This window comes from Mytilus edulis, chromosome 2 (assembly GCF_963676685.1).
Source record: "Mytilus edulis chromosome 2, xbMytEdul2.2, whole genome shotgun sequence".
NCBI lineage: Eukaryota > Metazoa > Mollusca > Bivalvia > Mytilida > Mytilidae > Mytilus > Mytilus edulis.
The window spans coordinates 46,827,105-46,948,976 of NC_092345.1; the positions used below are offsets into that span (position 1 = coordinate 46,827,105).

The window sequence follows — 121,872 nt, forward strand, 5'->3', positions numbered from 1 at the left end:
GGTATCATATGATTGGCAATTATGTTTCAACTTCTACAGATTCCAAATGTCAAAGATGCAACAATATGTTTGAATTTAATTCATGATTTTAAATATTTGTTAAACATCCATTGACAAATATTTCATACTTATTCAGCACATGAAAATTAACAATTCATACCATAGGTAGTTTCTTTAGCATGCTAAGGTCGACCGATATAAAAGGAATAAGATATTGATAGTAGGAATTTAAAGGTATGCTATACGGAACCCTAACTGGGTTGTTGTAATGGTTTATTTAAAGGTGTAAAAAAAATATGTCTTGAAAGGTTTTTCGTTTGTTCATATCTTACTTAAAGTCTCATTCTAAGGTTAGCAGATAACCATGCATGAATTCGGATGTAAGACTCGATATCAGCGGAAGCATATCTGTGACTGTAGATGATTAAATTTCAATAGAAAAAAGAAAAGATTTAATTTGAGGTGTGCGTCTGTTTAGCTGGGGTTAATGGTGTCATGTTGACTGTTGTTTATTGATTCATCTTTCCCTTATCATGTTGACCAAATGTTATGCGTCTTTCTTAGACTTATGACTTTAGATTGACATTATGCTATCTTCAATATTTTTCAAAAAGCCTTTTTACAAATAATCACACGTAAATGATATAATTTTGCATCCATACATGGTCTTTTTTCAGACTCATAAATCAACATGATAATAAACTATAATATAGTATTAAAAATACCATTTGATGACTTCGTCATTGCGTCAATACCGTGTAATCAACCAGTCCACACTAATAAACAGCCTTTTTTTTAAATATAAAATTATAACAGTTAAGTTATATAAAACGTCTGTCCATAGACTAGACATGTGAATACTATTACGAAAAAAGTACAAATTGTTTTATCATATTTAATTGGTCTAAAATAAGGACAACTTATTGACATTAACGTCAAAAAGATTATATCCACGAAAATTCGAATGAATGATATGCTTAAAGCCTCGGTCACACCTAACCGGATAGCACGAACGGATGCCTAAAGCCTCGGTCACACCTTACCAGATAGAACGAACGGACGCCTAACGGATGAAAATAAAAGTTTTCCGTTGACAAAATTGTTATCCGTTGGGAGTCCGTTGATGTACTGACCGAATAAAACGGACGTGTAACGGATGCATAACGGACACACACCGGAAATGCAACGTACGAGAAACGGACACGTACCGGACAGAACGGATGTCGAACGTACATCAAACGGACGAGTACCGCATAAAACGGACACTTACGGAAGCGTACCGGATAAAACGGATGAACAAGATATACGGAAAAATCAAAGGCGACAATAATAAAACATGTAAATCGCATAAATATTCAAAATGTTTCGGTGTTACTGGTTTTGGTTTGTTCTTCAAAATTCCGCCAAAGGGCAGTGTCTGCCCTGAATATGAGACTGCTTGATTGTGATGACGTGCCGTTACTCTAAGATCGATTATGAATAATAAGAATTCTTGAACCTTAAGAAATCTGACATACCAATAATTGGCATTTCTGACGCAAAATTTTCAATTGGCATTTATCCGTTTCAGATCCGTTCATCATCCGTTTTATCCGTTATACGTCCGGTAGAAGTCCGTTCTCATCCGTTCAACATCCGTTTTATCCGTTAAACGCCCGGTAGAAGTCCGTTGGCGAATTTATCTTCCAGACCTCCAACGGATGTATAACGGACACGTAACGGATACAAAACGGAAACGAAACGGACGAGTACCGTACAAAACGGACGTTCAACGGACATTTTATCCGTTGGACGTCCGTTCAAAGTTTTGAACATGCTCAAAATTTTCCACCGGACAGAACGGACGTCGACGGATAAAACGTACGCTTAAAGTACAAGCAACGGATATGGACGGACGTCTAACGGATAAGAACGGACGTCTAACGGACATGAACGGATTGAAAAAAAGTTATCCGTTAGGCGTCCGTTCGAGCTATACGGTAAGGTGTGACCGAGGCTTTTGAAATTGAATTAATATAACATTTGGTATCCGATTTAATGTTTTATTAACTTATACTGTGAGCTACAGTGGCGGATCCAGGGGGGGGGGGCGGGGTTCCGGGGGTGCGCACCCCCCTTTATTTTTGCCGATCAATGCATTTGTATCGGGACATATGTTTTGCACCCCCCCCCCCCCCTTTCGAAAATTCCTGCATCCGCCCCTGAGCTACTCCGCAGAACATTTGTTATAGCAGGGTCGCCCGAAACCCCTAGCTGTTTCCCCCACAATGCAGTATAGTATCCCTTAACAATCTGACCACAGTTTTATTTAAATGTTGAATATTTTGCCGGCATTTGACTTTCTATACTAATACCACACATAACTGTTTTGTTCAGGTTTTCATTATAAAAGTGGTAATTTTAGAAAATGTTAGTATTGTCGCCTATGGAAGAATGAATACTACTGTTTTCCCGCGTCGTGTACTGAGTATATACGGAACGGGAAACGAGCGCTGTCGGCGATTGTCGCACTAAAATGATATTATGAGTGTACACATGCCTAGTGCTTCTGTCACCGATTTCAACCCATTCGATTCACGGGATCATGGCGGATGAAAAGAAGACAAATGCTAATCTTTATATAGTTTTATTATTTAAAAAAGACTTCATCATGAAAATAATGTTATTTTGACCATAAGTCTGTATTCATAAATGTTGTTAAGGAGTAACATTCTATTCAATAAATTGTTAATGCTTTTCATAAATAAAATAAAATGTTATGATGAAATTGCACCATGTCGTCCAGAATCGACAAATAGCAAATGTCCGGTGGTAAATGATGCTTCATCAGATGCCAGAAATCGTATTGCCTTGGCGACGTCTTCCGGTTTGCCCGCACCACCAAGAGGTTGTATCACTTTCAACCGCTCGAGATACTGAAAAGAAATTTAAAAGCTATCAAACAAAACTAATCAATTCACTTAACAGTAAGTAAAAACATTAATAACATTGAAAAAAAATGAAGCTTTACTTATTTGGTGCGTTCACAGCGGATTCCCCTTCACGAGGAACGCTAAAACCCGGGAACATGTAAAGCTAAGAATACTTAATGCTTAAATAGCTATATGACCAAAAGAATATAAGAATAGCTAGCTCCACAAAAGGTCAACTAAACCATTTTCCTTCTTATAAATTCTAAATTTGTCAATAGGGAATTAAAGAAAGTTAAACGAAAACTATGTGCGTACCAAATCACTGACTTTTGAGCTGAAGATGCTCTCAAGGACTACCGGACTCCGAAATTCGGATGACGTTGCTTCGCTAAACCTACAGTCAACGCACCGTAGCAAGGCGGACGTTATTAATGAATCGGACATTGTACCGGACTAGCAGTCCATTATCTTAGTGATTTTACAAAGGTGTAGACCACCTAAATTACCACTGATTCGGACTTTGTACCGGACTAGCAGGACATTAACTTAGTGATTTTACAAAGGTGTAGACCACCTAGATTACCACCGATTTAGACTTTGTACCAGACTAGCAGTCCATTATCCAAGTGATTTTACAAAGGTGTAGACCACCTAGTTTACCACCGATTTAGACTTTGTACCGGACTAGCAGTCCATTATCTAAGTGATTTTAAAAAGGTGTTGACCACCTAGTTTACCACTGATTCGGACTTTGTACCGGACTTGCAGTCCATTATCCAAGTGATTTTACAAAGGCGTAAACCACCTAGATTACCACTGATTCGGACTTTGTACCGGACTAGCAGTCCATTATCTTAGTGATTTAACAAACGTGTAGACCACCTAGATTGAACAACAAATCCCGTTTTAAGAGGTAATATTACAGTAATCAAGTAACCATGAAAATACGGATAGGATTTCCTACCAGAGGAAAAGATTACATGAGATGTATTTGGAATACCCTTTCGGAATTTTGGGTCCCCAATGCTCTTCTATTTCGTACTTTATTTGATTTATTTCTATTCGAGCGTCACTGGTGAGTTTTATGTAGACGAAACGCGTGTCTGGCGTACAAAATCATAAGCGGTCTTGTATTTCAGTTGAGTTTTTTAGCTCACCTGGCCTAAAAGGCCATGTGAGCTTTTCTCATCACTTGGCGTCCGTCGTCGTCGTCGTCGTCGTCTGTCGTCGTTAACAATTTTTCAAACATCTTCTCCTCTGAAACTACTGAATGGATTTGAATGAAACTTAAAATGATTGTTCCTTAGATTATCCTGCACAAAGTGTGTGCTTCGATTTTTGATCCGTCAAAAAACATGGCCGCCGTTACTTAAAATAGAACATAGGGGTCAAATGCAGTTTTTGGCTTATATCTCAAAAACGGAAGCATTTAGAGCAAATCTGACATGGGGTAAAAATGTTCATTAGGTCAAGATCTATCAGCCCAGAAATTTTCAGATGAATCAAACAAACCATTGTTGGGTTGCTGCCACTTAATTGGTAATTTTAAGGAAATTTTGCAGTTTTTGGTCATTATCTTGAATATTATTATAGATGAAGATAAACTGTAAACAGCAAAAATGATCAGCAAAGTAAGATCTACAAATAGGTTAATATGACCAAAATTGTCAATTGACCCCTTAAGGGGTAAATGTCCTTTAATGACAATTTTTCACAATTTGTTCATCATATTTGCTAACTTTAAAAAATCTTCTCCTCTGAAACTACTGAATGGATTTGGATGAAACTTAGCATGATAGTTCCTTAGATTATCCTGCACAAAGTGTGTGCTTCGATTTTTGATCCGTCAAAAAACATGGCTGCCCTTACTTTAAATAGAACATAGGGGTCAAATGCAGTTTTTGGCTTATATCTCAAAAACGAAAGCATTTAGAGCAAATCTGACATGGGGTAAAAATGTTCATTAGGTCAAGATCTATCATCCCTGAAATGTTTTGGTCTCATTTTCTTTATTTATAAACAGTAAGTCATATATATTTGTAATATTGAAGAATTGTTTACTGTACATGTTTCAATTGCCTGGCATGGTTCAATATGTTCAATAAGGCATTGTTTACCAGGTAAGCGATTCAGGCTCTTGAGAGCCTCTTGTTTTTTTAGTTTACTTACCTTTGCTTGCATATCGTTTGTATATCCAGCATTATCTGCGAATGACGTCATAATAAATCCCGGACTGTAAAAATAAATCCGTTATACGTTTTGATACAGCGTAATTTCATATTGGCCATACAATAACATTTATAATCAAGTATTATTTAAAATTCGGATACTCACGATTTAATGGTACCATGTTATCCAGATTCATATGCATGCAATAATCGGTAAAATGATTCACATGAAATTACAATAGTTCTACAATAGTCCATGCTATGCTAAAAATGTGTTCGTAAGTATTTTTTTTTTTTTTTTTTTTTTAACTCTGTGCAACCAATGGTTTACCTTGAAATTAGCCAACTATTGTACAAATAATAGGTACACAAATACATTTTTACTTGTACAAATAAAGTCTCCTGTTACCCCGCTTCCATGTTGAGCTAGCGGTAATGTAGATATTTCTTTTTCCGTACCAGTTCATTCGGAGTCCTCTTAGCGGTCCGCGTTTAAACTATGTCAATTTCTTTAAAAAAAAATATAGAGACAATAGTTTGGATTTTAACAACTAAATTTAAGTGTCGGGTGTAAATTGCAGGATAAAAACAATATTATGTACATTGTCGGAAAATATAAAATTTATTTGTATTCGCTACGAAACAGTAGAAAAGCTCGGCGAGCCCCTTTTCTTCCTGTTTCTAAAACTCATACAAATAAATTATATATTTTCCGACAATGTACGTAATTATATTGTATATATGAATGGGGTCGTAAGAAATTCTTTCTTTAGTTTTAAACTCTCCCTGGACAATCTTTTGAAACATATGTGTATTAAGAATAATACAAAAATGTTTGTTTGATCATGGAAATAGTTTAATTTTGATATCAGAATTTGAAAACGTACTAGTAATTTAAAATAATTGTCCAGTTTCTTGAATTGTTTGGCAAAATCAAATACATGTAAATTCTTGGATCTACTATGTTTGTTGTGGTTGGTAATGCACTTTCCAATGTAAGTGTGGTTTCAATCGTTTATGGTCTTCTCATTTCTTCGTCTCAAAATCGTTATAACTTTACGTTCGGTCATGTTCTTAAGTTAGCCTATTACCATGCACCAATTATTTATAATTGCATTACATGTATATGTCATTATAATACGTTATTTTGATTGGCTAACAGCAATCTCGCGTCATTCTGAAATTAATCTTCCTTTCAAAATAAAATGTAACATCCATGATAACACGAGCTTCCACAACAAAGTGCACAGGTAAATAAAAGAAAAACTTGACATAAATCGTGTTTTCATGATCATAGCAAAAATTTTTTAATGATAAGTATTGAATGCTTCATTTAGTAATTTTATAGGGTTGTAAAAGGGTTGACCGTGCGCACAATTTTAGAATGAAGCGCTTTTTTCGCGCTGCATACAAAATGTACTTCGGTCAACGCTTTTACACTCCAATAAATTTACATGAAATGAAGCATTCAATTCTTAATTCAATTTGATAACGTCTTACTAGAACTTGTCCATCCTGTACGCCTGTTTTTGGTTGGGTTTAAAGAACTGTTGCGTAGTATTTGATTGTCGGTTGTTTGTGTTTTCGTTTGTTGTTCCCCTTATGACCAGGATGTCTGATCTCTGTCTTACTTGTGTTACATAAAGAATACATAATTGTGAATTTCATACTATGTCATGTTCTTTTTTAAGACTGTTTAAAGATCAGTTTGATATATAAATATAATACTTACTTGACTGAGTTAACTCGTACTTTCTGAGGAGCTAGTTCTGTAAATACATTTTACATTAGATAAGTTTTTCGTTTGAAATGTATCCATTTGATTTTGTAAATAAATCACCAAAACAAATAAGAGGAGGTGGACAGGGGGTAATCTTCTCCCACCTACCCCACCTTCCACTTTTAGAATCTTTTTTTCTCTCCCACCTATTTTTTTGTCTCCCACCTCCCTCAATAGCTGTTGACCCCCTCAAATAAAGCATGTAAAAGTCATTACGCGCTTTAATATGCACTTATAGATGTTCGGACTTTCGTTGTTGTAAATGGGGACTTGACATGATTACGATTAAAATCCCCCTCCCCCGTACCGTTAACCAAAGAATAAATATAAACTCACAGATCCGATTTATAAGTAAAATATAACTAATATCGACAGTAGTCTGGACGTCTCTTTAGATAGAAAAAAGACCAGAAACAGTTCATAAAATAAAAGTTTTATGCAAGACAGACCGAGTTGTCTTTCTTATTACAGATAATTGCCTGAATTAGAACTACAGATATCATTACGGAGAACATTTTATTTATAAATGCAATAAACACTTTAGGATTTTTAAGCGTCTTCTAGAAAAACCATCATCAGGAACACTTAAAGCAAATGATATATAAGTACCGCAACACATGAAGATCCATATAACTAAAAAGAATCTATACATAATAACAAAATCCATATAAGGTCATCTTTGCTGAAGTTTGGCAGATCAATAAAGGGAATCGAATATGATGTCATTCGATGTATATTATTCTTTTTGTTGTATATTGTAACAGGACCGTGCTTTAATCAAAAGTTACAACTCGTGCGCTTTTGCTATATTGAATTGTCCAGACTGAGATGCTGGACACATTTTATTGAAGTGCTGATATGATTTATACCTTTAAACATGGTTTCCTTTCATGGAAAAACTGCAGTGGCAGAATTAATGATGTAACACATACCTAAGGCTAACAAGCGTGTAAACATATCCAAAGCTGCTTTAGCTATGCAATAAGCAGAAAGATGAGGACCCTGCGAATTAAAAATAAAATAATGCTACTGCCACGTGACACTAATATTAAATCAAATCAAATCAAATCAAATAATTTTATTGCCATTTAAACCAAAAACATGATCTGTATTAAACAAACATAATATATATACAAAAATACACAAATGAATACAATATTAAAATACAAAATGTATCAGTTCAAATTATTGTTTTGGGTCTCCAGTCCTCAGTTCTAATGATTAAAAGAGATGCAAGGTATAATACGTAAAGGAAAAATCAACAGAACCACATTGTAAAACAAAAAAGAAGTATTCAATTGTTATTTTATCGATTTTCAGCAGGCTCCCATTTGTAGTTAATGCGATTTCGATTGATTTTGTAACTTTTTGTATAATACTTTTCTCTGCCTCTTTTCCATGTGTAGTTATGATAATATGGATTAAAAACTTTGACTTTGTGACGTTATTTTTTCATGTAAACACGCCACTGTGAACTGGTAGGTGTTAAGTTATTTCATTAGACACTATGCATGTATATGTTTATGTACTCACTGCACGTTGTCCTAATACACTAGAAACATTCACGATGCATCCTAAAAAGTAAAAAAAAAAAAGTGTAATTTTATATTAACTATACATATAAATGAATTTACTAAAAGAAAATCCGGTAAATAACATAGGTGATGTTTAGGTGTGTGTTAAGAAATCTTTTTTGTTCTAATGCAGTTCGAATCTAATTCTGTACCATTTTACAATTTCAGAGCTGTGGCTCGTGAAAATTCGATTATCAATTAAATAGTATTAGTTTGTCCAATGGTGAAATCTTGCGAAAGTGGCGTGGCATCCAAATGAAATTAAATGAATTTTGCAGGAGAAAGTCCACAAACGGTTCTGAGAATTATCTTTAAAACAAACTGCTGTCTCGGCGTTATCTATCCAAAATTGTAAATGTATTTATGTTTCTTTTCGCCTTCTACGGGACGTACAGGCCAAATAAACTCATCATAGACACCAGGATTTAAAATGCGTCCGCAAGACGCATGTCGCGTCTACAAATGACTCATCAGGGACGCTCGAATCAGAAAGATTAAAAAGGGCCTAGTAAAGTACGAAGTTGAAGAGTACCGGTACTTTGGTCAAAAAAAAAAAAGGTTTTGATTATCCTCTAAGTATCTATTGTCTCTTTTTTGCAACTCATCATTGTTCAGCTTGTAGTCGGTTGTACAACCAAAAATGTGACAAAACTACTTTTTGGGCAGACGGATAAGGTGATTGCACATTTGCTTTCAAAAGATACAGTGGATACAAAGGGGATAACCAAAAGGGAGGACACACACACACGTGATATATTAGCCCTCACGTTCAAAATTCGTAGACGGCTTAGATATAATTTGCTATTCTGTACTCACCTTGAGTTTTAATAAGATGTGGAACACACAACCTAGACAAGTTATAACTCGATTTGAAGTTGGTGTTCATTGTTTCGTCCAGAGTTGCTTCTGATGTCGCCATCACATTCCCCATGTTACCTTTACCTGCATTATTGACCTATTAAATGAAAATAGATGACGCCATAATCATGATTTGTGTCGATTCTTAAAATCAAAGACATCAGATTTAAAAATAGTTATAGTTATAAATTAACTACCACGTCTAGTCTCTTTTTATTTAACAGTTGTTTTTATACTTTGTATCGATCTCATGAATTAAGCCTTTTTCGGTTGAGTTTTATATTTTGTTCTTATGTTACACTGTTACACCGCTGTCCCAGATTTAGGAGAGGGTTTGGTGTCAGCAAACATGTTTAACCCCACTACAATCTTTATGTGCCTGTAGTTCAGTGGTTGTCGTTGGTTCATGTCGGTCATATTTGTTCTTCGTAAATTGATTTGTTATAAACTATGCCGTTAGTTTTCTCAATTGAATTGTATCACATTTTTCACGTTGGGGATTTTAATAGTGGACTATATACATTGTAATATAGGTTTTCCTCATTGTTGAAGACCTAAAGGTTGTCTATAATTGCTTACACCCACTTATGAGAACGTTGGTGGATAGTCGTCTAACTGGCAACCATACCACATCTCCTTATTTTTATATCAATTATAACTTTAACGGCAATAATTGTACTGCCCCAGATGCGCATTTCGACAATTAAAAAAAGTCTCTTCAGTGATGCCAAATTATTTGAAAGTCTCTTCAGTGAGGCCAAATAATTTGAAAATCAAAATTTAATACAATTATTGTAGAACTCAAATCACATACAGTACAACAAATTCTGGAATGCTGGTGATTTCCTCGGACAAATGTTGATGCTCTCGGATGTGTTTAGTATTTGACGTCGAAAACATTTGATATCGAGCATAATTGCTTTTAGTATATTCTGTAATGTGAAGTGTTATTTTTAATTTGTTTTACTGTTTTTTTTTTCTCAATATACATGTAACACTATTAGTAAATTCAATGTTTAAACTTTATTTTTATTTAGTTTTAGTAAGTTATTGAGATCTGGGGTGAAACTGTAGAAGAACTTGGTTTTAAACTTGAAAAAAAACCAACTAAAATCTCATTATATTGGACACTGTTGTACATAATTAATGTACATGTAGTACATTTTTGTTTTCGATCATAAATATCCGTGTTACATACCAGAACATCGATTCTTCCAAATTTCTTTACTGTCTCATCCACTAATGTCTTCAAATTGTCGTCATTAGTGACGTCGCATGGAATAACCAATATCTGAGGAAAAAAAATTACATCAATATTTATAGATATTAGTGTTCAACTCAACATTAACAACTACGTTTATATAGTTCATGGACTTTGTACTATGCTTAAACTAAACAAACTACTACGATATGTGTTTGTAATTTATTTAGTCCAATCCTTTGGTGTACATTCTTTTAGCTATATGAACTTGGTGTAGGAAACTACAAAATGCATATTGAATAACTGATAGTTGAATATAGAATTTAAAGGTAAAATATTGATTGATATTTAAGTGGCAGGCATGCACAATCTTGACAATTTGATATAAAACAGAAGATGTGGTAAGTGTGATATGATTGTCAATGAAACAAATCTTCACAAGACTATAGGTCACCGTACAGCCTTCAACAATGAGCAAAGCCCATCCTGCACAGTCAGCTATAAAAGGCCCCGAAATGACAAATGTAAAACAATTCAAACGAGAACACTAACGGAATAATTTATGTATAAAATAATGAACGAACAACAAATATGTGATACCGAGTAACATACGACAACCACTGAATTACAGGCTCCTGACTTGCAATTGGGACAGGCACATACATAATGTGACGAGGTTAAACTAGTTTTTGAAGGATCCAACCCTCCCCTAACATGCAATAGAAAATTTTGAAAAGTAGGCCGACCAGGATGAAAGGTGGATTTTATTTTGCATTGAAAAAGATGGTACATAATGAAAAAAGATTGAATATTTTGCTCTGGAATAGGTCTCCTGCATACCTCTAGAAGAGCTGTTGTAAGTGTTCGTTAACCCACAAAAATGCGCAACACTCTTCCTACACGAATAATTGTATAGTAATAACTTAGGCTACATGAACTTCTGTCCGACAGTAAGACCAATGGTAAGAGAAGGTCGTTTGCCTACTCGGGATGAATAAATACACAGCCACGTCCTGTTGGAGTGGGGACTTAAAATCCATTGTGTTATTGAGATGACTTTATAAATATTGTTTACTTGTTTTCTTTTCCATTCTGTTTAACTGATGCAAAGTAAATATGTTTACACTAAATTTGGAACGTTATTTAAACTCAAGTTTAAATATTGAGACAAGAACTGTTTAGAAGAGTAATGATGAAATACAAAGAGTCTCATGAAAAGACAGTGCAACGCTTCCTGTGCGTATACCTGATATTTTTTTCATAATTACACCTTATGTAAGAATCCGGGGTTTTGATTGGTTGATAGCCAGTGTATTTTTCACCAATTTACTGTTATCAAATGAATATCGTTCATTTTTAACGCCGCCGGGGTATTTGCTAAAAGGATATGCCTTTTTTACCCTCTCTGCCGTGGTATTTGCCAAAAAATACTCTATCCGACTGGACGCTTGTAACGTCACGATCATCAATGCGTTTTAGTACATTAACATTCGGTGTAATTAAACAGATATATCATGCTTATGAGGGGTATTTGCGAAAAATACCAGTCTTGAGAATGAATTTCCCTCGCCTTACGGCTCGTGAAATTTAACATTCTCTCGACTGGTATTTTTCGCAAATACCCCTCCTTAACATGATATATCTGTTCAAAATCCAATGGGGGTTTTACGTACAAGATGGCTCTTATACTCCTACATAACCTCCAAGGGGCCTTCATATATTTTAATGTTGTTTTTTTTAGCTTCTTCATACTTTAACAAGCCTATAGCCATTGTAAAATTAATTGTTATGTATAAAATTGTGGACAAAATTGCTCTTTCAAAATTTCCATTTGGGTGCCTCCATGGGGGAAATCCCCCGCAAATAGTGACAGTTAGCAGGTATGTGTGCGTCGGTTCATCAGATTGATTGATTTTTGGTTGCTTAATGTCGGTACATGAGTGGCCTTTTACAACGATAAATGTTACAGGGTGGATTTATACATTTTTTTTATTGCATTTGTTCTCATATAACGAATAAGGATTTAATATTTGAAACTGTTCGTTCAATTTGTAAGCAAACAACATAAATATTAAACGTATTACGAATTACTTGTAAGTTGAAATTTCAGTAGGCTTAAGATAGTTTGCTTAAATTACTAAACTTGCATCATTTTTCGATAATCCTTTAGACCTACACAAGGAGGCTACTTTCTCAAGGTTCTCCAGAGTTCTAGATGCTAGAACTACCTTTGCTTTGCTCTCAGCAAACAGTAATGCAGTTTTTTCTCCAATACCCGAACTAGCACCTGCAATAAATATATGATTTATATTTATATATATATGCATTTATATAATTATGTATTATATCTGCATGTCAACAATTCCATAAAACAAAGAATAACAACCATGTGTAACAAACGTCTAATATTCATACAAGTATTTTACAGTCTTTCTGTATTGACAGTATTAAGGGCATACGATACAGTTACAGGGAAGGTAATGACGTTGCTAACGTAAAATGTTATTTTCGCGACGTCAAACTATGACATATCGGGAAAAGATGCATTTTTCGACTGATTTTTATCATTCAAACTGTTTTAATTTGAAAACGAGTGCATGGACCCCTATTTTTTAAAACAGCAATTTGTTTCATTTTGCAAGGAGATTATGTGACCAAAACTTTATAAAACTGTAAATAGCGCATTTTTTTAAATTTTGATAAACATGCAGCAAAAAATGACGTTTTTTCCTCTATTCATGAACATTTGATAAATATAGAGTTATTTCGGAATAAAAATTGCATAATTTGTAATGATACTTATAAAATACAGAAATTACCGATTATTTAACAAAAAACAATTTGTGTTTATCTTTTAAAACAAAAAAGTTATGTCTTTCTTTCGAAAAAGAAAATACGGACACAAATCTGAATTTTGAGCAAATATACAAAATTTCGACCTCATTTTACTCAAAAAGTAGCACATGAAGGTATATTTTTTATTACATATTTGATTTAATCAGATAAAAAATAGCCTATATGCAAATTTTCATCAACTTGTAAATACAGGTTCAAAACTGTATCGTATGCCCTTAAATAAAAAAAAGACTTAAAAAAAGGGAGATTAATGGCGTTTAAACGATGTAAAACAAGGGAGCAGGGGCGAAACTGTCCATGATTCTCACGATTAAGAAACAAATCACGATTATGATTAGTACGTAGTTTACAATTTATTTAAAATTGTGTCCGAAAATAAGATTTAATCTGGAAAAGAAAAAGTCAAATTGGTCATAATCAAACTGGATCTGTGTTAAATGTCTTTTAAATAACATTAAATTTTCTAAATTTTGAAATGATTTGGTTGAGACCAATTGAAGTTATACTGCCGAAACCAAATATTCTGCAATATTTAGCTTATCAAGGAACCATCTATAGAAAAGCAAGTGCAATCTGTTAAATATGACTGGATCTGTGTTTAGTGATCTCTTTATACTAACAGCATTTTCCTTTCAAATGATTTGGCGAAGTTACTCAAGTAAGCATGCATATACCAATTTATGGACGCTCGTACATTACGGGAGTAAAACGATATGCACTGGTCGCATTTCAGCATGGGCTTATTTAAAAGATGCGGGTTCTATATACTCTTTAGACAGCAACCAAAAAGATATCTTACTAGTTTTAAAAGAGTTCAACTTACAGTCTTCAACAATATTTTTACAATCAATATTTCAAGCTCTTATCCGCCATGAGTCTTAAACGAATTGTGAATTTAAATAAATAGAGTGTATCAAAGTTCTGCCATCCACGCAAAATGGTCTATATAACAAACAACGGTGGTTACTTTTATTAAAGTTCCTGTCGTCCCCCCAAAAAATCAAAAAGTTTATGACGCTAGACCTTTTGTGTAAATATATACATGGATTTTAGAAAGTTGCTGAAAAATATCTCTACCAGTTATGATGTGACTTTGTCCAGTAAAACAAAAGGTAAGATACACGTATAGATATATTATACGGAATTTGATAAAATTTTAAACACTGCTTCCGATAAACACTTTGTGTGACTATACCATGCATGTATACCACGGAGTTAAAACAAGTCCATTATATGATAACTTAGGAATGTATAGGACAACGTATTTGTTTTGATTAAACGTGATCAAATTTATTCATCTCTACCGTCAGGTTCTACTTCGTCAAAATTATCTTCCAAGTACGTACGCCACCTATCTTTTCAATCGTAAAAACGGAGGCCATTGCAGTAATGCCAATGGCGGACTGTCAAGTAAGCTTTTAAAAACCAATCAATTATATATCAAACTGTCATGATTACAGTTGTGTTTTAAGAAGACAAATATATCTACCAGCTATAAAGTTTCACTTAGTGAACTTTTAGGCCTTTTTTTTTAACTTTTCAAAAAGAACTGTTGCCTAGGGGCAGAGATGCAAATTATTGCTTTAAGAAGATAAATAGACTAAGGGTGACTACTTTTCGTTGGAATTTATGTTTATGCACATGAAAGATCCAAACGATTTTTCACCTACCATTATCTACTGTTTTGAAAATATGTCTTCAATTTAAAGTTTACAAATATCTCGAAGCTTCATGCTATAATTTGAGTATTATAAACGCGTACATTAGTCGAAAATATTCTAAATCATGAATCTAAATTAAACTTTCAGAGGCCATAGACACAGATTTAAACAATTCAAATATAAATGTTTATTCTTTTTAATAAAGAATTCAATTTCGTTTGTTTTATTCCAACTGGATCTCAGCCTAAGTACTGTATGAAAGATCTTATATTCCCGTACAGAAGGCCCTTAAAAAAATAATTAAATGCACTTTTCAATCAAACACGTTATCTTCGATTTTCACAAACTTTAATTATATTATATATTTATATCGTCATTCTTATAAAAAGTTTATGTCCTGATATTTAAACTTTGGGTTTAAACTATGTCCTAGATTTAGTTTAAACATATTTTATTTGATCATTTTAAGCAAAATAAACAATTGACATGTAAACACACTTATACAGTTTTCTAACGTACACACTATGAAATTATAACAATATTAGCTTGCATGTAAGGGTTGATTGATTGATTGTTGTTTGCTTAACGTTCAGTGGCAATTATTTCATTTATATTCAGGACGATGCATACGAAAACAATTCCTCAAATATAATACGATCATGAATGAAGACAAAAGAAAACAAACGAAACGAAACGAAACGAAACGAAACGAAAGACAATTTTTAAGATAATGATTGATCGGTTGCTTAACGTCCAGTGTAAAATATTGCATGCATGATTAGAGTGAGAAAAAATTAACAATAAATACAATAGGTAGGTCCTGTAAAAGGGGCCGTCCGGAACGAAGGTCGGAGAATTTGAATTGCAACTGGAAAATGAGAGTATATTGGATATGAACAGAAATTAGGCTTGCAACAGGTTAATTACGGAACCCTCAAAGAGTTGTTGCAAGGGTTATTAACGTGCAGAGAGCATGGCAGTTTATATACATGAGACATCGGATATAACGGTCCCACTTTCATCGGACGTGGCTGCGTATTTTTACATCCTGCACAGCCAAAACGGATGTCCAACTTTTGCAAGGGTTTTACTGCCGGTCGGAAAAAGACCAAGAATTACCATATTTCTATTCCCCAGTTACCTTAGTGTTTTTAAATAATGATAAATAGTGCTAGTATCAGTAATGTTTGAAAAATTGGATATTTTGTCACTAGATGCGAAAGTTCAAAGTTAACTAAGTTTATAGTTTAATAATAGTTTTCGTATAGCAAATTATGATAAGGGACTTATATTTTGCCTGAGAAAAAGGGCAGCGCTGATCATTTAAAAAATACGACCCTTTTTATTCCCCAATTAAGTTTTTTTTTATCTTAATTAAAAAAAGTACACCCATTATCCTTGACAAAAGAAATCCTGAATCCGCCACAATGTATAGGGATTTTAGTTTCTCAGGTACATTTTGATTGGTTTGTCATAAAGTTAAAGAACTTTTCATATTACATATATTCAAATTTTATAAAGCATTGTTATATACAGAATATTAAGTACACCAAATTGATTCTTTACGATTTTCACTTAACTCAGAACTATTGAGCACAAGTTGGAAATAAAAAAAGAAAGACATTTAAATATACCCACGGAACAAAGGCTGTGCCTCAGTTATAATGCATTATAACCAAATAACTCTGGACTCTTTTTTCAAAGTTCCTGTTTCCCCTTAATGATCAAAATGTGTACTCGTATACCGAATTAATTCCATATTTTGCTATAATACATGTTTTGTTGAATTAAATATATACTTTAGAAATTCGTTGAAAAATACAAGTGATATTTACCTGTTATGATGGTGACTTTATCCTTAAGAGACGCCATGGTAAGCTACAAATTTAGATAATTCAAATGATGTATGAGGGTATTTAACCACCAGGGGGTGCTGCTATTTACGTTAGTTACACTTCGTTTCTACAACACGGAGATTTAAAATCCATGAACTTCAGAATTTATTTTATCATGAAACTCATGTTTGCTCATTAAACGTGATCAAATTTTTTCATCTCCAAGCAAGAAATAGCTCGACGATACGTGGTCACTTTGTTGATTTGACAAGTCTATCATATTTACCTAAAATATTATATAAGGATTGCATAGGCCCTTGAAACTTTAAATGTTCTTTCTAATGAAACACGTTGACTACGTTTTGTACACCATTTATTTCATTTGAGTATGACTGCTTAAAAAACTTCTTGTCCTGATATTCAAACTTTCGTCCAAGATTTATTTTATAAGCATACGTGTAGCTTATTGGCTAGATTTATACAAAATGAATAAATCACGTGTTAAATTATACTAGAAAATAAAACCTAAAAGGGCAACCAAAATTCATTTCGAAGATAAAAAACAAAGCCTTAACAAAAAAAAATAGAAAGAAAAACGACGAAAATACCATCAATAAACATTTAATAGAAAAAACATACTTGGCAACACGAACCCCACTAAAACGAGGGTGACCCAAGGTGCTCCGGGAAGGTAAATAACTCCTGCTGTATAATTATGTGACACGCGTCATGATGCTCATGGTAAATACATTTGAATTACACCCAAATATTATGGTTAATATTGTTTTTTTCTGGTTGTTAATCTTTTGGCTTTGTTGCAAAACTTGAAGTCCTAACCTTTTATTCATATGTTTACATTTTGCTTCAATGTTTTGCATTATATGTATAATTAAATGTATAACACGAATCCAGATTTTTTTTTTATAGATGACGGATGTTCAGTGGTTACCGATTCTTGGTGTGGTTCATATATAGCTGTTTCTAGCTTTTTATATAAATTAGACCGTTGGTCCGTGCCATGATTATTAACCAGTACTTACAATACCTGGATTACTTTCATTTAAATCCATAACGTAACTACAGACATGGATTTGTTCTGTAAAATTATGTGTAATTAAGATAAAAAAAAAAAAAGTCAACATATTGTGAAGGCTTTTAATATACACATTCATATCATTATACTGGAAGTCCACAATGGCGTCCAGAATCGACAAAGAGTAAATGTCCGGTAGTAAATGATGCCTCATCAGATGCTAGAAATCGTATTGCCTTGGCAACGTCTTCGGGTTTGCCCGCACCACCAAGAGGTTGTAGCACTTTCAACCGCTCGAGATACTGAAAAAGAACATTAAAGAACTTGAAATATGTAGTAGAGTTTTACCATAAAACCCTGCCGTTAGTAAAGTACTTTCTACTAAGCGGGGTGCCATCGGGGACTAGTTCATAAGAAGCGGTTCAAACTCAAATATAGAAGAAAAAAAAAATGTTTGGTACTGAATTTTATGCGGATGACACATATTACATTGACCATCTTTAATTAGATGGTCAAGTTTGAGACGAATACTTAAAATGTTTAAAAGCATTGAAACCAACAGGCCCAAAAATGAATTTTGAAAAACCGCGAGACCTACAACTTTCAAGTTTTACTTGTAGTACACTTCGTTGGAATTTTATACGACTGCCATACAAGTGAGAGGTTTCTCTTGCTATAAAACCAGTTTTAATCCACCATTTTCTACATAGGTGCTAAGTCAGGAATATAACAGATGTAAAACCATTCGTTTGATGTGTTTGAACTTTAAATTTTGCCATTTGATTAGGGACTTTCCACTTTGATTTTGCCTCGGAGTTCGGTATCTTTTGTTATTTTACTTTTTGCAGTCATAATGTTAACAAACAACGGATACGAATTATAGATACTAGTAATTGATTGTTTACTATATGCAAAGATAAAGAATCCATTTTTTTGTACAAAAGTTTGCTCTTGAATTGTCATAGAATCCATGGTAGGTAAAATATCAAAGGGGTGCAGTCCCAGCAGCATATTGGTTACTAGGAAATAGATGACATCAGTCGAATGATTTTTATAGAATATGGTTTGTATGTGTATTGTACTTACATCTGTAGCCATGGCGCTTGTCCATCCAGCATTTTTGGCGAATGGTGTCAAAATGAATCCCGGGCTGCAAAAAAATATAAATGAAGAAATTACAAATGAAAGTACTTTTTACGTAATGCCGAATTAACAATTATTTTTGGCAACACAAGATAAAGTGGACAAATCCCTTTTGTTGTTGTGATGTATAAGTACTCGCCGACGTCGCCGCTGAGTTTTTATGTGTATATGTTTGATTTCGTCTGATTTTTATTGTTTGTTCCAATATTGTACTGTAACACCATTGTCCCAAGTTTGGAGAGGGTTGACGCCTTCAAACTAGTTTAACCTCGCCACATTCTTCTTATTTGTATAAATATTAAGAAGAGTCTAAAATATGTGAAACATCGTAATGCTATCCATGTGGTTGCAGTAATTGTAGCCTAGGATTATGGCTCACTGCTCGACAGAAGACCGTCGCAAAGCAAAGATTGGAGCAGGTTACATTATCAGACAAGCAGTAAAAGGTGAATAGGCTTACGTTATTCAACAACTGGAAAGGGCTTATACAATTACATATGAAGCTATTATATATAAATCCCCCCATTTCTGGAAAAGTTGTGAAAACATTAACAGGTAATTTTATTTTACTATTAAAGATCAGCTGACCATTTAAAACTTCGTAATTAAAAATAAAATTAAAAATAACAACACTGAAATATGTGATGGGATGCAATCAATTTTGTGAAATCTTGATCATCCACCTCATAATCTCGATCAGTTGAATCAAACAAATATAGATAAAATAATAATATACCTACTTGACCGAGTTAACCCGTACTTTCTGAGGAGCCAATTCTGTAAAGAATACACCCATAACTAAAAGATTAAAGCCGCACAATTTTGAAAAATATGTGTTATCTTTATTGAATCATTGGTGTTAACAACATTCTATATTTTTGTACATTAAGCATGCAAAAAAATTAGAATAATTAGGAATAAGAGTGCACTGCACTATGGCATGGCACCTTAGGTTTGACGTCCATGTCGTGCTATTGTCGTATTATGTATTTTAGTTACAGGAAAAAATGTTTTTTGTTATTGCAAAGGTTTACTATGATATCTAAATATAGTCACATTGATCTTTATTCCGATGGTGCACTGATGCTCAAAAGACAAATTGGTTACTGGTCGTATAAATACGCAGTCCTCTTTAACCTTTTTTATACCGGAATTGCAACCTTTAAGTAAGCCCGCAGGGCCGTAACTAGCCTCTTTTAAAAGTGAGGCAAAATATTATCGAAAAATTTTCGGCGAGGGGTCTGGCGCCGCTCAAGGCCCACAGAAGCTGTGAAAAAAATGACGCAAAATCGTGCATTCTGAGCGTTTCCCGGACTCTTTCTTACCCTGAAACGCAATTAATTTTTAGCTATTTTTTTCGACAATATTCTGCTCTCAAAGCAAAATATATTTGATACCAGGAGATTGGTGGTCTCACTTTAATATAACCCATGTCAGCTAAAAAAGAGAGCCAGTTTTATATTCTTTAATATTAAGTTCAATTCGCCATAAAGAAACGACAATTTTTTTCTGTGTCCAGTAGCATCGTATCTCCTTAAAATATTTTCTCGCACAATGTCTGGACATGCAACATTGCAAAACCACACAACCGTTCACCCGTCATCGTAGATATTTCCCAAGTCTTCAGTCTACGCAATGCTGAGAATAACCGTTCATAACATACAAATGTTACAGGAAGAACCAACAACAGCGTAAAGACTTTGTGAATATTCGGATACAAGTCAAACATGAGACTCAGAGATTCACAGTGAAGAGAACTTGCTTCTTGCAAGACACTCGCCGTGAAAACAATTAAGAATCGAATGCTTCTTTTTGTAAATTCATTGGGGTGTAAAAGCGTTGACCGAAGTACATTTTGTATGAAGCGCGGAAGCGCTTCATTCTAAAAATGTACGCACGGTCAACGCTTTTACAACCCTATGAAGTTACAAAAAGAAGCATTCAATACTTATAATTACATTTTTTAGCTATGATCATGAAAACGCGAATTTTATATTATTTTTTTGTTTAATTTACCTGTGCACTTTATTGTTGGACCACGTGTTATCATGGATGATAAGTTTTATTGAGTGATGCAATTGCTGAAGGAATAACATGTGATGTGCAATTAGCCAATCAGAATAAAGTATTATAATGAAACATACATCTAATGTAATTATTTTGATATGAAGACAAGCTTTTGTTTCAACTTTTTTGTTGTTAAAATTTCCAACATGAGGCATTTACCTCATTTGCCTCCATGTAGTTACGCCCCTGGCCCGCTGAGTATTTTGGTAATGCATAATATGTATGTGACTTCTCTTACTCAGGATCAAGATCGTGGCTAGAATCGTACCATGGTATGCATACCATACATTTTTATTTTCAATCGAGGAAATTTTATCAAACAAGAAAAGAAATGAGACAATCTTTCTTTTTAAAATGTGAAAGATACATTTAGAGATATTCAAAGCTCTGACAATGCCATGGTAAAAAACGTTATAAACGACTAAATCCATCACAGCTGTTAAACATATTACATAGAAAATTTAAAATTGAGCAGCATGAACCCAAAAGAAACCAAGAGGGTGGAGAGTGGGGCCTTTACGTTCAGTAATTAAATAGCTTTCTCCTTAAGTTTGGAGAGTAGGGCCTTTACGTTCAGTAATTATATAGCTTTCTCCTTAAGTTTGGAGAGTAGGGCCTTTACGTTCAGTAATTATATAGCTTTCTCCTTAAGTTTAGCTTCTTTTTGTTTATAATACCATTATAGGATTTGAGTACACTATATGTGTCTCTATATATATACATTGACCATTTTTATTTACTACGGCTCTTTTATTAATGAAAAAATTACAACAATCTTTTATGGGAAAATTAATTTCATACGTTTAAAAAACATACCTAATGCTAACAAGCGTGTAAACATATCCAATGCAGCTTTTGAGATACAATAGGCAGATAAGTTAGGACCCTGCAAAAATAAAAAATCTATTTGTGAAAAAATAAGATTCCTATCTTAATTTTAGTACACTTTGTAACAATACAAACATAACAATTATATTCAGCACAAATATCACAACATGATTGTAGTGTTGGAAGTAAAATGAATAAAACAATTTAATTAAACAGCAATCCGGCAACAAAATAAAGCAGGAAAGGCATATAACGTTCTAAATAGATTGTTTTTTTGTGAATTTAATTGATTCGTCTGCTGTGAGACGTTTCCTCTCTCTCTTATGTACCCGACATGTCTATGAATCGTACACCAGACTTAATATATATGTTTTATTATATGCCTTGCCGTGACATATACAATGTATGCTACATGTTAATGCTACAAGCAACTAAAAAAAGTAAAATCACAAAAATACTAATCTCCGAGGTAAATTCAAAACGGAAGGTCCCTAATCAAATGGCAAAAGCAAATAATAAAATACAGCAAAAGAATGGTCAACAACTGTGATATTCCTGAGTGTACAGGCACTTTGGTCCGACCTCTTTAGTTATGTTTATGCTGCTCAGTTTATAGATTTCTACGTTGTGTTTTATATGATTTAGTTTGTCTTCTGTTCGTTTTTTGTGTCTCTTGGGCAAACTTAAAATATGTACTTACTGCACGTTGTCCCCCTATACTCGAAACATTCACGATGGACCCTGAAAATCGATATATAAAATTTAATTAAAAAAAATTCAAATGATATGATGTATACAAAAAACTAGACAAAGTGATGCCCCCGCACTCCACTCTGAAGTAACTGTATTATAACAAAGTCAGTGTGAGACTTTCTTTGTATTTAGTATTGTGTCTTGGAGACACAATTGATGACCCTGCAGATGCAAAGTTTTATTTAAAAAAACACAATGTTGAGCATGGGAGCGCATATGTTTATGGATCACTGTAGGACTGTTTACCTCTTATACAAATAAATACTCAAAAAAATGACAAAATCCAACTATCTCCCAAAAGAGCAAATATTAATAAAATCCTAACGCTGACCACATGTACTACAACTTGCACTATAACATGTACAAACTGACAGCAAAGTGAAAACCTCCTAGAATTCAAACTGTAGGAGGAGCTTACTCGAAAAATGACAAAGTTCAACAATCTCCCAAAAGAGCAAAAATTAATAAAAATTAAAATCTTGACCACATGCACACTTTCAAAACATGTACAAACAGACAGCAAAGTGAAAACTTCCTAGGATTCAAACTGTAGGAGAAGTTATGCGGAATAACTTAGTCTATATACCGCTAATGGGAGGGACGGACGGACAGAAGGACGGTAGGACAGGGGTTAAACAATATGCCTTCAACTTTCAGTTGTGGGGGCATAAAAAACCCGTTCGTCCATAGAGATATTTGACTAATAGTTAATTGTGATGTGGACGCAAGTTTATAATGTTGCAAATAATTTGACGCCTATGGTGTAATGAATATCGGAAAATCTCTGGCATTTAATTTATGAACTCGGATTAAAATGTCCGTTTGTTGTATGCCGTTTAGATTTTAAAATGATTTTAACGGAATAAAACATGGTACGTTTGATGTAGTTTAAGTGGTTTACATATAATTTTAAGGATTTGGAAGTTAGCTGCACATTGGCAGGGCCGTAAATTACATAGAGGCATGTAGGCAGTTGCCTCCTATTGTGGGCTCACTGACAAAAAAATAATAAATGGAGAAAAAGACACTGAAAAGAAAAAAAATGGTTAAGATCATGCATATTTTTTATATAACACTGGTTGTCAGTTAAAACCACAAGGTGGTTAATCATAATGGCATGCAGGTGTGTTCAATATTATATTTGGATCTGAACGGTCGGTACCCAACTCAACTCCTTTGCACACATAAAATTTTCCCACCAAATACAATTGCATCTGCATACATAGAAGTGACAATGTTGGCAATATTAAATGCATAGAAGTGCTAAAAAGATGGGATTTGTCCAGTCAGAAAAAATCACCTTAGCATTTGACAAAGCCAGAATAAAACTTTTTGGTGTATACAAACATTGTTACGTTTTAATAATTTGAACTTGATAGATACAATTATGAGTTATTGAGTATGCATTTTCATTTTAACTTAAGGTTTGAAAATTGTGTCTTTGAAACGAAGTCAAAGTTAATTCGATTTGGTTGGACAGCCAAATAAGTCGGATAAACCACAAAAAATTACCAACTTCAGGGGCCTTTCATTTTAAGTCTTTGCAAAATTTTCCCTAAACTTAAGTAAAAATAGCTTGTAAAGAGTCATAAAGCAGGATAAAGCGAAAACAAATCTTACTCTACGGGGACACGTAATCTAACTCTGGTTTATAACTATTTTTAATATATTCCAGGAGCATATTTATTGAAATGTAACAAAAAAATAACAAGTTTTGTATTCTTGGGAGGTACATTGCATACAAGGAAAAGGCCTGAAAAAATATCCTTTTTCTGCATGGAATGGGTCCAAATATGTTTTGCCTCGCTCCGCTCGGCGTTAATAAACTGCCTCCCCTTATATGGCACGCAATTTACGGCCCTGCATTGGTGGAAAATATTAAAAAAGTCAAAGTCCTAAGGAACAAAAAAAATAAATCTTCAAAACAATTACGCCACTTTGCAATTTTTAGAGTAGCTCAAAAAAGTAAATCTTAATTACAAGTATTTATTGTTAAAATTTGTCATGTTTCACATATTAATTTAATGCTTGATAAGTATGTATGACAAGATTCAAAAGTTACGTTAACCCTAAATAATTACTTTAGATGTATGTTTTATTATGATTGGCTAACTGCACATAAGTGTTATTCCGTAAGCACTGGCATTGCTCAATAAAACTTTTCATTCATGATAACACGTGGTCCCACAATAAAGTGCACAAGTGCATTAAATAAAACAATAATAAAATTCGTGTTTTCATGATCATTGCTAAAAAAATGTAATTATAAGTATTGAATGCTTCTTTTTGTAACTTCATAGGGTTGTAAAAGCGTTGACCGTGCGCACATTATAAATATGAAGCGCTTCCGCGCTTCATACAAAATGTACTTCGGTCAATGCTTTTACACCCCAAAGAAGTTACAAAACGAGAAACATTCAATTCTTAAATAAAATAGATTAAAGAATCAAATGGCTGGATTTAATGGGATACAGTATGGTATATGATGTACATTAATACAATATATTTAAGAATTATAAATTGAAAAATTTACAGAAAAATGGAGAAATTTGTTTAAAATACTCTGAAAAAGGTGCAGAACTTCAAAAAGGTTTGCATGCTACACATCTTCAATAACTGTGCAGTCTTTCTTTGAAATTCATTGATCTTAGTTGACAACCACAGTTGGTTACACCAAACATGGTACTAGTACACATTTTCCAGTTGAATCCGCCCGCCTTACCCCACCATACTTACACCCAGTTTTGCAAATACACCCAAAAATGAATGCATAGAAAACACACTATCAAAGAATTACTAAGCTTGTTGTTTTCTAAAATTTGAAAAGTAGTTATCTCCCTTTGACTTGCTATCCCTCATTTAAAAACACATTTATATGGCACACATTGTGTATCTATCTTTTTCAATTATTGATTCTCAAATGTAAAAGGAACTTTACGGGGAAATATTTCAGTAAGACAATTGGAATTTCGTGGATAAAAACATTGTTTTAGATCAATATGTAAAATATAAAAGCTGGCCAACGTGCACTGCATGTGACGCGGCTCGAAAGATGCTTGACATTGCGTGTTCATTAAGGGACCGGTCAAAATTTAACGTCACATAGGACCGGTGCAAAAAATAAAAACATTTAATAAAAGTTACAACCCTATCGCTTTCTGACTGAAAAAAAAATGATGTCCTATGCCAACTTAGTAATAAAAAAGTTGGTGTCCTATCCTACTTTTCCAATGTATTGTAAATAAAAGTATACTTAATAGAGGCATTTAACATATGTTGTCTTTATAATATGATCATAAGCAACAGTTTCATGTTTTATTTTGTTGATTCACATACAATTACAGCATACCTGCCAACTTTTGAAAATGCCCATGGGGGTTTTAGCGCGCCACAACAATTTCAAAGGTTTAAATTCTTTGCGACAACTATTTTGCGCGTGCTGTTTTGTAGTCTAGAAAAAGTGTCATATTTGCCTGATTTGTAAGATGGACTTACATCCCTTTTTCTTAAGTTTATTTGCATGATTCTAGTTATTATATCAGCAGAAAATATGAACATGTAGCTGTAAGACCAGGAATTATTTTCATGTGTAAGGATACTAAATAGTTGTTGACTTTTCCAATTTAAAATTATACACAAAGAAGGACCTTTATCAGGTTGGGAACAACACATAGGGATCACCCCTCAATGTTTGGACATTAAAAACCACTTTTTAAGTACAAATGAGCACACATTCATATTATTTGAAGAAACTTTTCCCAAAGAACTATACATCTTATGATCTATCTGGTATTATATGGTCAACACATGTCCAAGAACTTTGATATGTTCTTGGCCTTATATCTTCTTTATTATTCAAAATAATAGGACTCTTCATTTAGAAAAGCTGTTCCAAATATAATGTCAGAATTTCCCATTTTTAAGTTAATAAATCTACATTTTTCTATTTTATTTTTTACAAGAGTGACCCCTTGACTAAGGGTAGTCCCTCATTTAAGGGATTCCTCATGTTGATGTGGGTGGGGGTGGGGGGTCCATGTGAAAAATAATGAATAGTACATTATACTTTAAATGATTGAATACATAAATAAAATTATGTTACAGCAAGTGTACATGTAATGTCAATAAATTAGTGAATAAACTACTATTTATTATATTCATGGTAGTACTGCATCATTGAAGTTTGTCAATCAGCCATGCTTTTATTCTTATTCTGTGTAAGAACCTCCTTGCAGTTGAAAAATCATTTGCCATGTTCACGTTTTTACAATTCTGACCAACAAACAGAGGAATACAACACAAGTTCAATATCTAGCATGTTAAAACAATCTTGAGAGAAAACGTTTTTGATTGGCTGATTAATTTGATCATGAGAAACACACAATTTGATTGGCTGAACACGATTTCCTCCATTGGACACAGTTCAAAATCGGGAACAACAATATTTTTCGTGTAGATTTTCACCAAATCGTGTTTTAGAGGGTTTTTCAGGAACACGATCGTGCAATCGTGACAAAGGGTCAAAATCGTGTAGTACACGCCTAAATCGTGAAAGTTGGCAGGTATGTTACAGGCATGGCATTATCATAAATTATACCATGAATATAGCATTGAAAAAAACAAAGACATTGCATAATGCAATCAAACCACAAATAGGTGTTTGTTAAACTGAAAAATTAATGAATCTGCATGTATCTTATATAGAATTTTATCAATACCTTTAAATATTAATTATAAAAACAAGCTCCAGGAGAAACATGAAACTCAATAGCATTTGGTTGAACTCTCTATATATATTTTAACCTGAAGACCCATAGGTTGCCTTGGAATGTGTTTTTTTATTAGGAATGGTAATAATTGCTTTAACATTTTCCCACTTACAGAAAATGTACCTGATGTGACCCCCACATTTTTGCTACTTTGTTGGATGATGTAATGTACATGATGTACATGATGTATGTTTGTTGCACTTCACCATATAAGTGAAATTAAATTTTACAGCAAAACAACAAAAAACTAAATGACATTGGATTCAGTAAGCTTGATATATATCTAAGATAGCTGCATAGTTTGATGAAAATCCAAGTTGAATTTAAAAAGTTATAAAAAAAATTAAAGTGTACTATCTCTATTTTGTTCGAACTGCAAATTCTAGCTTTTTTGAACTAGATTAATTTAATTCTTGAATTTGACAGCAATACAACAAAAAACAAAATGACCTGGGATTTAGTAAGCTTAATATATAACTAAGATAGCTGCATAGTTTGATGAAAATCCAAGTTGATTTAAAAAAGTTATTAAAAAAATTAAAGTGTACTATCTCTATTTTGTTCGAATTGCAAATCCTAGCTTTTTTTTTACCAAGATTACTTTAATTCTTAAATTTTATAACAATACAACAAAAAACTAAATGAAATGGGATTCAGTAAGCTTGATATATATCTAAGATAGCTGCATAGTTTGATGAAAATCCAAGTTGATTTGAAAAAGTTATAAAAAAAATTAAAGATGCCTATCTGAATTTTTATATAATAATTTTTATTTTTACATATTGTATATTAAACTTGTTATTTTAAGTTTTGTTATAAATGTATTAAAAATTATTTCAAAGTAATCGTTTGAAAAAAAACTTGTGTCCTATGGATATTATCTGTGAAAAAAGTGATGTCCCAACAAAAGCGATTCCAGAAAAAAGTATCTGTCCTACTGCACTTTGCACCGGTCCTATGTGTAGATAAATTTTGACCGGTCCCTAAGTACTGTAACATCGCAGTGGCGGATCAAGGGAAGTGGGTGGGGCGATTTTTTTTTACCCCCTTTCTTTTGGACGATCAATGCATTTGAATAGGGACATGTAGTTGGAACCCCCCTTTTTGTCCTGGGTTAGAAACCCTCCTTTTTAAAATGGCTGGATCCGTCCCTGTATCGGTTCAGAAGGTAAAATAATGTATTAACTTTGGATTAAAGAAAGGTTTGTTTGACTAAGTGGTAATCGTTTTCAGCTTATGACATGGCGCAATTACAAAATTAAAGCAAACACAACTATTTAATAAAAAATACTGTTGGGCAACGCTCAGTTGTAATCCGTTATTTGTAATAAAAACTTCTATTAACAATTAGCAAATACTGAAACCGTAAGAAAACATGTAAAAAAAAATCAAAAACAAATCATAGATATGAGAGCTACATTGATTTCTTTTATTATAATACAAAACGATAAGGGACCGGAAAACTAATAAATGTTGAAACAAACATTTCGGGGCCAATATAGCTGACTATGCGGTATGGGCTTTGCTCATTGTTGAAGGCCTTGAGGCGACCTGTAGTTGTTATTTTTTTTTGTCATTTTTGTCTCTTATGGAGAGTTGTCTCATTGGCAATTATACCACATCTTCTTTTTTTTTTATATCTAACAATTTTAAATGTTTCTTTGAGAATTGTTTCAGCCAATATATATACTTGAACTTGTCAGAAGTTCCACGTAATATACATTGTATACATATGATTATATTTCATGGCAAATAGAACAAATTATGGTATATGTTTGTGTTGATAAATGTTAACTGTACTGCCCGAACAAAGATTTACTGACTGAATCTTTGACATATAAACGTTTTGGTCTCTGAAAGCATTCTATCACTTGAAGATATCAAGTGGTAAAATTTTTCGTGGCAATATATATTTTTTGTTGTGCTGATCAGTGTGTTTAAGCAATGACAAATCAATCAATCCAAGATGCTTCATTTCTTCTACTTACCCTGAGTTTTAATAAGATGAGGAACACAGAGTCTTGACAAATTGTAAATAGATTTAAAGTTGACATTCATTATATCGTCTAGAGTAGCTTCAGGTGTTACCATCACATTACCGGGGGTTCCTTTACCTGCGTTATTTATCTGAGTTAAAAAATTGAAAAAAGTAGACAGTTTGTTGTATGGCAATTGTATATGTGTTATCATGGTTGCAGTGTTCTATAAAATCAGTTTTTATCTGAACCTTTTTCATTTTAATTTTCCCAAATGAAGAATGCGTATTGGCACTGCAACTGGTATGAAGCATTTTTAAAAACATATTATTTCTATAAAGAGGTCACTGCTATTTGTTTGTACGTTTCTCTGTTATGAATGTTCTTGTGTATGTTTGTGCTGTTTCTGTCTTAGCGATATTGTTTTAACATTGTCATAAACGGGAAGTTTGGCATGCCATTAAACCAGGTTCAACCAACAATTAACTTTTTTCAATGTCCTGTACCAAGTCAGGAATATGGCAGTTGTTTTCAAATTGTTCGTTTCTATATGCATTTGCGTTTGTTTTGTTGCACTTCGGTGATCCTTTTGTTTCTATGTTTTCCTGTTATTGCTGATGCGTTTCTCTCGGTTTTGGTTTGTATCCTGGATTTGTTTTCTCTCAATCGATTTACGACTATATTGCCTTTATTTATCTACCATAAATTTAGTATTTTTGGGGGTTCTTAATTGGTTTTCTTTTGTAAATGATTTAAATTTTGCAAACATTCACAAACATAGTGTTGTTCGACTCGATAATGTTAAACTCTGTCGATGGCTTTTTGGCAAAAACATAACTGTTATGTTTTACTACTGTGGAGCTGTTTTTTTTTCTGTTTTCTATTCAAGATTAACATACAACATACCAACACATCTATTCTCCCAAATTTCTTTACTGTTTCATCGACTAATGTTTTCAAATTGTCCTCACTAGTGACGTCACACTGAATAACCAAAACCTGAAAAAGATGATACATTCGTGCTAAACCCAATACGCATTACGATTTAGTAATTTATCCAGACTAGTCACTAAAATAAAAGTCATACTTAATCAAATACATTTTTCATCATTTCAAAATGGAACACTTATGTTTCCAAGATAAATTTCAACGATATTTTGAATGTGTAGCAGATAAACTTTATGTTCCTCGTAATCATCATCATCATCTTCATCTCACAATTAATTTTATCTTTAATTTCATAAATTTTCTTAATATTTTAGTAAGCGGCTAGACCTTTTTAAACTAATCAGTGCTTAATAATATACATTCGGCGAATTAGATTCGTAAGAACCATTTCATTATATATGTACCAGTGTGGCACCGTTAAAGTCCACAATTCCTCTAAAGTCCACAACACCGCTAAAGTCCACAACAATTTTCCGCTAAAGTCCACAACGCCGCTAAAGTCCACAAAATTTCCGCTAAAGTCCACAAAATGACATCCGCTAAAGTCCACAAGAAAACACCGTTAAAGTCCACAACAACAAGTTCCTCTAAAGTCCACAAAAAAGCACCGTTAAAGTCCATACATTTTTTTTTCATTATCAAAAGAAATTTTTTTTGTTTTTTACACCCGATATTATAGATCTAATTAAAAGCACGGACTTTTGTTCTTAGAAAGTATTTCTTGTCAGCATAAATTCTATTTTGATGAATGAAAAAATTATAGTATTTGCTTTATCAATTTTTATGCGATTTTCTATCAATCAAACAGACAACATTTCTGAAAAGTTATCTAACTATTATACTCTTTTTATTCTTTAATAAATATTTGTTCATCCACAAGAAACTCCAACATAGCGTTCTCTTTATATATATGCTGGAGACATAATTTGGAGCCTATATTTGATATTTAAATTTCCTTTGCAATATCTATAAAACATAAGTAAGATTTCCATTCAGTGTCTGTTAGGTTCCACAGCAGTCAAAACGGTCCGTAAATCTCAAAAATAGACTTGGATCCATCATGTTCTTTTTTGAAATCAAAATAATGATAAAGAATACCACACATTCATGCATTTTGTGGTGCTCAGCAGATTTCCATCACTCTTTGCATATAAAAAAGAAGATATGGTATGATTGCCAATGAGACAACTGTCCACAAGAGACCAAAATGACACAGACATTATAAGCAACTGTTTGTTTTGTTTTCAAAAAGGAAAATGAATTTGTTTCAGAATGAAAGATGAATTGAATAAATTATACGCGGATGTGGTTCTGTATTGTGTATTATCCATGATGAGTACAAGTATAAGTTTTTTTTCTACAATGCTACATGTATATATATATATATATGTTCCAGACAATATGAGTGTATCTGATTTGAACCCTTATGCGTACAATGTGGACCATATAAGTATACCTGAACGTATACTCGTACCGTATGAGTATACTCGTATGGTTTAGTATGAGGTCGACCATACATGTGCATTTGTCAAATTTATCAAGAGTCAGAAAATGAAATAAAAACTTTAACCAAATAAACTAGAGTCTCTAAAGAGCCTGTGTCGCTTACCTTAATTTACTGATCCTTTGGAAATCATGTTTAAGGTTAAAATCATAATTTATAGTATAAGATATCATTTATATTTAGATACTATAATAATATCTAAGATAATAGCAAAGAACTCAGGGACAGCAACCCCTTCTGAAAATTTCAGGGCAGATATATCTAAATCTGATGAACATTTTTGCCACCGTCAGATTTGCTCTAAATGCTTCAGTTTCAAAGATATAAACCAAAAACTGATTTTACCCTATGTACTTTTTTTAGCCATGTCTGCCATCTTCGTTCGCGGGCAGGGTCATCGGACACATTTTTTAAACTATATACTCTTATGATGATTGTGGATAAGTTTAGTTACACTTTGTTTAAGTAATTTCAGAGGAGAAGATTTTTGTAAAAGTTAACGACGCCGACGACGACGCCGGACGACGCCGAACGCAAAGTGATGAGAAAAGCTCACTTGGCCCTTCGGGCCAGGTGAGCTAAAAAGTGACGCTACATTTTTTAGTATGAAATTAAGTTCAAATGCTCAAATTGCAATTGAAGTTATGGAAGTACATACATGTATATTTTGGAAGATAAGTTTTTAGAACATTTAGGAACGTTGTACTTCAAAAACCGATAAGCCAGTGAAGTAAAATGGTCAGAAGTATTTGTCACCTATAATTAGTTGTTATATATGTCATGAAATCTACGGATATTTTTCATAACAAATATTTAGGAACTATTTCATGTAAGATTTTAATCAAAATTAGTACCAATAGAAGCAGACCTCTCATAGGTTTATTTGTTTATTTGGTAATTTATCTATTTTGAAGCGTTTATTCTCAATTTCTGATGATATAACACAAAGTTTATATCTTATCCAAAAATTTGATTTACACCAAAAATGAAAAACAAAACTAACCGAAGAAAAGTATGACCAAATAAAAAAAAACTTGCCGACGTATTTGTGGGTTGAGAAATACAGAACTAATAAAAATAAGTGTCTATGAGCATTGGAGGGTGTGGATATAGGATAAAGACAGGATGTGGATATAGAATAAAGGCGATAGGAACGTTCATCTTGCATTGAGCCCGAACACCAACAATTGTTGAACTATCCTACAGTCATATTGATTGATAAAATGTACGTCACATCAAAGTTCACGGTATCGCTTTCAGAGTTAATTTCGTTTCTTTATTCTCTTTTAAAGATACTTTTTTTAGTATTTTGAAAAGGCTAAATGGAAGACTAGTATGAAGTTTTAAGCTGAATCTTTTACGAATTATATAATATCAAAGAATGTTTCTGTTCTTTTCAATACAATTTTATTGGTTTAATACTGTATAACAGATTTAGCGTTTTGTGAGTTTATAGAAATTAATCTTGTGAGTAATTTTACATGTGATTAAAACACTTTACCAAGATAAACAACTAGTGTATGTATATTTTCTTAAGCCCCATTTATGGGCATTGGTTTTTCTTTTGAATGGTTTTACACTTGTAATTGTTAGGGACTTTTATAGCTGGCTGTTCCGTGTGAGCCAAGGTTCCGTGTTGAAGGCCGTACCTTGACCTATAATGGTCTTTTATAAATTTTAACTTGGATAGATAGTTGTCTTATTGGCACTGTGACTCATACCACATCTTCCTATATCGATCAAATCAGGTTTTGTTGTGACATTTTGGTAGAAACCCATTCAACGCATCGGTATCTGATACTAATCGATAAAAATATAACTTAAAGCATAGAATATTTTCTTTTTTATTTGGAATTTATCATACTGGCTTCATTTTTCCGTTCTGAAAATCATAAAAGAAATTAATAACGTTAAACGTTGGTTAAAAGTTTTGCGACAGGAGACCTTTCGGAATTCATAAACTTAGTATTTTTTTTGTTTAATGATATAATCAAGATTGTTGCATGCCGTTCAAATGTTATAGATTAGGAGCCACCTTTGCTTTGTACATTAATTATGTCAAAAAGTGATTATATGCAAAGAATAAGAGAAAAAAATAATTGTTGAATGCAGTAATAATAAATAACGAATTTACAAACTTTTTAGAAATGATGTTCAAATTGGCCATCAAGATCAAAATTGATAAAACAAAATCATATATCGATACTGTACTTTTTTCATGTTTCAAACTGATATAAAAAAAAAATACTACCGAGAAGAAAGGCCAATGCTTTGTATTGTACTAACGGGATAAAAATAACGAATAATATGTTTTTAACAATAAAAAAATTGGTGTGGACTTTAACGGTGCTTTTTTGTGGACTTTAGCGGAACTTGTTATTGTGGACTTTAACGGCGTTTTCTTGTGGACTTTAGCGGAGGTAATTTTGTGGACTTTAGCGGAAAGTTTGTGGACTTTAGCGGCGTTGTGGACTTAAGCGGAAATTTGTTGTGGACTTTAGCGGTGTTGTGGACTTTAGAGGAATTGTGGACTTTAACGGTGCCACATACCAGTATTAAATTCTTCTATAAAAACTGCAAAGCAAGTTTAAAAGCTCAAACAGCATTAGAATTAATATGATTGTAATTCAATTTGGTTGAGAAGTGTAGCTAAATGTCCAGTGGCAAATATTTAAAGTTTAACTTGGAAGAGAATAAATCAAATATTTATATTCGGTAGAAAGAAATTTTAAAGTTTAACATGGCTTGTATGAAAAAAGACAATATAATGTTGATAGGGACAGACACTGTGCCCGTTTCTGTTTTGGATGTATAAATACACAATAAAATTTCGGTGTTAGGCCGTTAAATCCGATGCCTTTATTGGTGAGTACCAAGCCCTCTGCACGCCAAAGAACATTTACAACAAATCTTTGAAGGATCGGTAGGTGATATTGTACACATTTCTGACACTATCTTCAATTTCCTTTTTCCAAATTAAAGTCCATATTTCTAAGCCTTTATCACCCGCTCGACACTCTATAAAACTTACCTTTTAGATTAATTGAAATAGTTTAAGTCATGAAAATGCGGAAATGTTTGCCACTGGACGTTATAATTGTTCTTGTAAGTAAACAACAATGAAGCATTAACTGGTTTTATATCTTGTAATGATAATAATTATAGACTGTGTATATATAGATTATAACGTTGATTTTTACGATTAAATGGTTTTACACTAGTCATTTTTGAGCCCTTTATAGCTTGCTGTTCGGTGTGAACCAAGGCTTCGTGTTGACCTATAATAGTTTACTTTTACAAATTGTGACTTGGATGGAGAGTTGTCTCATTGGTACTCATATACACATCTTCTTATATCAAATGAAACTTACATCACTATCAGATAGTCCTTTAGTTTTACACAAGGATGCTACTTTCTCAAGATTCTCGACATTTCTAGCTGCTAGAACTACCTTTGCTTTGCTCTCCGCAAACAGTAAAGCAGTTGATTCTCCAATACCCGAACTTGCACCTGTAGTACCAATGATTCATACACATACATGCATGTATAAAGTAATCGTTTGTTTCTAACACACATGTTGATTAATAAATATAAAAAAAACCAATATTTGATGTAAATTGGTGACCTTTCTTCAACATTTAGTCAGCAGCAATTAAAAGAATGAATGCTATGGAAGAGTATTGGAAAGGATATTTATAGGAGCAATAAGACAAATAATGTAAAAGATCTTAGACCATAGATGTTTTTTAAAGAATTCTTCAAGGCCTTTTTCCACAGGTACTTGACTCAGAATTCCCCCCTATATAGTACCTTGATATAACAGTGTTATAATAAGGTATATAGGATAAAAAAAAATCTGAGACAAGTGCCTGTGCCTTTTTTGCAAGAAAAACAATCCATATTTTGTTAGACATCATCACGTAAATACAATTAATACATATAGATATATATAGTTTGAAAAAGGGATTTTACCTGTTATGATAGTGACTTTGTCCTGTAAAGACGCCATGATTATAATATGATGTAGGTGTAAAAAATGTATATAGATAAAGTACTATAAAAGAAGCATATGTATATTTATATTCATACTTGTAACAGATTAGACGATAACAGTAGGTAAATTTGCATCCGTTTATGTAACGAAATGGCTATGCAAATAAATTTTAAAACAAGTTACAACTTAAAATAAATTATATTTGATTCATGTTACAGTCAACAAACTTCAACCACAAAATATTATTAGACCGTGATCTTCTTATTTACCTTAATATATTAGAAATGTCTTTAGTGTTTTTAGTCCGGCGGCTACAAGCATATTTCAGACGAATTGTGCACATCCTGCTATTTAAATAATTGACTGTTTTAAGATATATCTATAAATTTTACAAATTTTTGCACCTCATGTTTGCGGTATACCATATTTTCCGCAAGTTTATTGTTTATGTTTGGTTATAAATTGATAATAAGATATATTTTGTTACATCTGGTGATCCGTTTATTTGGCAATCGTCAATGGCAGTCAGCATGGTTAAACATATCGGTTGTTCGACCTGATAGTCAGATGCGTTTTGTCAAAATATACTTTTTCACCTTTTTTGAATGTTGTTTGTACTGTATTTAGACCCCTCCACCAAGTTTGTTTTGCATGCAAACGTATAAAAATTGCGATTTAATCATGGCAACGCAATCATAGGTTTGAACGTTGTTTTCAATTGTAGACTTCTCAATTTTTGTCGAGCCTGCAACTTTTGTTGCAGAAAGCTCGACATAGGGATAGTGATCCGGCGGCGGCGTTAGCTTACTTTTTAAAAGCTTTATATTTTAGAAGGTGGTAGACCTGGATGCCTCATACTTTATACATAGATGCCTCATGTTACGAAGTTTCCATCAGTCACATGTCCAATGTCCTTGACCTCATTTTCATGGTTCAGTGACCACTTGAAAAAAAAGTTCAGATTTTTTGTAATGTTAAATTCTCTCTTATTATAAGTAATAGGATAACTATATTTGGTATGTGCGTACCTTGCAAGGTCCTCATGCCTGTCAGACAGTTTTCACTTGACCTGGACCTCATTTCGTGGATCAGTGAACAAGGTTAAGTTTTGGTGGTCAAGTCCATATCTCGGATACTATAAGAAATAGGTCTAGTATATTCGGTGTATGGAAGGACTGTAAGGTGTACATGTCCAACTGGCAGGTGTCATCTGACCTTGACTTCATGTTCCTGGATCAGTGGATATAGTTAAGTGTTTGTGTTTTGGTCTGTTTTTCTCATACTGTATGCAATAGGTCTACTATATTTGTTGTATGGAATGATTTTAAGGTGTACATGTCTAGCGTGCAGATGTCATTTGACCTTGACCTTATTTTCATGGTTCAGTAGTCAAAGTTAAGTTTTTAAGTTTTGATCTTTTTATCTAATACTATATTTCATAGGTCAACCATATTTGGTGTATGGAACTATTTTATGATCTTTATGTCAGTTGCGCAGGTTTTATTTGACCATGACCTCATTTTAAAAGTTCATTGTTCAGTATTAAGTTTTGGTATTTTAGTCTGTTTTTCTTAATTTATTAAGCAATAGGTCAACTATATTTGTTGTATGGAAGAATTGTCAGCTGTACATGTCTGCCTGGCATTGTTCATCTGACCTTGACCTAATTTTCATGGTTTATTGGTCAATTTTTAGTTATCTTGGTTAATGTTAAGTTTATGTGAGTTGTAATAAAGCTTTATATTTAGGACTATCAACATACTATCAATGATTAGTAAAGAAGGCGAGACATTTCAGCGTGTGCACTCTTGTTACAATATGAAGATACAATAAGATGTGGTACATGTACAACATTGGTAAGATAATCTTCACTAATAAATTTGTTGGGGGATTCGATGGGTTGACATGGATCGCATAGAGATTTTCGCGCTTTTAGTACAATATTACCGTAACATTTATGATGTGAAATACTGTTGTTAATAAGTTTTCTACAGCCAAATTAATTGATCAAAGTTTTGTATCTATGAAACCAATAGTAAACGTTTTCAGTAATTTATGGAAACAAAGTGCACGACTTTATAATTTGCCAGTGATGTATTGATTACGATCGTTATAATCTGTTAATCGGTCATGTTTTAACAGGAATTGGACGAACGGAAGGTATTTTGGACTGCCGTTGATAATATATTGAATAGAGATAAAAAAAAAAAATGCCTGGCAATAGACCACCTACGGACCATTTGGAGAGTTGCCGGCCTGCAATGTTTCTTTAACGTGTTTGGGTGCATGTCGCTCGACTTACAGTCGACATTCAGAACGAACGTTGCTGCGTACAGCTGCGAACAAACACTTATAGCAAGCCTAGGGTTTAAATGAAAGACTAGGTGACTATGGATATTTACATGAACAAACTCTTGAACAGATTTTTGTCCTCATTCTGGTATACCTGGCTTCAAATTTGCCCTGTCAAACTGAATTCTTTCAATAAAAATTGAGCATTATTTACATGGGTATTTTTTTCGTTACAAATTTGTCTTTAGAATATAGAATGTTGCATTGGCTACTGTAACAATTTATATTTTCCTGTTCAAGTGCTGTTTAAGGAAAGTAAATATAAAAGACTTAGGGAGGTAAACATTTGTTTAAGAGTAATTGCACGTAAAGTATTATCCTGATTTGTCTATCTTTAATTGTTCTCAATATATTAATAGTCATAGTTGCTTACTCACGTTAGTATAAATATAATTGAAACTCTTACATAAAACAAAATATATGCACATGACAAATATCATAGACTTGAGATATATGTACAGACACGGAAAATAATTTTGAAACGGATAAAAAGAGAGCAGAACTAGAAAATGTTGTGTTATGTAAATAATCAATGCAACTAGACTGTTTTTTTTTAAAGCTAAAATAGTGTACACATGTATATCTCGTATACTGTTTTTTCCTATTCGTTTAATTAAGAAATCTTAATTATTCATTTATTCACAAGCATTAAGTGCATATTGTTCTCGTTGTATAAATAAAATGGAATAAAACGGGGTTTACCCACATAACTTTTAAAGCTCTTATTGTTGTTGACCGTGGATTTGAACAATAGTAAAAGTAAAAGTATAAGCGAGTATAATAAGGTCATTCATTTGATTTTAATGTGTTTTAAGATCTATCATTTTTAAATCTTAAGATTTTAATAGTTGAAATTTCTGCTTTAAAAAAAGTTCGGTCCTATCTTCTATAATGTATCCCTGGTGCATGCACGATGTGTACTAAAAAGTCTTGCAACTTTTGGGTTGTAAGAAGAACAGTTATACAATAGAATATGAGATAAAGGATACAACAGATACAGTAAGTCTGTCTCATATCTTGACTTGCATCTAGGAATTCGCACGCGGTACATAGTTTTTTTTCTTTTCTATTAAAGTTCTTTACCGAACGAAATTATTTTGTTTTCCTGAGAAATCAATTGTACTAATTAAAAATAAACGTAAAAATATAAAGACTGGGAGAACATGATGTTATAATTAGCAAATTGCATTTAGCTAGCTTTCAAATAATTCAAAAATTGGTGACTATGTTGAACGCATCTACCCCATCGAATATGAGATAAATGACACAACAGATACAGTTAAGTCTGCATCAAATCTTAACTTTCTTCTAGGAAGTGACAAAGAAATAATGTCAGCTTCCCAATTAAAATTTTCTTTTCTTTTTAGCAACATTACAGCAGTGCCTGTGTACTGAGTATATATCTCCCAGTTGATGCGATATTCCAGGGCTCCTATTTCTTATTATGATTGCTTTTCTGTTAAAAAAATTTGTAAGGGTTCCACGGAACCCAGTGTCTCGCCTACTTTTGCTGTTAATCGCAGATTCAACAAAAATGAGGAAAAACATCAATAAAAATTTCCCTCTCGATACTGTCTTTTGATTGAAAGAAGCTTCCAAGTTTGGTAAAAAATCCAGGATAGTTTATGAATCTAATAAATGTTTTATACACTTTAACTGCAGACTGTATGTAATGTTAACTGGAAGAAAAACTTAGTCCATTTATAAGTAAAATACGGAAAAAGTGATTTTTTTTTACAAAATTTACTTCTGAATAATATCTTATGATCAGAAACAAGCTTCTGTCCAAGTTTGGTACAAATCAAGGATAGTTTATGAAAGTTATTAAAATTTTAAAAACTTTAACCACAGAGTGAATGTAATGTTTCCTCGCAGAAAAACTAAGTCCATTTATAAGTAAAATACGGAAAAAATGGAATTTTATTTTTACAAAATTTACTTCTGGATACTTTCTTATGATCATAAACAAGCTTCTGTCCAAGTTTAATAGAAATTCAGTATAGTTTAAGAAAGTTATTAAAATTTCAAAAACTTTAACCACAAAGTGAATATTTGTGGACGCCGCCGCCGCCGCCGACGACGACGACGACGACGGAATGTAGGATCGCTTAGTCTCGCTTTTTCGACTAAAGTCGAAGGCTCGACAAAAAGGGTTCCAACATCAAGTGGTGAAGTTGAAACCGCCCCTTCGTTAATTTTACAGAGGCTATCACGAGTTGGTTGACTATGACTATCTCTTTCACAGATAATCACGGATATATTCCATTTCTAGGGTCTACAATCCTGTTCTCTTTTCCCGAATGTGACCTACCAATTAGCGTATCACCGAGAAAGTACTAAATATGAGTACCACTACGGGTAACACATGTGGAGTAGGATCTGCTTACTCTTCCGGAGATCATCCACATTTTTTGATGGAGTTCGTGTTGCTAAATTTCAGTTTTTGTTGTTGTTTTTAGTGTACTGTTGTTTGTCTGTTTGTCTTTTCCTTTTTAAGCCGTGGCGTTGTCAGTGTATTTTTGTCTTACATGTATGAGTTTGAAAACAGACATGGCTTTGTGTCGTAACTAACTATATATGAAATTTGTTTATTGTTGAAGGCCGGACTATACGATGCCATATTGACCTATACTTGATTACATCTACGTCTTAATTATGGTCTCTGGTGGAAAGTTTCCGGTATTTAAGATCCATATATGCCTTTTATTTCGTGTCAATCTTGTAAGTCTATTGTCCGATGTTAGGAATGACAGCTTTTACATCTCACAACATGGCACGGTGGTTTGAATTATTATATAATAATACCTATCAATAAAAACTCACAATCACAATCAATTGTGTGTGTCTTTCCCAAGTCAGGAGCTTGTATTTCAGTGGTTGTCGGTTGGTTGTTTTGAGAAAACCAGGCCAGGCCATTATTTGTCGAGTTATAAATGTTTCCTATTTTCTCATGGCAGAATCTTTTATAACTTACTATTTATATATACAATATGAGTTTTGCTTATTGGTTAAAGGCTAGAGCCAGTAATACAATGGCATATAGTTGCTTAGGTCGACTCCATTTGGTCTCCGGTGGATAACTGTTTCATTATCAATCATACCATATTTTGCTTATTTTTACATACTGAATATGCGTTTATTGTACAATGTTACAGTGCATAAAAAATATGGCTTGTTCCTACAAGCTTTAGAAACATGAAGACTACTAATCTTTCCTCTGTTTTGAAGCAAGTATAAACAAAATGTACTATTCTTTCAGACAACCTAAGTACACTGGACCCCCAAAATGAACAGTATTGAACATTTGTTAACAATAAAAAAAAAAAAATCTCAAGGAGAGCATATTGTGTCATATTCAAATAAAGCAAAATTCAACATTTCTATATCTGATATTTGTTCAGCAGTTAGCTGATTGCATGATTAACTGTGGTTTATTTACCGAAAGCTTTGAACCAAAATGATTCCATTTTCAATTTATTTTATAATAACCCAGTCTTGTGTAAACGAACACTTTCATTAGATATTTTCATATAAACAAACGTATGTTTAATATCATAATTGCTATCATTTGAAGCGACCCTAAAAATTGATTTAATTAAACCATTAGATTAACATACGAAGAGATAAAATGCTGGTCCTCCATATTTTTATAACCCCGTTTGTAAAAAGTGGGGGTATACTGTTTTACCTCTCTCTGCCCCGTCGTTCACCCGTTAGTCCGTCAGTTCAACCATCAGTCCGTCCGTCCATCTGTCCCATCTTTCACAGGAACTACATTATAAGGATTTCTGATATTTGGATTCAGAGTTTATATGAGTCAGCTATACCATGTGATGCGTTTTCAGATTTATCACTCAACAACTTCCTGTTAATATATACTTTTAGAGGGGCGAGTTTATCAAGATTCACTTGTTTGTCTGGTTTGTCTTGAGATCAGTCATACGTTGAACAATTCTTACATGAACGTGTTTATATACAGCTTTGATCTATTTTATTTCCAAGTATAGAATCGTCCACTGTCTTAATCTTAATCAGAACAAATGCGTATTGCATATGTTTTCTCGTTTGTCATTATTTATGTCATCCTTAAGTTTGTCTAACATATATAGTGAATTTAACTTTATGTAATAAATTACAAAATGTAAATGCATTTTTCTAGTGAGGTTTGTCATGCAAGCAGTGCTTTGGTCGTCCGCGTGTACACATATTCCTAATCTCTTAGGATTTCTTTTTATGATTTGCCATAAAGAAATTGAATTTATATGTAAATAACCTTTTAATCTAAACTTTAAAACAATATTGCACATTTTACAAACGATACCTTAAATATTTAACAGTTACGAATTCCTTTCCACCTATAGCTATTTAAAACACCAAGTTTTTCATGATTTTCCTTTGCAATACTGTAGCGTTCGGATTCTGCTGGTTTTCGGTCATTCGGAAAAGTAGACAACCGACTCACAATACTGTCCATTTCATCTTTTGTAACTCTCCGCAAACCCCTGAATCTATAAGGGTCAAATGCTAAATAGTCAACCCGGAGATTTTTTGACTGCTCTTGTCTTTTCTGATTAATTCTTCTTGTTAATGCGGTCCGTGCACGTCCAGAATTAGTTTGTCGTTGCAAACGCGACACAATTGTTTCAAGTTCATCACGTGATACTTTTTTAGGTGCATCCGGTAAATATCTTACTTCTTCTGGTTCCGGATCAGGTCTCATAGAATTTCGTTGTCGACCTATTGTTGGTGTCTTTAACTCCCGTAGCATACAGCCGGCACTTTTTGGTCGATTTTGTCCAGGAAACACCAGACGATCAGGTGTGTGTGAACGACTACTATCGGAGAGAAAAGACTGAGTCCTCCCGAATGCTATGGTTGGTGTCACTACATTTCGAACATATTTGTTCTTTTTCCCTGTGAACTTCTTTCCATCTTCATCTGGAAGCGGATATAATCTCAAAACTGGAACATCTATATCTTCATCTTCAAATTCATCCATGACTGAAATAAATCGTCAGTACTACGTGTTAAAATCTTGCAATAAATAAATCTTCAACGAATATAACCTTTTATCTATGACTTGACTTGCAAACAACAACAACACTCGTTTTCTAATAAATTTCTTTATCAACACTTTTCTTTCACGTTTCACAGAGATTAAACCATGATTTATCAAATCTTCAAATACTTGCCAAATATATATAAATTGAAAAGGTTAGTCAAATAAAAATAGTTTTCATTTTCAAACGAAGTACATGGAAACTTAGGAAACCGTCATGTTGACAATTTACATTGCATATTTTATAAGATTTATAATAATGATAAAGATTAGCCGTACTAAAGGCTTTATCATAGAACAATCGTCTCAATAGTAACATATTAAAAGTGTTTCTAATTTTACACATTTGATGAACAATGTATGTTGACAAGTTAAGCGCCATATCAAAATGATATAATATTATAACTTTGCTATGCAATAAAACATTCCAACTTATCTTTAATCCACACATCGTATCTACAGTATATTCAACTAAAGCTACATTATAGCGTACTATAACTGAAGTTGGGCTAATTCTTTGAACATAGTATTATGTGGACCAGTTGAGTTTGATCAGAATGATTAAAATGAGATTACTAAATATATTAATTCAACATTATAACGATTTCGAGTTAAGTATAATACGAAGATGTGGTATTATTGCCAATGAGACAACTCTCCACAAGAGACCAAAATGACATAGAAATTAACAACTAAATATATAGGTCACCGTACGGCCTTCAACAATGAACAAAGCCCATACCGCATTAAGTTTTCAAAATATTGGCAATTGTATGTTTTTTTTAAACAGCTGACATTTTTATGTTTCAAGTGGATATGTATACATATATGTTACGCATCTTGTCGTCTTTATAGTTACTTGTAGTTCTAAAAATACAAGCGAGCGAACACGTAAGACAGAAACACTATCAACGTCACGTAAGAAAGATCACGGTTTATTACCGAAAAAAATAAAAACTTTTTCTTAAGGGAGCTACCATTTGATTTTTATGGGGGGGGGGGGGGGGGGCAGGACCGAATAGAGTGAAAAATAAAAAGGCAGGACAGAGATTACAACTAAAAAAAAAATGCAGGACAAAATTTTTCATCCTAGCCCCTCCATAAAAATCAAATGGTAGCTCCCTAAAGTCGATTTCAATATGACAATTTGGTAGTGAATGTATATACTAGTATATTCTAATACGAAATTACAAAAAGAAGACAAAAATGAAACATAAACAGAAAAACTAAAATAACCCAACTACATTTTTATTGAGAAGAGTACAAAATTATCGTTCTTAATCTTTACTTTGAGGCGAAGTGTTCAAGTTTATTTCACTCAATTTGAAAATAAGATGTGGTATGATTGTCAATGAGACAAATGATACAGAAATTAACAATTATATGACACTGTACGACCTTCAACAATGAGCAATGTCCATACCGCATAATCGGCTTTACTTGCATCATTTGAACACAACTATCATGTTTCTAGTTGAAAACTATTATATTGGTGACAATTTGTGTTTCTACAAGCAAACCTTGATTTCTGGCATATCGTTACGATAGTAAGTAAAAGAAAAACAAACGTTTAAAAAAAAACTTTAAATAATTAATGTTATAATAAAATGTACGAATTAAATCAAAGTTTTCTATGGAGTTCATTAGCGTCAGTGTATACAATAGCACGATAGGAGCTTGTCCTTTTATCTAAAGCTTAACAATTTATATTTTTGCAGGTGAAATTAAAAGGATTTTTTTTTTACATTTTGAGATTGGAGATCGAATGAAAAAAGTGTAAGTTTTAAAATATTTTATTATTCAAAATGATAAATAAATTACCACATCTCCTTATTTTTATATAGACATAAATAGCATCGTGACATTTACATGACTAAACATTTTGCCAACAAAGCCCCACAAGAGTGAATACAAATCTTATAGTTTGAATTTGTCATCTTGAAAATGAAATGCAAATTGTATAGAATGCACTTTAAACTGCGTATTCATGGGCCAAAATGTATATTTGTTTCTTTGATATATAAATTTATGTAGCTCCAGAATCAACAAATGTGATTGGTTATCGTAGCCGTAGATTGTTGTTTAAACGTTTCGAACGCGGTCACTACAAAGTAGAAGTCGAAACTATTAGGCAGCAACCATTTGATTTTCTGGGGGGGGGGGCTATGGTTTTTTTTGAAAAAAAAAGTTTGTTTCCAGCTTTTGGAGAAAAAAAATAATTTGTTTTTGATTCTGAGAAAAAAATTTTGTTTGTTTCACCCTCAGCTGCCACTATATGTAATGCTAAAGTTGAAAGAAAATAATTGTTTTCGACTTGTCACGAAAAAGCCCCCCCCCCCCCCCCCAGAAAATCAAATGGTTGCTGCCTTATTTGACCGTCAAAATATCAGCTAATATAAAAATAAAAAGATGCGGTATGATTTCCTTTATGCAGACGTTAATAACTCAATACAGACTTTAACAATGAGTAAAACCCATATGCTTATATACATATATTTAACTTATATTCGAAACATGTTTGATATGTTGATATGAACGTGCTTTCAACATTTTTTGTTATTAGTATTGTTTTATTAAAAATTTAAAAAGACTCACCCAATTCGTTGTTGATCCTTGTATATCAGTCATACATGTAATTCATTGCACTTTTTATCAAATGAAAATTCACAACTCTTACTTTAATATTTACTTAAATCAATATGTATATTGTCTCTGTGTGAAATTCAATCAGTGCAAACAAAATCTATTTCTTGTTGTACAATAATCGGAGATATAACCGTCAATCATGAAAAATTAAATCCATTGATTATAAACATAGATTTTAGAGTATAAAGTATCGTCAGAATAACACCTTTTTTCTTTCTTTTGTTTAAGAACGATTTATAATCTCCGCTCTTCTTAAAACATGCAATTACACGTAGTTTTATCTACTAAGTTTGCCTCAGACAATGTTAAAAAAAATATGAACGCATGAAATAAAACAGAAAACATTCTTCATAATAACCAAGGAGTTTAGCCTCTATAAAACATTGCGTGATTTATCGTACACCCAATTCCCTTGATCAAGCTTGCATTTGTGATATCAGTAGTTGTAAAAGTTAATAAAAAAAAATAATCATATTAACACAAAATGTATTTAGATTGTCCTAAGCAATGACCGAGTGTTCTTTAAAACAAGAATAGGTGATAATATTACAAAGAAAATACAACATAAAACATACTACCCTATCCATTTAGTGTATGTTCATTTGTTTATTTAGTAATATATAGATATTGATTTCATTGATAATGGAATAAGCTGTTATTGTTTTAGTTCACTTAATATTAAACAATGCTCGGATTGTAAGCTTTCTGTTTCATTGAGTATCTTTATTCAATTAAGTGAAAAGTCGGTTACATGAAACTATTCTGAATGAAAATATTTATAGAAATGCATTAAATCTGATTTTAACGATCTTGATATTGTTACTTGTGAACAAATGGAGAAAAATTCAATAAAATTGTCCATTACATGATATCTTTTTTTAAATAAAACAAGTGTGGACACAGATCAGTGTGGATAGTATGTTTGGACGTTTGATGTGTTTTCTAACAAAAAAAGTTCTCTAGTTTTCTTATGTTGCGCAGTGGCAGCTAACCTGTACCAAACATTAATAAACAGCTGCGCTTTTTTAATAAAGTTCAATAACTTATCAATGTCATATTAGAAATTTGTAAAAAAAAAACCAAAAAATAAAGGGAGGTTATCAGAATAAATACACATTATTTGTAGAACTCTCCGTACTGATGGTAAGACATGGTTTTTTCCGTGACCGAAATTTATACAGAAATCTTTATAAAATACTACAGATGACACTGTGACCAGTCAGTGCATATGTAATGTACATGTATATGATGACATATAATAAGAACAAAAATTTGAAACCACTTAGTCTGAGGTCAAGGTCAATAGTTACAAAAGTAGATTGTGAAACATAATAAAAATTGTAACAGAATTTTTTTCATTATATCTCACGCTAATGCCCGCGCCACACTGTCCCGATTTTTACGCCGATGGCAACACAATTATGGAAATTTTCAAAATCGGGACTGATCGTATCCAGATCGGGCTATTCGTAGTACCATCTTTAACCATCGTAGAACCATCGGCCACTTTTTCTAGCCTTCGGGGACAACTTCGGGAAGGGTTCTAAATTTTTTAACATGTTAAAAAATCCCCGAAGGTGCGTCCGATGTTGAGGGTTCGTATTGAGTTCGTATCACCATCCTCACCATCGTAATGTCACCGGGAATGCATCTTTGAACATCGTATTGCATTCGTGTTTCCATCGTTTTCATTGGGCAGTTTTGACATTACGATGTCTACACGAATGAATCACGAAGTTACCCGGAGGTCTTACGATGGCAACACGACTTCGTGAAGACCTCGTAATCCCGTCGTGTTGCCATCGAATAAAAGTACGAAGGCGACAAGATGGAACTACGACGGCAATAAATCCAGCTAAATGCAAGTTAATTTTCGCGCTAAAATACATTTAAAGTACCATGCGCGATATGCACTGGTCAGTCTAATACGACAGTTAAGAACGACGCTCACAAAACATGGAGCTCATATCATATGATTCTATGAGATCAAGAAAGGCGATAGCGTTGTTTCTATTAATTCAAATGGAACAAGAAGAGCAGCTATTACAGGCTCAGGATTTACTTTTACAAGTAGAATATTATTTTTTGTCAATTTTTCATATCAAGTAACATAATGAAAATCATAAACGCGCCTCGTACACCAACACTGCAGGTACACAGTATATAGGGAAACCAACTTTTTCTTCATTATTCTGATTTTTTATGTATCGTCTGAGTTGTTGTCACACGAACGTTTACTCCATAACCATTTTGTTTTCTATATGTCATATTTTTGCCGCATTTGTTGCTTTCCCCACATCCTTCCTTTTGTCTATATTATTATGATATTCTCCTGGAAAGAGCTCTTTTTGAATAAAAGGGATCAACGAACTCATTACCTTACCTTTAAGATAGATCAGTAAACATGAGCATAATTATGGGTGATTATTCAGACTAGTGCACACATTTAACAGTTCAAACAAGGCAATGCCGAGCGTGGCATCCCCTCGTATGTAACATATTGGGGACAAATATGGACACTATATTTGTATATGACACATGCAGAAAATAGTAAATTGAATATGCATATTTGATACATAAACTATTTTTTTAGAAATCAACAAAAACATTCAGTAACTGGAAATACCTTTAATATTGTCTGTAGAACCAGCAGGTAAAAAAAAGAGCACCCAATTTCCTGGGTATTATGCTATTTCAAGGAGAAAAAACAAGTCCATCTGCATGACCTTGACCTTTGGCCTTGAACGTAAAAAATGTCAGATCATTACAAGGAGGAACAATATACCAAATGTGGTTAAAATCTTTTGAAGAATATTTGTTTTAGTGTGTCCACAAGGGTGATATTGCCTTGTATTACAACTGCCACTCTGACCTTGCCTTTGAACTTTAAAGTCAATAGCGCTTAGGCTGTACACGACGTCTTTTAGACATCGTATGGCCATCGCGCCATCATCGTAATCCATCGTGTAGCCTTCGTAATCCATCGCGTAGCCTTCGTGATTTATCGTGTAGGCTTCGGCTGCGATATGAAGCTTAAATACCCGTCTTCGTTTAACCTTCGTATGTCCATCTTTTGTTATCGTATATAATTTCGGCACCATCGTATAAACTTCGTTATTCTTCGTACTTGCTTCGGTCACTTTTTGGTATTTTAACGAGATCATGACCAACTTCGTACGAACTTACAATTTTCGCATTTGGGTGTCCATCGTATATAAAAATCGGGACAGTGTGACGCGGGCATAACAAAAGAAAAAGAAAATGCAATTACAGCTGTTTATTTTTTTTTTATTTTACATTGCGGTATGTATAACATTCATGCAAGGGACGACATGAAAAATCAATGAAGGATAAAAAAAAAACCTTAATTCAAATAGTTTGGGAGTGGGGGCGGGGGGAGGTAAAAATTGCTGCAAGTTTGATTTAATTAACATCGATTTTATATATATCCTTATTGGTCAATCAATTTTTCCCAAATTAAGTTAAGAGGGGGCCGTAGGGGGAGGGGGTCAGTGAAAAAAAACTATATGTCATTTGAATTAAGTTTTTTTTTATCCTGCATTGAACTTTTGACGTCGTCCCTAAGCTTGTCACTATTAAAATGTTCATTTTCCCCTTTCATTCACTTTTAGGCCACCGACTTTTTTGTGTTTGCTTTAGTAAAAGGTAAAAATGTATTTAACATCCAATTATTTCTAGAGTTATCCCACACACTTATCTTTCATGTTATATGAACGTATGCATTTCACATATCACATATTAAATACTTCAAAATGCATGTATTATTTCCTTACTTATTTCCCCTCATAAGAGACATATATGTCTCTACCCTCATCAAGACATAAGCAAACAGAACAGTACTAAAGACTGATTCTTTTACACATATTTAATTTCAAAAATTGTGTATAACTCTATGGACTAAAATGAAAACCCATAAGTTATTATGTTTGATATAAACTGGTAATACATTGTATATTCCACACAATACAAAAAATAAAATAAAAACAAAACGATATCGTATCCCATAATGCAGCAATATGTTTCCACGTGACAGGAACTGATGTTTGATGATTATAACACGAGAACCTCGTAAATAATTCAAACTTTTCAACCCATACTGGAATGTACTGGTCTTTTTTGTAATATAGCCACGAGCTTATTATTACTGAAAAAATTACAAAACCACTCATGATCATATTTCCAATCAGAAACACACAAACGTTAGCAAGACTTGGTAATGCAATTGCTGGTAAAAGGTTTTGTGTTATAGTCAGAAATACAATCCCAGACAATAATAGTGTAATTGAAAAACTTATCCTTTCTCCAGACTCCTGTGGTAAAACAAACACAAGTGTATTCAACAACGCCATCAATGAAGCTGGAAGAATGAGGTTAAAGACATAGAATACCGGTCTGCGCTTGAAATGTAAAATAAAAACAATTTCAGGAACTCCATCTTGAAGATAGCGATTTAGAGCTTTCGTTTTTGTTAATTCCCATTCACTGTTTGAACTATAAAATGACGTCATCACCTTGTCAAATGTCGAATTAAACACTATTTCGGAATTACTATAACCCCATGCGACAATTTCTAGCATGCATTCATGTTGATCAAATGGGAAATTTACACTGTTAATTGAACACGTGAAAACAAACCGTGATCCTGGCGTCCAGATTACAGTTCCCGTATGTTCAATCCTGACACTAGAGCCTTTCATACGAATGTACTTTATTTTCTCCCCTGAGTTTGCCGCCAATATAGGAGGATTCCATACAAGGTCAAGAGGTAAAACTATTGATGTGATATTTCCGTAAGTGTATGGATTCCATTGTAAACTTACATCCTTCCATTTTAAATCAAAATATCCAGTGATAGAAACCGTTCCTTTGACCTCATTAATTTCCTGTAATGTTACGATATGAAATGATGTTGTAATTGTTGTCGCGAGACTTTGATCGTCTGTTGGTCTAAGATATCTATTATGGTCGCCTGTCAAATTGTTATACAATTCCCTCATGTCGGAAAATTTTGCAGCAAAGCAACATTTGGTCAAGTACGACGTAGAGATGAGTAACAACATGAACGTAAAATAATCAGCCATAATGACACCAACCCGAATCAAATACAAAACAACAGGTTGAACAATTTGGAAGAGACGATGGCTATCATGGCCAATACAGTAAACCCGTATCTAACAAATCTGAGACTTATCATTAGTATATAAACACATCAAAATGGACATAAATGAAATCAAATGATAATCAGCATTGATTTCTTCTGAAGTTGATATCTTCATTATGTGGTTATCAAGGGTAATTAATTACTTATATGCCAAACCTGAAACATTTGTATACTCTAAAGAATAGTCTTAAGTTCATATCAATGTTGATAGTAGAACAGAGCAAACCTAAGCATTATGCAACCAAATTAATACTGACATGTGGAGTATATTAAATACTTAGCTATTAAGAGAATAATTAATTGAGGAAATGAAAGCGTTTGGTATCCGAATACTGATGCCGCACACACAATTAGCTGGGTAACCGTTTAAATAAAAATGTTTCTTTTTTGACGAAATTTGTTTATCTTTGTTACCTTTTTGCGTTTTAGTGGTTATTGATGGTATGAGATTCTAAGAAAATAACCAAACTCCAAATTATTCGAGAAAATATTTTGAAAGTATTTTTTTTTAATGAGGCTATTGAATTTTATTACCATGTTTATCCTTAACCGCTGTTTGGTTCATGATACAAACAACAAAAATTTCCTGAGATGAATGTTATTTGCCAAATATAATTATCGTTGGTTGATAAACATTCTCACGTCAAATTAAATTTTAGATGTGTATGAATTTGGTGTGTCACGGTGTTTTTTCCTTGTTGGTTTTCTGGTAAGATTAAAAAAAATCATTTTACAGAACAACAAAATAGCATGACCTTACAATTATTATGCATTTCTGAAATATTTACCCGTTACGTAAATAGAAAATAGTTGGAAACAATTTAAAACATTGGCTAAGAAGACACAATAGTGTTAACACATGGCAAATGAAAAAAGAAAAATGTCAGAATCATTTTCCCCAGAATGTATTTCAAACAAATAAACATTTTTAAAAGTCTTTTCATATTTTCTATACACTTAAAGGTCCAAAGCTAAGTGAATACAAATTTAATCAAGTATAATATTATCCTGTTAATTCAGTCGCATTATAAATGCTAAAGCCTCGGTCACACCTTACCGGATAGCTCGAACGGACGCCTAACGGGTAACTTTTTTTTCAATCCGTTCATGTCCATTAGACGTCCGTTCTTATCCATAAGACGTCCGTCCATATCCGTTGCATGTCCGTTAAGCGTACGTTTTATCCTTCGACGTCCGTTCTGTCCGGTGGAAAATTTTGAGCATGTTCAAAACTTTGAACGGACGTCCAACGGATAAAATGTCCGTTGAACGTCCGTTAGGCGTCCGTTTTGTACGGTACTCGTCCGTTTCGTTTCCGTTTTGTATCCGTTACGTGTCCGTTATACACCCGTTGGATGTCTGAAAGATAAATTCACCAACGGACTTCTACCGGACGTTTAACGGATAAAACGGATGTTGAACGGATGAAAAACGGACTTCTACCGGACGTATAACGGATAAAACGGATGATGAACCGATCTGAAACGGATAAATGCCAATTGAAAATATCGCGTCAGAAATGCCAAGTATTGGTATGTCAGATTTCTTAAGGTTCATGAATTCTTATTATTCATAATCGATCTTAGAGTATAGGCACGTCTTCACAATCAAGCAGTTCTTATTCAGGCCAGACACTGCCCTTTGGCGGAAATTTGAAGAACAAACCAAAACCAGTTACACAGAAACATTTTGAATATTTATGCGATTTACATGTATTATTATTGTCGCCTTTGATGTTTCCGTATATCTTGTTCATCCGTTTTATCCGGTACGCTTCCGTTAGGTGTCCGTTTTATGCGGTATTCGTCCGTTGGATGTACGTTGGACATCCGTTCTGTCCGGTACGTGTCCGTTTCTCGTACGTTGCATATCCGGTGTGTGCCCGTTATGCATCCGTTACACGTCCGTTTTATTCGGTCAGTACATCAACGGACTCCCAACGGATAGCAATTTTGTCAACGGACAACTTTTATTTTCATCCGTTAGGCGTCCGTTCGTGCTATCCGGTAAGGTGTGACCGAGGCTTAAGAGACAACTTTTAATTGTAATTTAGGCCTTAAAAGGACTAGGAAATCAAAGAAGTAAGAACCCTCGTCAATAGTTTATACGCATGTGTTATAGTTCTTGATGTTTGGGTAAGTTTTGATGACAGATCTTTTTGATAGTTCCTGATTATTTTTTTATAACCTTTATAACCTTTATAGATCCGTGGCGAATTAGATTGAAAAATTGTGTAGACACCTTTCTATAATAATAATAAGTATTACAGAATTATTATTGCCCTCTTGACGCTTTTTGTTTGTTTATGTCGTAGGGATTTATTTATTAACTTTTACCAAAAACCTCTTTTATTCAAAATAATGCCCCAGAAAAAGAACTTTCAATACTGGATAAAAATTCTACCACACTATAGTAAAATCCATTTAAAAACAGACGTTCCTTTGGATGTATAAATACGTAGTCACGTCTGTCAAAATAGGGACGCTTGATACAATGCCATGTGTAGGGAAAATTATATGCTATATGAAAATGTATAACTCTTTAAGAGATAACTTAATGGCTTGATTAAATAGAAAGTGTTAGTTTCCTCGTTTTCCAGTGACAGTATTAAGTAATAAAATTGAGAATAGAAATGGGGAATGTGTCAAATAGACAACAACACGACTAAAGAGCAGATAACAGCCAAAGACCACCAATGGGTCTTCAACACAGCGAGAAAATCCCGCACTCGGAGACGTGTTTCAGCTGGCCCTAAATAAACATGTGTACTAGCTCGGTGCTAATGAATGTCATACTTAATTCCAAAACATATGAATGAACTAGCACTGACTTGGCAATTTTCGAAAAAGACTTCAAAACATATGCAGTCCTGTAAATTTTACTACACAGAAGGCACACGTAGATGACAAAACCCTTACCATCTGAAAAGGCGTCTACCAGGCTTTCTAGAATTTGTTGATATTACAAGGTTTTTAGTGAAAACCCTTTCATACTGTAAAATCTAGCAATGATTTTATTCAAAATAATTAAAAATTATACAAAACTAACCTATGTTATGGTTAAACATACTACAAGTTATGTCCCACCTATTTTAGTAAGAAGCTGTTTTTAAAAACATTGTAAAAATGAAGACCCATTTAACACAATTATACAGAGGGAGATTTGTTTCTATTTGTGGATTTGTGATTTTCTGTTGGATAATTCACATTGGTAAGACTGACATTGTCTCTTGTATGAAATCAAGTTTTTCCTACGACTTTCCCGCGGTTTATTGTCTCTTATTATTTCTTTTTCTTCGACTTTTTAAAACACAATTCAATCCAAACATTTGAAATCAACACGCCGTATACTGACGTTTGCCGACCGTCGTATAAGTTTGTGTAGTCATGAACAGAATGAATTTGATAGATCATAGTTTAATTAACAACCAACTTCTTAAATATAAACGTATCAATTCAATTTGTAATATCTTCATTTAATCTATTTGTAATATCTCTTAGTCTATTGTTTATATCTTTATATCAGTTTAATTCTTATTACAATTAAATCATTCAGAATACGGAATTTAATGAACTAACACAGGACTTTTATATTTTGCTATATATTTGGTAAGTTGTTTTATGCATTTTATATTAAATCATTGCTAGATACAGTATGAAATGGTTTTCACTAAAAACCTTCTTGTAATACCAACAAAGCCTAGAAAGCCTGATAGAAACATACATACAAATGGTTAGGGTTTTGTGATATACCTTCTGTGTAGATAAAAATACAGGACCGCATAAAAACTGTATATGCTCTTTTACTAAAATTTCCGAGTCAGTGCTAGTAAACGTGTTTGACATTAAAAGGAATTTGTGATCTTAAAGCAAATTGATAACTCTAAATTGCATTCGCAGAAAGGTGTGCATGTATCAACCTTTTGGACTTTTAACCGATGAAATAAGCTCTGTTTTTAAATAATTATCATGACGTCAGTTGAAATATTCACTTGTTTAAGTAAAAGGATGTAGTTTGGCTGCCAAATGTCCAAAATGACATGAATATAAGCAACGGTTTGTAACCGTACGACATTCTACGCGAATAGACCAATTCCGAGTTAATGAGCTATCATGATAGTTGGCACGGAAGACGTCTATGTAACTATATGGCAGGTCGACATCGTAAAGTTAGCTGTGAAGGGTCCGAGACATGACCAAATGTTAAAAAATCATAAGAGAAACCCAACGGCCTCATTCATGCAAAACAAATAAGTGAAAAACACAAATGATAGACCAAGGGTAACGATCCAGTCCACTCATCTTCACTTGAAGAGGAGGGGACTGTGTTGTTATCCCTGAAAAGGGAAATGGGGTTACGCATGCCTAAATTTGCACATGGACTACATATTATTTAAATTAATTTGAATATATCTTAACATTTCACACCACGATTTAACTAATCTTTTATAGCTTTGTATGTTATGAAATGCACGATGAAATGATACCACGACAATTGTGGTGCTCTCAAATGACAACGAGTTTCATCATGTTTTTTTTTGTGTGTGGGGGGGGGGAGGGGGGGTAGGGTAAGAGAGAAAATAAGATTACTATACGTAATTCCTTGACCTTTTATTCATTTTTATTATTTTGTCTAGTCGTTTATTATTTTGTCTAGTCGTTAACATGTATTAGGGATAATGTATAATTGTTTTAGTGTGGGTATGTATCTTGACATCGTTTTTGGTATTTCGTTGATCCTGTTTGTGAATTTTTTCTTTGACGCCGCGTGTCCATTTATAAATTTTTAAATGAATTGTATGATGTAAGAAACTCTTATTTTACGTTTTGAAGTCTAAGATTATGTGTTATTTAATAAAACAAGAGTGCACAAGATGTCGTGCTAAACATACCCAGGTCCACACACAAATAAAGGGAGTACACATGTTTCACACACATACATTACTCACCACTCACAAGTAGGTTACAAAACATAAAGTCATTCTGTTCAGTTAATAGCTAGAAACAAGTTTACCAAACAATTAATTTTCATGCATCATTTTTTTTTAAACAATTTTAGTATCGGGAAGTGAAGGCTGGTGACAAACATGTGTTTGCCGAACGGGCAGACAAACGGACGGACGGACGGACAAGCAGATTGAATTATAACCGCACTCATTGAGTGGATTTAGACGAATGGACAAGAAAGTAGTATGGTGTACATGTACTGATTCATGACTAAAAGTTTGTACGCGCACTTTGGCGAACATAAAAACCCAAATGAACACAACGTTACAATATAATTGCTGCTCTTCGACTGAGCGTTAGTCTCCTTCACCTTTTTATACGTATGCACAATTGACTTGTATATATCTGATAATGTTATGATCGATCAGACAAATTGATAATGTCAGTCAAGTCTTTCTGAATTAAATGTTGATCACGACATCTTATCTTCTTCAATGACTGTTTAAATACCATTTAAAGTACGTAATATGCCAATCAAAAGAGAGGCCACGTTCTTGCGTTATGGAGTTCAAAAGTTATCATTTAATTATCGTTCATCCAAAACCTATAGTATTACAGATCGTTTAACATTCTCTTTATAGTTAAAACTTATGAAATACCGCAGACCACATTATATGCGAATACCATTTGTTTTATTGCCTTTGAACGCGATCAGAAAATGGGAACTATGATATACATTGCCAAAACTGAATAAAAATACAATTTTGTCTATTAAATCTCTGATGTCATTAAGATGACCATGTCGGTGATGAAACATTGATCAGATACAAATAAAATAATCTTATCGGATATTTAGATAACTTACAGTGCATGTAGTTATGCAGTTTTGAAAAGCACTTTTGTACTTGCGTCCGGTCACCAAACGCCTGATACGTAAAGAATATTAGAAGTCACAAGTAAAAAGTACATACTTATCTTATTATTTCAATACATTTTCATTTATTCGTTCATTGACAAAATTATCCTTCAATTTGTTTTTCCCCATTCTACTAATCAATTAGTTCCAGTCCCTAAATGTAATGCAATAAAATATCAATGAACAATTTAAAAGAATTATGCTAAGTCCAAAGGGATGATAAAATCCCATGTTTTTAAAACTCAAATTGCACAAGTCGAACTTTACAGTCTAGAGCGTTTAAACTTGGTATATAACGAATGCCATGTTGTTCTGCACATTTTGGTTATACACATTAAACCGTATCTTTAAGAAAGTGCGCCGCTGGAATCGCAAATTGTGTTTTGCAAATTAAAAGTGCTCAGTGTTGAATGATCTTTTCTTTTGATGAAGAAAAGCTGCAAATACAATGCTCGTCATTCATTTCTTCATAGTAACACAATTCATTCATTTATTCATATTTGTTCGGTATTTTCTTTGTTCATTTATCCACTGAGTAAGTAAATTTATATTACAGTTGATTGCTATGACCAGAAATGGCTGCCGCCGTACTACAGAGAAATCCTTCCATATCGTTTGATACACTACCAGGAGGCCGGAAGACACGAAAACACAGCTTCGACTATAAACAGTCAGAGACGGATCCCTATGCAAGACGACAGTCGATAAAATACCACTTCCCAATACCATTGCTAGATGAAACAGAGGTCAACGAGGTAAGACCTTTTTGCCAAAAATAAAAGATTGGTTTGGAATTTTATGTTTAAAGCCACTACCAACACTCTTGATTATATCGTGGTGGCCATTTTTGTTTTTATTGCCAAAGAAATTAACGTTTTAAAATTCCGTGCGTCCTTACCATTTTTCTGGATAACTTTCATGAGGAATGATTAAATCTAAACCAGGTGAAAGAAAGAGATGCATAAATACGAACAAACGTTATGCGCTATCATATATGACCAATGTATTATAATTTAGAATGCATATGGTAATACATTGAATTTTTTTAGAACGGTCTTTTACGATTTCGTAGCAACTATAAAGACATAAATTTTCAACATACGAACCGAATTTTCGGTTCAGATTATAAAAAGCAGAATATTCTTTGAACGTTATATTTCTCCACATTCGGTGTTTCATCATAATTGAAATTTATGTATTTTCTCTAAAACGCCGAATTTCCCGGCTGCGATCACATTTAAATTAATGAATCGTACCTATGAACACAAAGTACAATAATGATCAATAATTATGATATTATGTATTTTATGTGTTGAGTATATTTGGGTTCAATAAAACGCTGTATTCTTATCCCAATGCGGATCAAGGATTTTTCGAAATCAGCAAGGGTAAGGGCACTGGATTTCTTGTAAAATTTTCTTTTCTTAAAAAGAAGAAACTCCGATTTTTTTATTTTTTTTTAAACTGAAAATTACACATAACAAATGAAACTGCTTTATTGTAGACAGTAGTGAGTGAAGATGAAATAAGGAAAAGTGTTTATGGACTTCCCTTAAGTCAGATGAGTTTTGTAGCTGTTGAATCGGCAGTATGGAGACCTACAGTTGCTAGCTGTAGACGCTCTGTCCTATGGTCACGTGAACGGAAGTTATATGAAGCTCAAAGCAAACAACGAATGGAGGAGTTCAAAGAAAAACCTTACATGCAACATCAATATCCAGAGCTAAAGAGACATTATCCGGGAACATGGCGTTTAGCAACAAAACAAGAAATAAATGGCATTGTCGTCAGGTTAACGAAAAATCCAGCACCAACTTCCGCCAGCGTAATGGGTCGTCGACGGATTCAGTCAGCTCCTCCTAACTTGCCTATTCTTCCAACACGCTGTGGAATGACAAAACGACCGATGACATCAAATACTATTTAAAAGAAAAACAGAAGATTTTAAAACATGATAACAAGCGCTCAAAATAAAAAAAAAATGACTTCGAAAGTGACTACGCGACTCCAACTCGACTCATCTACAAATATGTAAATAATTAAAAAATCACTGTAAATAATTCATTCACTATTTTTTGAAGATTTAGGAAAACAATCATGACTTTGAATGCCTTTTATTATGTTCTTTGTAAGTAAGTAAGTAATTTGGTTAAAAAGAAAAATATTTGTCTATGTTCAACTACAAGCAAATAAATAATTATCAACTTCGATGTGAACGAGTATAAATTGACTTAGGCTAATAGAGTTGTCTCCCATGTTTTGTATTTGCAAATAACACATTCAAGCTTTATTCTTGTTTATATACTATGTAATGAATTTTAAAAATACGCAATTAACTATGTTTACAATAGGTAAATGATTAATATTATAGTGTCATGTTTTAATACAGACATCTTCTCTGTTTACACTCAAAATGTATCTACATTTAAGTGATAGAAAAGGTAAAAGACTAGAAATTATGTTTCGGAACAATTCCTTTTTGCAATTCGTTTGTGTTGTTCGTGTTATGGTGTAATAAAACACAATTATACATGAAATTTAAACATCCTAACGCACTAAAAAGGATATAAAATCATATTTTCGTTTTGTAAAGATTATTCTGTTCTTAGTCCAAACGTTTTCAGACATTGTAAGGGAGCTACCATTTGATTTTTATGGGGGGAGGGGGGGATGAAAAATCGTGTCCTGCCTTTTTTTTTAGTTGTAATCTCTGTCCTGCCTTTTTATTTTTCAGGTTATTCGGTCCTGCCTTTTTTTTTCTTAGCTTATCCTGACCTTTTTTGTCAATTGTCATCCTGCCTTTTTTTTGCCAAGTTACTCATCCTGCCTTTTTTTAAAACTCTAAATCCTGTTCTGCCTTTTTTTCAAATTTCATCCTAGCCCTCACCCCCCCCCCCCCCCCCATAAAAATCAAATGGTAGCTCCATAAGTTTTCTAAAAACATAATTGACAGCTGACCACATCTGTTTCAGATCTCTATTTGTTTTATGTTGACGCTGTGTTTCTTGCTCGAAAGAGTGATGTACATAGATAATGTAGGAGGTTTTTTAAAACCCAAACAAAACATGTGTAAAATAAATTTATACTCTTGAAACTCATAACTCTTTTGAATAACATGATATTTACGTTTGATGGTTTTTCTATTTATTTGTAACGGATTGTAAGTTTAAAATTTAAATATCTGCATGTGTACATTTGTTATTTGTTAACGTTTGTTCAGAAAATTAAATACATTTTCAGTTTCAACTAGCTTGTTCTTTTGGTTATTGATAGATAGAACATTATGTACATGTACATTTTATATATGATTGTATGATATAGGCATTTGCCTTCAGTATGTTTACCTGCGTCGCCAACGGCGAAAGCATGATACCGTCCGTCGGAAAGACCGTTGGTAGAAATTTACTTTGCTTTTATCAAAAGGAATGATTTTTATATTTGGTCTGCAGCTTAAAATGTTGAGTTGTAGTGTACAAACTATTTTAACATCTGCCGTGCAGACCCTGTGTGTCGATAGTTTGAAATTTTACATTCATTATTAAGGGGGGAAATATATTGACTTACATCTAGAAATTGACAATGAAGATCGGTTGAAAACAAAACTTTACGACAAGGGATGATTTCAGCTTTCCAATTGTGAACTTTCCATTTCTAAGTAGCAAAATTCCAGCAGCACCTGCATACGGGGTATATATCTCCCAATTGATACGATATTCCCGTGCTTGCATTTCCTATCATGATTTTCTTGATAGAGGATTGCTGCTCACAAGGAAGCTATTAAACCAAGAGTTCCAAATGGTGAAGTTGAAATCATCCCTTCGTAAATTTTACGGACCTCATCACGAGTTAGTTGACCGTTATGGAATAACCGTTTCACAAATGATATCGGATATGTTCCTTACGTCGTAACTACAATCCCCTTCCCTTTCATGAACGTGACCTACCGAATTAGGCTATTTACCGGATTTGTTATCACATAAGCAACACGACGGGTGCCACATGTGGAGCAAGATTTGCTCACCCTTCCGGAGCACCTTAGATCACCCCTAGTTTTTGGTGGGGTTCGTGTTGTTTATTCTTTAGTTTTCTATGTTGTGTCATGTGTACTATTGTTCGTCTGTTTGTCTTTTTCATTTTTAGCCATGGCATTGTCAGTTTATTTTCGATTTATGAGTTTGACTGTCCCTTAGGTATCTTTCGTCCCTCTTTTGTCTCAATATGTATATTTTCTGGTTCATGCAAAATACATTATTTTCTAGTCTGTAGCATTTTCAGATAGTCTACATCAATAAAACTTATCATTCAATAATAAGTTCTGAAAATTATTGAAGCCCGTTTTTTTTTACATGCGCGGTAAAGTGGTCATCTTTGTTGCGGATAACCATTCAGTATGTCTTTTTGATATAAGGTGATGGGGTATGACTGCCAATGAGACAACTACCCACCAAAGTCCACATGACGTAGATTTATGCAATTTAGATCGTGGACAAAAGTGAGTTCCCACTGACAAAAGTGACCTATCAATTCAACTAAAATCGATATTTTTCAAAAAGATAAAAAAAAATTACCATAAGATGTAGAAATGTGTACAACTTATTTGGCCATAATATTACTCAGACTCAATGTTCTGATGAGTTGAACGCAAAACAATTATATTTCTGAAAAAGTTTGCTGTGCATTCTAACCAAAATAAAATCGTTAAAATTTGCATTTGTGTTCAACTCATAAGAAAAAGAAAACGATCCATACGAACAGTATGGCCAAATAAACTATCAACATTCTGACAATTCTGTATCTTATGAATAATTATATTTGATAAAATTTGGTCATATAGTGACTTGGTAATATCTTTTTTTTGAAAATATCGATTTAATTTCAAATAATAGGTCATTTTTTGAGTGGAACTCACTCTTGTCAACTATCTGTAAGTCTTTGATGATAACCAACCCTACTGTAAAGTAGCCATAAGACGCCCAGGCCCTATATACATGACTGACTCAATCAATTTGTCAAATTTGAAATCATTAAAAAAAGACGTTCCAATTTTATCAGGCAAATTTGATATATTAATATGGGTTTGATTGTTCTTTTAAATTCAGTTCCTAGCGTATTTAAGTATTTAAAAATCCCTGGGTCTGTTATTTTTTTTATTTGTTTCCAGCATTCCGGAAGAAGGGTAACCTAGAAGTCTTAGAGAGATTCGGACGCATCCTCAGTTGTAATTCCCATTTCACGCTACAATCTGTCGATACATTTAGTTTGACATTGCTCAAGATCTTGTTTTTCTCTGCTATTGACGGCTTTACACTAAAGCCATTTAGTGCTGCCGGATGTGTATTGATTGATATTTGAGTCTTAGATACATGATTTTATTCACTAGTTTTTATTGGCTTTGAACTAGCTATCAGTAACTGCGAGGACTCTCAGATCTGTGCTAAGTGTCTTTTTGTTTTTGGGATGTATAAGTTCCCGTCCAGGTTCACTTTGTGTTTTTGTTAGATGTATTTCAGTCTATTTGTTTTATCTGATGAGTTAAGTTTTTTTCAACTGATTCTAAATTGATTTTTTTTATTTTTCACATCAGTGCCTTTGAAAGCCGACAATACGGTATGAGTTTTTCTCATTGTCGAAGGTCGTATGATTGCCTATAATTGCTAACATCCACTTCATTTGTACTTTGATGGAAAGTTGTCTGATTGACAATCTTACTACATCTACTTTTTTTAAAAACACCGAGTACTACTGTCCTGGTATTTGAAATCGGATTAGACATATATCTGCAATGTTTTTTTCTATATCCCATGCAACCAACCAAACATTCTTCTACACAGGTCAACCTGGTGGACGAAAGGAGCCAACTTCCCAATTTCATTACCTCATTCATGATTGGGGTATGCATAACTATACTTATAGATTCCACAAGAAAACAACAATAATTCTGATCAAATTACTGTAATTTTCTTTTAATGTTATTCTAAGTATATTATTATAATTATTTTTAAGTTTAATTTCACAGTCTTGTAATTTCATGTTCCATAGGCGATACAGTAGATGGCACAGTAACTCTATAGATCAACATTAGTACTATTATTATAATAGTACATATAAACATCGTATTACCTTTCATAAATGTTTAATGAAATATTAAATACACGGGGATATAAATTTCATATTTATATTGAATTTGATCAGATTAATAAGTTAAGTAATAGAAAACCCGTAAATAATTTAGCCTTGCTGAAAGGAAAGGTTAATTCTCATAAAAGAACCTATCCGGTTAAATCATTGTTAAACCAAAAACCATTTAGGCATGGAAGTAACTTTATCAGTCATGAATACAATTGATGTTGATATCGAATGTCTATGATTATTTGAAAATGTATTTCAAGCGAAATTTTAGACGATTTATGATTAGTTTTACAGAGTATTGTTCTTAAGTGTAGTTCATATATTATAACGCAAGTTAATAGATTTGGAGTGTACGAAAAGTTGACTATAGATATGACGTCCTCTGAACTGCTAGAAATGTAAGTTTGTTATTTTATTTTGTTTTATTTTCAATTGATTTATGAATTAACTGTTTAGATTTAATGTCGGTATGTGTGTCTTTGTCATTTTCATCATGTTAGTTTGTAAAGACATTTGCTAAGCAAGGTAATCCTAAAAGCTTGTTGCTGCTTTAGGCTGTTCATTCATCAAGTCATTTACCTAGCATAATCACAATAAGTTCAGAGGGCTGATGGTATTTGAAGAAAAGGCAATACTTAGTGATTAAAACAAAAATAATTGTCTATCTTTACCCTTTATCACAATTAAAATAGATTCATATAACAGAGCAGGATTCAAAATTATTAGCATAAGGAGTTAAAAGACGAAAAAAAACCCCCATTAAAACAATTACCTACAAAAAGATATGTTTATCTAAACAAACCTGAAGCCCCCTCCCACTCCAAAAAAAAAAAAAGAAAAGAAAAAGAAAAGAAGTGAAATCCAACACAAAAAACCTTGAATATCATCAAACTTTAATTTCACGGACACGGAACATATTGCCCAAGTTAAAGACATTTCTGGAGAGTAATCAGACAATCATTGTGCAATGGTTAGGTATCAGCAGAGAGCAAAGGAGAACGCAAACTTTCTTGGGAGTATCTATGTATTGAAAAAACTTCATGGTTTATTATACAAATGATGTTATGTTTACTGTTACTTATTATATTTTTCTTATTTTGAAGAGTTTGGTCTGATGAAAGTTTGAATTCTGTTTCACCAGATCATGATCACTTATCTTTCTACGAAAGTCCTGCTGCTAGTCCATATATTTCACACCATTATGGAACTATGTCATCATATTTCAAACAACCATATATGGACCATCATTTCCCAGAACTAAGCAAACCATACCAGAATATGTGGAAGCTTGTCAGCAAACGTGAACTATCACACATCATTACGAGACTGAGGCGAAGTACACTTTCTTCTCGAACCAGACAGAAAAGACCACAAAGTGAACATATTGGTGACCACGTCAAACAAGAAGACCAGCGCAAATTGTGCATGACTCCAAATGGGCCAAAAGAATTTCGAAGCTTTCGCTGATATTTTAATGTCTCAGTGTCGGTGCTTTTAATTATTTGCAATTACAATTATTTAAAAAAATTTAAACACTTGTGTTTGCCTGTGTTGTTATCTAGTGAAATACATCATTCATTGTTTTTTTATAAGCAGAAATATCATCATTTCAGTGAGTGCATTGTTACCCCGAACATGAACATGAAGCAAATGTATACAACATGTAGTTCAATTGCATACAAGGTACCAACGACAGTGTTACATGCTAAAACTGCAGATTTTGTTTACTTTAAAAAATCATGAAAAATTGAACATTAAATTTATGTGTTGCTCTCCTAGCTATAAAATATATCCAATATCAAAGATGTGGAACATATTCTATCATAATCATTTGGTAACTAATGCAATTAGTGTCTCTTCCATGCCCGTCTTGAACATAAAAACTAAACTAAATATAAAATAAACAACAATCCTAATGCTCAGGTTGGTTGTCATCGTGCAACACAGTTAATAAAACATATAGGAAAATCATAGAACTACATTTATCATAAAACACTTTCAAACATCCAAACATACTATCCACACTCATCTGTGTCCACACTTGTTTACTTTAAAAAATAAATAAAACAAGAAATGAAAGATCGCTGTTGAAATTGGTTTTGAACTTCGGATTAGGATTGATTTTTAAAAGCTTTTCAAAGAAATATAACTTTCCTGTGTGTTGATTGTTTATGGTAATATTTACGCATCATTAGATATTACAATGTAAGAGGCTAGTGTTGGTCGTGTAGGGGTACAATTTATCGTAAACAACTTGAAAAATGATTGTTTGTTTTTGTATCCAGTGGCAAATTTTCATTCTTGGTCAGGACAATAACAGACCAAACAATACTCATAATGGTACTGCAAATTGGAAACTTGGATTAAGGATTGAAATATTTGCTGTTATTTACAAAAAAGAAGGACAGTGGAATCGGGACATTCATTTTGCCTTGCAACATGTCTTCCTTCAAATAGTTGTTACCAAAGTCAATGTTTTGTAATTCTCAAAGGTTTTTTTTGTTTTTTTTTAATAATATCCCTGATCGATGTAGTCATTTTTGCCTTTAAATCTGAAGACTGGTATGCCTATTCTACGACAGATATATAGGTAAAGTATTCCCCAGTCATGTTTCTCCGTCTCCTTTACCACCTAAGTGGTCTCTTGTGGTATCGTGTTCGCCTCAGGTGCAGGCGGTCGTTGGCATTGCTGCTTCTACGCTCATCTTCATCCGGCATTTAACAGTAAGAGCAAAGCTATATATAAGACTCAGAATGATGTGTCCGAGTATAGGATGATGTCTTCCTGCTGACTGCTACGTTTACATTGTAACCCAGCAGTTAAAACTCTGACTCAACGTGAAGGTCTAGTACAAAGCAGGCTGAATATATTCATAACGTATTAACATATTCTCGACATGAATATACATTTGATTTGTCGGTAGACGTTAAACAGCCACCCATATTAATCATTCCTGTCTTCTTTACTTCACATAAATATGCTTGAAATAAATGAGATGACATTTTTCCTCAAATAATACTACAGCACGTTGTTTCTAAGATGACATTTATCAGCGCGTTATATGCCCAAATATTTGTTTCACACAGTCATTACAAAAATTGCTACTAAAATACAATATTTGCACCATTGTTGCAAAATAGTAAGAATATACCAAGATGACGATAAAAAATCTCAAGTCGAAGACAACATGGCAAGAGGACAAAAATCAGTCAACAAAAACCCTAATTACAAATTACGAAAGAGGAATAACGGAAGAAGAAACTATATTAAAAATTGCCCCGAATAGTGCATTTACTTAAATTTACTTTTTCTTTTAAACATTAATATTTATTACACTGCTTAAATTCGACTAGCATTTTCAAATTTTTAATGTTCTTCGTGTGAAATATTTCAGAGGTTTGACACCATTTTCCTGTCTGAAATCAAAGACACAATGTGTTAATCGAAAATTTTCGTTTAATGTAAGCTATAAAGTGCACTTGTTTTTAAATGTATGTAAATTAATTACCGATAAGTACTTTTTGACTTTCTTACAATCCTCACATTGTTTTAACGGTTTATTTAAACTTCTGAAATATTTTAAATAACTGACTGACACATGTACCCCATTGTTTTTTAAAATATATATTTAACAATTTTAATCCTCAAACATGTGTTTGCTGGGAGTTACCTTTAATTGCTTTATGTATGTACACTCCCTTTTTTAGGACTATAATTCATATTGTTCAAGCTTAATTTTGAGTGTGTTTACCTGAATTTCTGTTTGGATTAACGCGCCTTTAAAATAAATACTACACCATGGCTATTTCCCCGAAGTCCTTCAATCTTCAGTCCATTTTACAACATCATAGATTTAAATGTTTTTCTTAAGTTTTAAAATCATTGTTTTGCATTTCATCGTCCCCAACATACATGTAATATTTGCCACTGTACGTTAAGCAAACAACAACCGAACTTTCTTAACTTTTACAGTTTTTTACTTGTAGTATCCCAAAGATGTCCAAAAACAGAAATTTTGACATATTTGAGAGTGTATACCAAACATGTATTAGAAGGACATCAAATATAACTTAATCCAAAAGTCTCTGAAAATTTAGCTATGTATTGGGTTCCTTTATATAAAATTAAATCATTTTGACTAAAGACGTACTTTGACGCAAGATTTTACCAAAAAAACAGGTAAAATCGATTGATGGTTTGCAGGGTGCTAAATGTTCAGTGGCAAATATTTCATGTTCAGGATGACGATGTCAAATTGATATCATCTTCATTTTATATCTAATAATAAAATAAGTATTTAAACTTGTTGACACTTTGTGTGAGGAATTATTCTATTAAAGTTTTTTATACAAAGATACCTAATCAATTTCCGTAACACTGAAGTTTTGAGTTAGAACCCCGCTCGTGCAGGTGCACTCGGCTCCAATTTTAATTGACTATATATGGTTTTCAGTTTTTCTATCGAAGGTCGGTGGTTTTCTCCGGCTTCTCCACCAATAAGTACTGGCCACCATGAAATAGCCTAAAAGTAGCGCTTAAAAGTAGTACCAACAATCAATCATTTTCCTAAAACACTTATTTCACTAGCCGGGAAAATTCAAATCACGTCTTCGAATCTTTATTAAAATTCACAATATGTGTACAGCATCATTCGGTATTCCTATATTACTTTGTCGTAATTTTTGTAACAAATAACAACAATATAAAGCCAAAATTTAGTCTTAAAATTACGATATTTTCATTTGGAGGGAATTTTAGAATTGAACGTATTTAATAATAATAACAAAAAAAAAAAAAAAAAAAAAAATACAAATCAACAACCAAAATATGTCGTCCTTCTAGGCAAAAAATAAAGAAATTATAACTCGTAAAAACCATTGTTCACTATTTCCAAAAGCATTCTGCGGTATGCATGATTCCGTTTTGATGGATTATAATTATTTGTGCAATTGATGAGACATATCTTTAAATCATTATTTTACTCAAATATCCTTAACCTGCTAGTGATTAAATTTGAATACATGTATTGTGATTTCCTTTTCAGCAGAACGAGTAATTTATGAGTGATTTCAAGCGACAAATAAACAGCATTTGAGATGTCGTAGTGGCGAGATCGCCTCGGCTACGGGAGGTCGTAGGTTAGAACCCAAAACGAATCAAATCATACTTGAAAAATAGTATTGTATGCTCTGATGAGCTCGCGGATTTGAGGAGTAAGAGAGAAGACTTGTCTGCTAGGAGTCAGAACACAACTTGGTCTAGGGAGGGTAGACTTACTCGTGAAAAATTTTGAATCAGAAAATTTAAAACTTTGGGAGTAAATGGGATACATGTAAATGAAAAGGATTAATTCTCATTCGCACTATGCTTTTTATTTGAGTTATATTTCATATTACTATACAATATCTGTTGCTATTCCTTTACCTTTGTCAACTCTAAAATTCTAGAAAAAACAGTTTAAATCGTAGGATGCTTTTTATTTGGGATGACACGTTCAATTACTTCACATTGTTTCAAAATCTTTTAAAAAAAATCTATCAACCTGAAATTTCAGAAATACTAAAACACTCCCGTTAGGATATCGTGACTGAATTAAAGTATATAACTATGCGTAAGCCTTATTTTAGTATTGGTATTGTCATCTGATAAAGTCATGTCGATTATAAGATACACAGTTTTCTCTGCTTTCAAAATCTTTCTGTTTGAACCCGTCGACCTGGAACTTGTCCATTATTGGTAATATTAATTATTTGGATAACAAAAGGTCCTGGAATGGAGTATTTTTTAATCAACAGCATTGTAAATAAAGTTGAATTCTTTTATTCGCTGTTTTACGTCATGCCGCTAACAAATTGAAAACTGTAACTATTTTTAAGTCCAGATTTTTAGTATTCGTATTATTATCTTAGAAAGTCTTACTGATTAAAATACTACAATAGGGAACAATTTGACAATGATTGAATTTAGTACTGTCAACCCTGTGATTATGACCCGTGTAGATATCAAAATCCTAAATACACCGTTTGGTATTACTATTGGTATCGGATTCGACCCGGAACTTGTTAATTATTGGCAATATTAATTATGTGTAAAACAAACGGGTCTGGAGTGGTGTAATTTAATCTACACCATTGTCCTATATTAGTTATATATAAAGTCGAATTCTTTGATTTGTCGTTTTTATCCGATGACGACTGACAAATTTGACCTCGTTATTGCATATTCAATGTGCGCAATGAATATACAACTGCAGATGTGTTATGTTCCATTCTTTCGCAAGAACAATATAAACAACAAACAAACAATTAAATTTGAAATTTGGCTGATTATTTGCCATGGCATTTATTCAACAATATTCAACAATATAAACCAACAAACAACCAACATCAACAAACTGGCCAACAAGTTAAAACTTGATGACAATTGGTCACTGAATGAAAACCAACAGTAAATGCATAACAATTTCTAGCTGCTGGGCAGATCCATAACAGCTTAATGAACGATATTTGAATAAATCACTGTCAGTTGAATAATGTTGATGATGACATCCAACGCACTTTCCATATTGAACGGAATGCCATGACGATAGACACTCTTTTTTTTTATTATTCCTGCAAATTTCTTGAATATTCAGGTTTCATTGCCGATGAATATTAAAACGTCTCACACTTTTGATGATACATTGTTGTTGTTATTGGTTTTGGTAGGCGACTTACTTATGTAGTAATTGCGCCTTAAATTCATATAACATAAGTATTATGTATTTATACTTTCAGTCCTTAATTTATTTTTAGTATTACGTTTTGGCGAGTTTTATGTCAAACTTTGGCGAACATGGTTGACTGAATTACTCAGAAATATATATATATATATATATAAATATGTTGAGAGACAAAAAACAAAACAAAAAAATACATAACAGAAGATACATGTAATAGGAAAATGAAAAAAAAGGAAATGATAGTCCCTTATGAAATGCATTATTTATTGATAGGTATCATAAAATTGTTTAGAAATGTAATCTGGTTATTCACCTTTGTGTCGTCTGTGATATACTTATATAAAAAAAAAGTATATTTAGAAACATGTAACAAGACATGTGCTAGTTAAATGCAACCAATGTTAGGACGTCTCCCTCAATTGATGTAGCAAATAATGAATCCTTAAAGTAAGGATTGGTTGAAGTTATTCCTTTTCCATAACTGCAAGTTGCGTCAATTTATTCCAAATAAATTTCCAAAGACATATTGGTATTTAGTGATTCCTCATTTCCTGACGAGAAAAAAACACTTCTGTCATTGAACGAGGAATCACCCCTACCTACACCCTTAATCGCCTATTTAGATATATATATATATACATTTTTGTAGATTGATATGATTCATTTTACATCATAACCACACAGATGCAAGATATCTGTGAAACGAAATATTTATAGATAGCTACATTTTATGTTTATTTTTTTTTTAAATATTGGTGTTGTTTTGTACACTTTATTGGCATGTATATAAATCTTTTTTTAGTACATGACATTACATCGTTACTTGTAAAGATCCAGAATCCTCGTAAGAAAGATCGTTGACTAATGTCTAAAACTAATGTATAATAGACGTTTGAAATATTTAGAGTAATAATGTGTATATATCTGAATAATAGCCAACGATGGATTATATAATTATGATACACTACACTACAAAGATAATATATAATAATTAAGTCAAAAATGGTACTGCATCACCAAAAAAATTAAAATTATAAACAAATGTTAAATATTCCGGATAACTGATATCCTTTATAAGCAATATGTTAAATGATTCTTATCTTGGCATCAGGTAGTCAAACTGAAATAATAATCTTGACCGGTATACAAATTATAACGAATAATTTTTTCTTCAATATGGATGTTTGGGAACAGGAATAAATTCCTTAAAATTGTATAAGTCCTAGAAGTACAGAAGGCAGAAAACTAGTGATTGTAGGCCCTCATTCTATGTTTTGTATTTATGCCCTATGGGTAACTACCATTAACTTTCCTATCTATAATTTTGCCGAGCAAGTCTTTCGGGCATTGACCAACACTCATTGCGGTCTATGATGATGATGGTAAGGTTTTTGTTTGATATGGGCTTTGGCATGCCCAGGTGATATCAAATGACGACTAACGGGGAGATCAGATTTGCAGGTGTAGTCACGTCGATGACCATTGATATTTTAATTTATCGGTCGTCCCACTGTTTATATCACTTTGTTCAGCTCTTAATATTATTCCGTATCATGTCTTTGTGACGTCAAATACGTTGACCCGGCCTTAATAACTTTGACCCGGACATATCAGCGACGTCATAATGTTTGACCCGACGTTAATAACTTTGACCCGAACTTATCAAGTCATCTTTTGTGTCCTGGTGAAACAAAGAAAACACTTCTGAATCACGCAAATATAGCCCGATAAATCGATTATCAGATTATCTGCATATTGATATTGTAAAATATCAGCTGCTTGACATTATATGAAGGCTTTTTGATCTCGTTCGCTACGCTCACTCGACAAAAAGCTTCATATTATGTATCGCAGCTGATATTTTACGATATCAACATGCAGATAACCTGATAATCGGTACAGAATGGCTGTTCGGACTCGCCAATCTACTGATTGTCACGACGATACTGAAGATGGTGTGCAACATTCTTGGTTTTGCAAGTTACATTGCAATTTATAGTTGGTAAGACCCAGTGGAGTGTCAAGTAAATGTTTGAATATTCAGTATTGGTTGGCATTTTAGACATAGTCTGCTAATACACGGCTTGTACCATCCTGAAGTTGAAGAGTTTATATTCTAAAATCTAATGTAGTATCTATCAGTATAGGTCCATAAATAACAAGTTTGTGGTGATAAACATAACGACTGTTCAATTTTAACCAAACAGTCAGGATTCTACTTCGTCAAAATTATCTCCCCATTACGCCAGTTCATTTTTACAATCGTAGAAATGGTAGCCGTTTTAGGCATGACGCTCTGCCAATTTAGCTCTTGGAAACCGACAAATTTATCCACATAGCACCATTACGATCCATATATGTCAGTTGTGTTTTGAAATACAAATGTATCTGCAAGCCAAAGAGCATCAGTAAATGTTCTTGTCTGCATTGAATCAACTTGAAACTATTTTCTTATCGGTTTTCAGATGGAATTTTCGAAAATTCATGAAATTTACAAATGTTTCGTGGAAGGGCACACTAAACATTTTCAGTGGTTGAAGACCATACACCCTAATTATCACACACAAAAAATGATTTTTTCTTCTCGAAGAAATGCATTTTTAACATCCAACTTAAAAGACTGTCGTCAAGTACATTTAGTAAAAAATAGCTATTCGAACTCTGTTTTTGTGATTCATTAGAAAGGTATTTCACTTGACCCTTATATTTCATCTTTTGGAACTGTGATTTTTTATGTTATAAAATAAACATGTAGCCTTGATATATAAAAACGATAGAATCTGAAGCGAGTTGATGTTTCAAATACTCTTGCTTATACGTTTTCAAGACAAAAAATTCAACTCAAACACGCTCAACATAAAAAGGTGCACTTGATTTACTCTTTTCGATACAATTGTAACCCAGTTTTTGGATTTGTTTCTTGAGTAATTTCACTCATGTTTGGAAAAATCAATGTACCTTTTCTAAAAAAACCGATTACTTTTAACCCTCATGAAGAAGCTCAATGAAAATTACATTATATTTTGGAAAAAATGTCTCTTTAATGATGATAACTCAATAAATGGAAATAAACTAAGAACCTACAGAAAATTTAAAGTAAAGTATGAACTAGAAAAGTACCTTTTATTGAATTTAGATAAAAATGTTACAAAAAAATTATGCTAAAATAAAAATAAGTAATAGTATGCTGGCTGTTGAACGCGGTAGATACAACAAAACAGCTTTAAAAAATAGAATACGCCTTTATGCCATAAAGAGGTGGAAGATGCATTTCATTTTATCATAACATGTTCAGAAATTAATAAAACTAGGATCAAAATGTTTAATGAAATTTCTAGTATTGTCCCCAGTATTAATTCAATGAGTGAAGAAAACAAATTTGATTTTATATTTTCCTGTGAAGAATGTGATATTTTACTTATTATTGTTAACTATATAAGTGAAATGTATAATGAGAGAAACAATTATAATGTCATTATATGAACTGTGTAATTGACGTTTCAACTTTTAATATTATATATAAGCATAATATTTGAATTAATAATTTTAAAGAGGAGGCATGCTGTCAAAAATAGTATTATAATTAAAATTAATAATCTATATAAAAAAAAATTCTTTCAATGCTACATGTTTGTAGTGTTTAATGTCTATCGTTTTGTAATAAGTATGTCTGTCTGTCTGTTTGTTTTTGTTTTTGTTTTGTATTTTAGTAACAATCCTATTGTTTGGATTTTATACTAATAAAATTCTTATTCTTATTCTTATTCATAATGGAAGGACAGACACGATAAATAAGTTACTGAATTAATAGATTGATATGTTCTCCGTCCGTGGTTATTTAAAAATAAAATCGGAAGTTATGCATTTTCTACATCCAACTTAGATACCCATGTCGTCAACTTGATATCTAAATGTTCTGCTTAACTTTGTAATAGATGAATTGAAAACTTATGCAAATGTTGTTTTAATAAAACACTTTGTTTTTAGCAGAAAATTGTCATTTTATTTGTTTCTATTAACTTTTCAATTTTTTGTTACTATAGTAAACATTACAGTAAGCATTTATCGCCTTCTCTAACAAAGAGCTTAATTCTTTTGTTCTACTTCAACCGGGTTTCCGCCTGCAAAACAAGATAAAATTGAGAATGGAAATGGGGAATGTGCCAAAGAGACAACAACCCGACCATAGAAAAAAACAAGAGCAGGAGGTCACCAACAGGTCTTCAATGTAGCGAGAAATTCCCGCACCCGGAGGCGTACTTCAACTGGCCCCTAAACAAATATATACTAGTTCAGTGATAATGAACGCCATACTAATTTCCAAATTGTACACAAGAAACTAAAATTAAAATAACACAAGACTAACAAAGGCCAGAGGCTCCTGACTTGGGACAGACGCAAAAATGCGGCGGGGTTAAACATGTTTGTGAGATCTCAACCCTCCCCTATACCTCTAGCCAATGTAGAAAAGTAAACGCATAACAATACGCACATTAAAATTCAGTTCAAGAGAAGTCCGAGTCTGATGTCAGAAGATGTAACCAAAGAAAATAAACAAAATGACAATACTATAGTAATACATAAATAACAACAGACTACTAGCAGTTAACTGACATGCCAGCTCCAGACCTCAATTAAACTGACTAAAAGATTATGATTTCATCATATGAACATCAGGCACAATCCTTCCCGTTAGGGGCTTAGTATCATACCATCATAACATATATGAGAAGAACATAACCCGTGTCATGCCAACAACTGGTTTTTGAATAAATTTGTTTAGTTCCGATGCAAAGACCCTATAAGTGAATCAATATTAACGCCAAAATATGCAATCTTTAATGACCTGATCCCTTCTTAATAAGTATATAGCTATTCAAAGGTTTGATTAGTTTTTGAGGTGAATACTGACACCTTTGTGCTTTATAAAGAATATTTCCATACAAAATTGGATGTGAAATACCTGAACGTATAAAAAGTCTGCATGTTGAGCTATATTTACGAATAATGTCCTTATAAGAACTACAACATACTATATTTGTGCATGTCAAGAGTCAGGAGCCTGTGATTCAATGGTAAACGGTGCTGGAACAAATGCTACAATTAAAAGGAAAATTTTATTTATGAGATTTTAGTGCTCATAATGCATGGTTTTGGACACCTCTAAAAGGCAAGCTTTGTCAAATATTTGGACGCTAAATACACAAACTGTTTTGAGCATCAATAAAATTATACAATACAAGAAGACAAGAAAAAAACATATTCATTTAAACATATATATTTAAAAATAACTAACTAAGGGCGATGAAGTTTTAACAGGTAGAAAATGGCCAAAGTTCGATAACTACATTAAGAAATTGTCTAAAAGTTGTGCGACATAGTTATAATGACTTGATCTTGTATTGCAACTGTGTTGTGCGGTAATGAATAGCAAATCATTTTTTGACTGGGATGGATTTGTATTATTATAATTTTGTTAATGTGTTTCAAACCAGTTTCAGCATTTAAAAATGATAAACTAGATAATTCAAACTATCTATCAAAAATTTCAAATTAAACCACCCTTTGTCAAGGCTTGTGATTTACGAGAGTCTGAATTATGTTCCTTCATTTCTATATTCACTTATTTTTTAAAACATATCTTATTTTCTTAAGTCATTTATCCTGCACTTCTTGCCATTATTCTCTATTCTTTCAACCCAACCATGATAACTCTTAAATACGTGTACCAGCATACCAACAGTACTTAACCAAAATGAAATTGTTTCAGTGCCACACCTAAAGTTTTAAAACAGTTTGTTTCTGTTCAATTAACCTTGTTCGCGAATTACTCTTTTTGATTAAATTGTTCACTGTTCCAATTGATTAGTTTTGGATATGGGTTTCTAACCTATAGTTTTGTTAATTTATACATTGTACCATGGATAGAGAGTTGTCTCATTGGCCCGCATACCACATCTTATTTATGTAAACAAAAGGTAAAGCATATGCATGTAGTCAACGATTCGAAATAAGAAGAATAAAGAAAACAGCAAAAAGTCCGGCTGTGTATATATTTACAAAAAAATATGTCGATTAGTCCAGATACTTCTACACTGTGATCCTAAGTACTTTAAATTCAGAACTTATTGAGAGGTTTATATTATTAATGCGAAAAATGCGAATAGGTTAGAATTGCAGTACTTAGGATTCGCCTTTTAATATGTGATAAATATATCTTGTGTATCTCTATGCAGATCCTGAATAAATCTCAATAATAAAACTCTTTCAAAATGGCAATAATAAATGCTCGTAATACTAAATTTCATTAATTTACAATATTCAATGCTTTAAGAAATATTGTTTATATATACAGGAAGATGTGGTACATGTATGAGTGCCAATGAGACAACTCTCCATCCAAGTAACAATTTATAAAAGTAAACCATTATAGGTCAAAATAAGACCTTCAACACGGAGCCTTGACTCACTCCGAACAGCAAGCTATAAAGGGCCCCAACAATTACTAGTGTAAAACCATTCAAACGGGAAAACCAATCTAATCTATATAAAAACGCGAAACGAGAAACACGTATGAACTACATAAACAGACGGCAACCACTGTTCATCAGATTCCTGACTTAGAACAGGTGCAAACATTTGCAGCGGGATTAAACGTTTTAATGGTACCAAACCTTCTCTCTTTTCAGAAACAATAGTATAAAATCACAACATAGAAAGACACACTATTAAACATGCTAAATATCATTTGGAAGGCTTAACTCGATCAAAACACGCAAATTTGTATTATTTGTATTTTTTAATTAACATTGATAATAATATTCTCTGTCATATTATTACATGCTATTCAGTTTGATATAATATTTATAAGCAAACAGACTCTCTATAGAAATGTTTAAGAATATCGAAATATCGTTTATTTGGTAAAATTAATACATCGTTGGATTGATACCGCACATAAGAAAAACTATTTGGTTCGAAGATAATATAATTCTAAATTTAAATCGTTCTATTTATAATATTGTCGAAAGTATTATCAATAAGCATAATTCAAGAGAAAAAAGTCACATTTTTTCATATGTTACACTAACTATGCGTGAGATAGTTTTTGTTAAAATAAATCAAAACTTTATTTATATAGACCCATGTCGCAGGTTAATTACTCGAGAAGAACAATTCACAAATATAGTTTAGCTAGTACACGAAATCAAACAATTTAAAGAACTTATTTGAATAACAAAGGAAAAACCATGTATAATACCAATATGTGTCACTTGGTTATTTAAATACACACAGTCGATTAGATACAAATACTTTATAATTGCATATCTTACACACTACCTGCGATTTATACCCGGATGAAGTATGCACACTGGTCATGGGTGTCTAAAGGGTTCGAACGTATGATTTTAATAAAAAATGAAATTTAATTAAGAAATATTTTAACCATTTTTGCTATCCAAAATATTATATGTCACGAAATATTCATTTTTTTAATACTCTAAGTATTGACATGGATGACAAGAAAAATAACAAATAACTACATAACCTAGCCAATACCTCAATTTAAGACACCCAATTGATGATAAAGAAAGCGCGATGTTCGTTGTTTTTACTTTTGAGAGATTTTTGCTTGGAGATTTTTTTAAGCATATGTTTCAATGTTTGTTTTTAGCATAAACCAACTACATTTCTAATTTATACCTATAATTGACATACAAAATCGTCTGTAATTCTGGGGTGCTCTTCAGGTGACATATTACGAGTGTTTAATAATATGATTAGCAGAGCGAATATATACAGTAGTTTAAGGAAAATTTTGTCATGTAGAATGAAATTATATTTTTTACGCATAACAAATCGACATATATTTAAGATGTTGTGTTTCATGTAACACACAAACTCTGTAGATCGCCTCTGGAACAAGAGAAGACGCCATATTACGACCTTTCCGGCTTTTAATTGCACACATGAATTTCGTATCTTGTCCCATTATGGAAGACTGTTTTGAAAAGACATCATAGTGTTGAAAAGTGTTAAATTATAGAACTAAGCTGAACTTCTACGATGGTGGGTATTCTTGTAAATCTGCATATAAGTTATTATGTTTCAAATATGTTAAACGTTCTAACTTCGCAACCATACTGTATCATAAAATGTCATTGGCGAGCTCTTCTGGTGGTCCCTCCATTACTTTGGAAATTTATATTCAGTGCAAAATATTGACATTTGAGTTTTTAATGCTAATAAATTTGTTTTTGTTATAAATGATGCTCAATCTAAAAAAAACAAACCGCAGCAACATTGAAACAATAGTTTCATTTTTGTAAGCATTGAAATATTGCATTGCTTAGTATTACACTGTTTTTAACATGATGTAAACAAATAATGATATAAATTAGTTGCAATGCATTATTTTGAATTCCCAGTGAACAAAATCCCGATATTTACATATGTTTTAATAAACTTGATAATTTCACTTCTTTGACGTCATACAACAATAGGTTTTGCCAAGACGTTGTCGATGACGTTGCATCAAAGCAAATTTTGAATACGTAAAAAAAGATATAGTTAGATTCTACCTGCATTTTCAACTTTTTTGTTCCCATTAAAAAAGCCAAAGTATTATAAACAAAAACACAGAATAACCAATCAAAGGTTCAAATATGGAAAAAAACACTTTCCAACTCGTGATAGAACAAGACTGATAACTATCGTCTACGCGAATTCGTAAATTAATGTGTTGTTTGGTTTCTCGTTAAAAAAATGTTTTTGTAATTAAATTCTTCGATGAGTTTATTCTTTAAATATAAATTAAAGTAAATTACAGCTAATTTCCTAATGCATGTAAAGCAAGGCTTTGGTTTGCTTGCTTGCTTTGTGTGTTTATTGTACAGATTTATGGGGATAACGTCCAATTAAATTTAAACATGATATATATACAGGTTTAACTATGCCTAAATATATTTTTTGAAGATGTCAATCTTAATTAGAAAGCTTGAATAAACATGTATCCAAACAAAGCAAGCAGGCCAACCAAATTTTTACTTTACAAGCATTAGGAAATTAGCTGTAATAATTTATAACATATTAACTCTTCTTGAAATGATCTAGTTGCATTTATATCATTACCGTCATAAGCAAAGAGAGTACATATTGAAGAAGTAAGAAAAAAATGAATTCAAATATAATTCATAAATATACAACGCAATGTATGTTCACAAACATATTTTAATAAACTCTTTACAATTAATAAAATTTTATTTTGTGATTTCGTAAGATTATTGTTTATTGCAATTTTTATTAATGCAAGTAAATGTAGACTCCAATCATACCACATCTCCTCATCTCTATATTTATATGAACCTTCATAATTATGATGAATATATGTAGCAGTTCAGGCTATGGTGTTGGAAGAAGTTTTTCATTATCAACATGATGTAGATGTTAACAAGAAGACGGCATTCATTTTAATTCATATATGATCTATAATTTTACTTGATGTGCATTCACAGGTCACTTTTTTAATCTTTTTTCATATTAAACAAACACGTTGAGTATTTTTAAAAGTCGAACATACGTTGTATACAAACTAGCACAAGATTTATATATGTTTTTCTATAAAATACATGAAATTAATTGCTTTAGTTATAAACTTGCAGATGTAGCTTCACAATTGTAGACAAGAATTCAACAGTTATGTGGTTCCAACAATTGATGCTGGTAAGTCACCGAAGTTTTATCGGTATAATCTAAAACATTTGTTTAAAAAAAAATATATACTTTTATTTGTATGATTGTTCTTATATGATTGATAACTAGTGTTTTAATGACTGTTTTGTTGATTGATGAACATGAAACCACTGGCCAAATCTGAAAGACAAAAAATAGTCAACAACGAATATACCTTGTCAAAACACTAAAATATGCGGAAGAAATTGAAATGGAAGTTTCCTTTAAATTTGCAGCTTTTTAAATGTGAAAGTCATTGACAAATATTTCAAAATGTTCCAAAAAGTGTCTTAGTCTTGCACATTTTAATGAGTACTTGAATCGATAGATATAGGCAACAATAGTTTACATTTGTTTAAAACTCAAAGATAACAGACAAAACGAATCGTAGAAACTCCAAACGCAGCGGTTGAAAACATTATTCAAACTGTATTTACTTGGTGTTTTTTTTTAACGACATTATATATTTATTCACCAAACATGCTCGTGTATGTAACAATGTATTAGATTTTAGCGAGAGAAATTTATGTATTACTGAAAAATTATTACACCAGGGTTTTCGATATCACAAACTGGTCAAAACATTTACTAAATTTTATCACCGGTATAAGGAAATAATTCGTAAATATAACTCAACATGCAGACATCTTATACGTTCAGGTATTTCACATCCAAAATTTTATGGAAATATTCTTTATAAAGCACAAAAATGTCAGTATTCTCCTCAGAAACTAACAAAACCTTTAAATAGACTTATTAAAAGGGGATATAGTTACGATACTGTTGTCAGGTCATTAAAGATTGCATATTTTGGCTTTAACATTGATTCACTGATAGGGTCTTTGCATCGGAACTAAACACATTTATTTCTAAAAAAACAGTTGTTGGCATGACACGGGTTATGTTCTTCTCATATATTTTATGATAGTATGATACTAAACCCCTAACGGGAGGGATTGTACCTGATATTCATATGATGAAGACATAATCTTTCAATCAGTTTAATTGAGGTCTGGAGCTGGCATGTCAGTTAACTGCTAGTAGTCTGTTGTTATTTATGTATTATTGTCATTTTATTTATTTTCTTTTGTTACATCTTTTGACATCAGACTCGGACTTCTCTTGAACTGAATTTTAATGTGCGTATTGTTATTCTTTTACTTTTCTACATTGGCTAGAGGTATAGGGGGAGGGTTGAGATCTCATAAACATGTTTAACCCCGCCGCAATTTTGCGCCTGTCCCAAGTCAGGAGCCTCTGGCCTTTGTTAGTCTTGTATGATTTTAAATTTTAGTTTCTTGTGTATAATTCGGAGTTTAGTATGACGTCCATTATCACTGTACTATTATGCATATTTTAGGGGCCAGCTGAAGGACACCTACGGGTGCGGGAATTCTCGCTACATTGAAGACCCATTGGTTGCCTTCGGCTGTTGTTTGCTCTATGGTCGGGTGGTTGTCGCTTTGACATATTCACCATTTCCTTTCTCAATTTAATTGTTACATTGTTACTTCAAGAAACCAAGCTTTTTTTTTTATGCATCCTGTAATATTCTACTGATTACCCAGGTTAGTAATCAGCTGCTGGTATATATGTATAAATTATATGTACAAATTTCTTGAAATACAATTGTACAACATTTTAATGCATTATGGTTTTTAATCTATTCAATCGCATATACTTCTTTTAGTGACTTCAGTAATGGATTAAATCTCATTGTTCTGTTTTCGTTATATCTTTTAAAATACAGTTGGTTAATACTAAGGTTCTCATTAATTTGTAAAATACGCATCAATTTCATAACGCACGTTGAGGGTTCAGTTGTATCTTAACAAATTGACTTATATAATATTTTTGTTGAAAAGCTTGAAGCCTCAATGTAATTTCCTTTCCAGATCAGTTTCTGTCTGGGAATATATACAATTCTTTTAATAGAACTTTCAAACTTTAACATATGAGACCAGGTTTTGGGATGTTTTTTTTAAATATGTATTTCTGCTATCCAATTGTTCTTGCAATCTAGTTTTTATACGACCGCAAAAATTTTAATTTTTCGTCGTATATTGCTATCACGTTGGCGTCGTCGTCGTCGTCGTCTTGCGTCGTCGTCGTCCGAATACTTTTAGTTTTCGCACTCAAACTTTGAAATTTTAACACAAGGTTTATGACCACAAAAGGAAGGTTGGGATTGATTTTGGGAGTTTTGGTCCCAACATTTTAGGAATTAGGGGCCCAAAAGTGCCCAAATAAGCATTTTCTTGGTTTTCGCACTATAACTTTAGTTTAAGTAAATTGAAATGTATGAAATTTTGACACAAGGTTTATGACCACAAAAGAAAGGTTGGGATTGATTTTGGGAGTTTTGGTTCCAACAGTTTAGGAGTTAGGGGCCAAAAAAGGGCCCAAATAAGCATTATTCTTGGTTTTCGCACCATAACTTTAGTATAAGTCAATAGAAATCTATGACATTTAAACACAAGGTTTATGACCATAAAAGGAAGGTTGGGTTTGATTTTGGGAGGTTTGGTCCCAACAGTTTAGGAATAAGGGGCCCAAAGGGTCCAAAATTGAACTTTGTTTTATTTCATCAAAAATTGAATAATTGGGGTTCTTTGATATGCTGAATCTAACTGTGTATGTAGATTCTTAATTTTTGGCCCCGTTTTCAAATTATTCTACATTAAGATCCAAAGGGTCCAAAATTAAACTTAGTTTGATTTTAATAAAAAATTGAATCCTTGGGGTTCTTTGATATGCTGAATCTAAAAATGTACTTAGATTTTTTGATTATGGGCACAGTTTTCAAGTTGGTTCAAATCGGGGTCCAAAATTAAACTTTGTTTGATTTCATCAAAAATTGAATAATTGGGGTTCTTTGATATGCCAAATCTAACTGTGTATGTAGATTCTTAATTTTTAGTCCCATTTTCAAATTGGACTACATTAAAGTCCAAAGGGTCCAAAATTAAACTAAGTTTGATTTTAACAAAAATTGAATTCTTGGGTTTTTTTTATATGCTGAATCTAAACATATACTTAGATTTTTGATTATGGGCCCAGTTTTCAAGTTGGTTCAAATCAGAATCCAAAATTATTATATTAAGTATTCAGCAATAGCAAGAAATCTTCAATTGCACAGTATTGTGCAATAGCAAGCAATTTTCAATTGCACAATATTGCGCAATAGCAAATATTTTCAATTGCACAGTATTGCGCAATAACACGAAATATCTAATTGCACAATATTGTGCAATAGCAAGAAATTTTCAATTGGAGTTATCTTTCTTTGTCCAGAATAGTAGTTGAATCAACTTAAATCATTGTTTTATACAATATACAATGTATATTCACTTTTACTACCAACTGATAAATTAAAACAATCTTTACCATTCAGTGATAACAAGCACTTTATTTTACATTTTAATATTTTATGATATATTTAAATGAGTAGTTATTGTTGCAAACTCCATTAGGAATTTTAATTGAGATCAGTTTTGGAAAAAGGGAAAGGGGGATGTGAAAAAAATGGGGGGGGGGGGGGGTTTAAATTTTTCTCATTTCAGATTTCATAAATAAAAAGAAAATTTCTTCAAACATTTTTTGGAGAGGATTACTATTCAACAGCATAGTGAATTGCTCAAAGGCAAAAACAATATTTTAAGTTCATTAGACCACATTCATTCTGTGTCAGAAACCTATGCTGTGTCAACTATTTAATCACAATCCAAATTTAGAGCTGAATCCAGCTTAAATGTTGTGTCCATACTTGCCCCAACTGTTCAGGGTTCAACCTCTGCGGTCGTATATAGCTGCGCCATGCGGAGCATCTGGTTGCAAAATAAAATGTTGAGATATAATACCAGTGTCATCTATAATATCATTGACAAATATCAAGTAACTATTAATCCAATTAATGTTTTTTTTTTAAATTACCTGTTTACTTATTTGTGTGATGTTGGTAGGTTTTTTTAGTTTGTCCACCACCTGATATTACCCAACATTTAAATACTTCTCTATAAAATTCAGGGATATGTTTGATATATTCTAAAATTTTCTTTTTTTCAAAATTCATCTTAAAAATCAACCAATTAATACCAAACACACTGAGATATTTTAAAGGCATCAACTTCCAGTGTGAAATATCATTACTAATGAGTTTACTTACCCAAGATGCTTTCAGAGACATGAAGTAACTCTCTAGTATTTAATTGTTGATATTTATTTTTTTATCAACGACGACTATTTCGACTATCTATTTGCGTATTTGTTTTTGTTGCTTGTGTTTTTTTTCTCTCTCCATAATTTCTTTTTTAAATAAAATTGGTGACATACATTCGATTGTTAGAGAAAACGATTCCGTCATACTAAAATGCTTCCTTTATTTTAGGTAAATTTATGTGTATCATTTCCGCTGAAATGCCCTGAACCTGCGCAATGGGCACTGCGTGCCAATAGTCACTGTGCAGATCCGTCAAAATACTTTTGTCTAAAGAATGATCTTATCAAGGGATATTCTGAAAACTGTACAAGATCAGATTTTCAACAACCAGGTAATCAATTTTAGCGTATATCCATTATTCATTGTTTTTTCATTTGAAGGCTATATATTGTTTGTCTACGTCAAAAAGGTTTGATTAGAATGTCTAAAATAAACAAGACAAATGCTTTAATTTTGTTTTCATATAAATTGAAGCACACTATGAATTGTTTTACAAAAACGAAACACTTGCTTTAGTGCAAGGTCTATTTAACGCCTTTTATCACCAACAACTATAGATTATAACACAACTTATCGAGAAACTCTTAAATTCCTGTATAAATAAGTCAAACGTTCATCATAAGTGCTTCAAATTAAGTTGTTGCCGTCACACGGTTAGAATTCTCAAATCAAAAATTAACATCGTTCCCTTTAAAAGGATGTCTCCAAAATTGTGTGCTCTTTGTGAGCACTATTGCAAAACAGAAAACGTTTAAATAAGTATAGGAAAAACACCTCACGCTTGATCAAATGCCAATGAACTTAATTATTACAGGTAGAAAAGCCGTTCTTCGTGGAGGAATAGATGCAGAGTTATGTTCAAAAGAAAGATATCAACCATTCCCAATCCGGTTTTACACAAATGTTAGTACACATTGTTTATTTTTGAAATCATTATGTAATGAAGAGGGTCAAGTTGTATATGACCATGGAAATCGCAATACTGATATTACCTGCAGATGTGACTACAGACGTGGTTATGCCTTCCTGGTTAAACCAAACAATCCATGCTTCTGTAAACCATTACAAGAAGATTGTTCTTGCTACTTGAAGACCTGCTCAAATACTAGTCATATACTCTCAACAGGTAAGACTTTCCTTTAAACATAGACATGAGAGATACAATGTACATATATTAGATAGTTACCTTTTCGCGTGTCTTCAAATATAAATAGTTGTACAATACTAACACCTTATAAAGGTGAGAATGGAAACGAAGAATGTGCCAAAGAGACACAACCCGATTAAAGAGAAGAAAATAGACGAAAGCGACTAATGGGTCTTCAACACAGCGAGAATATCCCAAACCCAGACGCGGGTTTCTGCTGGCCCTTGAACAAAAATGAGAGATTGTTTTCATATTACAGACTTTTGACTACGGTGTTTATATTTTTCAACAGGTAACATACTCTGTGGTAGTACATTCTGGTTCCCGGTCAAGTATGCACGACAAAAAGTAAAACAAAACATAATAATCAAAGTATTTTTGGGGAGGGATGAAGCTTACTGTTTTACGATACCCTTTCCGTGTATAGTAAACATAAAACTTATTTTTTCTACTAAATTGTACAGATCTTAAACTTGATTTGACGTCTTTATGTTGCTCTTACTTGACTGAGTACCAGGATTTTCTTCCACGAAGAAGGTCATCTGTCGATACATTTAAATTGCGGAGTCAAAAGTCGGTAATATAAGAATATAGTCTTATCCTGCAATATTTTACTCAAAATATTTTTTTAAATACACTATGACATCTACATATAACTTATGCTGAGCCGGACTCAAGTAGTTTAACCAGGTGACTGAAATCGCAATCTCGGCAAATATATAACGAACACAACTTGTTTTGAAAATTGTAATTATAATATTCCACCAGAAAGGTTTACAAGTAGTCAGTAGATTGGTAAACTGAAAGAAATAAAAAATACAATATTTTACAATGTGTACGAATGAAACATGAACGTTAAACACACAATTATTAATCGAGTCAAAAACGAAAGTAGAATTTACAGTTCATTTCTCGGAAATAAATAACTTACAGTTCGTATGCATTTACAAATCACTATCCAAATTAACGGAGTTAAACAGATTAATTAATCACAGTTTATGAATGAATCAAACGTCCAATGTTGATTGAGTCAATCTTTAAATCGTCAATTGCGCCAATGAAGTTTGTTCCACGGTCAGATCGGAAAATCTTAACTTGACCTCTTATAGCGGCGAATCTTCTGACGGCGTTTTTGAAGGCTGAAGAGCTTATTTCCTCGATTAGTTCGATGTGAACAGCTCTTGTCACTAATCATGCGAAAAGAATTGCCCAACGCTTTGAGTTTGCGTATCCACCACGTGTTTTACGTAAAACAATTGTCCAGGGTCCAAAGGTGTCTATTCCAACGTTGGTAAACGGAGAACCTCATGTTGAGCAGATAGTAAGATGAATTTTTCGGCATTCGAAATACTATTCAGAGACGTCACTGATGCTGCCTGTTTTGACTCGTGTGAACAGGAGAAACGTTCCAAAAAAGGCTATCGCTCGAACAAGTGATGTCCAGTTGGAGAATCGGTTGAATCTATCAGTTCCGATACCTTTATGCTCAGGTGTGGCAAATGTTTTTGCAACATTAACAGTAGCACGGATTTTTCCATCTTCCTCTGGATCTATTAGCTGATATATGTCCTCAGATTTCTTTTGTTCTGAGGAAAGAAGTTGTCTTGGTCCCAATAATCATTCACTGCTATGAATTTCGTTGGCTGGTATGGACCTTGTTCCCGGGATTACGGTTAGTTGGTACATAATTCCATTGACTTGGAGAGCTAAATTTCCTTATTTTCTCTACTCTATTGGCGACATAGATAAAGAACCTTCTTGTCTCGTTACTGATGTAACCTAAGACCAATTTACTGTCTGTGTATAATTTAATGGTGTCTATGTGGACATCTAAATTGTCCACAATGGTTTGTGTGATCTCAACTGCTAATACAGCAGCAGATAGTTCAAGTCGTGGAATAGTGTGACCACTTGTTGGTGCAACTTTAGCTTTTACAAGAATGAACCAAATGTTAGGTTCACCACTACTGTCGGTCGTGCGTAGATATGCAACAGCTGCTATGGCTTTTTCAGACGCATCAGAGAAGACGTGCAACTCCTTTGTGGCGGTTTTGCTGAGATACGGCACGTACGTACGTGGAATGCGCAATGTTTTAATAGCAATTAGAGTATCTTTCCAAGATTTCCACTCAGCTGCTGTCTCGTCAGAGAGAGATAGGTTGGTCCCAATCGACAGTTTGTGATACTAATTTCCTTAATATAAGTTTCCCTTGTATATTCAAGGAACCAAAAATCCAAGAGTATCGTAGATGCTGTTAAATGTTGATAAAATTCCTCTCCGAGTGATCAGTTTGTTTTCTGGTGACAATTGGAATAAGAAGTTGTCAGTGTTTACGTCCTAGTTGTGTCCAAGACTACGTTGTAGGGGTTTGCTGTCGCATTCTAAGTCTAGATCGATCTTTAAGATTTGAAGCCAAATCACTGGCATGAAATGCAGACATAATTTCCGTACAATTAGAGGCAAACTTGTGAAGGCGTAAGTTTCCATATTTTGCTAATGCTTGCTGTGTGTCCTTTATGAGCTTAACAGCTTCTTCTTGTGTAGGACATGACGTAAGGCCGTCGTCGACATAGAAGTCTCTTGTAACAAAGCTAGTCACGTGACTGCCAAACTCTTGTTCTGATACCTGAGCTGCTTTTCTGGGTCCAAGCGTAGCAACGGCAGGTGACGGACTATTTCCGAAAACATGAACTCTCATGCGGTATTCGACAAGGTTCTCTTGTAGGTGGTTGTCTTTATGCCATAAAAATTTCAGATAGTGTCGGTGGTCTTTTCTGACTACAAAACAGTGAAACATGTGTTGAACGTCTGCAGTTACTGCGACCATTTCCTTCCTGAAACGCAGCAGTACTCCCAAGAGATCATTGGTCAAGTCAAACATGACGCTGTTAAGTGAAACTCCGTTACATTTGGTGGACGAATCAAACACACCCCTAATCTGATCGGGTTTCTTCGGGTGATAAACACCAAACAATGGTAAATACCAGCACTCTTTGTGGTCGTTTAACGGTGGAGCGAGGTCTGCATGAATATTGTCTAGGATCTTGCTCATAAATGTGAGAAAGTGTTCCCGCTTTCCTGGGTTTCTATTCAGGCTGGAGACTAACATATTAGCACGATGAAGAGCTTGTGGTCTGTTGCTTGGCAACGGCTGTCTTGGCACTCGGAACGGTAACGGTGCTACCCAGCTTCCTTCTGAGTCCCTCACAAATTCATTGTCCATCTGTTTCATGAACATTTTGTCTTCATATGACATTCCAGGCTTATCATCGTCCCTTGTTTTTTCAAAGAGTGGTGATAGTAAATCTTTCTTAACGGTATCTGTGTAGTGTTCCCGAATGTCAAATTTGCTTGTACATGGTTGAAACGTTGACGGTTGTCCTGTAGGTAAAATGTTGGTCCGAGCCACTTGATCAGATAATCAATCTGTTCTGAGTCAGAAACTTGTAACTAGTCTTTCACATTCTTAAAGCTTGCTTTCCATGTATGAAAGGATTCTACTCGGTCGTTAAAGCTTGTTAGCCGGGCGAACAACAGGTCCTTGCGTAGGAGAAATCTGGTTATCTCCGACGTAGGATTGATTTGTTGCTGGTATGCAACAGGGATATATTCTATCACGCATTCTTTTTGATGTGAAACAGGTATCTTTTCTCAAACGCTCTGTTTTCCTATGCTAGTTATTGTTCCCAGATCTGGGAATATATTAACTTCTGGTTACTAAGCATGTGTAGGCAAGACCTCAGGTGTTTGTGATGGCAAGTGTAGTGCCACGGATGGCACGAACGCTGGTGCTTCATGACTTAGCTTAATCTTAACAGGAATTTGTTTTATCCTTTGAGGTCCTGTCACTTCCTGAACGGCAGTTGTCACAGGGTGTTTATTGACGAAATCTTGCACACGCTGGAGCGGGTCTTCCGTTTCGTCAGGGAGATCGCTAAATGCTTGGCTGTCGTCGTATTCCAGGATACGAGCCTCTTCTTCTGCGGCTGCAGCTTTTTTCTGTGTTTGAAGAAGGTTAAATTTGGCCTTCAGCTCGGCCTTTCCCCGGCTTACTCGTACGGCCTCTTGTTGCATTTGAGCCTTCCTGCGTATGGCCTCTTGTTCCATTTCGGCCTTTTTGCGTGCTACTTCCTGTTCCATTTTAGCCTTTTTGTGTGATGCTTCCTGTTCCATTTCATCCTTTTTGCGTGCTGCTTTCTGTTTTATTTCAGTTTGTCTGAACAGGGCTTGTTCCTCTAACATTGCCTCTTGTTGTAGGATAAGGGCATGTTTTTCGACAAAGGCTATTTTAGACTTGGACAGACGAATATCTAACATGAGATTACATGCTTCTATGTCCTTTTGATTGTCCAGTGGTCTAGTCCTTTTCAGAAAGTCCAGGTATGCATATGTAAGTCTACGATAATTCGTACAGCCTTTTACAAGTTTGTTCTGGGCTGTTAAGCGTTGCTGAAGTTCATTGGGTGGTTATATCTGACCAAAGGGCCTCTAATTCTTAACAGAACTTGTCACGTTTTTCTGTGTAAGCTCCTTTAACTTTTTTTCGTGAGGTCGCGTACTCGCCTCGTCTCGGGATTTTCATCTAAATGTGTGGTTATAGACGAATTCTCTATAAGTTCTTCAGGGACATCTCTCTCTCGGGGCTGAACCTCTTCTTGCTGTTCGAATCCGCGTGACTGGGATCCATGATGGCTCAGCGTTGTTGGTTTGCTGCCAAAACACAAGCTGTGTTGCGTAGTGTCACAGTTACAGCTACGAACGATACTCCGTTGTATTTCCTGATCAGGAGATGTGTAGACAAGTTGTTGTCAATTTACTATGCTGAGCCGCACTCAACTAGTTTAACTGAAACCGCAATCTCGGCAAATATATAACAAACACAACTTGTTTAGAAAATTGTAATTATAATATTCCACCAGAAAAGTTTACAAGTAGTCAGTAGATTGGTAAACTGAAAAAAATAAAAATACAATATTTTACAATGTGTACGAATGAAAGATGAACGTTAGATACAAAATTATTAATCAAGTAAAAAACGAAAGAATAATTTACAGTTCATTTCTTGGAAATAAATAACTTACAGTTCGTATGCATTTAAAAATCACTATCCAAATTAACGGAGTTAAACATATTAATTTATCACAGTTTATGAATGAATCAAACGTACTTGACAGTGGTATGTCTCGATTTCCTTAGAGATTTAGTTGTCGTCCATTTAACATGTATTGAAATACTGGAGAGGACGGTGTCACAAAAATTAAACACCTTTACGTAGTACAATAAAAACGGTGATGTAAGAAATTGGTCCATTTCGATTTGTTCCGGATAATTATGAAAACATATGGTAAACAACGAAAGTGAAACAGAATATAACTAAGTATAGCGGAGTTAATTGATACATATATTAAAAATGTATTACACATGATAGAGTTGGAAACTTTGGCTTGTCCAAATTATTTCGGAAGACATACGATTCTCTTAATACGGAAAACTAAATGCTACATGTATTATTAAACTGATGGTGTATTATGGATGCCTTTACTACCATTATCGTCTATGAAACTATTTTTTTCCGAAAAATATTATACTTAGCTTTCTTGTATTTTGAGGGCCTTAAATCCGTATAATACAATGTTTTGTTTTGTGCAAACGAATGTAATTATCTAGATCTTGAATAACTATCAGTAACAGGTTAATTTGCTGTAAAGATAACGAACACATATTATACAAAGAGAGCAAAATGTAACTTTAGTAATTAAATTAACTGTCTTCTTGTTTGTAGATAACCAATGTAATTTTGCAACAAATTATTCCATGGAAATGCATTGTAAACCAACAACAAACGAGAAGTAAGTCACAGATTACAAGTTTCATTCAACTCCAATAATCATTTATATTTTTTCTGAGTCAACCTGAGTCTTCATATATGTTGACAGTACTGTAATTATCTATATAAATTGCGTTACACACTTGAAACCTTGTCTTTATAGACTACTAGTTCATTAAAGTGTTACATTTCATTGCCCAACAGGTCACTTCGAGCTATTACAGTCACTTGGGTTCATTTTTGTTTATCGTCCTTTACGTTTTCAGAAAAAGGTGCTGACTGACGTCTGGTTCTTGGAACCTAAACTTAGCACAAATTACGCTTAGGGCATTTAGTTGAATCATGAATTGTTTGCCTGATAACTGTATAAACCATTTCGTGAAAAGCTATATTGGTTAATTGATAGTTTCAACCTGACAATATTGAAACAAGTTGCTATTTTTAAAAACAGAAAAGCAATTTACGTGAACCTAAGACCGCTGAATGCCGGGTCACCAAACGATTGTTGCTGAGAAGAAGCCAATTACAAGTGTATATTTACAGCTACTATTTGCATATACATTTTTAAGCTCGACTATTCTATTTATTACTTGGTAATGTACATATTTTTAAATCCCAACTTCTACCAACCGAATGACTTATGCAAATTGCACAAACCAGTCGAAATAAAAATGTATGCCCTCAGTTTGCTTTATAATCTTGAACTCTGGATGCATTTATTTTATCTATCATATCTTTATATTTTGTTTCATGTATAGATATCTTCATATTCTCAACTCATTATTAAAGCTGTCTGTACTCATGGTAGATGTTGTATAGATAAATTTAAAGTCCGAAATTTCCATGTGCGGTGACACCTGTGGTATGCAATTGATTGGGACCTCTTATAAAGAGACTTATTTTGGTCTCATAAAACATCTCAAATTTTAAGGATTTCCCGATTTCACTTAAATCAATTCAAATATTCTACAGGAAAACTTGGTTTTGCCGAAGAATATATTAATTCAGAAGTTTTATGAATACCTGAACATACTCTCAAAATAACTAATTTATATAAAAAGGTATGTAGATATAAAAAGATACCAGATTTCCATGTGCGGTGACACCTGTGGTATGCAATTGATTGGGACCTCTTATAAAGAGACTTATTTTGGTCTCATAATGGTGTAATACCACCATTGATTTTCCCCTATTAGTCTTTGTTAAATTGGCACTTTTAAAAAAATTGTACAGTATTTACCTTTATTTCAACCAAAGAAATACTTTGCATGAATAAAGTTTAATCCTTTTCAGTGCTACAGTGAAAATTTCACACTACATTTCATTGCATATAAGAAAGTAACCAGCACCGGAACTTTCCAAAATATTTTATAGGACCATCAAATAAAAAAAGAATGATGCTTTCAGACACCCAACATACATGTTTATGACTCAGAAAAATTCAAATGCATTGAAATGCAGGGTTAATTTTTTACAACTGTCAAATTCAAGGGAATATTTTTTTAGACCTACTTTCGTATGCAACCGGATGTGACGTATCATGATTTGGTGGTATTACACCTAAAGAACACCTAAATGTCAAATAAACTTAATGTAATGTTTTCCCTCCAATTGGAAGTTATTTCAAGCATAACTGCCAAGTTTTGTTTCAGTCAGATCTATAGTTTCAGAGAAAATCACTATAATGTAAGGCCATATCCTACGGCGATTTCAGTCTTATTTCTTCGAAAAATCCTTTTTTCAGTGTATCATTATAAAATGCAGTGTTGACTAATATCTGATCATATACTCATGATCTAAGCATTCAAACAATTAAATAGGATACAAAAGACAACTTTAAGATGATATACAATTTTATTGCACCTTTTAGAGTTCATTTGAAGGTCTGTTTTGGTCTGTTTTGGTCCATTTTTCCTTCTTTTTTCATCAAAACTTGATATCTTTTGCCTAAAAAATAAAGCAAATGTAATTATTTTCCCAGAAAAAATGAAAGAAATGTAATGTCAAATCAACAATTAAAGTGTTTTAGCTGAAAGAACTGTCTCCATAAATGTTAACAGTCTCCACCGAAGTTTCTATAAGCCCTTATGTGTAACTTGAGTTTTTAGTCTGTTCCCCGAGTGTGACAAATAACGGTTCCCTTTCAGTCAATCATTTATTGTTACTGATATCAAAGTCATTTCATTTATTTAATGCAGTATATTTCTAATAGATTTACACCTAAAAAGTCCACTTTCTTGTATTTTACATTAGAAAATGAGGAGAAAGAGTAATAAAAAATACATCAAAATGGTTTTAAAAAGGGTTATGTCCCTTTGAATGCTGGTAAAAAAAAATGATACGAATTATAAAATTTAAGTATGTGAGACTGGATTCTGATGTGTATAAATCCAAGGCAAGTGTTTAGATGATGTTTTGTCGGTGCAAAATACAGATGGCACAATGGCAAATTGTAAACTTTTGCGGCCAAAACAAAAATAAAACATGACATTAGTTGATACATACCTCAATGCTAAAGTGTCATCTGCAGACCAATTCACATATAAGATTTTTCAACAGAATGCTTGTCAGATTCATGGTTAACACTGAAATGAAAAATCACATGTTGTATAACAAAACTGTAAAGGTGATTTAAAATTTGACACAGAGGCTCACATAAAATGGGGATTAGCATGGCAAGCTATAAGAAAGGTCTCAATGTAATATATGTATGTTGATTTAAAAGTGTATTTCATAAATTATATCATATGAAGAAAAATAAGACTTCTCTTTAAAACCATTATTGTTTTACCATTTTAAATCAAACAGTCTTGGTAGGGTTTGTGTTTTCGACACCTTGTTGGGTGTGTACCACGACAAACTTGGCGGTCTTGGTTAATATGAGGCGGCTCGAAAGACAAGTGCTCAGGGTTAATGCATCTCTTCTGATGACACAGATGAGACACATCAAATTCCTCTGATAGGTCAAATTTCTCAGTGTGCAACATGTATGCAAATCTGTGACCATACAAGGTTGTTTTTTTTTTATGTCCCAAGGAAACCTAACACTATACACTGCAAACAGCCTTGTCTGTCCACCCATTTGACTTAGCAAACACCCGTAAACCCCCATTTCAAGGCAATTTTCCCTCAAACGTGCTTTCTGTGTCTCAATCCATTCCGAATAGTCCATTTTTACAACGTATGAACTAGTTTAGTAATAATTTTTAAAAATGAAAGTACAATAAGGTCACCAGTGCACGTGTAGTTTCCCTAAAGAACACCTAAATGTCAAATAAACTTAATGTAATTTTTTCCCTCCAATTGCAAGTTATTTCAAGCATAACTGCCAAGTTTTGTTTCAGTCAGATCTATAGTTTCAGAGAAAATCACTATAATGTAAGGCCATATCCTACGGCGATTTCAGTCTTATTTCTTCGAAAAATCCTTTTTTCAGTGTATCATTATAAAATGCAGTGTTGACTAATATGTGATCATATACTCATGATCTAAGCATTCAAACAATTAAATAGGATACAAAAGACAACTTTAAGATGATATACAATTTTATTGCACCTTTTAGAGTTCATTTGAAGGTCTGTTTTGGTCTGTTTTGGTCCATTTTTCCTTCTTTTTTCATCAAAACTTGATATCTTTTGCCTAAAAAATAAAGCAAATGTAATTATTTTCCCAGAAAAAATGAAAGAAATGTAATGTCAAATCAACAATTAAAGTGTTTTAGCTGAAAGAACTGTCTCCATAAATGTTAACAGTCTCCACCGAAGTTTCTATAAGCCCTTATGTGTAACTTGAGTTTTTAGTCTGTTCCCCGAGTGTGACAAATAACGGTTCCCTTTCAGTCAATCATTTATTGTTACTGATATCAAAGTCATTTCATTTATTTAATGCAGTATATTTCTAATAGATTTACACCTAAAAAGTCCACTTTCTTGTATTTTACATTAGAAAATGAGGAGAAAGAGTAATAAAAAATACATCAAAATGGTTTTAAAAAGGGTTATGTCCCTTTGAATGCTGGTAAAAAAAAATGATACGAATTATAAAATTTAAGTATGTGAGACTGGATTCTGATGTGTATAAATCCAAGGCAAGTGTTTAGATGATGTTTTGTCGGTGCAAAATACAGATGGCACAATGGCAAATTGTAAACTTTTGCGGCCAAAACAAAAATAAAACATGACATTAGTTGATACATACCTCAATGCTAAAGTGTCATCTGCAGACCAATTCACATATAAGATTTTTCAACAGAATGCTTGTCAGATTCATGGTTAACACTGAAATGAAAAATCACATGTTGTATAACAAAACTGTAAAGGTGATTTAAAATTTGACACAGAGGCTCACATAAAATGGGGATTAGCATGGCAAGCTATAAGAAAGGTCTCAATGTAATATATGTATGTTGATTTAAAAGTGTATTTCATAAATTATATCATATGAAGAAAAATAAGACTTCTCTTTAAAACCATTATTGTTTTACCATTTTAAATCAAACAGTCTTGGTAGGGTTTGTGTTTTCGACACCTTGTTGGGTGTGTACCACGACAAACTTGGCGGTCTTGGTTAATATGAGGCGGCTCGAAAGACAAGTGCTCAGGGTTAATGCATCTCTTCTGATGACACAGATGAGACACATCAAATTCCTCTGATAGGTCAAATTTCTCAGTGTGCAACATGTATGCAAATCTGTGACCATACAAGGTTGTTTTTTTTTTATGTCCCAAGGAAACCTAACACTATACACTGCAAACAGCCTTGTCTGTCCACCCATTTGACTTAGCAAACACCCGTAAACCCCCATTTCAAGGCAATTTTCCCTCAAACGTGCTTTCTGTGTCTCAATCCATTCCGAATAGTCCATTTTTACAACGTATGAACTAGTTTAGTAATAATTTTTCAAAAATGAAAGTACAATAAGGTCACCAGTGCACGTGTAGTTTCCCTAAAGAACACCTAAATGTCAAATAAACTTAATGTAATTTTTTCCCTCCAATTGCAAGTTATTTCAAGCATAACTGCCAAGTTTTGTTTCAGTCAGATCTATAGTTTCAGAGAAAATCACTATAATGTAAGGCCATATCCTACGGCGATTTCAGTCTTATTTCTTCGAAAAATCCTTTTTTCAGTGTATCATTATAAAATGCAGTGTTGACTAATATGTGATCATATACTCATGATCTAAGCATTCAAACAATTAAATAGGATACAAAAGACAACTTTAAGATGATATACAATTTTATTGCACCTTTTAGAGTTCATTTGAAGGTCTGTTTTGGTCTGTTTTGGTCCATTTTTCCTTCTTTTTTCATCAAAACTTGATATCTTTTGTCTAAAAAATAAAGCAAATGTAATTATTTTCCCAGAAAAAATGAAAGAAATGTAATGTCAAATCAACAATTAAAGTGTTTTAGCTGAAAGAACTGTTTCTATAAATGTTAACAGTCTCCACCGAAGTTTCTATAAGCCCTTATGTGTAACCTGAGTTTTTGGTTTGTTCCCCGAGTGTGACAAATAACGGTTCCCTTTCGGTCTTGGTTAATATGAGGCGGCTCGAAGGACAAGTGCTCAGGGTTAATGCATCTCTTCTGGTGACACAGATGAGACACATCAAATTCCTCTGATAGGTCAAATTTCTCAGTGTGCAACATGTATGCAAATCTGTGACCATACAAGGTTCTTTTTTTTCTGTCCCAAGGAAACCTAACACTATACACTGAATACAGCCTTGTCTGTCCACCCATTTGACTTAGCAAACACCCGTAAACCCCCATTTCAAGGCAATTTTCCCTCAAACGTGCTTTCTGTGTCTCAATCCATTCCGAATAGTCCATTTTTACAACGTATGAACTAGTTTAGTAATAATTTTTAAAAATGAAAGTACAATAAGGTCACCAGTGCACGTGTAGTTTCCCTAAATAGGTGTAATACCACCATTGATTTTCCCCTATTAGTCTTTGTTAAATTGGCACTTTAAAAAAAATTGTACAGTATTTACCTTTATTTCAACCAAAGAAATACTTTGCATGAATAAAGTTTAATCCTTTCCAGTGCTACAGTGAAAATTTCACACTACATTTCATTGCATATAAGAAAGTAACCAGCACCGGAAGTAAACAACCCAATTTTTACACTGTTATTTACTGGTTACCTGCTTTGGTAACTATGTAACCTTAACTTTTCAAAATATTTTATAGGACCATCAAATAAAAAAAGAATGATGCTTTCAGACACCCAACATACATGTTTATGACTCAGAAAAATTTAAATGCATTGAAATGCAGGGTTAATTTTCTACAACTGTCAAATTCAAGGGAATATTTTTTTAGACCTACTTTCGTATGCAACCGGATGTGACGTATCATAATTTGGTGGTATTACACCTAAAACATCTCAAATTTTAAGGATTTCCCGATTTCACTTAAATCAATTCAAATATTCTACAGGAAAACTTGGGTTTGCCGAAGAATATATTAATTCAGAAGTTTTATGAATACCTGAACATACTCTCAAAATAACTAATTTATATAAAAAGGGTATGTAGATATAAAAAGATACCAGATTTAAAATGATGTACGCCAGACGCGAGTTAAGTCTATGAAAAAACATCGCAGTGACGCTCGAATGAAAAAAGTTAAAAGGCCAAATAAATTACAAAGTTTAGAAATCTTTTCCTTGCACTTAGCTTTTCGAAAAGATCAAAGAGAAACAAAAGAAAAACAGCTAGAGATCAGAATAGCGTTAGTAGTTATGACCGTGCTTGAAAGTCACACGTCAAGCTCTTACTGTCGTGTCCTGAATGTAGATAAGAAAAAACAAAATGCGCTTTCACGAATGAAATTAATATTATTGCATGAACGCGGTATTTTAGCGCAAGAAATAGTAAAAAAAAAAGAGCAAACGCACTGATACTCAGGCCGAAAAGAATACGCGTTTGCGTCATCACATATATTAATCTAATCGTTGAATTCGAATGTCAAACTACCTACCTCGAGTGTTTTGGCATCAGAATTGTTGACATTTTATCCGGAATTTTCGAGTACGCAAACCGATTGTGTACGTTTGAAATGTAATTTATAATGTGAATGAATCAAGACGTTTAGAATAGTTGGGCAACACAGCGAATAAAACTTTCAAAACCATACCATAGTATAAATATGTAGATGCTATAAGGACTTAGATTTAACTATTAAAACAAACACAAAAATAGAATTGAAATTTTATAATAAACATACGTTCCTGTTAGTATTTTTTTCCCGAATTTTGTTTCATATAATATTAATAAGCATAAACGTCGAATATTTACGGAAGGACATTTTATTTATCAAATGAATCTATGTTTTAAAATCTAACATTCCACCTTATGAATATATACTATACAAAATATAAGCATAGACCATACTAAAACAGTATGAAATAATTAACATTATGATAGTAATTAAATTTTCGTATGATTATTGTAATTATTATTACGCTTTTTTGTGAGTTGCAAGGATTTAAAATCTTTGTGAATTGAAAACACTCAAGTATCTTTTATTCACGACCGTTTAAAATGTAGATATTCAATTAATTAAGGTCTTTCCTTTCTTAATGGAAAGACCTTACTGTATTTCGTTTGTTTATTATTAAGGTCTTTCCTTTCTTAATGGAAAGACCTTACTGTATTTCGTTTGTTTATTAGGTCTTTCCACCTTTCCGTATGGAAACCCTATTTAATTTGTTCTGATTATTTTTTTTCTTCCGCCTAATTTTTTTCTTGCAGTGTAAAAATGTTTCAAAAGATGTCGCTTAGTTTTTTTGTATATGATATTATACAGTCTATACGCTTTTGAAACTCACCCTGTTTCACCGAACACTTTTCTTTGTAAGAGTATCTCCCCAAACACTGTTTTTCTTGTTATCAGATCTCCTCCGCAACCATAAAAGAAAGCGACAAATTTATTTTTCCAAATTGCTCGTTATATCCTCAGGATGTTAGGTTTTATTTTGACCGAAGCTTTACGAAGACCCCATATGAGAGTACTTTTCCCTTTTGTGTTGAAATAAGTGAAATACATTTGTAACTGAAAAACCATAAGTGATAGAGGTCTATGGTCTTTTGATTTGAGGTCCTTGGTCCAAAAAAATGAAAATAAGGTCAAGGTAAAAGGTCAAGGTCATGTTCAAATTTTTGATTTTGGCTTGTTATCTCTTATTTTTATAAATCATACAAGATATCGACAAAATATTTTCAGACAATTGTTAGTTGCGACATGTCGTAACACGTAAATTTTACTTAAAAGGGTTTGTAATATTTAATGCGAGTTTTCCCCCTTTTATATCTAATATTAGTTGTATGGTAATATAACTCATTAACAATATAAAGTAGAGGCCTAGAGTCTTTTGATTTGAGCTCCTTGGTTGATGACCTTGAAATTGAGCTCCAGGTCATAGGTAAATTTAACGTTCTAGATTTTAACCTTTGCTTTTTCCTCTTATATATACATGATAAAGCTATGGAACTTTTGGCAAAAGGTTGCAAGCAATGTGACCTTGAAAAAACAACCGGAAGTGACCTTTAGTAAACCGGAAGTAGCCATTTGTTGTACTAATTTAATGTAAAAGTATATGGAACCATCTTTTTTTGGAATCAGTGTCAAGTAAACTATCAAAACATACCGGAAGTAACATCTTGTAAACCGGAAGTAACAAATTATCTCCCTTATTTATATCTTTTTGTATAGAAACATACTCCATATGCAGGCGCTGCTGGAATGTTGCTACATAGAAATAAAATGGAAAATTCACATTTGGGGGGGGGGGGGGGGGGGGGTTAAATCATCTCTTTTGTCGTAAAGTCTGTTTTCAACCGACCTTCATTGTCAATTTTTAGATGTAAGTTGTCAAGATATGAGGCAGACTTAATTGTATCTGTAGTATCCTTTATCTCTAACTCGATGGGATAGATTCGTTCATGCAACCTATACCACACATTTAGAAGTTGACTTAAATTCACTTAGTAATTGAAAGACATTCATTTGAACATTTAAAAGAAACAACTAATGAATGTCACAGGAAGCACAGTTGAATAAGCCAAGAACACTGTATGCTGAACATCATTGCAAGTCATTATATTTGTCGTTATATCTAATTTAAAATTATGTTGATCATTTTTTTCCTTAGTTTGTAACCCGGATTTGCTTTCTCTCAATCGATTTATGACTTTTGACAGCGGTATACCACTGTTGTCTTTATTTCTTAAACAGTTGTTTTATTTCTATAATAGTAACTATCAAACGTTAGTAAAACCGAAAAAAATAGCAAATATCGATATTCAAGAGTTCACACTCCTATTGGGAGTAAACTATTGATTTAAGGTAGATGACCTTCTGTAGATCTAAATATTACGAAATTTTCAAATCGGAACAATATCAAAACAGTAAAATACAGATAAAAAAGTCACGTGTCATTTTGTACATATACCAACGAAGAACGTTGTGCAAAGGAATACTGTAAACAATTTCATTGTATTTTATAGAAAATACGTATGTAAAGGCAAATGAATCTTAGATTTTTGAAGGAAAAAAACCCCGCACTAATGAACCAGGTATGTCCTATAGAACGTCTCGCTTTTGTATTTTAAAAAAGGTTTATCGGAAAATACCAAGACCTTGCTGATAAATATTCCATATCGAGCTGATAAATAATACACGATGGTCATGAAAGTTCAGATTCTAGGAACTGACGTTGTTTATCCACTCAATAACTTTGTAAATTATTATGTTTACTGTTTGGTCTATATTTGGTAATATCCATTTGAGGTGTGTGGCTCTGCTCTTAAACATCCCGTCATAGTTTTTTTGTGCAATGGGATTTTTTTGTATTCTTATCTTTCCTTTTGAATTTTACTAATATGCTTTGTCAATATGACTTTTTGCTTTTCTTTGTTGACATATTTCTTAGTTTTTATAGTGATTGAGAATATAACTTAATGTTGACTGATGTACCCCTGTACTTGAAATGCTCCATATTGTTTGTTTTGAGTACACATAGTTGTCAAAAGAATAGAATTGTATACGACTGTCATACAAGTGAGAGATCATGCTAGCTATAAAACCAAATTAGTTTTGCAAAGAATTCCGCTCAAGCCGGTGCTTAGGGCCGCCTTTAATTTGCAGTAAGGTAAGGGGGTTTTGTTGTTCCGTGTTGTAGGCGTCACTGTTATTGTGAGATGGATAACAGCAATATAAGTGCTGTACCCTTGCTTTTAGTGTGCGTTTTTTTATTGTTGTGCATGAACTGACTTTACTCTATATCCTTTGTTTTCCTATAGATAAACCAGTTCTACATAAGAAAATGCCTGTAGAAAGTCAGTAATATGACTGTTGATACCCATTAGTTTGATGTGTTTTGGCTTTTGATTTTTCCATTTGCTAGGGACTTTTCATTTAGGATTTTCCTTGCAATTCGGTATTTTTATTATTTTACTTTTATTACAGATTTTTATTGTAAATTGTACCCATCTTTTACTCACATGGTTGACCATGATGTGCTAGCATTTATTGTCTACTAAAGTCTTTGCCAATCTTTACATTTGTTTCTATATTATTATTTCAATTGTTCAATCCTCTCAGTATCTACATATATATTGCAGTGCCTGATAAGATTATGTGAGGTAGAAGAACCCAGCCTAAAATGATCAGATAGACTTTTCATTTTTAAAAGCAAGCAACATAGTTTAATTTTATCCACTCACTGCTTTTGTTTAATAAAATTTGAATGATAATGAGACGACCATTTGATTGCAGGAGATGGGATGGCTGGACGAGTGTTAAAATTGATGTCCTGGTCAAGAAAAAAATGAACAAAGATAGACATTAACATCATACAATTCAAAATGCATGAACAATTATGTAAATAAATCAAAAACGCATTTTCTGAAAATACTAAAGAATGCAATATGTATACCATGCTTGACGAAGAATATAGTGATCAGATTGAAGTGTCTGTCAGGAACATTTTATTTCAAATAAAAAATTGAATGGCGACGAAACTTTAACATAATGTTGATTACGTAATGTGTTCGTATCTCTTATTTTTAATCAGACGTATTGCTTCGGTTTCCGATACAATAACATTATATATGCCGTTAAACATGAACATTCATTTTAACATGCCAATCATCTCTTTCCCCAACCTAAACCTGGGAATTGATTGAAACCAAATTTCATTGATTTTCATTGCTTTATTTTTTGTTCACCCGCTATTTTACTTTTTCCAGAAAAATTTCAGGGATTTCGTATGCATTTTCATATAATAGAGGTCATCAACCGAATCCAAAACTCCTCCTTAATCAGTAAATGGATGTCAATGAAACACTCTATGATTCTTCATGACATAATGTCACTATTATTACCGCAACTCTGCCTAAACCAGTGAATTCATTTCACTCAAAATTTCACAGAGTGTTTTTGGACATAATATCATTATGAACTACTTATTTTGGTTTTGCTTTTGAGAGGATTGTTGTCCTTGGTGTCCGATACAAAGGTATTGATTTGGACCAGATATGTTATTGAAATATTTCTCCCCTATCCGACACTCCTTCTACAACCGTGAGTCCATTTCAATAAATTTTTTAAGATTCTACATGACATTTGTCACAGTTCATCTATTATTCATACCCACTCTCAAGGAAGTGGATATATAATGAACAGGGTATCCACCAGTCTGGTCCATTTTTTTCTAAACCAATGATTTTCAACATACTTTCACATAATCGTTTAACAGGTCGGGAACACTACCTTATATGGATATGCATAAATCAGCATACTTATGTGCTCGCACATGTAATTATTCATTTATGTATGACGTATTTTTATTTCACGTTGGTTTTTGACCAATCCATTAAATAGATAACCATGCATGATGGTATACTACGCATTTACGATCAACCGATAACACGTATTATTTACTGAAATACAACACATTTTGTCATGCATTGCGGGATTTACAATTTCATTCTTGCTTAGTTTGTGTTTGTATCCACATTCATAGTCCGTGATATAAAGTATTCGTTCCATGCTCAGATTAACGAAGGGTTGTTTCCATGCGACGAAACGAGTGTTTGAATTACCCGAAATATATCCATTAATATGATTAGTGATTACGCGAAGAAGATTTCAGATATTTGGCCAAGAGGCGGCAACGAAACAGCAGTGAAAAACACTATCATTTAGATAGTTAAAAAACTAAGGAATCCTTATAGTTGAGTTTGTAAAAAGGGAAGACTAAGAGTGTGTCAAATTTAGTTTACGGTCACTAAAATTTCTCAGCTTTAAAACAAAATTATGTTATGATTGTACCTTCTTTTATGATTAAAAAATCAATTACATCGAGGAAGGGTATGCATTTACTAGTTTGTCTTTTTAAAACAAACAAACACGTGTTAATCTGTTGGAACAAAAAAGTAAGGTATGTCTATCCAAAGGATAGAAATGTCCACAAAATCGAAATGTTTCGTAAATGTCTAGAACTTTGACCCCATTTATATCTTTAAGAAGAACATGACGGTATATTTTATTACATATTTGAATTAACTAGGTGCCGAATAACCTGTTTGCTAATTTTCGTTAAAAATTCACTGTGGGATAAAAACTGTATCGTATGCCCTTATACAGGACACGAAAAATCCTTTTGCATATATATAGATACTGGTGTAGCCAATTCCTTCAAACCATTTTCACAAGTTTAAAAGAGCTCAAATGATTTTCATACTGCAGTGGTCTATTCACATTGGAAATTTTACTGTTTCACGTGTAATTAATCCACAGATACAATGCATAACAATAAAAAAAACTGTGCAACAACTTTTACAAAGCAGAAAAGAAAGTCGAATCGTGAAGCCAGTAAACAATATTTATCTAAATCTGAGCATGCAAATTGAAGATTGTGATATATATATTACATTAAACCCATTTTGCTTAACAAAACAATGTATTATGAGAGTCCGTTATTATTGATACCCCATGAACAAAAGTACTTTCACAGTATATCAAGCTGCAATCTCTTATCGCATTACTTCTAATTTGATCTGAATATATGATATTTATGACAAAGTGTGACAAAACAACAGCGAGAAATCCCTGCACCCGGAGGCTCCTTCAGCTGGCCCCTAAACAAATATATATACTAGTTCAGTGATAATGAACGCCATACTAAACTCCAAATTGTACACTAGAAACTACAAGTTAAAATAATACAAGACTAACAAAGGCCAGAGCCCCCTGACTTGGGACAGGCGCAAAAATGCGGCGGGGTTAAACATGTTTGTGAGATCTCAACCCTCCCCCTATACCTCTAGCCAATGCAGAAAAGTAAACGCATAACAATACGCGCATTAAAATTCAGTTCAAGAGAAGTCCGAGTCTGATGTCAGAAGATGTAACCAAAGGAAATAAATAAATGAAATTATATTTGTTTAGAAACTTTCACATCAAAGCACTTATAAACATTTACATTATCAAAAACACATTATGTTTTGTGAAAAGTCAGGTTCTAATATTTTTACGATTTATTGAGTACAACTTAGTCTTAATTGTTTTACTTTCCAATTTACTTTGATTATACAATGTCACGTGGTATCCTAGCCATAGAAGGGCCGTATCAAAGATGTAGATAACTATCTGTATAAATGACCGAAAACTTTCGAGACGTTCCGATATTTTATTCCGACTTCCGGCCGAGAGATATCGAGTGGCCCATAGACACATCCAAAACTTGCTAATATATAAGCGTGAACCCCTCAGGGGGCTCATACAATAACACACAATTCTTATCAGCTAACAACTTGCAGATTTGAAAATTTTTGACATCAACATAATCGCAACAAAATTGTTTTAATAAGAGGGTCATTAAGGATATCAATATTTAATGAAAAGATATAGTAATATTACGCGTTTCGTCAGATGATTATTATTATGCTTTACTAAACTATTATAATAAATTTGTTAATTTAAGTACGTGATTTAAAATATGAATGATCGCTGCTATATTAAGATTTAATATAGCAGTAAACAAACAAATCAAAAGAAAGTCATTGATTAATAAAAAATAATAATCATAAAAACAGCTTGATTGGCATATCGTTTTATACAGACGTGAACAGTTATCTGATTGTCCCTCAAACTAAACAGGACACTTGACGAATTCATGTTATTATTTTTATCAGTTAAATTGTAGATACGAGACCATTGGTTTCCAAATTCTTGTTGTTTTGTCACACTTTGTCATAAATATCATATATGCAGATCAAATTAGAAGTAATGCGATCAGAGATTGCAGCTTGATATACTGTGAAAGTACTTTTGTTCATGGGGTACCAATAATAACGGACTCTCATAATAAATTGTTTTGTTAAGCAAAATGGGTTTAATGTAATATATATGTTGTGTACAAGTGATCATTTTGTACAAATTATAATTTGTAAAAAAATGGAAAATTATAATTTGTATTTTGACTTTGTACAAATTATAATTTGTACAAAAAGTGCCTGTACAGATTATAATTTGTACAAAATAAGGCTAAATTTCACTTATAACTTGTACAACAATTTATCATATGGATATTGTGATAAAAATGTATTGATAACCACTATAAAAAACTGTTCAATGCTATTTTTAAATTCATATTGATTCCTTTATTTTGCCTTGAGGTTATAAATTGAACTCCTGTTCACTGGTGTTTCACATGGTCATTTACAAAAGTAAAAGTTAAGGTGTTAAAAAATGGCTAGTATTGTTGATCAACAGGATAAATTTTATCAAGAAGTTCAGCAATTTGCTGAGAATAATACATCTAAGCACAACCATCTTTATACTAGGGACAAATTGAATGAGTTAATTTCTAAAGTTAAAAATGCAAAAGAGGCATCGAAGAAAAGTGACCAAGACAGACATTTGCTAAAGAAATATGATATTATTGAAGTTGCAAATATGAGCTTAACTATTTCACAGATCTGCTTATATTTATAATATTTGAACAAGAATATTGCTGTTAGGGTTCATAAACTAATTATCTTCAGAACAAAATACAAGTTTAGCTTTGTGCCATACTCAAAATGGTTTAATTCTTACTTTCAGATGACACCATACTTTACTACTTATCCATTGAGGATATGTATGATGTCATAAAAACAGCACATGTTGGGGTCGGTCATGGTGGTCTCCATAAAACTAACAAAGTACTCAAAAAACATTTTGCTAACATTAGCCGGGAAGCAATACGCATATTTACAACCAACTGTGAACAATGTATCTTGAAAAGAAAACGTTCTGACATATCAAAACTTGTTGTTAAACCTATAATTTCTGCTGACTTCAACTGTAGAGGGCAGGTTGACCTTGTAGACCTTCAATCTGTCCCCGAGCAGGAATTTAAATGGATAATGCATTATCAAGATCATCTTACCAAATTTAGCGTGCTTAGAGCTCTGAAATCTAAGAGAGCTGCTGAAGTTGCGTATCAATTACTTGACATTTTTCTTCTCTTTGGTGCACCCCATATCCTCCAAAGCGAGAATGGAAGAGAGTTCACTGCACATATAATTACTGAACTGAAATCGTTATGGTCATAATTAGTAATAGTTCATGGGCGACCAAGACATCCCCAAAGTCAAGGATCTGTAGAAAGAGCAAATGCAGACATTAAAGAAATGCTCATATCATGGATGAATGACAATGACACACGACAGTGGTCTGGAGGTTTGCGCTTTGTGCAATTTCAGAAAAATAGATCATATCACAGAGTAATTGATCAATCACCTTATCATGCTCTGTTTGGTTCTGACCCAAAGATAGGTTTATCTTCATCTTCTTTGCCCAAGGAACTTTTGCCAAATCTTGAAACTGAGGAAGATCTGGAGAAAGTGTTTAAAGAGGTTTCAGAGGAGAACAGTGAAATTGAGATTGATGGAACGGATGAAAACACAGATGCTGAATCGGTAGAATCAGAAAGAGAACTTAACGATTCTGGATCAACAAGTACAACTATTGAAGTAGTATCAGAGGAAGTCGAAACCCTAATCATTCGTGCTAGAAAACGTGCATTGTCTGGCCAACAAATCCAAGCAGATGTCCTTACAAGAAATACAAAACAGAAACTGAGTGAGTTATCTATTGGAGACAACGTTATTATCCCAATACCACAATATGACCGAGCACCGACCGATCCAAGGAACATACAAGGTGTTGTTGTAGAAGTAGGAAATTTTGGATATCGTGTAGGGACAATAGCTACAAATAACAATTTGTTCAAAGTCAAAATACAAATTATAATTTGTACAATTTTTTTGTACAAATTATAATTTGTACAAAATGATAACTTGTACACAACATATATATCACAATCTTCAATTTGCATGCTCAGATTAAGATAAATATTGTTTACTGGCTTCACGATTCGACTTTCTTTTCTGCTTTGTAAAAGTTGTTGCACAGGTTTTGTTTATTGTTATGCATTGTATCTGTGGATTAATTACACGTGAAACAGTAAAATTTCCAATGTGAAGTGACCACTGCAGTATGAAAATCATTTGAGCTCTTTTAAACTTGTGAAAATGGTTTGAAGGAATTGGCTACACCAGTATCTTTATATATGCAATTGCATATTTCGTGTCCTGTATAAGGGCATACGATACAGTTTTTATCCCACAGTGAATTTTTAACGAAAATTAGCAAACAGGTTATTCGGCACCTAGTTAATTCAAATATGTAATAAAATATACCGTCATGTTCTTCTTAAAGATATAAATGGGGTCAAAGCTCTAGACATTTACGAAACATTTCGATTTTGTGGACATTTCTATCCTTTGGATAGACATACCTTACTTTTTTGTTCCAACAGATTAACACGTGTTTGTTTGTTTTAAAAAGACAAACTAGTAAATGCATACCCTTCCTCGATATAATTGACTTTTTAATCATAAAAGAATGTACAATCATAACATAATTTTTTTTTAAAAGCTGGGAAATTTTAGTGACCGGAAACTAAATTTGACACTCTTAGTCTTCCCTTTGTACAAACTCAACTATAAGGATCCCTTAGTTTTTTAACTATCTAAATGATAGTGTTTTTCACTGCTGTTTCGTTGCCGCCTCTTGGACGAATATCTGAAATCTTCGCGTAATCACTAATCATATTAATGGATATATTTCGGGTAATTCAAACACTCGTTTCGTCGCATGGAAACAACCCTTCGTTAATCTGAGCATGGAACGAATATTTTATATCACGGACTATGAATGTGGATACAAACACAAACTAAGCAAGAATGAAATTGTAAATCCCGCAATGCATGAAAACATGTGTTGCATTTCAGTAAATAATACGTGTTATCGGTTGATCGTAAATGCGTAGTATACCATCATGCATGGTTAACCATTTAATGGATTGGTCAAAAACCAACGTGAAATAAAAATACGTCATACATAAATGAATAATTACATGTGCGAGCACATAAGTATGCTGATTTATGCATATCCATATAAGGTAGTTTGCCCGACCTGTTAAACGATTATGTGAAAGTATGTTGAAAATCATTGGTTTAGAAAAATATGGACCAGACTGGTGGATACCCTGTTCATTATATATCCCACTTCCTTGAGAGTGGGTATGAATAAGAGATGAACTGTGACAAATGTCATGTAGAATCTGAAAAAGTTCATTGAAATAGACTCACGGTTGTAGAAGGAGTGTCGGATAGGGGAGACATATTTCAATAACATATCTGGTCCAAATCAATACCTTTGTATCGGAAACCAAGGAAAACATTCCTCTCAAAAGCAAACCCAAAATAAGTAGTTCATAATGATATTATGTCCAAAAAAACTCTGTGAAATTTTGAGTGAAATGGATTCACTGGTTCAGGCAGAGTTGTGGTTATAATAGTGACATTATGTCATGAAGAATCATAGAGTGTTTCATTGAAATCCATTTACTGATTTAGGAGGAGTTTTGGATTCGGTTGATGACCTCTATTATATGAAAATGCATACGAAAGCCCTGAAATTTTTCGGGAAAAAGTAAAATAGTGGGTGAACAAAAAATAAAGCAATGAAAAATCAATGAAATTTGGTTTCAATCAATTCCCATGTTTAGTTTGGGGAAAGGGATGATTGTCTTGTAAAAATGAATGTTCATGTTCAACGGCATATATAATGTTATTGTATCGGAAACCCAAGGAATACTTCTGATTAAAAATAAGAGATACGAACACATTACGTAATCAACATTATGTGAAAGTTTCGTCGCCATTCAATTTTTTATTTGAAATAAAATGTTCCTGACAGACACTTCAATCTGATCACTATATTCTTCGTCAAGCATGGTATACATATTGCATTCTTTAGTATTTTCAGAAAATGCGTTTTTGATTTATTTACATAATTGTTCATGTATTTTGAATTGTATAATATTAATGTCTATCTTTGTTCATTTTTTTCTTGACCAGGATATCAATTTTCACACTCGTCCTGCCATCCCATCTCCTGCAATCAAATGGTCGTCTCATTATCATTCAAATTTTATTAAACAAAAGCAGTGAGTGGATAAAATTAAACTATGTTGCTTGCTTTTTAAAATAAAAAGTCCATCTGATCATTTTAGGCTGGGTTCTTCTACCTCACATAATCTTATCAGGCACTGCAATATATATGTAGATACTGAGAGGATTGAACAATTGAAATAATAATATAGAAACAAATGTAAAGATTGGTAAAGACTTTTGTAGACAATAAATGCTAGCACATCATGGTCAACCATGTGAGTAAAATATGGGTACATTTACAATAAAAATCTGTAATAAAAAGTAAAATAATAAAAATACCGAACTCCGAAGAAAATCCTAAATGAAAAGTCCCTAGCAAAAGGAAAAATCAAAAGCTAATGAGTATCAACAGTCATATTACTGACTTTCTACAGGCATTTTCATATGTAGAACTGGTTTATCAATAGGAAAACAAAGAATATAGAGTAAAGTCAGTTGATGCACAACAATAAAAAGCACACTAAAAGCAAAGGAACACCACTTATATTGATGTTATCTATCTCAAAATAACAGTGAGGCCTTCAACACGGAACAACAAAACCCCCTTACCTTACTGCAAATTAAAGACGGCCCTCAGGACCGGCTTAAGGTGGCTCACCCCAATAGTGACCCCCGGTAGAATTTTTTTATTTTCACATATTCTGTAGATTTTTTTATGCTGAATCCAAAAATGCAAAGAAAAAAGGGGATCACCAGGCTCGTTTTCTCCTCAAATTGAAGCGAAATGTGCGATTTTGACCCTATTTCCAAACATGCCCACCCTTCCAACAATAACCGTTACATCAAATTTAAAGACTTTTAAAACCAAGTCAGTATGATTTTTATGTGAAAAAAACATTAGAATTTGAAATGTAAACCTTTCCCTTGATTGTTTTTGACTTAAAAATCCTTTTATTTTCAGATTAATGTCTAAATTTTGCATTTTCTAATTTTAGTTTAAGGCAAAAACTATTGGTTTAATCGATTTTTCGTAAAATTTCCCCGGTAGATTTTTAAAAAAAACAGATATGTCAAAGCTATGAACTTTTCGAACATTTTAAGGTAAAATAAAATGGGGGTCACCAGGCTTTTAAAAAAGTTACGAGCTTTTGTTTAACCCCTCTACCCCATAAGGTCTGATTTCATTGCACTCCATTAATTACTTAATTGTGAATTCTTTATTGATGGCTTTAATAAAATAATGTTTGTAATTATATCAATAAACGATTGCTGAATATAAACGTGGTTATCGTATTACTGTTTGTTATCAAAAAGTGAAATTTTGATTATTTTGGTGAAATACGGTAATTTTGTCTGGCGCTAGTTGCTTCCCTCTAATTTGGCGCCATTATCGGACCAGAGGAATTTCAAGGTCGCCATTGCCGAGCAGCATACTATATTGATGAATACGACCATGTACATGCCTAACAGACATTGTGGCGAATATACAACGATAAAGGTAGAGTTATTACATAAGAAAACATAGATTTCGATATATTAGGCAGCCAAATGTTATCAGTATAACGAAAAATACAAACTTGGGGGTTGTCTCAAAATACTCGCTACTGTTGAAAATCACTGCGGCTGAAACCTTGCACGGGCTCAATTTCTGTTCCATGTTTAATATTATAGATCGTTATAGCTGGTATCTTATTTATGTGTTTATTTTACCTTTTACAGACAAGTTGTAAACATGTCTGGCCAGTTTTGCAAAATATCCGTGTGCAAACGGCCGAAGAGGAAGGGATGACATCTACTGTCATTTTTACGCTACCGTTAGCAATGGTTAGTGTCAATGAATTAGTCTTTTTTAATCATCATTTTTAATAACTTATTTCGTAGCCAAGTTAGGTTCATATTAGTCCGAGATTAGCCCCAGCTTGTCTGGCAAAACAGCCGTTGGACGTCAGAGAAATCTCGGACTAGGGTCATATGTATGTGGGGTACCCCATAACTTCCATCGGGACAGTTTCTACTCCTTGACCCCAACTATATTTCCCTTCCCATTTTACTCTAAACCCCCCCCCCCCTCCTTTTTACTTCAATTCTTCCATCTCCTTGCCCCAAGACAAAATATATTTCAGAGATACCCCCTTTTTCCTGATCCCTCATTCCCCTGTCTCCTTACCCCTGTCCACCCCTCTATTAAGGTCTGGGGTTTGATTGACTTCTTTATTTTCTTGAGAATATGATATAATTGGCCTAATTTGTAAATGATAAACCCTACAGTAGGAGGCAAACGAAGGATTCATCTTTATCAATCACAATTTGTTTACCATTAACCCCCCCCCCCTAATTCTGTTAGGTATACAAACATGTCTTAAGGTCTAGTAATAGAAGTATCAGGGTTAAACATGTACAGAATGCGGCCATAAGTATTTGTCACTTGAGATTTTTAGCTGTTCATATATATTGTATATAATATAAAAAAGAAGATGTGGTACGATTGCCAATGAGACAACTATCCACAAAAGACCAACATGACACAGACATTAAAACAACTATAGGTGTATACATTTAAAAAAATAAATAATTTTGGATTGATTTTAAGCATCCTGGTACCAATAGAAGCAGTATTATCACAGGTTTATTTTTTGGTTATATTTTTTTTGTGTCTCATTTTCATTATTTTCTGTTCAGAAATTCGATATACATGTATATTCAACCAAATTAAATTATAAAAAAATATTTTATGTTTTCTCAAGGGAAAACAAAAATAAATGAAAACGAACCTATTATCAAATAAACACATATTAATTTAGACCATTTTAGTTCTTTTAAGGTTACCCTTGCATTGTCAGTCTTATCAAACTTGCATGTACCTCCCAAATTTGGTTTCTGTTCTCTAACTTCAGTTTGCCTCTACCAACGTTATGAAACTAATACACAATTAATGCATATATATATGCTTACTACATTGTACCAACAAACACACATGAAGTTTGAATTTTTGGTGGGGTCGCTTTTACTTTTCTAGAGTTATGCCCTTTACAAATTAAAAAAAATGCTGAAATTTTGTTCCTTTCTTTAACACAAGTTTGCTTCTTCCAAATGTTCTGAAACTTATATGCAATGCTTACTACAACAACACTCAGATCAAGTACAAATTTGGGTGGTGTCACCCTTTTCATCCTTTATATGCAAGCGGCTGCTCATCTGTGTCCCATGGACACATTACCATTATGAACTAGTCTACATCTATATGCTTTTGAATGTCAATAATTGTTGATTTTCTGACAGAATTACTCTGATATTTAATTTCAGACTGCAAGTACATTTGTACATGTACATTGCAAATGGAAGGAGTGAGCTTGGAATGTTCAACTTTACTTGGAAACTATTGGCAAAGTACTGACAGAATTTCATGAGAAGCCAGTATCATATTATAGTCTTGCAACCGGAAACTATGCGTAAAGTGCTGAAACTTAAGAACAACATTCTACATGTATATATGCAATATATGTTGCCACAATCCACTTAAGGAGCTAAGATCAACTATAAATTGGAACTACATTGTACATGTATATGCTTTAGTGCTGTCAAAATCCTTTAAAAAAATCAAATCAAAAGGACCTACTTCACCTATACATATAGTTACCTGTCCCAATGATGAATACAGATCATATATATGAGTCTACTCTTATAAATAAAACAGTGAAGGAGAATAAAAATAAAGAAAATATAGAGCTGATCAGCTAATGATTGTACATGTACATGATGTCTAAATGGCAACAATTCTTACATGTATACTAGTACATTGAAATTAATTATATTAATAGATGTTTTATAAATTTGATCTCATAGATATTAGAGGAATAAAATCAATCACGTTTCAAAAATTTGATTTAGTTGAGCCTTTTTTTTAACACCAGTTTTCAGGACATATTATGGTATACCATTGACTGTCCGTCGTCAGCATGTCGGACATATACTCAAAAATAATAAATACTAATAGGTACATGTAGTAGTCAATATTGTGTAATCAATAGGTCATCTTCATGTATATTTGGTGTATAAAATGATTATTAAATGTCTTATCACAAATTAAGATATCAAATGAGAGGATGTGATATGATTGTAAATGAGACACAACAGACCATATAACACAGAAATAACTATACCTGTAGGTCACCATATGGACTTCAATAATGAGTAAAACATATTCTGCATAGTTGGTTTTAAAGGTCTCGAAATGACAAATGAACAATTTAAAACATTTAAAATGAGAAAACTAATGGGTGATTTATGTACAAAATAATAAATGAATAACAAATATGTCTGTCTTGCAGGGTTTATCTGAACTTAACCTCATTTTCATGGACTTGTCTGTTTCTTGAATTCTAAATATGTTTCAAAATATTTGGTTGATGGGATGATTGTTACAGAGTCCGACATAGGGTGGGGGCTCATTGGTGGATTATATTGCAAATAACTGACGCCAGCCCCGCTTTGGCAGTCAGTCCTCACATTGCCACTAGAGAAATAAAATTAAAGAAAAAAAAATTAAATCACGATAATTTCCTGTCGATATGCACATCTACATAGTATGTCCTTATTATCTACAAAGTTTCATGAAATTCTGTTGTGTGGTTTCAGAGGAGTTTCGATGATAAGCTGTTTGCAGTTGTATACTGCAGCAAATAAGTTCAAAGGGGCATAACTCCTAGAAAAATAATTCGTAATTTCCTGTCGATATGCACATCTACATGGTATGTCCTTATTATCTAAAAAGGTTTTATGAAATTCTGTTGTGCGGTTTGAGAGGAGATGCAGTGACAAACTGTTGCAGTAGTATATTGAAGCAAATAGGTTCAAAGGGGCCTTACTCCTAGAAAAAAAATATGTATATCTAAATAGTATGTCCTTATCTAAAAAGGTTTCATAAAATTCTATTGTGCGGTTTGAGAGGAGATGCGATGACAAACTTGCAGTAGTATAATAAAGCAAATAAGTTCAAAGGGGCATAACTCCTAGAAAAAGTTTGAATCATAATTTCCTGTCGATATGCACATCTGCATAGTATGTCCTTATTATCTAAAAAGGTTTCCTGAAATTTTGTTGGGCGGTTTGAGAGGAGTTGTGATGACAAGAAACTGATAGACTGGCTGATGGATGGACGGACGGGTCAAAAATGTTATACCCTGCGCCACCTCCTTGTGTAGGGTATAAAAATAGGAAGATGGGGTGTCATTGTTTATGAGGCAAATCTTCACCAGAGACCAATTTACATAGAAGATAACAATTATGTCCCCGTACGGACTTCAACAATTACTATAAACTGATATACCACATAGTCAAACAAATAAAAGTCCCAGAAATTACGTTTTTTTATATGACTGCACATAATGAAAATTAAAGTTGTGCATACTGAATGATCACTGGCAAGTATTTCAAGCATAATACGGATGAGAACATGCAGATAAGTATCAATTATGAAAGTTATGCAAAGTAAGACGGGAGCTAGATATATGGACTGCCATAAAAAAAAAAAAAAAACGAATTGACAATTACGCTTGGTGCACGTGTAGGCAAAATTCCCCCTTTTTACCCTACGAGGCTTCGTATGTATACATCCAGCTGTTTGAACACCCTGTATAATCAAGGGGTCATCTGTCAGATTAGTCATAGTTCTATGTTAACCATACGATATGAAAATAAGCAGATGTGGTATGATTGCCAATGAAACAACTATCCACCAAAGTTCATATTTAAAATTCAATATTATAAATAAAAAAAACATTATCTCCTTTTATCATCACGCATAGATCGATGATTAGTTATGCATTTCTTTGCCACGGTAAGATCAAATCAGTGTTCACAAACAAAATTGTCATTCACATTTTTTGCCGCATTGACATCACTCAACTATATTTGTGATCATTTGTTTTAATCAAGAACTTTCCTTATTAGCTTACCTTTTAAAAAAGCATTTCAAAAATTAAGATTAAAGTTAAAGTTTGCCAACATCACCGGCTAATATAGCGTTCTTCAGGGAGTAGCTTTTAAATTACAATCCAAACTTTTCCTGAACCTAGTAGTAGTATAGATTTTTTTTATATATAAAGTCTTTAGTAGTGTTTGAGACTGCCCGGCACGATGCGGGTGTATGTCCTAGCAAAATCCCGACATGGTGAAACCAAAAATTTTGCGGTTCTCCGCAAAGCATGCAGTATTTAGGAATTATATCATAAACCGATATATAAGGTCGGAATACTAGGCCAGTCCCGGTTACTTTTGACAGTGATGGATCCCGGGGGAGGGTTCCGGGTTCCCCCCTTTTTTGGACGATCAATGCCTTTGAATGGGGAAATATAGTTGGAACACCCCCTTTTTGTCCTGAGTTGGGAACCCCCTTTTAAAATGACTGGATCCGCCCGATTGATCGTTGCTGGATCCATTAGTCTATTTTAATAACATTCAGTGCTCTGATTCAATTATTTTAGTTTTAATGCTGATATTTCTTTTTTTTAATATGAACTCGGTTGACATATTGATAGATACAACAGAAAATTGCAAATCAACAAAATAACAAAAATAGAAAACATTGGTCCCGATGTCTTAGATTATAGGACTAAGTCTAGTGTTCCGGAAATCATGGAATTGTGATACGAGAAAAATTATCAGATGATTTTCGTGCAGGTAAACATATCTTTAGATGAAAATGTTAAGTATTAAGTCTGTTAGAAAATTGACATGTTCAAATTTGTTTTGGTAAAACTATAATTATCAAAATTTTGCAGTGGAAAAATATATCGCATACTCGGGAATAAACTCCTAAAAGTACTTGGAAATAAAGATATTTCAAGTTTTAAATATATTTATGACAGAAACAAACATGTACAGTCGGAAACCAGGTTGAAATAGAACAAAAGAATCGAAGCTCTTTGTTAGAGAAGGCGATAAATGTTTACTGTATTGTTTACTATAGTGACAAAATTTTTAAAAGTTAATAGAAACAAACAAAATTGCAATTTTCTTCTCAATTACGAGGTGTTTTATTTTAAAAACACCATTTGCATAAGTTTTCAATTTATCTAGTTCATAGTTGAGCAGAACAATTAGATATCAAGTCGACGACATGGGTATCTTTCAAGTTGGATGACAAAAATGCATAACCTCCGATTTTTTTGAAAAAATTACCACGGACGGAAACCATATCAATCTATTACTTCAGTAATTTTCGTGTCTGCCCTTCCATTATGTGACTGAAGAAAAAATTTCAAAAAATGGGTAACAATTGTATCGAAAAGAGAAAATCGAGTGCACCGTTTTATGTTAGGGCGTGTTTGAGTTGAGTATTTTGTCTTGATATCGTACAAAGCAAGAATATTTCATACATCGTCTCGCTTCAAATTCTATCATTTTTATACATTAAAGCTACAGGTTGACGTTATAACACAAAAAAATCACAGTACTAAAAGATGAAATATATAGGTCAAGTGAAATACCTATCTAATGAGTCACAAAAACAGAGAAGGTGTGTTCGAATAGCTATTTTTTGACTGAAAGTACTTGACGACAGTCTTTCAAGTTGGATGATGAAAATGCATATCTTCGAAAAATTCCAATTTTTTGTGTGTGATAACTAGAGTTTATAGTCTTCATACACTAAAAAAATCTAGTCTGCCCTTCCACGAAATATTTATTTAGAATTTTTTTAAATGTTTATGAATTTTCGAAAATTCCACCTGACAACCGATCAGACAATAGTTTTAAGTTGAGTCAATGCAGACAAGATTATTAACTGATGCTCATTAGCTAGTTGATACATTTGTCTTTAAAAATACAACTGACATATAAGGATCGTAATGGTGCAATATGGATAAATTTATCGGTTTCCAAGAGCAAAATTGGTAGCGCGTCATCCCTACAATGGCTTCCGTTTCTACGATTGTGAAAATGAACTGGCGTAATGGGGAGATAATTTTGACGAAGTAGGATCCTGACTGTGTAATAAAACGCCAAACGGATTATATCATGATAACAAACCCGCCCCGATGTTTTAAACCATACTATACGGGCAGAGACATATATACACATATATGTCTCTGATACGGGTCACAAGTTTACCTGTTTTTGAAAGCTGTACGATGACATGAAGTTGTTTACATCGCTATCATTTGTTTACAGCTAATCATTGCGTCATTGGCAAAACATTTTCAAAAATAAATATCCACGACATCATTTAATTCAACTGGTATTTAAGTGAATTCAAAATATGGTACGAACGGACCCAAGAGGCGACCGTGTAAGATGAGAATGCGTTTTGGGAGCGAAGCGGCACCAAATACCGTCGACGTCATACATGTGACTTTGTCAGTATTTATATATTCTTTTTTTTTTTAATGTTATGCTTAAATCATGTATATTTTTCTCCTTTTAAACTTTTATGCGAAAAATGAATTTCTGACCGTTCGTATTTCCTGTTTTGAAGAACGTTTAGCGTCACTTGTTTACATCGTCAAGGGTGCTTTCATACACGCCCGCGTTCCAAGGTCGTCAAAGCTATTTTTGAGAAGACCCCTTAAAGCGACCGTTTCCAAGGCACTCGTCGTAAGAAACATGCGTTAAAATATGCGCATTGGTAAAGGGCCGAGCCACCTTAAGCGGAATTCTTTGCAAAACTTATTTGGTTTTATAGCTAGCATGATCTCTCACTTGTATGACAGTCGTATACAATTCTATTCTTTTGACAACTATGTGCACCAAAAACAAACAATATGTAAACATTTCAATTACAGGGGTACATCAGCCGACATTAATGTGTTATATTCTCAATCACTATAAAAACAAAGAAATATCTCAACAAAGAAAAGAAAAACGTCATATTGACAAAGTATATCAGTAAAATTCAAAAGGAAAGGCAAGAATACAAAAAAATCTCATTGCACAAAAAACTATGACGGGATTTATAAGAGCAGAGCCACGCACGTCAAATGGATATTACCAAAAATAGACCAAACAGTAGAAATAATAATTTACAAAGTTATTGAGAGGATAAATAACGTCAGTACCTAGAATCTGAACTTTCATGACCATCGTGTGTTATTTATGAGCTCGATACGGAATATTTATCAATAAGGTATTGTTATTTTCCGATGAACCTTTTTTTAATACAAAAGCGAGACGTTCTAGGACATACCTGGTTCATTAGTGCGTTTTTTTCTCTCAAAAATCTATGATTTATTTGCCTTCTCATACGTATTTTCTATAAAATACAATGAAATTGTTAACAGTATTACTTTGCACAACGTTCTTCGTTGGTACATGTACAAAATGACACGTGACTTTTTTTATCTATATTGTTCCGATTTGAAAATTTCGTAATACTTAGATCTACAGAAGGTCATCTACCTTAAATCAATTATAGTTTACTCCCAATAGGAGTGTGAACTCTTGAATGTCAATATCGGCCTTTTTTCGGTTTTGCTAGCGTTTGATAGTTACTATAATAGAAATAAAACAACTGTTTAAGAAATAAAGAGAACAGTAGTATACCACTGTCAATAGTCATAAATCGATTGAGAGAAAGCAAATCCGGGTTACAAACTAAAGCAAAAAATGATCAACATAATTTTAAATTAGATATAATGACAAATATAACGACTTGCAATGATGTTCAGCATATAGTGTTATTGGCTTAGTCAACTGTGCTCCTGCGACATTTATTAGAAGAAGAGACATGTATTGTCGAAATGCGCATCTGGTGCAAGAAAATTGGTACCGTTAATTTTATTACTACCACTGGGTCGATGCCTCTGCTGGTGGACTATTAGTCCCCGAGGGTATCACCAGCCCAGTAGCCAGTACTTCGGTACTGGCATGAAAATACGGATTGTTTGTTTTATTTAAATTTGCTGTTACAAAATATTAGAAATCATTTTAAATTAAGGAATGTATCTCCCTCATGCAAAGCTCTGATTCCTTTCACTAATTTGGCTTTACTTTTTGGACCTTTTGGATTATTGCTCTTCATATTTTATATAAGCTTTGGATTTCAAATATTTTGGCCACGAGCATCACTGAAGAGACATGTATTGTCGAAATGCGCATCTGGTGCAAGAAAATTGGTACCGTTAATTTTATTACTACCACTGGGTCGATGCCTCTGCTGGTGGACTATTAGTCCCCGAGGGTATCACCAGCCCAGTAGCCAGTACTTCGGTACTGGCATGAAAATACGGATTGTTTGTTTTATTTAAATTTGCTGTTACAAAATATTAGAAATCATTTTAAATTAAGGAATGTATCTCCCTCATGCAAAGCTCTGATTCCTTTCACTAATTTGGCTTTACTTTTTGGACCTTTTGGATTATTGCTCTTCATATTTTATATAAGCTTTGGATTTCAAATATTTTGGCCACGAGCATCACTGAAGAGACATGTATTGTCGAAATGCGCATCTGGTGCAAGAAAATTGGTACCGTTAATTTTATTACTACCACTGGGTCGATGCCTCTGCTGGTGGACTATTAGTCCCCGAGGGTATCACCAGCCCAGTAGCCAGTACTTCGGTACTGGCATGAAAATACGGATTGTTTGTTTTATTTAAATTTGCTGTTACAAAATATTAGAAATCATTTTAAATTAAGGAATGTATCTCCCTCATGCAAAGCTCTGATTCCTTTCACTAATTTGGCTTTACTTTTTGGACCTTTTGGATTATTGCTCTTCATATTTTATATAAGCTTTGGATTTCAAATATTTTGGCCACGAGCATCACTGAAGAGACATGTATTGTCGAAATGCGCATCTGGTGCAAGAAAATTGGTACCGTTAATTTTATTACTACCACTGGGTCGATGCCTCTGCTGGTGGACTATTAGTCCCCGAGGGTATCACCAGCCCAGTAGCCAGTACTTCGGTACTGGCATGAAAATACGGATTGTTTGTTTTATTTAAATTTGCTGTTACAAAATATTAGAAATCATTTTAAATTAAGGAATGTATCTCCCTCATGCAAAGCTCTGATTCCTTTCACTAATTTGGCTTTACTTTTTGGACCTTTTGGATTATTGCTCTTCATATTTTATATAAGCTTTGGATTTCAAATATTTTGGCCACGAGCATCACTGAAGAGACATGTATTGTCGAAATGCGCATCTGGTGCAAGAAAATTGGTACCGTTAATTTTATTACTACCACTGGGTCGATGCCTCTGCTGGTGGACTATTAGTCCCCGAGGGTATCACCAGCCCAGTAGCCAGTACTTCGGTACTGGCATGAAAATACGGATTGTTTGTTTTATTTAAATTTGCTGTTACAAAATATTAGAAATCATTTTAAATTAAGGAATGTATCTCCCTCATGCAAAGCTCTGATTCCTTTCACTAATTTGGCTTTACTTTTTGGACCTTTTGGATTATTGCTCTTCATATTTTATATAAGCTTTGGATTTCAAATATTTTGGCCACGAGCATCACTGAAGAGACATGTATTGTCGAAATGCGCATCTGGTGCAAGAAAATTGGTACCGTTAATTTTATTACTACCACTGGGTCGATGCCTCTGCTGGTGGACTATTAGTCCCCGAGGGTATCACCAGCCCAGTAGCCAGTACTTCGGTACTGGCATGAAAATACGGATTGTTTGTTTTATTTAAATTTGCTGTTACAAAATATTAGAAATCATTTTAAATTAAGGAATGTATCTCCCTCATGCAAAGCTCTGATTCCTTTCACTAATTTGGCTTTACTTTTTGGACCTTTTGGATTATTGCTCTTCATATTTTATATAAGCTTTGGATTTCAAATATTTTGGCCACGAGCATCACTGAAGAGACATGTATTGTCGAAATGCGCATCTGGTGCAAGAAAATTGGTACCGTTAATTTTATTACTACCACTGGGTCGATGCCTCTGCTGGTGGACTATTAGTCCCCGAGGGTATCACCAGCCCAGTAGCCAGTACTTCGGTACTGGCATGAAAATACGGATTGTTTGTTTTATTTAAATTTGCTGTTACAAAATATTAGAAATCATTTTAAATTAAGGAATGTATCTCCCTCATGCAAAGCTCTGATTCCTTTCACTAATTTGGCTTTACTTTTTGGACCTTTTGGATTATTGCTCTTCATATTTTATATAAGCTTTGGATTTCAAATATTTTGGCCACGAGCATCACTGAAGAGACATGTATTGTCGAAATGCGCATCTGGTGCAAGAAAATTGGTACCGTTAATTTTATTACTACCACTGGGTCGATGCCTCTGCTGGTGGACTATTAGTCCCCGAGGGTATCACCAGCCCAGTAGCCAGTACTTCGGTACTGGCATGAAAATACGGATTGTTTGTTTTATTTAAATTTGCTGTTACAAAATATTAGAAATCATTTTAAATTAAGGAATGTATCTCCCTCATGCAAAGCTCTGATTCCTTTCACTAATTTGGCTTTACTTTTTGGACCTTTTGGATTATTGCTCTTCATATTTTATATAAGCTTTGGATTTCAAATATTTTGGCCACGAGCATCACTGAAGAGACATGTATTGTCGAAATGCGCATCTGGTGCAAGAAAATTGGTACCGTTAATTTTATTACTACCACTGGCACTACAAACTCCTCAGAGTCTG

At 33.2% G+C, this 121,872-nt stretch overlaps 7 protein-coding genes and 3 long non-coding RNA genes across 10 annotated transcripts; 4 read left to right on the plus strand and 6 right to left on the minus strand.

The window, feature by feature from the left end:
• Positions 1–2,610: 2,610 nt before the first annotated feature.
• Positions 2,611–16,994, minus strand: LOC139512294 (3-oxoacyl-[acyl-carrier-protein] reductase FabG-like). Its single transcript, XM_071299797.1, has 9 exons — positions 16,846–16,994; positions 12,641–12,780; positions 10,491–10,583; positions 9,251–9,389; positions 8,394–8,434; positions 7,793–7,862; positions 6,813–6,849; positions 5,082–5,145; positions 2,611–2,915 (listed from the first exon to the last, which is right to left on the minus strand). The coding sequence occupies exons 1-9, from the start codon at positions 16,880–16,882 to the stop codon at positions 2,757–2,759; spliced, it is 780 nt and encodes a 259-aa protein (XP_071155898.1). The 5' UTR covers positions 16,883–16,994; the 3' UTR covers positions 2,611–2,756.
• Positions 16,995–17,986: 992 nt separating this feature from the next.
• On the minus strand, positions 17,987–35,949 carry LOC139512295 (3-oxoacyl-[acyl-carrier-protein] reductase FabG-like). Its single transcript, XM_071299798.1, has 9 exons — positions 35,840–35,949; positions 35,238–35,377; positions 30,321–30,413; positions 29,427–29,565; positions 22,617–22,657; positions 21,905–21,974; positions 19,762–19,798; positions 18,965–19,028; positions 17,987–18,180 (listed from the first exon to the last, which is right to left on the minus strand). Exons 1-9 carry the CDS (start codon positions 35,874–35,876, stop codon positions 18,022–18,024), a joined length of 780 nt encoding a protein of 259 aa, XP_071155899.1. The 5' UTR covers positions 35,877–35,949; the 3' UTR covers positions 17,987–18,021.
• A 6,521-nt stretch (positions 35,950–42,470) lies between these two features.
• LOC139512296 (uncharacterized) lies at positions 42,471–46,321 on the minus strand. The gene is made up of 2 exons (XM_071299799.1): positions 45,868–46,321; positions 42,471–43,214 (listed from the first exon to the last, which is right to left on the minus strand). Exon 2 carries the CDS (start codon positions 43,210–43,212, stop codon positions 42,544–42,546), a length of 669 nt encoding a protein of 222 aa, XP_071155900.1. The 5' UTR covers positions 43,213–43,214; positions 45,868–46,321; the 3' UTR covers positions 42,471–42,543.
• Positions 46,322–49,794: 3,473 nt separating this feature from the next.
• Positions 49,795–50,936, minus strand: LOC139510878 (acetylcholine receptor subunit alpha-like). Its single transcript, XM_071297420.1, has 2 exons — positions 50,139–50,936; positions 49,795–49,836 (listed from the first exon to the last, which is right to left on the minus strand). Exons 1-2 carry the CDS (start codon positions 50,934–50,936, stop codon positions 49,795–49,797), a joined length of 840 nt encoding a protein of 279 aa, XP_071153521.1.
• Positions 50,937–54,606: 3,670 nt separating this feature from the next.
• Positions 54,607–59,170, plus strand: LOC139512297 (uncharacterized). Its single transcript, XM_071299801.1, has 3 exons — positions 54,607–54,708; positions 57,519–57,717; positions 58,467–59,170. Exons 2-3 carry the CDS (start codon positions 57,538–57,540, stop codon positions 58,887–58,889), a joined length of 603 nt encoding a protein of 200 aa, XP_071155902.1. The 5' UTR covers positions 54,607–54,708; positions 57,519–57,537; the 3' UTR covers positions 58,890–59,170.
• A 4,185-nt stretch (positions 59,171–63,355) lies between these two features.
• On the plus strand, positions 63,356–64,690 carry LOC139510576 (uncharacterized). The gene is made up of 2 exons (XR_011661916.1): positions 63,356–63,489; positions 64,195–64,690. It is a non-coding gene; the product is annotated as an uncharacterized lncRNA (long non-coding RNA).
• A 14,782-nt stretch (positions 64,691–79,472) lies between these two features.
• Positions 79,473–84,884, plus strand: LOC139510577 (uncharacterized). The gene is made up of 3 exons (XR_011661917.1): positions 79,473–79,536; positions 83,933–84,095; positions 84,579–84,884. It is a non-coding gene; the product is annotated as an uncharacterized lncRNA (long non-coding RNA).
• A 2,381-nt stretch (positions 84,885–87,265) lies between these two features.
• Positions 87,266–88,168, minus strand: LOC139510879 (uncharacterized). The gene has a single exon (XM_071297421.1). It carries the CDS (start codon positions 88,166–88,168, stop codon positions 87,266–87,268), a length of 903 nt encoding a protein of 300 aa, XP_071153522.1.
• Positions 88,169–92,388: 4,220 nt separating this feature from the next.
• LOC139512298 (uncharacterized) lies at positions 92,389–96,076 on the minus strand. Its single transcript, XR_011662241.1, has 5 exons — positions 95,988–96,076; positions 94,937–95,016; positions 94,295–94,378; positions 93,245–93,324; positions 92,389–92,686 (listed from the first exon to the last, which is right to left on the minus strand). It is a non-coding gene; the product is annotated as an uncharacterized lncRNA (long non-coding RNA).
• Positions 96,077–106,430: 10,354 nt separating this feature from the next.
• On the plus strand, positions 106,431–107,081 carry LOC139510880 (KRAB-A domain-containing protein 2-like). Its single transcript, XM_071297423.1, has one exon. It carries the CDS (start codon positions 106,431–106,433, stop codon positions 107,079–107,081), a length of 651 nt encoding a protein of 216 aa, XP_071153524.1.
• Positions 107,082–121,872: the final 14,791 nt, after the last annotated feature.

Excerpts from the sequence above, each read along its gene's own strand:
- LOC139512294 (XM_071299797.1), bottom strand. The coding sequence starts at position 16,882 with ATGGCGTCTCTTAAGGATAAAGTCACCATCATAACAG. Across the intron at positions 12,781-16,845 it reads TAAAGTCACCATCATAACAG|GTGCTAGTTCGGGTATTGGA; the intron begins GTAAATATCACT and ends TATTTATTGCAG. Across the intron at positions 10,584-12,640 it reads AAGGATTATCGAAAAATGAT|ATATTGGTTATTCCATGCGA; the intron begins GCAAGTTTAGTA and ends TTTTTTCCTCAG.
- LOC139512295 (XM_071299798.1), bottom strand. The coding sequence starts at position 35,876 with ATGGCGTCTTTACAGGACAAAGTCACTATCATAACAG. Across the intron at positions 35,378-35,839 it reads CAAAGTCACTATCATAACAG|GTGCAAGTTCGGGTATTGGA; the intron begins GTAAAATCCCTT and ends TTGGTACTACAG. Across the intron at positions 19,029-19,761 it reads GTACGGGTTAACTCGGTCAA|CCCGGGATTCATTTTGACAC; the intron begins GTAGGTATATTA and ends ATTTTTTTGCAG.
- LOC139512296 (XM_071299799.1), bottom strand. The coding sequence starts at position 43,212 with ATGGATGAATTTGAAGATGAAGATATAGATGTTCCAGTTTTGAGATTA.
- LOC139510878 (XM_071297420.1), bottom strand. The coding sequence starts at position 50,936 with ATGAGGGAATTGTATAACAATTTGACAGGCGACCATAATAGATATCTT. Across the intron at positions 49,837-50,138 it reads CATTACCAAGTCTTGCTAAC|TCCATAGAGTTATACACAAT; the intron begins GTTTGTGTGTTT and ends TTTTCATTTTAG.
- LOC139512297 (XM_071299801.1), top strand. The coding sequence starts at position 57,538 with ATGGCTGCCGCCGTACTACAGAGAAATCCTTCCATATCGTTTGATACA. Across the intron at positions 57,718-58,466 it reads ATGAAACAGAGGTCAACGAG|ACAGTAGTGAGTGAAGATGA; the intron begins GTAAGACCTTTT and ends GCTTTATTGTAG.
- LOC139510879 (XM_071297421.1), bottom strand. The coding sequence starts at position 88,168 with ATGTCATATGAAGACAAAATGTTCATGAAACAGATGGACAATGAATTT.
- LOC139510880 (XM_071297423.1), top strand. The coding sequence starts at position 106,431 with ATGCTCATATCATGGATGAATGACAATGACACACGACAGTGGTCTGGA.